This window comes from Phalacrocorax carbo, chromosome 4 (assembly GCF_963921805.1).
Source record: "Phalacrocorax carbo chromosome 4, bPhaCar2.1, whole genome shotgun sequence".
Classification (NCBI taxonomy): Eukaryota; Metazoa; Chordata; class Aves; order Suliformes; family Phalacrocoracidae; genus Phalacrocorax; species Phalacrocorax carbo.
In genome coordinates, this window is record NC_087516.1 from 67,532,607 (window position 1) to 67,676,785 (window position 144,179).

Sequence of the window (144,179 nt, forward strand, 5' to 3'; positions counted from 1 at the left end):
AATGCAGGGAAACACAATGCGTGATTTGTGCTTTTTTTTAACCGATTTAAATCACAGCTGAATTGCAAATCCCTCCTTGCCAGAAATAATGTAAAATCCAGGCAGCTCTAGAGTTCTAGCAAACCTGAACGTTGACCTTGCACATCTTTTCTTTCCCTTTTTGAATGCTCATGAACTTAATTTGAGTGTAAGTGTTTCAAGGATCAGTCTGAAACAGTGGTTTTGAACTCAGCTGGGTCATAAGAACTTTCTCAGCACTCTATTCTAATTTGCAGTTTTGCTATAATAAAAGCTCCAAATATATTGCTACTGTCTAGACGTTTTATCTGAAACAAGTGTCCTTTGTAGTCTCAGAGGACTTTTCTATTTTATTTCCAGTAAATCAAAGTCTGTGAAGAGCTTTGGTTCTTATTAAGACATACCCTTCACAGTCCAGCGACTGCCAACAGAGGCAAGCCATTGACAGTTCATTTACATATAAGTGATGACTTCCATCAGGTAGTTGGCTCAAAAATACAATGGACATTTAGAGCATATCCAATATTTCTTGTTCTTTGATGAGCATCAAGTGCCAATTTATACACAGAAACTGACTATCGGAAAGTGAAGGCTTCTCTTCACTGACCTTACACTGTCTTTTGCAGATCTGGAGTGACGTATTGTCATTCCACTAAACACAAGTTCATTCCTCCAAAGAGGCATGTAGCGAAAGCTCGTATCAAGAAACCTCAGAACAACTCTAAGTCTCACAGAGAAATGCCCAGGCCACATTCATTGGTAGCACCAGTCACCTGTAAAGCAGGCAGCAAGGTTTGGATTTGAAGGGGGGTGGCCTGACCCCTGCAGTGCCACAGCAACCAGGCCAGGCAACGGCGGGGGTGTGGGGGCTGCTGCTCCCTTGAGCACAGCAGGACGGACAGCCACGCTCTCCTAGGTGGAGTGAGGGCAGCCACCTGCCAAGGGTAACCTGGATGTCACTCCTAATAGTGAATGTTAATGGGTTCACAGCTGGAACAAATACCACTTGCCAAGGCTGAGGGGGGTGACCGGCCTGATGTCGGCTGCAGCCGGCTCAGACAAACGTAAAACAGGGTTCAGTCCCTGATAACGGTTTCGCACTTAGGCTCTATGGTGAGTGGAGGAACAGAGGAACCCGTGGTGAACCATACCCAAAGGTCTGGCAGTGATAACAGATGCTGGAAGTGCACTGCTGTCTGGAGAGGATGAGGGAGAATAAACCACTCCGGTTAATCGTAGTTAATTTACTTACAGAGTTTACTATTAGAAAGCATTATTTACAAGGTCAAGAGCACGGCAGAAGAGTTTTTAGAAAATAATAGAAATATAATAATAGAAAATTTTAGTTAATAATAAAAATAATAGGAAAAATAGTAGAAAATAATAGAAATTAAAATATTGAATAAGACTGAAATAGGCAAAGGGGAACACATGTACCCTCCTTCTAGTAGCTGGACAGAGCCAGAGTATATGTCCCACAGTAGTATCTCTTCTGAAGATTAGTTTTTACATTTGTGTTAAAAAAGATGAAGGAAATGAGAGAAGCAGCCTTCCAATTACCCTATTTCCACTGAGAGAAAGCAGGCAGGATCCATGCAGCAGCAGCAAACACTTCAACTCTCCTCGAAATTTCCCTCTGCGCCCAGTTTACCCTCAAAGCTGCAGCATCAGTTGTTCAAATATAACATGCCTATGCCTTCAAACTAATCAGCAGGAGGGTGGTTAACTGATAACCTAGTAGGTCATTTTTAATCTCAGACATTATAATCGATTGACTTCCTTCTGCCAGATGCTTAAGCACCTTGTTTTGGCAGCAGGGGCATGAACAGCTGGGGATGGACAGTTGGAAATTCCTAAAGGGCATCAGCAGGCAGCAGATAGACACTTCTCCCTAAGCAGCACATCTATTTTAGAGGCTCCCCATTGCCTCTCACCTCCAGGTGGGCTGGATGCTGAACCAGCTGCTGGTGTGCCTGTGCGGCAATGGAAGTAAACTCTGTGAAAATAATATCCCTTAACAATTTTCTTGCATCAGTTGTCAGCTGTGCTTACAGGACAAAAGGAACAAGCCCTCAATACTTGCCCTCGTTGCACAACCGATTTGTGCCAGTTTCAGGGATAGAGGCACCACTGCATCCACTGAGGAAGATTAGAGGTGCCATTTACTCTTTTAGGCCCCAAATTCTGAAATATTTACTGAACTTTAACTAAAGAATGTTGCCACTCCATTTACAGGAAGCCTGTCAGAATAAAGATTTGTCCCTTATACAGGTTAAAGAGAAAAGACCTAAAGAAAGAAACCCTCTGGATGGTATGTTGCCCTAGGAAGATCACTGGTTGGTACAATTTTACATTTTTCTTATCAGTTCACTATGCCATAGTGTTTTGCTCTTTGAATCCATTATGTACGTTGCACACCGATTTACCCTATCATAGGCAAATCTACACGTGTTTTAAAAAATGGTCTAAAATTATGTAACCTGCTGGATTTTCACGTATTTTTTGTCCTCTTTAAGGAGACATGAAGAAGTCCTGTGTCCTGCTTACTCTGAGATGTAATATTCTTTCCCTGCAAAAGAGTGTCTTTACACTGGAACTTGGTTTCTGAAGACTTCACCAGCTCATTTCATGCAGCGGCACCAGAAATCCTGATCAGAGAGGTGATTTTCTTTCCCACTACCCATTGAAAAAGTTGCTAATGCAGCTGACACTTGAAAATCAGCTTTCTTTGACTTTCGATGGGAAAATGGCGCAACAAAAAATAAACATTTATTAATTAGAAGTATATCAGAAGTTTAATAATTAGAAGTTTGACAACAAAGGCCAATAATATTTCAACACTAAAAACTCCATATTCCACACTCCTGGGAGAAGTCAGATGAATGTCTTTTCCCAGCTGAGATTATTCAGAAAACCTAGGATGAATTTTTAGACGTTTCAGGGAGACCAAGCTCATATTCTAAATAAACAAATTGTTAGCCAGAGTGACTTGACCTTTGAAAGCAAAGCTCAGTTCAAGTGTCTGAGATGTGAAATTGCTACGTTATTCCTAGCTTCAATTACTGGATTCCCCTAAGTCAGTAGGTCTGCAGGCCACGTAGAACTGTTTTCTATGTGATCAAAGAGAAATTACTGCTGGTTTGGATTACTCTCAAATCTTTATAAAACTTTTCTTTTTAAATTTTTAAACCTCATAACACATCCTTAATTTGGTCATGCTATAACGTAGAGGTTTTTTTAGTTTCAGCATTTGTTAACACAGTTGCTCAGTTACATTTTTTTTTTATTTTTTAGAAAGGGAAAAGTTGAGCCAGATGTGTAAAATAGATACCTTACCAGAAGAGAAAGATCAGTTCTTAACATTTTATAAAGCAAAATAATAGAAAAGGAAGATATTTACTCTGTGGTCCTGTAACTCCAGGAATCTCCCTATTTTATTTATTCCGGCCTGAAGTGGGGCCTTGTTTTGGTGTACAGTAGAGGAATGGAAGATCTTGTTTAAGACATTTTTCTCATCCTGACCAAGCCAAGGAAGAAAAATATCACCACCACATGGCAAGAGGAAAGGCTTATTAGCACCCACCAAGAGGGAAGAAAAATAGGAGCAAAAGTACACCCCTGTACATCAGCCATTCATGCCTACAGAAGGATGTAAGAGCTGACACAGAAACTCCTAAGTACTAACACTACATCCCCCGAACCAAACACTTTTTCATAATCTTTACGTGCCCTGGAGAAACACTCCTAAAATGCAAGTGAAAGGGGAGCGCTAGGAAGCCAGGTATGACTGCATTAGACACACAAGGTCATGCTTCATATGCTTCACCAGGAATAGAAAATACGTATTTTTACAATTAAAAGGTAAGTTCACAGTAAGAGGAGGAAGAAATACTGCTTTCTGTACTGCATTCATAAAGCAGCCCCTTACCAACTCAGCTTGCTGCACAGAAGTGCCTCACACAGTAAATACTCATTTGAAAATAGGACCAACACCATCCAGAGCTATGCTCTTGGTATGTATTTTGGCTTGCTTTAAAGTAAAATAAAATAACATAACATATATTTAGCTTTAAAATGGCAGATATTTGGCACAGTTTTGATGAATAGGAGTTTACCATGTGGGTATTACTTTCTACAGAAAATAGACTATTCAAAAGAAATAACAAGAGCAGGATGCTTTTTAATATGTTCCAAAAGTAGAGAAAACAAACACACACACACAGAGACAAACAAACAAACAAAGGACTTCATTCTGCAAATACTTTCACATGTGAGAAAACAGCACTTCGCTGCCTCCATGCCAGTTCCTGTTTTGGCCGGAAGGAGGACTGATTCACTTCTGGTAAGATTAGGATTAATGCCATCAGAGTAACAGGTAGTCAAATGATTTCCACAGATGTAAACCAACCTTTTCTTTTTTCTTTTAAAACTATCAGTCATTAATACAAGAGAGAATTCAAATGATGCACACAGACACATGCACCCACGCCCCCATTTCGTACATTTAACCAGTACCACACCATTGAGGAAGGTTGGGTTAACAAGTCCCACAAATCCCATTATTGCTGATGGTGAACTTTCAGGGTGAGATTGGCAGGAGGCTTTGTGTTTCAGATGGACTTTATGAGGTTGGCTAAGGACTAGGCAGGAGATGAAGAGCTGTTTAAAGAGTTTTCTTTTCTGCATCACTCTGGTCAACAAAGCCAGCACCATTTTGGCCACTGTGTTATTCCTGCTGTGTCTCGATGTTGAACATGTTCCTTATGAATCCTCTTAAAGGATTTGCACCTTTAACATTCTGACTGGGCAATAAAGTTCTCAGTGATGGTCTCCAACTGGAAAATACAATTGGAATCACTGGAGAATAATTATAAAGAGTATAGACATAAACAGTTGCCAAGAACATTTATATTATGATTTCGAAGTCTAACCAAGCTTCTCCTCCATCAGTAGTGAAAACAAGGAGACAGGAGGAGAATAATAACAGAAGGGATAAGAAAGAGAAGCAGCTGGAAGAAATAAGCAGGAAGTCCCAGAATGGAAACTCTCTTGGCAGGATCTGTGGAAAATAGACCCATATCCATAGAGCTGAAATGTATAAAATAATCCATTACCAAATAAGTATTTAAATTATACACTTATTTAAACTTTGCTGTTACCTATTCTGCTCAAGTAAAGAAAAAAAAAAGGACCTTTGACAGTTTAGAGAACAGTCCAAATAAGAAGGGTCAAGTGAAATTGATTTCCTTCTCTGCATGGTGCACCTGGTCTCTTCAGGTTTTGCACATGGATACTGTCTCACCAAAACTCTCCTTGTTGCATAGAGTACTAATGGCTTCTCAAAGCCTCATCAGCACTGAGATGTGTCAGAAGTGGGACTGGGTAGTGGGAAGTACAGGAAAAAATTCCAGAAGTATTTCATTAAAAAACCCCAAGAACCAGCACGTTGATAAACCAACAAAACCCTGACCATACAAAGTATCCTTCACAATCACTCCTCAAGATACTTACATAGCAGAAAAACAAAAAGCTGCTGTAAGCCAGCTCTCCAAGATAAATCCATGCTACCTAAAAATTAACTGTTCACAAATGAAGCTGTACAAGTAGGCTGCGCAGCAGAGGCAGCCACTTTACCACTTCTTAATGACAGATTGCGATGAAATACTGATACTGAATATTTTTCCGATGGGCAAAAAAAAAAATAGGGAAGTCTAAACCAGATCATTTAAGTGAATTGTTTTTGACTTGTCCATCTCTGCAACTGTTCGTTGCTTTTGATAAATGCCTTCAACACACTTTGTGACTGTAACAGATTGCCTCGGTCATCTGCCTCAGTTCCTCATCTTGAAAGTTAGGATAATACTGAACCCTTTCGCAGCCATTAATTATCAACTATTTTTTTAAAAGCTATAGAAAAATTACATATTGCTTGGCATCAAAAGTGCAACAGCAAATATACATGTTACATGGGTCAGCATCAGAGGTACAGTAGCCTAACTCACCCTGGACAAAGTTACTCTGAACTGAATAAAGGCAGAATTGTACAGCTTTGTCACATGGTTGGCTGCACATCTATCTGCAAGTTCTAGTCACAAAGGGAAGATGAATGATGCTTAAGGGAAAGCGTTTCTAGCTAGTAACACAAATACAGGTATTCAATTTTGCATACCTGGCCACTGAAAACTGCTGAATTTGAAGATGAAATCAAGCATGACCTGGAACACCAGAAGGTAAAGCAAACAGGGTCAGTTTGGATCCTTCCACAAGAAGGAAGCTATAGGCTAAAGTCTTGAGTGATACCTCTCTTGAGCTTCCTAGCTAATTCTCATTAGCATGAACAAACCATATTTAAGTTGTTTTTCAATTTTAGGCTATTATGTGCATTAGAGAAGCATGTCACCTTGCCTGTTTAGATGGATGCTATTGCATCTGTTTACTGCCATTAGACACTAAAAGTACAGTTATAGTCATCAAAAAGGACTATGAAGACATGCCATTTTATTTTTGAACCACCGGTGTTCCTGTAACTACTTAGGATCATAACTATTTTTGTAACAAAAATAATTTTTTTGTTTTGTTCTTTTTTACTTCTTTCCTTTTTCACTTCAGCTCTTTGCAGAAGCAATGGAGATATAAAAACAGCCTCTGTCCTATGCTGGCTCAGGTTAGCAGCAATATTGTAATGTAAGTTTCTGTTGCAAAAAAATTCATTAAAAGCAAAGATGACAGCTTGACTTTCAGATCACAGGCAGAGTTACAGGACTGGCATGCAAAGAAAAAAAAACATATTCTTATTGGATATAGAATTCTCTGAGATAATAAATATGGAAACCTGCAATGACATTTTCGGTCAGTCTCCTGAACATAACTAATAATCAGATAGTCTGCTGTTTCACAACCTTGGCAGCAATTTACAGTTATACATAGGCAGATTTCCCAACTCACCACACTGACATCACAAATACAAAGTGGGATGTACACAGGGATGTGAACAATAGGAAAAATCAAAGATTTCTAGCAGAAATGCAGAGGTGGGTGAGCGTTAGAAAGCTTAGGCCTTTTGTCTAATTTTGTTAGCTAAATTTGGGGTTAGGAGGAGAGGCCTGGCCCTCAACCGTGAGGAATGGCATTGCCCCACAGAGGGTCAGGGGAAAGGCTGCCAGCCCATGGAGACACAGCCTCACCTTGACTTCAGAGCAGCACCAATGAGCAAAAGTTCAGGAGCGTTGCCTGCCGCCAGTGGAAAAAGGTTCCTCTGCCTTAAGCACGACTTTTAAAGTTGGCAAATAAAATGTAACAGCACTTGGAGAAAGGCAACTGGAGTGACCTGAGACTCTGAAAGCTCCTGAGAGACAAATATGGTAATTTTAGAGGAAGCCCGTCCTTAATACTATAAACCAATTTCAAATTCACAGTGTGAATACCTACAGTGTTATGTGTGTAACATAAAGTCATGGGGTCCTCTAAAATATGATTCTATGATCCTCCTAAAATACATGCAGTTGAGTACGAACTCTCTCACTGTCCAGTTCCCACAATGCGTCCAGTGATTACTATGTATATAAGATTGCATTATGATCTAACAGCTTCGAAAAGCTGGTGTCTCAAATCATTCATAATTATTTTGAATCCAGAAGCACAAAAGCTGGAAGAATGTAATTTCAAAATTAGTAGAAGTGACAAAAGAAAGCAAAAAACAAGTTATAAACTTGAAAATATTCTATTTTCTTTTCTTTACATATAATACGAAGCTGCTTCATCATGTCTCCATTAGCACTTCCCATATCTTAGCTACAGTATATGTATGCTGATATGGGACTGTGTTCTGTGCATTATGGCTGGTTATATAATTCTCAAAAGTTAATCCACTTTGTAATTTATTAAGCAGTAAAACTAAAATTCTATTAACCTTAATGGGATTTACACAAGGGAATTCACACTTAATATGGATGCAACACTGATGCTTAAAACTGTTGCCAGGAAAAAAAGACAGGCTTAGCATAGTTAAAGCAAAGCCATCACATTTTCTATTTATGTAGTCCTTCACAAGGGTAATCCTCTGTGTATTAAGGAGAGAAGAAAAAGCCACAGAGTGGTTAGTATTTAAGCTTCTCAGATGTCAAGTGAGATAACTGCATTTGCCAGTAAAGGGTGGTCTTACTGGTGTGAGACTAATAAACATTGGTAGAAGGATGGGAAGGCATTATCTCTGGTTTCCTTACGTGTCCTGAAAGTGCTATTTGTTCACATTTTCTGCTGTATAATGCTATACACTAACACTGCTGTTGGAATATGTTCCCTTTAACATAATATACATATAATATAATGAACACAAATTCACATTCTCCCTGTACGAGCCATTGCTCACAACCAAACTGAAGTAAACTCCTCCGATTTTTCTCAAGAGAATATTCATCGTTATTGTTTCCAGGGTAAAATTAATTGTGGACTACCCTCTAAATCATCCTGGTAACACATGGGAGATAATTGGCTTCACTTAGAAAGGCTGAGTAAGCTTAGAGTATGTGATCCCGAATTCAGTTTTCCGAGAAGAAATTTATTGGATGCAGAGTACCAAAATGCAAGAGTACTGAAGAGCTGAGATTTCAGTGGGAGAGAACAGGAGGTCCTGAGTTTTGTTCAAAGGGGACCACTTGATGGTGGGTACATCAGAGTGAGGGCTGCACAGGAAAACATACGGATCCTGAGGCTTGATGCCTTACTGTGCCAGGGAGGAACAGTGTTTGGAACAGACCCTGCTGCAGGAGTGACAGCAGAAGCTGGAGGGCATTTTGGCTCCTGCAGGTGCACTGTAGGACTCCCTGGGCGTTCAAGCTTTGTGGGATGACACGCAGGAGCTGTAATAAGCAGTTAACTCTTCTGAGGATGGCCACAGTTAAGAAGTTGTCTTTGAAGTGGTCTCATGGGTTTCAAAGTGGCACGTCAGACATATTTTGGGTACTTATGTAATACAAAGGTTGAATTATTTGTCCTGGCACTTTGTCCTAGGAGTACATTTCACTCAAAGCAAGCAATATTACCCAGGTGGTGTCTTGCCTTAGCAGCCTTATAGACTAGTCCCAGTGAAAACATTTGTAATATTGAGGTCTAATCTTCTGCAGAATAAAATCAAACAAAAGCCCTCAGAACAATCATGACGGAACTAGAAAATCTGTGTAAATTACTAGAAACATCTGAGACTTCACAAGATTTCTAATTTGGATTCCCTGACATAAAAATAGCAGCCTGAAACAAAACTACTGAAATAATGCTGTAGTGCAAATAAATTGGTGCTTTTAGAATAAACCACATTGTAAATGCACTTGGATATACTGACATTAACATGAAGTCTGAAATAATGAAAAATAATCACTTCCTTTCTTATGCTACTTTTCTTTCTTTAGGAATTAAATATTCACAAAATAAAGCCTTTCTTATGCTCTTAGCATCTTTGCCCTTCTTTGACAATGCAACCGTGATACCCTAACACTAACATAAAGCTTTCTAATACGGATTTGCAGCTAGAAGTCTGGTTTGTTATTCCATTCATGTCATTCTCTCCAGAAGTGTTTTGAAGACAACCATTTTGAAGCCAGTAAAGTTGAGTTCCTCTCTGCACAACATGATCTGCGGTGTCAACATTCTTTATTAGCTAAGATAAACTATACAAAACTCTGAACATGAAATTAGATGGTGCAGAGATTAATTTAATGTTAACTACCTTCTAAACACAGTGATAATTTGATTTTGGTCTTGCAGTAAGCTTTCTCGTACATGGAATCAGAGCCAGGCTACATACTGTGAAGCTAAGCCTGGATCTTTTCTCTCCATGTGGGTAGAGGGTTCATTTGCAAGGGCATTTGCATTTGAAGATTTGGGGCTTCTGTACTTTGGATTGCGTTCTCCTTTTCATCACATAATTGCAATAATAGAAGCATGACAGAAAGAGATTTGTCTTTACGTATGTTTGCCAGAAAACTTGAAATGGTGATTGATTTTGGTCATAGCAACTGGTCTTCCTAGAAAAAAAGAACAGGAAGCACAAGGAAGCACAGGAAGAAAGTCCTGAGGCAAGCTTTTAATGAAATGTCTGAGACTGGACAGTCAGTTACCCAAACCTTCATTTGAAAAACTACTCCATACAGCAAGAAATAGAAGAGATTTTTTTTTTCATAAGCCCACCAAACTTAATGGAACCTTTCCCTGACATCCAAAACCACAGGATCAAGGCTTATATCTGTAAGCAGCAGCCTGTCAGACCGGTGAGGGCTTGGAGCATCGCAATGCACAAATGAGCTAGCTACAGACTGCAGCAAAGAGGCAGGACTAGGCGTGAACCCACTAATGGTTTTGATACTGGCTGCCAATGCAGAACATGCCAGCTTCTCGTCAGAACATATATGCACTTATTAATGGCCTAGCTTATGTGGGCAGGCAAAGTGCCTGTGTAGTAGGTGAGGTCCCTATTCACTTGCTGCTCTCGTAGATGAGCATTCAGGGTCCCACCAAACTCCTTTAATACTAAGTTTAATACCTAGTCCCATGTTGGATATGAACAGCAAGTAGTTCCCCTCTCTGGAGAGCTGCACTCTCCAACCAGTGGTTAGAAATAGTGTCTACATACCTATCTGGTTTGGAAAAGCTGATTAGCCATCCCACAAAGCTTTCTCTTGAACACTCTAACGTGCAGGGTGAGAAAACTGAATATGTCTGAACATTTATGCCATAGACCCTCGCAGTGCACTGAACTTCATGTTAAGATCATTGAAACAAATACTGCATTGCTCAGCTTGTATTTCCACTTTTTCTAGTGTTATTGAGGGATATTTTAAATACAAAGGCTATTGTATTATAATAAATATATTATATAAATATAATAAATATAAATAAAATATTGAATTAATGAGAATAAGAAGCATGCAGTATTTTCAGTAGCCCTTATGTTATTTTCACCCTGTGAATGTTCTTGAGGGGAAATATGCCACAAGAAAAGACACATGAAAGGGAAAAGTAGTTATACCAAGTCCTTTCTCCCTTCCTGCTCATATATCTGTCTTTATGCTTTCTGCAAAATATCCACATGGCTGATGGGCCACATGAGAAAGGACAGAGAGAAATATTGAGCAAGAAAAAAAAAATTGAAAAGGTTTATTTCCCTTAAAAAACTGTGCAGCAAATGGAAAACAGGCACCATAATTCTTTCCTAATATTCTAAATTCTTCACCATCTCCAATCATATTCAGTGAGGACACAGCCACTGCATCTGTACTTCCTTGCTGATTTATCATGCTACACCATGCTCCAGTAAACAGCTTCCCCAAATGCCCAAATCAGGCACCAGTCTGAATCAACACATATCCTGTCATTATTTTGTGCTGCTAAAACCCACATAACGAGGTGTGAACAGGTTTGTGCACATGGATGGAGGAATTCAAAAGACCAATAATCTGGACAAGCACATTTAGGACATCTGTAGGCTGGCTGTCCAAGACCAGCTTGTTTTCTGCTTTATTTCCTGCTTCACATGTCATGTTATACACATATGGGGGGGGGTGGGGGGGGGTGGGTGTGGATGTAACATCCACACATCCACACATATATATGCATATATGCAAGTATATATATATGATCTTTTCTGCTCAAGTTCGTACCTGTATTACCATCAAATATGCAATTAAATCATTATAAGCTTCACTGTATTATTTAAAATACTACTTACAAGTTTCTATACATTTCATTGCATCCCTTTTTAAATAAATTAATGAAATTATTTTTACCTAGCATTGCAATTAATTTTGGTTAAATATTCAGCCTTAATGGAATTAATATTTAACAGACTTCTGCAATCTGTCCAAGACTGTTTGCTAAAGAACAATATTATTTCTACTGCTGCATTTGAAGCAAGAATTCCTTGAACTCTGAGAAACTCAGAAAATTAGGATTTCACAACAGAATATTAGCTTATGTCCTCAAAGAACACTCCTGAAGCGTGCAAACATACCCACACGTCTGGGAAACTGTTGCTATAAAATCTCTCGCATGCAAGTAATCCTTACCAGCCTTTAGTCAAATTCCAACCGTTCAACAAAGCTTTTAATTTCCTATTAAGCCAACTTTTCCTTTCAGCGGAAGTGGCCGGGGAGTCAGGTGATGAAAGAGAAATGCTGAAATAAAAATGCTAAATCAAGAATTTAAGAGGTAACATATACTACTCAATTAAATCCCTTCCATTTTGCCACGAAATACTTCTCAATAATTTTTATATCTGGGAGCAAAAAACTCATCAGTTGAAGGCCAGTACATAGTTAGCAACATACACATCCTTTGACCTATAAAGATTTACTATTTTATCAATGGATGAATCTTGGGAAAACAACACTTAGAGTCTTCTGTTGAAATCAAATGACCTATACAAATAACTATAAATAAAAATGTTTTATTATTTTGGGGCTTCTAAATTTTCTTGTTCTCTGTATTTTCAGCTCCCATAGATTTGTCTAGAATAATTCTGCTCTGAGAAGCTATGAAGATTAAACACTGATCTGTGCATTCATGATGTTAGACATCCACTGTCTGGGAAACTTCTATGCAATCACTTCGATCTTTCCTGATCTTCCCAAGCAACCAAAGAACTGGCCGCACAGTACAAAACTTCCTTTTTTTTTTTTTTAGGGCAATTATTACTAGTTGATGGAAAGTTGTTTTCAGAGTTACTGTGATGGATATAAGCCATGCATGGATATAATGCAACCAACTATAAATATATTAGACTGGGTTTCCTTGTTAAATCATAGTAAATCTCTCCTCTGTTTATTTGAGCTGACTTTAAATACCTTTCTGTTTAAGGTTTGTATTTAGCCCTATAAATGAGGTAGTTAAAAGAATTTGTATATAAAATCTGTACAGAAATTTAGGATCCTTCCCTATTGACTGGAAAAATAGAAGGTAATGTTATTTGAGGAAAGGGGACAGTCACTGGAAATGCAAACTGGACAGTTAACTCAGATGCACACTTCCATGAGCGATGGTATTTTTCCCCTCTGTCATGCCCCAATATTTGCTATATCCTGGGCATGTTCTCCAACCCTCAGAAAGTAGACTGAGAGTAGAAACTGAGTTTTTCCACTCATCATTATTGAGGAAGCCTCCTGAAACCTTTACTTTATCCCTGCCAAAGGTATGTCAGGGAGCCCACTTCTTTCAGGACCATCACAATATTTTGAAGCTTTTCTTCTTAGATTTTCTTGTTAGCTCACAGAATCACAGAATTGTTGAGGTTGGACAGGACCTCTGCAGGTCATCTTGTCCAGCCCCCCTGCCTAAGCAGGGCCACCTACAGCAGGTTGCCCAGGACCATATCTAGATGACTTTTGAATACCTCCAAGGATGCAGACTCCACAACCTCTCAGGGAAGCCTGTGCCAGGGCCCAGTCACCCTTACAGTAGAGAAGTGTTTCTGGATGTTCAGATAGAACCTGCTGTGCTTCAGTTTGTGCCCATTGCCTCTTATTCTATTACCTTCCCAGGAATCAAGGTAGGGTTGGCCAGCCTGTAGTTCCTGGGTCCTCCTTCTTGCTCTTTGTGAAAACAGGAATGACATTTGTTTTCCTCCAGCCCTCAGGAACCTCTTCCAATTGCCATGATCATTCAAAGGTAATTGAAAGTGGTCTTGCAATTTCATCAGACAATTCCTCAGCACTTGTGGCTGCATCCCATCAGGGCCCATGGACTGACGTATGCCCGGTTGCTTAAATATTCCCATACCTGATCCTCTTCCACCAAGGGTATGTCTTCCTTACTTCAGACTTGTTCCCTGATCACCAGGGCCTTGCATGTCTGAAGGCCATTCTTGCTAGTAAAGACTGAGGCAAAGAATGCATTCATTACCTCAGCCTTTTCCATGTCCTGTGTCAGCAGGTCTGCCCCATTCAGCAGTGGGCCCATGTTTTCCCTAGTCTTTCTTTTGCTACTTAAGTACTTGTAGAAACCCTTCATGTTGCCTTTTACATCCCTCACAAGGTCCAGCTCCAGGTGACCTTTGACATCCCTCACTGTATCCCTGCATACTCAGATAGTGTTTTTATATTCCGCTCAGGTTACCTGTCCCTGCTTCTACCTTCTCATTACTTCCTTTTTGGGTTTGTGATTGGCCAGGAGCTCCTTGCTCATCCATGCAGGCCTCCTGCCATTTTTTCTTGACTTTCTGCTCTTTGGGATGGACTGCTCTTGAGCTTGGAGGAGGTGATTCCTGAATATCAGCCAACCTTCTTGGACTGCTCTTTCCTCTAGTGCCCTATCCCATAGGACTCTTTCAAGGAGTGCCCTGAAGCAGCTAAAATCTACTCTTCTGAAGCCCAGAGTTGTGATCTTGGTTTTTTGCCCTGCTCCCTCTTCTCCAGTTCCTAAACTCCACCATTTCTTAGTCACTGCATACAAGGCTGCCTTGGACCTTCACACGCCCAGCAAGCCCTTCCTTGTTTTTAAGCATAAGGTCCAGCAGACCACATCTCCTCATTGGTTCCTCGGTCACTTTTGTCAAGAAGTTGACATCAGTGGTCTCCTAGAATCTCCTTTTGCCCTGCTGTGTTGTCCCTCCAGCAGATATTGGAGTGGTTAAAATCCCCCTTGAGGGTCAGGGTCTGTGAACACAAAGCTACTCCTAGCTTTCTGTAGAAGGCCTCATCTACTTGTTCTTCCCAATGAGGTAGCTTATAGCAGACACCCACTACAATGTCTCCCATCCCTGTAAGTCCTCGTTTGGCTCCACCCATCCCCAGGCAGAGCTCCATGCGCTCCAGCTACTTTCTGACATAAAGAGCAGCTCCGTCCTGTCATCTTCCCAGCCTGCCTTTCCTAAAGAGCCTGTATCACTCCATTGCAGCACTCAATCATGCAAGGCATCCCACCATGTCTCTGTCATCCCAACAAGATCACAGCCCTGCCTGGGCATACAGATCTCTAATTTGTCATGCTCATTCCCCATACTGCATGTGTTAGTAGACAGGCACTTCAGAGGGGCACCCCGGCACGCGGATTTCCCAGAAAGGGTCAGGGAGGGGGGTCCCAACAACGGTGCCTTGCTTACATGCAAATTCCTGAGGTGACTCTGCTTAAGCCCTGTTTTGCTGATTACATGTTCCCTTCATGCAGATCAGCCCAGGCCCTTGCAGAAGACCCAAGCAGCACAGTACAGCCTTGTCTTTTTGCTGCTGTAGTCCCTTTTTTTTTTTACATAGGCCCTGAGTAAAGAGTTCCAAAGCCTCTGGTAAGGACATTGCCAAGCGACTTCCAAGCCTCTCCCGAAAGATCTGCCTTGCTACCACATTTCAGAGCTCTATGCTGTTCATAGTAGTCATCGAGCCTTTGCAATAAAAACTCCTAATGCCCATATGTGGCAAGCAGTTGCTGTTTACATAGCCATTAGCCAATCTTTCCAGAAGATTTCATTCTTGAATGCCATTTTCTTACTCAGGTTACAAGTGCAAAAAACAGAGGTCTATAGTAATATGTTTTAACAGGCAAAAACTCAAACATGAAGTCACAGCCGCAATTTTTTTTCAGATATGCTTTTCAGCATAGTCTTAGGGCAACAGAAAAAGCAATATATTTTTTTGTTTGTTTTCAATGTAAGATTTAGCTTACAAGATCTTTTTTTCAGGCTGATATCCACATTGAAAGCAAGATTTAATCAAGAATTACATTGCTTAATACTGCTTTGCAGAGCTCTGATTGACTGAGTCAGCCTTCCCTTAGTCATACGACAAATGAATGGAATAAAGGATGAATAGCCTCCCTATCTGGCCTCTCCATGCTCTGTGATGTGCACGCCAGCCTTAGCAAAACTGCTTTTTAAGATCAGTCTAAAAAAAAGGTCAGAGCCTATCACAAACTACTGTATCAAAGAAATATGCAAATCTTTCCTTGTTCCATATTCTCCTTAGCCTCCCACTACAATTATTAAATTACAAGGTATTAATAGAAACTAAAGAAAGCACTCTGAAAAGACAAATTCCAAAGATGCAAAATTCAAATGCCAAATAGAGAGCATGCAATTAGGTTCTTAAATAATTCCTATCACATTTCATGCTAATATTAGCACTGCCAAAAAAAAAAAAAACAATAGAAAACTGCAATATTCCCAGAGACACTCCATTGAAACAGCATAGTGAGGCGCAGAGAAAGAACCTTGGTGAATTCTTATACTTTGATGGTAGGCACAAATAACATTCATCTCCAGTTACAATAGTAAAAATCATTTTGCACTCCAAAAAGAATTTGTAATATTTATATGATGATACTGAGAAAAAGTTTTAGGCTTTTTTTACTGAACCAATGCAAGAGCAAAAATGAGGGGTTTCCACTTAGATTTTTCAGAGAGCACAAATTAGCACAAAATTTTACTTAATTGGGCTCTTCAAGTAAGTATGCAGCAATGAGCATTAGTCTCTCCTCATTGCTTTTTAAAACCTTTATGTCTATCCAGGTCCCATAGCCTTACAGATTTTAATGGCCATAACGAAGAAAAAGAACATTGTTATTCAATTTGACTCAAGCAGATCTCCATTCAGAATGACAATGTCGCCATTCACAATGCTATTGTTACAGTTGTGTCATCCTTTCTAGTTTAAATCTTGTTTTTCAGGAGTTTTAACCTTGCCAGTAATTTTTCTTCCTCGAATTTCAGGCTTAACAAATAAAGTTGGTCAGTTGGTTGGTCAGTCTGTCTGTCTGTCTGCCTGCCTATTATCTACACATATAATCTACATTCCTGCAATACACAATGCTGACTGACAGAATCATCTGCGTGGTGAGTTATTCAGAATATTGCTTTATACAGCTCAAAATCAGTGTTGTTCTAAAAAGTGGGGTTTGGCAAATTATTTACCCTCCATACAGCCAAATTGACTTGGATATCCTGATTACAAAAAAGGATCTAATTTAATATTTGCAGGACTGGGGTTGAAATTTTTGTTTCTTATGCCTTGTGGTTCTTTCTACGTACTAAATATTCAAGTTCTTTCTCACCCAGAATGGGTATATAACAAGGTATCACAAAATGAGCGGACATTCTTTTGATTTCATATCTTATAATATTTTAAACAATTTTACAACATTCAAGAGCATAGTCTGTATTGGAGATTATTACATACCACAGCAAGTTCATGCAAAACAAGTTTACTTTTTGTACAACTGCAAATGTACAAAGGATCAAATCCTCATAATTCAGATTCCCAGGTTACATCAAGGAAGGCAAAGGGAATACAGGTCCCATCTTTTTTGCTAAGTGGAAAAAAAAAAAGTGAAAGTAATTGTATCAGGAAGTGTGGCCAGCAGGAGTAGTGAAGTGATCATGCCCCTGTACTGGGCACTGGTGAGGCCGCACCTCGAGTACTGTGTTTGGTTTTGGGCCCCTCAGTACAAGAAGGACATCAAGGTGCTGAAGTGTGTCCAGAGAAGGGCAATGAAACTGGTGAAGGGTCTGGAAAACAAGTGTTATGAGGAGCGGCTGAGAGAGCTGGTATAATTTAGCCTGGAGAAAAGGAGGCTAAGGGGAGACCTTATCACTCTCTACACCTACCTGAAAGGAGGTTGTAGCAAGGTGGGTGTCGGTCTCTTCTCCCAGGTCACTAGTGATAAGATGAGAGGAAATGGCCTCAAGCTGCATCAGGGGAGGTTTAGATTGGATATTAGGAAAAATGTCTTTACTGAAAGAGTGGTCAGGCACTGGAACAGGCTGCCCAGAGAGGTGGTGGAGTCACCATCCCTGGAGGTGTTCAAAAAATGTGTAGACGTGGCACTTCAGGGCATGGTTTAGGAGGCGTGGGGGTGTTGGGTTGATGGTTGGACTTGATGATCCTAGAGGTCTTTTCCAACCTTAATGATTCTGTGATTCTATGATTGCATTTCAGGAGGAAATGTAGGAGCTGTGGATCCCTAAACTATGCAAGTATCATTTCTCATAGATGATCTTGGCCATTGCTCAATTCCTTTTGAGGATGGTTTTGCAGGCAGCCCCAGGAGACTGAGGGTTTGGTGCACCACATGCACCAAGTCTGTGCACCATCTCCATAGACATAAATATTCAATTTTCCTCTTTTCATATTAGAACTGCTTTGGCCTCAGAGACAGGGGATCTTCTGTGATTGTGGACGCCTGATTATCATCCCTGAAGAACATCAGCACATCTACAATACAGCTCAGTTCTCACACCTTCTACATCCTATGTTCCCACAGGATTTTTTTGCTAACCCAACCAGCCCATCTGCCTTGCACGCAGCTGGAATGTGAAGAACTTTTCTGTTTCATAAATCTGAGCACTGAAGAGTTGTTCCTACATATTAATGGTGCTAGAACAGCTGCCTCAGATTTAAATCTCCTTTGCTTCCATGTGCTGTGTTGGTAACCCTAAAATGGATTTTCTACTTTCTAAGTGGGCTGTGATCCAAATCAGGAATTGACCGTAACCTGGAGTTGGATGCCATCTCAGCATGATATCAAATATTCACTTTAGGGTACAGAGTTTGCAATAACAGAGAGCAAGAACTAGCTGGAGCAGGAATGAAAGTTGGGTATTAGCTGATCATCCTCAGCAGTGTAGCTCTCAGAGAACAAATTATTATGTCTAGAAGAAAATATTGCTTTCTAAAAGCGGGACCAACTGCTAGGAAAAATTGGAAGGTGAGTTGAACAGATGGTTGTCTCTCAGACCAGGGAAGACAGAAGGGAGACAGTAGGATTTAGAGCAAGTGGAAGAAACTGATGTCTGAACTTCTCTTCCCTTGTCTTACTCTCCCCACCCCCTTCTCTCAGCAGAACTAAATAATGCAAGTTTGGAATAACTAGTATGACTGCAGAAGTCACCAGAAGAGTACCAGAGTCTGGAGAGAAAGCTTTCAGCCCATGAGAACTGCACTAATGGAGCCACAGTTTATCCACCTGAAATGCTCAGTAAGTGAAAATGGGTTTCTGGAAGAAAAGAATTACTTATCAGTTTAGGCTTAGATCCTTGCTATGGAGCTGACATCAGAGGTCAGATTAGATATAGACTTCTGTATCATCCTTCATTTAAGAGGTGCCTACAATGGAGATTTAAATAATCTCTTCTTCACTGAAAATTATTTTTAATATCAGATAAGCAATATAATTTTTTTTACACAATAATGTTTCCATACACATAGCTGTATCAATTACATATATCTATGAATGTGGCTGACTTGATTTTCTAATCAGAAAGATTTTAAAACATGATTTCTTGCTCAACAAGGTGATCACTTTAAGATCACCATTGCAGAAGTAAAAATTTCCCATTTACTAGCTGGCAGCATAGTCAGAATACGCTTTGAGCTGACTAGATGTATTATCACCTGTCAGCTATTTAGAGCTCGTATTAAGTTAGGAGATAGACCCATACAGAGTTGGGGAAAACTACATCTGCTTCCAGACATTAAACTGACATTTCCTGGAAAGAAAATACCCCACCTGTTTGGAGCTTCCAATAGGACAAGCAGACATTATTTTCAGGATGACCAGCTGAAAACAGGTTAGCCAATATTAAAACTTTGCCACTACGTTATTAACTCCATTATGTTACTCAGGAGTGGAAGCATTTGTATTAAATATGGCACCTGCTGGAGACTATTTAAGTGAACATCTCAGATACAGGAATAAGGCCAGTAACAGTGACTCGGCGGGGTGGGGAAGGGAATGCCCTGAAATAAATGGATTCCTATTTGCCTGGTACTTTGACTAGAAACTGTCTTCTCATTGATGCTTAGTGTTTTCTTATTACGTGGCCAATGTTTAATTGATCTATCAGTCTATTAATCCCAGAGCCTAGCTTTATGTGATGTAGCAACGAAAATTACTGCAGGTATGTAGCTTCCCATGTCTCTGTGGATCACTTGTTATACTCACCAGCCAGTATTGAGATGTCATCAGGAACTCAAACAGTCAGATCACTGAAATCATTGGTTCAAATGTCTTAATTTCAATTATACCTTCTGAAATGCCTTTCCTGCTGATAAAGGAAGGAGTTTGCTAAGCAACAGCTTCAGCGTATCTTCTTGTGATTGAAACCCTGAGAGCGATTCTAAACACTAGAAAGTGGAATGCCTGGGCCACAGAAGATATTCAGCAATCTGATTCCTGTTATATTAAAAATTAACATTGGCATCAAGTAAAATAGGTGTAAGAAATGTTTTCCCTATAGTACCCAAAGCAAATGCAAGCAGGCATTTTAGCAGGATTACAAAGCAGGTAGTTTATATTGATTTCAAAGTCATACAATTCATTCATTAAATATTTTGCTTATTTTTAAACAATTTCATTTTAAAACATTATAGAAAAGCAACATAAACATATTTGTGAAAACTAGCACACTAACTAGTTCGATCAGACAAAAAGTATATAAACAGGTGCATGGTAATAAGCAATGAATATGTTTCAAAAGCCAAGAAAGTAGGATTAAAAAAATTTCTAGTTTCATAAAACTCACTTCTATGGTTTTAGAAATCAATCTGGCCAATGGATTTCACCTTCTAAGAACTGCAAACATGAACCACAGATTTGACAGTACCAATTTTCTTGACTGTACACATGAAGCTATATTTGTGTTTGGTTAATTGAAGAAATTATTTTTCATTGAAGTAGAAAAAAAAATATTTTTTTTTTAAAACAAAAAGCCTCTCTAGTGCAATTACCTTTCTCACCAACCCCCCCTCACGCTAGCCTTATTTTTCTTAAAATTTTCGGGAAGATACTAAGCTATCCCCAGATAGTTATCTGGGAAGGGTAGGTGGTAATTGTGATGTTAAAAACAATTGTTGTTTTGAAACTCTGTCTTGGTTACAGCTTCATCATTCTGAGTATCATGTTCTTTATCTGTAATATTGCAATTTTGGTTTCTAATGGATTTGATGTCGGGGTTACACGTGTATCATTCCCAACAGAATTCTGAAATACCGCTTTCTTGCTGTGGAATTCCAAAGCTTTTAAGTTATTAAAATTGTATGTCTTTGTATATTTGTTATAGATCTAATACAGTGCAGTAATTTCTTTGAGGCAATTACGGTCCTCTGAAGTCAAGGCTTTGTTGCAACCACTAGAGTCAAACCTGAATGCTGTTTAGAATTTGCTTAGAACTTTCTCCTGCTATCTACCGTGAACTGAGAAAAATGTTAGCAAATGAGTTGATTTGCTGATTGCATATCTATGCCAGCAACCACAAAAGATGAAACTTAAATTTTCCTTTTGTAGGTAATATTTTAATATAGGGGCTAAAAGATAACATGGTGTTCCTACTCTACCAGTTCTTCATAAAGAACTGCATGCATTTTACTATTTTATACAAATTATGAAATCCTTATTCAAGGGAACTCTCACACAGTAGGAAGGAACTGTAACAAAACCCACATATTTTGCTAGTATTTCTAATTAATTGACTAGTAGTATAGTTAATACATGGGACAATTTCATTATCTTTCCTGTTCAGGAGATTAATTTAATTCTATATTCTTGTAAATAAGAGCAGAATTTCTAGGTGAAACTAATTTTCCAGCATTCTGGTTAATTTGCAAGCAAAAATTATTTTCACTCCTTTCTTTTTATAGCACAGATTTCTGCTTGTAAAAGTTGGGACAGAGATTACCTCCAGAGTATTTGCAGAGCAGGACAATTATTTCCTCTTCTGTCATTAATTCGTCAACAGTGTTTCTCATAACTTCAAATCCCTAATTCAAGGGCAGAATTCCAGCTAGATTCATACTGGAATCCTTTATGATCTCTTTGTAAGATCCTTGCAAACCTGAAAGATACCTTGATTTTATCAACTCTCTAACAAAGGCTAACTTGACACTGGATTTCAATTAGGATTCATGTTCTTGGCCCACTAGTTTGATAAGTAATTCCATTTAATCATGTAATTGCAAATCAAAAAAAGTCTCTCTATGGTACTGTTTGATTATCATTCCTTAGAAAGGATTATATATCATGCTTCATGATAAGCAGCAAATGACAATTCAGCAATAAACAGCAGTTAAGAACATACAAATATTTTTGGCTGTTATCTTTGACGTTTTTTAAATTTGTCTTGGTTCACAATGAAATAATGATACTTCAGTTAAGTAGAACTTTAAAAAAGTGACAGCTTGATTAAAATTTTTCACTTTTATTTTGAAGGCTTTGAAATTTGTATCTCAAATACATTGAAGGAGATTTTTAAACAAAAAAGTCTCACTGAAGAGTACTGACATCTTTCACTCAGAGGATGCACAAAAAGGATGCCAACTACTTCAGTCAAAAATATTTTAAAAATCAGTAGCTGCACTTTCCTTTAACAATTTTATTTGATAAAATAAATAATAATTTTATATGTATAATGTTCATATATGATATATTCATACATAAATGCATGTATGTATGTACATACATATGCAATTCTCTAGCCCTCATTATCAAAGTCTTCTGGAAAGTTTGTCCTAGCAGATGCATTATGTTGTGTTTGTTTTCAAAAACTGAAAAAGAAATGCTACACTAATACTAGTCCTCACAAGCTGCAATAAATTATGCTTTACTTTTAAGAAATATCAGTTGAGTCTAGTAGATGTAGAACAGTTTAGAAACTATCCTAAACCTGCATTTCTAGGATTCTAGATAACCCTAGAACACTTCAAAATGGTTCAGGCTTGATACTGTGAATACACACCCAGAATAATTTGAGCACTTAGTGGCATTTTTCCATAATTCTACCTGAGGCATGTCTCTGCATCTTTTGAGCAAACTTTCAGATGAACAGGCTTGAGTAATGCAAAGCTTATTTGAAAGTCAATATGAAGTCTTCATGCTCCATTACTTGTGTTTGAGTGGGCTCAGTTAATCAAATCAGGAAACAGAAATAGAACTGTGAGATTTAATTGACTAGTCACAAACATGCATACAGGTCAGGTTTCAAACTCTGACTTTGCAATGTGACGGATGAAATTTTAGAAAACTGCAGCCACTCCAAGAACCTCTTAAACACAAAATTAGACAAGTGTTGACTTTTCTCAAATTATCGGGTAATTTTCATTGCTAAATTATTACCAACCCAAATGCCACATTCACAGAATCATATGAAAATAAGACTAGAAGGGATGTGACATCTCCCTTTTGCCTTCTTCTAAAGAGATTTCAAACACTATTTCTCACTTTTCATTAAATAAAATTCTTTCTTTCTGAGCAGTCAAGCTGTCATTTCCAATATTTTAAAGGGACTTTTAGGCTGAATTTTACTTCAGATTCCTTTGATATCCAGCACAGCTCAGGAAGCTAAGGTGTGCTCTAATGGGAAATCCCATATAGTAAAAGACCCACAATTCTCACCTTAAGTGAGGCACTAAGATGCTGCTGCATTATCTACAACTTCTAAAAACACTCGTGTTGATACACAGCTTTTCTGTCCTGCTGCATACCCTGCAAACATTTAGAAAAGTCCTTGCAGCAGAAAGCTTGAGCTTTCATTTGGAAGTCCAAATGCTGCATTCCAATATGCTTTTTAGAGACAGCTTTACAACCCCCAAACTACAGCAAGCCATACTGCCAGACTAAGACAGAAGATGAAGAAGCAGCTTTGCAGAAATGCAAAGGAAAAAATATAAACATACAGAAGATATTGCTAGCCTAGCCCACTGGGCATATATTGTTGGTCACAGCATGGATCTGACACTGTGGGGTATATTTACAGCATGGGGTACGGAGAACTACACACACTAACAATCATGAGAACAGTATATTTTTTCTTATGTAAAATGTATTGAAAACTGACCCTGTTGGGCTGTAAATGGGGAATTGGATTGTTGTGGAAATTCTACTGGTTTGTGTGCTTTTTAAGTGTTGAATTTTCTTTTTAAGTGATCAAAAGTGTCTTTGAGTCACAACAGTCAAAGATGGCAAAGACCACATATTGCTCTAATTCTGGTCTTCATGACATCTTGCAGAGATTAATGCTTGAAAGATATTATTAGAACTTTTTATTCCTTTATCCCAAACTGACACCATATGAAAAGCTTGCCATGATAGCTCTTCAGTATCGTCTCTTTTTATTTTCGAAGCTATACCATGTAAATTAAACTGGGAAAGTCACATCAAAGCTGAAAGAAAGAGGTAATATGCACTACATACAGACATTTAAACACCTGCCACATCCTCTCTTGCTCAGGTATTAGAATAATCACTCTACCCCTTGAAGTATGAGTGCTTCAGCCTTCCATTTTACATCGCTTCCTCTCTGCTGCTTTTTTTTCCCCATGGAATTGCTGAGTCCATGTTTACAAAGCTGTTTCTCACGTACACAATAAGACCCAACAATATTACAATTCTCCTAATCAGCAGGGCATGGTACTTTCAGAGACTTCTTATCAAAATTTAGTCTAGCAGCAAAAGGAAAGGTTGATGGAATTGTGTCTGTTTTGAATATCACCCAGAAAACATCCCTGGCAGAGATTCTTTATACCCGTGAGATAGCAAGCAACGAGTAAACAGACTGCTGTGGGCATACACCAGCATGTCATAAGGGACTGATGCACATCACCACTGAATATTTCCATTGACTTCTAGTGGCTCTAGTAGTAAACAGTGAGTTTTAAAATTAGTTTCTCAAGGAAAGCCTTGTCTTCAAAAAGCTTTTGCAGCCTTACTTCTCCGTTTGAATTAACCATACTAACTCCGTTGCTGTACTATCAATATTGATAATTTCAAGGTATATATAGATTTACAAAAACCATAATAATGTTACATTTTTGTCGTATTGCTTCTTTGTTGCAGCAAAACATTGGAAAAAAGTCTTATTTTATGGGGAAAACAAAAAAAGCCACCTACTGGTTCCATAGAGGAACAAGACTCCAGTAATGGATAAAGTAAAAAAACGTGTCCTTCCTTTAATTATCAGAAGCCTAATAGAGAAAAGCTGACTCTATGTCATCATCAATAGTGTCATACAGCTAAATATTTATTTAAAATTGCTCACACAGCAAAATAAAAGTATTGATCGATCACCCATGCGATTATTTAAATAAGGAAATCATGCCTTCTTTCACCTAAAAGCACTTCGGAAAAGTTAATTTAAAACACTGATCCATTTTCAAATATCAAAACTGGGACATTTGAAAAATTGAAAAGCTTGCAAAACTCTCTACAGTGACAATGTGAATTAAACCTTGATGTCCTGGCTCTTCAGGACAACCAGTAAAGCAATCTGAATACAAGAGCTGGCAAACAAATTGAGTAGGAAGATGATTTTCATATAGTCATTTTTGCACGGGGAAATTAATATTATCTTCCATTTTCCAGTTAAAAAATACAGTGAAGACTACTCATCCTTAAAAGAGATGTTAGCACACTACTTACTGGTAATGTAGGAGTAATAATAGTTGACATAAGTGCAGAACTGTTATGAAAACATGCCTTGTATATCGATGATATGAAAAAGACTATTGTATTTCAAAAAGTTTACAAGCTGAATTTCTGCTTATTTAAGCGCATGTAGAATTTTTATACTTAGAAATTAACGGTACGCTGCTCCAGAATCTGTCATTTACATATATGGTGTAATATGCCTACGGGAACTTCCACTTTTGAATTAAATACAATCACAGTTGAAGGATTATTTAACTTAGCTTAGATCTTTACCAAATAGTAAAAGCCCTGCCTACAGATGGGTTGGTAAGTGGGTGTTCACTGCTTCACAGTCACCAGCTGAAAGCTGAATGTATCTCAGAAGCCACAGAAACAGACACAATAAGCGAAAAAGGGCTGTATGAATCTTGCAGTGTTTATAGGTATTAATGGTGGAACACACAATAAATTTCCGGGGCTATCCAGAGCTAAAATGCTTATTGAAAGAGGGGTCTCTGAGCTACAGGAAGTCCTCCTTCAATAGACTAATCTCTTTTCAAGGCAACTACTGCACTTCTCTTGTCAACCAGTTTAATAACTGCTGTAACTCAAGAAGATGCAATACTCTGGTCACTGAGCAAAAACGCTCACAAGCCCTCCAGAGGTAGATCTTACCATATACATCATAATCTCATTTGAAGATCTATTTTTGTCTCCTCCACTATTCTTGTCTATATTATAATCAATATCTGACAGACCAATATTCATTATCTAGAATATTGACTAGCATGAGGAGAGCATTTAAATACTTCAGGTCTTGTCAGACTTCAATAATCTCACAAAAGTGGCACCTGTCTGGGAGTGCCGTATACCAGCCTTGCCTCATTAAAATCAATGAATTTATGACTGTTTCCAGCAGACATGGATCTGGCCCAAACAAAGTATAATTCAGCATATCATAGTACCAGTTCAAGCCCAGTTAAAGACAGTGTTAATGGTACATCAAAAACAGGGAAAAGTTTTTGTATGTTTGCCTTAGGAGTACCTTTTTTGTCTGCAGGTAAAAAAAATCTCCTTTTACATTTTATTTTCAGTCAGACACTTACACCTGTTAGAGTAATGAATTATTACTTATGAAAATATAGTAACGAAAAATTCATTTAAAAACAGATTCTGCAGTGAGTTAGAAAGTTATTTTTTGAATAATAATTTCTTTAGCACAGCAGCTGTCATGAGGACACTTGTGAGAAGTGACGGGAGAACAAGTCTGCCTTGTTAACACATCAAGGATGAGCACAACTGTCTTAATATCAGTCCAGCGCTCTTTTCATCAGAATGCAGCAGAAGAACATTGAACATTGCTTGGCCGAGGGATGGCTCCCACTCCCCTCTGCCACTTATTCCTTCTTTCCACCAATCTTCTGATTCATAAACACATGTGAAAAATAATCTATGTTTGCAGAGACGGACATTTGTCTTTCAGCATCCTTAAATCCACATTTTTCTGCAACCTACAGAGTCCTGTCTTTGGGCCAGCACCCTAGAAAGACATTTAGAACCTAAATGAACTGCATGAAATTCTCACGAAGGTGTGGGAGTAAGCAAAAATATTTTAGCCTTGAGTTTCTAACATACAGCTTGGCTGCTGTTACCTGGCTAATTAAGGGGAGAGGGTATAAGAAGGGCAGATCATGGACTATTTCCCATACAGACTTTATTCTGATGTTTTTTCTGACTCCAAGCTTGTTACAAGGAAAACTTTTCTAATTCTGACACTAAGGAACCAAAAAGCCAGCCTGCTAAACACTTCATAGTTTTGTGGAGGTTTTAAATTTATTTTTATCGTTTTTTTTCCTCTCTCTCATGCTCACACAATCCTTGACTGCAGCCATTGTCCCTCTCAGAGGAATCATGCCCTGAGACACACGAAGCATATCACCAGCTTAGACTTTGCAGTAGCACTGTGTCCTCAGTGTTAGCACAACCTGGAGAGGCATCCTTTTCTCTATCCTTTTCACCTCCTCTCTTCAGCACACACACTGTGGATTCTTTCTGCACATCCAGATTCATTTGCATGTAAATGTAAAGGAGTTCCTCTGCCTACAATTCTGAGGCAAAAGTGGCAGAAAAACAGCTCTGCCCCTGAATTTGAACCTCGAAGAGATGTCGACTGAACATACCCTTAATATTAACACACATAGAGAAACCATTACAGGTTAGGTGTGAGGCTCAGTTGCTGAGTTAGTAGGGTTTGTGTTGGAAACTCCTGAAACCAAGGATTGTATCTCATCCTATGGAAAGGCAATAGGTAAACTAATTCAATTTTTGGAAAGTGTACACCAGTTCTTCAGTGTCAGGGGTGGTAGCGGTGGTAAATTTGTTTGTGGAGATGTGTATACCACATATGCAGGTTCTAATAGATGATGTGGAAGGTCCAACACCTTAATGCCTTTCATTACATTCATATCCTTCAGAGAGGTTGAAATTTTTACCTAATTTCTCGGATCCATCTTTTCCATCCATGAGAGGGTCCACCCATTATAGTGGCACTGTAATTAGGTTCTTCACTTTTGCATGAAGAGAAGGATATAATGTGAAAGCCATTTCAATTGCTAGATGATTTTTTGATGCTTCTTACAGCAGCAGTGGAACCTGAAGAAAAGAAAAAAAAGTATAATGACCAACATCTTTCCTCTGATATATATATAAATGCAATTGACAGTCACAGTAATAACCTGTACGATAGATTTCCTTTTATTACTTAACTGAAACACATTAGGATGGAACTGTGCACTTCTGCAAGTTAAAAGGGTTGAGATGCATGTAGGCTTACAAGCTGTAGAGCTGCTGGATGTGACTAAAAAGCAGGACAAAAGTGTCCAGTTTGGAAAGATTTAATTGATTACTGTTCTAATACTTCAGTTAGTTCAATATGCAGCTGTGTTCTGTAATGACTCTGACTAAATAATATGGTTCAGTCTTCTCTGAGTAGAGTCCAGTGATAAGCATAACTAAAACTTTCAAAGGCATTCAAAAATTAATGGGAGATAAATGTGTAATTTTCCTTCAGCCCCTTTGAAAATATCAGGCTTGATACTTATTATTTATCAATAACAAACTGTAGCACACCTGAAGTTAGATCATTATATTGCATGGTTAAATGAAATATTAGTTAACAGTGTCCTACTGAAAAACAGAAAAAGCTAAAATTTCAAGTAAGAAGTTATTCTCACCACACTTTATACACTGTTCTTCAACAACAGCTGATCATAACTTATTTTTAGAAATGGAACAACTCCAACATGAAAAAGGAGTCCATACAGGAGTCTGATCCTGTAAGTGTACCTCGCACATGTACTTCTACTGCATTCAGGCACTCACATATGGAGGGCTCACTTCCTTGGAAACTATAGCCTTGTTCCTGACCACAGAAACAGTTAAAGCAATGCAAATTTCTGGATGTGACCTTTTTGTAACAACAATTAGAATAACCTCTCTAGAAACATGTTGGGGGCAGAAGGGGGCACGGATCTCCCTTCTGATTAACATTCACGTGCAACCCATATCCAGGATGCTGATACTGATGCTCAGGGTAAGAACACCTGTTGCATCCTTTAGAAAAGGGAAATGAGTCAAATGCCTTATAGCACTGCATTTCTAGTAGCCTTGGTCTTTAACCATTTGGGCTTGTTGTGGTATAACCGCAGCTGGCAGCTAAGCACCACCCAGCTGCATGCTTACTCCCCTCACAGTGGGATGGGGGAGAGAATTGGGAGGGTAAAAGTGAGAAACCTCATGGATTGAGATAAAGGCAGTTTAACAGGTAAAGCAAAAGCTGCACACACAAGCAAACAAAACAAGGAATTCATTCACTACTTCCTATTGGACATCTCCAGGCAAGCAGGGCTCCATCACACGATAACAGTTACTTGGGAAGACAAAACACCACCACTCCGAACGTCCCCCCCTTCATTCTTCTTCCCCCAGCTTTATAGGCTGAGCACGACGTCATATGGTGTGGGATATCCCTTGGGTCAGTTGGGGTCAGCTGTCCCAGCTGTGTCCCCTCCCGGCTCCTTGTGCACCCCCAGCCTGCTCACTGGTGGGCTGGGGTGAGAGGCAGAAAAGGCCTTGACTCTGTGTAACCACTGCTCAGCAGTAACTAAAACATCGCTGTGTTATCAGCACAGTTTCCAGCACAAATTCAAAACATAGCCCCACACTAGCTACTATGAAGAAAATTAACTCTATCCCAGCCAAAACCAGCAAAGGTCTATATCTGAACCTAAATCTGGACGCAAAGGGATCTATATTACACAAGGGATAAATTTCAAAGCCAATTCAGCACTGAACTTCCAATGTTTTGTTGTTACAGTTCAATAAAATCACCTTGTGTTACATTCATTTCTGTTTAAAATAAAGTGAATGTCACACTTTTTTGTCATACCATTTTTATTTAACAGGGTTTTTTTCTACGCCCATTAGTTAAAAAATTTATAACAAGGCAAATCATTTATCAAAATGAAAAATGCTGTACTCCTTGAGCAAGGAAAGGGGAGTCTAAATAGAATGTCTCTGCTCTTAAATTAATGGAACCATCTCACATTTAATATTTTCTCTTAAGTAGTTATGTAAGCACTCCAAGATCATTAATGAAGAAGTACAGGATCACAATTTACAGCTGAAGGGCAAAAATGCTAAAAAACCATTTCAGAATCATGTCATTGAGTGATACAGTCTAGGAAAATAGAAGCAAGAATCATTGATCTCCGATATCATAATTAAATGTACAAAACACATGACAAGGAGAAAGGACAACAAAGTTCATTAAAACTTGACTTGGAACCTAAGGTGCAGGACTAATCAAGCAGATGTACTAGGGAAGGGTCAGGTTTATAAACAAGGAGCACTTTCATTTTAATAAAAAGAATTTTTAAAATAGACTTTTTGGCACTATTCCAATTTTAAATAAGAGTAACAGTTAGAGTAACAGTTAATAGTTATTATTTATAAAGACAATTCATTTGAGTGCGACATCTCCAAATGTACCATTGGCTCATTCATCTGCTGGTATTGTGATATGTTACACTTCCATCTCCTACAATCACTGCAGCAGTTCAGCTGTCCTTTGTAAAACCAACTCTTGCTTGTGATCCAGGCACTAATATACACATTCCTAGCCTCCTTTCTAAAAAGTCTGGTAGAACAGATTTGCCCAGATTTCTTAAGTAATGCAATAACGGATCTTTTAATATACAATACATTTATTGCAACAAAAGAAAATTCACAGAAATCAGATGGAATTCATCCCAGCGAGCTAATGGAATTTGCAGAAATAGTGTTGGAGCCACTGGGTATTATTCTTCAGAACTAATGGAGAACAGCCAAGGTCCCAGAGCTGGGAAATGACAAACCATATTACCTATTTTGAAGAGAAAAAATAGAAAACATCCAACCTACAAGAGGAATTACAGAACAGAGAATTCAAATTTGAATTGCCAAGTTAGCTAGCAAAGCAGTTTGCAACCTGCTACAAAGGCATGCTGAAAGGTGGGTGATAAACAATAGAAAGAGGAATTGGCAAAGACAAAACATGTTTATGATATAAAATATTACTGAATGTGGGCTTCCTGCTCAGTGCTGTTGCTACCACTCGACCCCTTAGTACAATCAGGCTGCCTTAAGACACTTTCACATGTGCCAGCAAGTACAATAGTCACCTTTTACCAGACTTCAGGAGGAACAATGTGACAGTCTAATTCCTCATTGCTTCCCAGCACTTGGGCAGAAAAACTTTATTTTGGTAATGTCCCTTTATACCATTCAAACATTTTAAAACATTAGACCGCCTTGCATATGTCAAATACTAGTCTGTAAACTGCATGCTGAGTACACTGAAAAGACATACAACATATAACAGACGACGGAACTTAGACCTAGCACACTTGTATTGGAATATTCCTATATAGGGATTAGGTCTACAATCTCATCTGTTACAAAAGCAGTTTAAGAACCATTTGCCAGGTTCATACACAGATATGCAGTGTTTCAGGAAGGTCATTTCCCTGCCAGTTACAAGAAGCTTCTCATGTTGGAAATCAAATTATAAAAATAGATTCCTCTTTGTTCCTGCAGGACATGGGAACTAGAAACCAGCAAACACAGAAACACTTAGAATAGCCAGGTTTATCAGGAAACACACAAAAAAATTATTCCCTGTTTAATTTAGCCCTAAAGTACTTGGATAAATAATGAGTTCATCTTTTCCAGAATACATCACAAAGTTCAAGAAAATAAATAATTTTCTCCATTTTAACAAACATATATATACCTCTTTCCAAAAATCCAACAGCTGAACTGTCTTCATTTTTAAAGCTCCTTCTTTATGACAACATACATGCCATTTTATTTTACTTTTGCTTCTTCATTACTGATAGCCTGTTTTCTGGCATGTCATAGCTCTCTGTATGTGCCACGAATAATTCTGTATGTAGGCCCTCATTTTGGACTAGGGACTCACATCCTAACTCTTGCTGTGCTGGTATATATGGTGAACAAAGCACATAGGGAGTACCTTTTGCAAACTGACGGAGGACAAAGAATTCTTGTGCTTCTTAAAAGCAAGTGAGGCAGATAATCCTAGGCATAAGCAAGGTCACAAACCAGAAGGAACACAGAATCCTTACTGAGCTATTAAGTGCAAATTTAACTAGGCAGACTTATGCTGCTGCTAACTTAACATCTTTCACCCCACTCCACAAGCAGTGAGTAAGCATCCTCCTTGCAAGGACTAGAGCATTTGCTCTGTAATTCTATGAAATAGAAATGCTTTCTACTACTGGAACCAGGTCTGTATCACCCATCTATAAAAGTCACAGCAGCGTGTTTTACTTACATTATTTTTACTGTTATTCACAAATTTTCTAGTTGTTATCATTCATTTTGAAGACTTCATTTCTGTTAGCTATCTTGTAGTCAATGAGAATATCTAAAAAGTGCAGAGGTATGTATGATAGTCACTTATTTTAATACATCATCATCATCATCATCATCATAAATCTTTTTAATGTAAGAGAAAATAATAGGCTAGAATGGTTAGGGCTGATTAGAATGACCAATCGTATGATATACATAAGATTGCATGCTTGATTTGCTTACCATCAGTGCTGCATCTCTTCTGAAAACTGTACAGTGATGTATTTGTAAAAATGTATCCATTGTTGCTTGCTTTTTTTTAATCATCCTAGATATTAATTTTTCTTAAAATATTATTTTAGTTTAACTTAACATTAGAATATTATTAAATATAAGCAAATTAATTAATTTTATTTTAATAAAATTAATTATATAAATAGTTCTAATTAATTTTGCATTATAATAACTTATTAAATAAAATAATTAAATGTAAATATTATTATTATTTTATTTAATATTATTTTCTATTAGGAAGCCCAGATTTACTTCTGAATACTCATCTTTATTTTCTGAACTATGATTCCAGATGCAAGGTATTGCCATTTTCCCCTAACACTTGTAGTTATTCTATTTGTTATTTGCTTCAGAGTTAAGAAAACAATACACAGCTGGTACCACACACTACTTTGCATTTAATTTGTAAATAGAAGAAAAAAATGTGAGATCAGAAAGATCTACTGAAAAGCAATGTAAAGAGGAATGTAAGAGAGATCCAAGATAATTAGAATAATAGACAAGAGAAACAGATGTAGGTCAGGCTGGAATCTCAAAGTGCAATTTCTTAATGGTGTACCCTGGGATTTTATTTTGCCCCCTCCATTTCTTTTCCTTTAGTTTTTCAAGTCAAAATATAAACAATCTGTGGAACCAAACAGAATCCTCAGTTAATTTTAAATTATTTTAAAATAGTCACCTATGGGACAAAAATATTACCTTTAAAACCTTTTGCTTCAAAGTGGAGTAGCATGGTACAACTGCTAGTTCTTCCTTGTCCACTGAGCAAAAAAGGAAAAGCAGAAATAACACCAAATGACCATGAATCCCACATGTTGGTTGCCTTCTGTAAGTATTTAGAAATACATTCACAGAATGAAGGACCCAAAAAAATAATTACCTGATAGTACTAGAAAAGAAATCTAAGGAAAACCACAGAATTTGCCAAGTCCAGACCAGAGCTCCAGGTATGCGGTGACCAAGAACACAGTGAAAAAATAAGGGGGGGTGGATTGGGGTAGATTTCACACTAAAAATGTGGATTTCTTTTTTTTTCTTACGAAATTACCCTTTAAATCTTAAACCACGATTAAAGTTTGGATTCAGTGTGAAATGCCATGCATAACTCTCAAATACATTTTCATATTCCATACAATGAGATAGTTGGAACAGATATACAATACTCCTCTAAATGGATTGTGCTTCTGAAACTCTGTTAGAATAAACTTTATATTTATTTTCATCAACATGGCAGACTTGTCTCATTATCCAGATTCATATTTGTTTTCCTGAGGATTTCAATTGTAAGTATTTGGTAGCTAACTCTGTAAAAAGAAAGTGTGTTCATCACTCCCCTAATATAGATATATGACAGCCTGAGGTGCAGTAAAGCTTGTATTGCCTCTGGTTTAGGAAGACTCTATTAATAACAGGTGGCAGAGCTATACGTTACGTATATGGATTTTCCCAAATGACTGTCAACCAAAACGTTATAGAATATTACATATAAAAGAACTGTGTTCTGGTATCATTACTAAGGTTGCAAATTCAAGTACTACTCAAGCATTAGGAATCCCTTTTGCATGTGCATTGTGATGAGGTCCTTAGTTTCATGATCCACATGAGCCCTGTCTCCTTCACTGCACCAAGCTGATGGTGTTCACCTTATGAGCAGGTATTTGGTATTTTGTTTCCTCCTTTTTCAGCATGTTATCCCAGGACTTGATTACCATACAGTACTCATGCTCTGAGCTGAGGATGGGATTAGTAATTTCCTGATGAAGTTCTTTATGGGACTCATCACGAGAGTATCAGATGTTCAGAGACATTAACAAATTTACCTTTGCAACAACCTAAGGGAGGAACGGGTTTTATTATGGCCATTTTACTGCTTAGGAGCTAAGGCACATAGGATCAGATTTTTCACACTTAAATAGGTACCCAAAAATGCATGAAGTAGCCTAACAGTTTTCCCAAAAGTGCTAAAACAGTTCATTTCCAGCACACAGGTTCTTTTGGAATTTCTCCTATGAGACCATGCCCATCACTAGCCACGCAAATTTATTTTAAAATCTAACCAAAACAGAATAAGGATGAGGGTGTCCGTGAATTGTGGGTTCCCACTCTCAGACACCTTGGATCTCATCTTCAGAGTGTTTGGCATTCTACTAACATTCTATATGCTTTAAACACAAGCCTCAAGCTGCAGCAGAAATTTAAACAGCAGTTGTAGCTCTGAATCCTCAGCATTTCTGCATATCAGTCATCAAGATCCCAAGTCAGGCATCCAAAAATACTGAACACCTCTGCAAACACTTTTACATAAATGAACTATCAGCAAAAAGAAACTCTGCGAGATGCTGTGGGCAATTTTCAAATACTCTAACTATGTAACCATTCTCTCCCTGCAATTCTCATCATCATTTGCCACGTACCTTCTAGCTTCTGCAAAAAATGGAGGAGTCTTGACTGCAGTCTCTTTCCCCATAAACTCTGAATCTCTTGTACTGAATGGGGCAGAAATTTCTCAGAAATATATACATGATTGTACAACTGACGACCATTACACTATGTATATACATAGAGGCCAATTTGCATATGCAGTGCAGCTGATGTGCAAACTATAAATCACTTGACTTTGCAACTCCAGCACGGTTCTTTTAATACTTTGTGGAGTTTGGGGTTTTTTTGGTAACGTTTAAGATATTAGAAATAGCAAACAGAAAAAAAGTGCAAGACTACCCTCATAATTTCATGCCCTAACACTCCAGGATTTTCAACAGGCACGAAGCCTTTTGATGCCCCACATACATGCAGGTGTCCATTATCATAATTTCCATGATAAGAAGGAAGAATTCATGGCCTTGCCTTTGAGTTAAATGTGCCTAAACCACACTTCAGGCTTCCGCAGTCCCCAGACTAATACTGCCACTTCAAGTCACTTCATCTCACCTATAAACATCAAAGAAATCCAGTTCTGTATCTAAACAGACAGCCTTTTCTTAAGATAATCAAATATATATTTTTTTACTGTTTTATTTTCTTTGGCATACATGAGTTATTCTGAAGTGAAGTTATATTTGTAGTAGTGATATAAAGTCAAACAGAACTAGCTCCACATGGAATCCAATCCAAAATCCAAGACCTGCAGCAATTTCTTAATTTATTTTTGTCTACTCGTGTACAAATGACCTGAAATATTCCATCATATCTATTCTTATACTACACTAGAGATGAGCTGGCTTTTTACAATTATATAAGTGGTAATAATGAAGTGTGTTTCTACTAGCTGTTGTAATTATTACATTATATCATCAAACTAAGATCTGTCATATAATAGGATAACAAAACTTGAAGGACATCAGAGGACATTTTTGTTCCTGTAAAAGTATTTGCTTATCACATGCACTGCAGGTATAGATGTATTGAAGAAATAATAAATGAAGAGTCATAATTGAAAGCAATAGAGGCTCCTGAAAGCTCTAATAAATTGCCAGTGTACTGGAAGGATACTTCAATTGTTGGCTAACACAGAAGCAGAGAGTAATCATAAGTATATCTTCACCAACACTGAAATATGTGTAAGGACAATAAAACTATATATATTCTTTTGTTCAACAGCTTTGATGGAGAACTATCATTTAGAAATAATACATAATAGCTCTATAATGTATAATATATAATTATGTAAATAATTAGTATAATCTTGAGTTGAGATGAGGGCTATTAGTGGCAGTGGATACTTTGAACCTTGCACATTTAGTCAAAAAGACCAATGACATCCAATCAAACTTCTTTAAAATGAATTGCAACAAACAATGGTAGCACAGCTGCTATTAGAATTATAATTGAGTTTAGGAGGGAAACAGCAGCTGAATGCAATGCAGATAATTAAGGAGCAAGCTTTTGTTAACACTATCAGTAGGGTCATGATTCTGCAGATTGTGAACTTATTATGGCTGAACAAACTAGTCTATTTTTATAACAGAGGTATATTTCTGCTTTTTATACCAACAAAGTAAATCCTGGCTACAAGATAGCTGATCACTTATTTATTTAAGCTATCCATTTGGAGAAATTATAAGCATTTACAAAATCTAAGATTACCATGGAAACCTTATTCTTAAACGCTGAGGATTATGGGAACAATTGGTATACAATTGGATGGGTAAATAACAAGCCTCTGAGTATGACAAAGACTGTAGCTATGAAATTACATTAAGTAATTTATCTCTTTCGGCTAACATACATTTTATGTTAACCCAGCACTGAAGGGGAAACAATATACCTTCCATCAGGAAATAGTGAAAAGAAAACATTTAAAACCATTTATGGTATGCAGACAGAAACTGCATAAATGCAAGCTTTTGTGGTCCTAGCACATAACCCAGGTGTTACGTGTTATAAAACTCAGGACTGGGAATTACAAAAGTGATCTAAAATTTATATTTCCTATTGTGTGTTGACTAATCTTGGAACAAAGGTTACTCATGTAGAAAAGACAAACAAGAATCACCAAAGGATTCAAAGTCACTCTGAGCCTGCAGCTTGGCACCACAGTCAGGCAATGCGAGATGCTTGACCGTTAATAACAACGAGTCAGGGTTCCAGAAATGGAAAGGAGGTCATTAAGATGCCAGCAACAACATTACATGCTGTTAGCAATATTACTGTTATAATATCATATTGACATAATAACTGGTACTCTTCAAACAAACTGAAGAGTGTAGGTCTACCACAGATGTTGTCATCACCATTATACTAGTAGCCCCTTTAACTTGTGTAGCACGGACTCAGGATTTCTGGTTTAAGACAATCCTGCTGACAACATAGGTCATTTCACTGGCAAATCTAAATTTGTTAGGGACAAATGAGTAATCCTGCTTTGGAATCTCATTGACCTCAATGTGTAAATAAAGCAAGCAGAATGTGTCTGACTGGCAGCAAGCCATTACCATGCTATGTGCAATAAAAACACTAATATGTCAAAGTGATTTTAAAAATATGCTTTGATATTTTGACCTGCTGAAAATTCTATTTTTGACCCTGCAACCTCCTGAAATAATAAAACAAAAAAGTTTTAAAAAATATTTTAACATTACTAAACATTTGCCCATGTCAAAGTCATTTGCAGGTTTTCCATTCCTGGTTCTGAACCTTCTAAGGTCTTATTTCACCTGACTGTGGAAAAAGTAAGCAAAAGGTTGTCCTGATTTGAAACTACTTTTATCTCTGTTTCTTCAGGAAATCCACTCCCGGCCTCAATATAGAGAAGCTTAATTTGGTCATTACTACAATGGAACTCAAATGTGCTTCACTAAGACTCAAGGATCATTTCTGGCCAGTTCCTTTTAAGGGAACCTGGAAAATAACAGGTATCAACCAGGAATAAAAGCATGCCCTTCTGCTCATATGCATGGCATGTTGTGATCTCTTTACTTGCAGATTAGCTCTCATCATGTGTCAGCAGAAGTCTGAAGCACCTTTCAAATTTTATAAAAAGGAGTGTTAATAATTTACCAATACTTTCCTAATACTCACTTCATGTTTGCAGTGGGAGTAAATGCAGGATGTATACCTAGAAACTTAAGAGACAGAGTCAAATGGGGGTGAAACAATCTTGCAGATTTTCAGAAGCATATTATAATGGTGACTGCTCAAGCCAACGTCTTCAAGAGTTTTAAGAGCAGGATCTGAGTATATCCTGACTTTCACTCCATTTACAAAGGAAATTTCAGAGGAAAATTTGACCAGTATTATCTATACCCTAATTGTAGATAGCAGGTTTGGTATGCTGCAGAATTAAAATCCCTGACTTCAAGTGGCCACCAATATTTTCAAGATTACCATGGTTAAGGACCACCTTCCTAAAAGGATTCTAAAAATAAAAAGAAAATGGAGTCCTGGACTTCCCTGTTGTAGTAAATTCTAGAATACTCTTTTGAAATTGATAGTTTTTCTAATTTATCTTTTAAAAAGTGCTGTATATTATAGCTGAAGAGCAGCCTGAATGAAGGACTTAAGATTTTAGGAATTCCATATCTAGTAAATATACGGAATTGTGGAAATAACTAATGGACTAACATTTGTTTTCTGAACATTTCAGAGAATTGGTGTGATTCAGATGTGAATGAGGCAATGGCATATAAAATGTGAAGCTAACGTTTTTCTAAAGGTTATTAATAAATATATTTTTAGGCACCTTTTCACTGGAATATCTGGATGCTTTCCTCAAGATGATCAGGTTTCATTAAGGCAGCAGGACTGGGGACCTCTCCCTACAGGGCAAGGCCCGTTTTCCTAATCAACCTCTATATCCATCATTTCACAGTGTGCCACTTCAAGGGCTTGAGCCCTAATAGAAAATCAACAATATCTCCTTTTAGCAAGAAATTTTTTCTACTAATTTAAAATTAAAGACCGTTGCTATGATTGTATGTGTTGCTACGATGACCGCTGAAGACAGTGATGCAGAGCAGCACACAAGCTAGAGTGGCATTGTTTTCCAGCTTCATAGATACTGCTCTAATGTAGGGCTGATAGATTTGAATACTTTAGCGTACAAGGCCCTTTGAGAGAAATATGCTGCTCACCAATCAATTAAATCAGCTAGCTTTGAACATCTTTATCTTTTCTCTCCAATTGGATATGGTTTTTACAGTTCTTCAATAATAATAACAGCAATTTCAAATACTTTGCACAAGTTTCACTGTTGGAGCATCTACCAGAGGCAATAAACTGCTCAAACCAAACCCTCTTCAGTCCTGTCACACCCTCCCAGTGTCTTCTCCATGGTACCATCATAAAACAGCAGAGCATTCAAACAGACATCTACAAAATTCTCCCCCTGAAATATCTCCTACTTTTATATGATAGCCTGATTCAAAGTGCAAATGTTTCCTGTTTACACTGAGTACAGTTATGACAAAATTAACGGAAATTCAGCATTTCAATAAGAAAGTAATTTTCAAGAGAATAAACAGGAGTGATATTTTCCCTACACAAAAGACAAAAATAATAAGTCTTGTTAACTAAATAAGCTTGTGAAACTTAATCTGCTATAGTAGAAGTATGCACAGAAGCTTCCTGGTAGAGGCAAAAGTGTCTGGAAAGAGAATCAATGCACAGGCAGCCTCTACCTAACAGCTCACTGCCTACCTCAGCTGGTCTGATGTCTCATCATCAAAGGATAGGTGAATATCACTTGTGTCACTAACAATTTTTTTTAAAAAATGTCTTTCTTCAATTGAGAATGCAGGTTTAGGTTTCCCGTCCTCGCAGGGACAAAAATCCATGGTAAGAGTCAACAGAAGACAACTTCAGCAGGGGAAAATTCTGGAGTTTTAGTTTTCTTCCTGTCTTTTCCACTTTGGGGTTTGTTGGTTTTTTTTTTTGAGAACTTTGAGGGGCCATGGTTGAAAGGACTATCATATTGTGAATAATTTATTTATGGGGAAACCTACTTCCTTTCTGCACAACTGCAATGGATAATCTGAGGCATGACATTATCTACTGGCATCCCAACACTGGGTGGTCAGGGCACAGGCAGAATTTCACTTGAATAGGTATCAGTGAAAAAAGAATTTTGTTGTCAGGATTTTCATAACAATGAAAGCATGATTTGTAATACTTCAGGAGGGATAAAAACCAAGCCTGATTTCCTTTGCTGTTGTGGAAATCAAAAATAGATTTACTGATAAGCAGAAAAGGTTTGCTGCAAAACAACTGACACATGATTAAACATGGAAGCCTTCTTAATGCAACCTGACAGGATGATTTTTCAGCCGAAACCCAAGTTTACTCCTCCCTTTCCTCCTGAACAAGCAGTTAGCACTCATTTTGGACTGCTCAACAGGTCATATCTGCAGTTTCCTTTTTACTGATGAGAGCTTTCTTTCCATAGTGGTGTAAATGCTGCTCCACAAAGTGGTTAAGAGCAAAGCCTGGAAGCTGAACCTCCCTGCTCGTTGTACCATACTGCCACTGAGCCCTCAATGGATGTAGCAGTCTGTAAAGCATGTTCAGAGGGGGGTGACTTCTGCATGGAAGTCTTACAGTACACAATTCAAACCTACTAGGGTAATGAGATATAGTACAGTACAATAATATTTGTCACTTATATATCACTTTATTATTTTAAAACACCGTATGAATAATAAACAAGCAACTTCTTAACACATAATGTAAGCAATATTGTGTTCTGTTATGTGATCTATACCTCCACATGTAATACATAATTTAATAAGACTTACTAATGACGTTGAATTCTATTTAGATTTTCACCCTGCCTTCAGCTTCATGGAGCTGAAGCCCAGAAACTGAAATATATTTAGGCATGCAACTTCCACTGACAGTAGTGCAGGTGAGGCAGAAAGCTTTTGAGAATCCAAAGTGAAATATTTTCATGGCATGCATTAGAAGACAGGAACAGCATTGTGTTTTCCTTTTTCTCTGGTGGTTTTTTTTTCCCAATGGGAAAATTATGTGGCAGTTCTCAAAATTATTTTTCATTTATTTATTTTATGTCTGCTGTGCTTCACATGTTTGATATTGAGGCAAGGTTAATGACATGCAGCTTGCATTTGGAATTGAAAGTGGAGATGTTTAAGGTGGTTCCTAGATCCTGTGGGTATATGGTAGATATTTCCAGAATATACAAGAGATTAAATGATGCTTATCAAAAATCAATGTATACTATTTTTTCCTATCTATGCAAATTTGTTGGGTTCACAGCACAGTGGAGGTAGTGCCTGCATTTCATATTTACTAGCTACCCAAATTCAAGGTCAAATCCTAAATTGCCTCTAGAGGAAAAACTCTCAGGTAGTTTATTAATGTTTTGGCTGTGGTAGCATGCTAGGTTTCACCTTATGCAGTGATTACATACAAGCCATTACTGAAGTCTTGTATGGAATCAAGGATGCTTGATCGATTCATTTAATGCTGTTCAGGTGTTTCCATTTAAAAATACTTCTATAAACTGTAGCTGTAATTAAAGGCAGGACAATGGTTGCCTCTCCCCATGGAGCAGCATAAGACAAACTGGACCAGTAAAAAGAGATTTTGAATGCATTTGACTCCCATTTTGTAAGAGATTTCTAAACTGAATGTGTGCTAAGAAGAGATATGAAAGAGAAAGCTGTTAACACAAGTAAAATATCTGATGGGGCCGCAGGGGAAACACAGTCAGAATCCATTTCTATTGATGATTTCTTGTGTGACTGTTGGTAAATCCCTAATTTCTCCATGCCTCCATGTTCTGGTGGTAAAATGGGCATAAAACCCCATCTTTCTTCAGGGAAGTATTGTTGAATTCTACAGTGCTTGTGAGGCATTCACGAACTATTAACAGGTAGGGGTGGGCAAATAAGGTTTTCCTTGACATTTTTTTCCCATCTCGTGACTGAGAGCTGGGCTACACCATCCAGGAAATTTATTTATGTCTGGAAGCTCTCAGAAGGCTTGATTTACAGTGTGAGTGTGGCTGAGTACAGTGCATATCTCAGTTATGAAGCATATTGACCAAGGAAGTCATTGCAATCAAATAAAGAATTAACTGCTCTGTTGGAGGGCTTCATAAATGCGTTTGTTATTACTGTTGCTCCACAGAGCTCCAAACGTCCAGCACAATCTCCTTCTGACTGTGTTGTCTGCTATGAACTCGAAAGCTGTTTTACTGAATGATGAGGGGTTTTTGTTTGGTTTTGGTTTTTTTTTTGCTATATAATAATGCGCTTAAAACAACATGTTGGGAGCTGTTAGGCATTTATTTACCATGGTGGGTTAATCTCATCTTGGGAGGTATAGAAACTCAATCATGAGTGCTACAGTATATAAGCTAATTGCCAGGATAAAACCAAATGAATAATTACTTAACTTCAGAATGAGGCCTGGGGGAATTTTTCTTTAATAAAGGTTTAATTCACCAGTGATAATGAATGCAATCTCACATACTACTGAACAACACCATTAGCATAATGGCTAAGATACAAAAACTATAATTAGAACAAACCAGAAATGTTAATTACAGCCATGAAGGTACCAAACAAAAAAGGAGTTTTCCTTTACCTGTCAAATGGGTTCCTGCCTGTGTAGCTTTAGTAATCCCTCTGAATGGGTCACCAGTTCTGCTAGAGTGACTGACAGGCAGAAATTAAAAACTGAGGCTTCCTTTGCCTTTTGATTCCAGAGAGGACTGCAATTCACACAGGAGACTTAAATAGTTAGAGTACAGATGAGGGCAGTGAAGACTGTACCTCTAATCATAAAGCTTAAAAATTAAGCTCCCATGTATCTGAACCCCACACTTAAATTCCTTTGCACAAAAAGGCGGGCCCATCATGTCATCTCAGGAATATTAGATCTCCTCCAAGTTTATTTACTACGCCAGACGTACTTGCTGTACACAACACTGTGTAGCTGGACAAGGAAACGTGGCAGCCTGTTGGCTAGGCAGCTGCTGAGAAGTTTACTGATAACAAGCAGCTTCATTTCCGGCACTGACAACAACAATAACAAAAGCTCTTTGTACATAAAAACTTGCACAAACTCTCATATATTGCTTAAATGAAATCTATGAGATGTCCTCTTGGAAGAACACTCTTTTGTGCCATTTCTGCTGTGCATTTTCTCTAATCTTATGCTACACAAGTATTAAATTTACAGATTCAAGAACTCAAAAGTTATAAAATATGAGAACTAATGTTGCATTTTTCCTCCTTACAGGACTTATTCAGTGTATAAAATGGACACTAACTGAATGGGGAGCTATTCAGTTTTTCTTTTTATCTTCATCCTTCTATGTTTGATTCCAGACCTTATTTAGCATACATCATCAAAACCCTGCACTGAATACAAAATTACCAATTTCTTCATAGGCTTTTTTGTGGTTTTCTCAGCTTTTTTGTGGTGCTTTCAGCTCTCGCTATAATTAATCTATCCTCCCAACACCTCTAAGAAATCATATAATTGAAGCACAGAGAGATGAAGGCCACTTTGCTAAATATTCACTAATTTGGGTGTCTGCTTTGATACAACTAAGTATTCTAGGGGGGGAAGAAGTTGTAATTTATGTAGCAGTGCACATGTTTAAAATACAGCCCCTATTAACTTGTACTTTACACATGAGCTTTTAGCATGTCCATAAACAGAAAGTATCTATAAAAAAATCTATGAAAACTCTGACTGAAGAAATCTGCTGATGATCCCATTAAAACATGGTGGTGAAGGTAGGGGAGGAACTCAGTCTCCCACAGCAGCACTCAGTCACCTGAACCATGAGACTAACCCTTCACCCTAACACCTTGCACGTTGCAATTTCTGCAACGAATGAACAGGCAATCAAAAAAGGGTGGGAAGGAAGACATAAAAATAATAACCTGAGAAATTAGAGATACTTTTGTTATTGTGTTTTCTAATTTCCTTGTAAATTGGAGAACCTGAGGGCAGATGTTGGTGGGAAAGACACTTCTACCATTCCGCTAGCACCATTGCCATTAAAGCCAATGAAAGCTGACTTAGATACCTAAACCTGACACAAATTCACAAACCTGGCAGGAAATAAACCTGCCTCATGATGGAGCCGATCAGTGGCTGCTCTGTAAACATGGGCTGACACATAGCTACAGAAAGGAACTAAGCACTGAGTGGTGAATATGGCACTTTCATGAAGATGTCTAGGAGAGGTTAGTGAAAGTGCTTTCTGTTCTGTGACAGGCACGTGATCAAAGCACTGATGTTAAAGCATTGATTGGCTAAACCACCTTAAGGGGTGGAGGCTCAAAGACCATCTGTTTGAACAGATCTTTCACCACCTGGCTATACAGGATATGGTACCTTTCCTGTTTTAGCTGGACAACCTCAGCAAAAAAATATTCAAGCTTCATTAGATGCAACTGTGGAAGAAACAAAATCCTAGAACCATGACATGACTTTTTAATGCAGTAAACAGGATACTCCTGTGGGTGGCAAGAAACCTGGGTTATATTTCTGTTCATGTACTTTACCCAGTGATTATTTAACATGAAATGCATAATAACAATTATTACAGTATGGACCAAAACCCAAATACCTCTTCTTCCTAGTCTCTTTCTCCCCTACCCACAAGACTAGACTCCTGCTGCCCCTAGATCTGTATTTCTAGTTTAGTGATTCATGGAATCCTTTCTGCCAAGCAGAACAATTTCAACAAGTAATACAGTCCAAGCCCCTCCCACCAGCCTATATTGCAATGATTATGAGATTCATCTGAGACGCTTCAAACACAGATTTGAATCTTTTCAGGTTAGGTAAAGCACCAGAACTTGAAATATCATGTCCCAGGCAAAAAAACCCAAAGTATATTGACTCAATAAAAGAAAAAACTTCTTCACCATGAGGGCAGTCAAGGAGGGGAACAGCCTGACCAGGAAGGTTGTGCAGTTTCCATTCCTGGAGGTTTTCAAGATCATACTGGATTAAATGCTAAGCAATCTAGTGTGACCTCAAATTTAAGTCTTCTTTCAGCAGAAGGTGGAACCAGAGACCTCCTGAGGTTCCTTCCAACCTGAATTAACCTATGCTGTCACAGGAAAAGTGGATGGTGGCCTTCCTCACCAGTCAGTCTGTGGAAAAAGCAACAGTTGAAAACATGCCTTAGGAGGACCTCAGAACCACCTGCAGTAGGTTAGGAATGCTTACCAGAGTCCTCCACTCTCCTCGTCTGTCCATTCGTTCACAATGTCTACAGAAACTATTTACAGGCAATTTCCACATATAGTTCTTGTAACGGATTTTTGTTTTCTTCTTTTATCTCAGTAATTCTGGTATTAAAGATATTTTAGCCTTACTAGACCGTAAGAATATTTCTGTCTAAGTTGATTTTTACATTTCAGAAAAGACTAGATTTCAATTTTGGACAGAAGTGACCTATTAGGCTAAACTGTCCACTCCATCAGAATGCTGTGCAACTTTAACAGATTTCAATTCACTCTATTTAAATTACGATGCACAAAGCTAAACAGTCTTCTAGTATGAATTTGTCTTTCATGCAAAGTAAGGTTTTCTAGAAAAAAAAATGCTGTAAAACTAACAAAAAAGGACAAAGGAACAGCTGTAAGTCAAGAGTTCTTATGCCAACACACTGTTCAGCTGGGTTCCACATTCATTTCCATCCCCCACATCATGCTGATTATAAACTTAGATGCAGTTCTAATGTTTTCATTTAATTCATTTTTCCCATATTTTAAATTCATTGTATTTAGCGAACATTCAGTTTGAAACATGCAATATCAAAAGAAACCCCCGCAGGTGCAGAGAATTTGAATAATCAGGTCCACATAATCCACGAACCTCAATCCACTGAAGTCTCCATGGGACCATTTTAAATGTGCAAAGGAAACAAATGTCCAAATTACTCTAAACAATTGTGAGATAACAGATGAAATAAGGCAGATGATTAAAATATTGATACTTATATTACAGTAATGCCTTCACAGTCCCCCACAGAGATACCAGCCCCATTGTGCCAGGCACTGTACAAGCACACAGGATGGTGTTTTGCCCAGAGGAATTTACAGTCCAAACCTTGATTTCCCATCAACATCCACGTCGTAACACCAGGTCAGAAGAGGCAAAACTCAGTGTTGGGGAGAAACAAAAATATGGAACAACTATTTAGGCTGCCCACTAAGACTGTAGCAGAACCGGGCATAATTCCCAAGCTTCTGCAGTTCTGTTTTTGTGCCCTGCTTCCCAGACCTGACTGTAAACTAATCCTTTTGTATGTTCTTGTGCCATCCATGGTAGCTAAGCACTGGCTGGCTGCAGTACATTTTCCAGCTTTGTAGGTCTTTCAATTTTCCTCAAATTATTGCTGTGCGTCAGAATTACTTATGCTACCAAGTTCCCTAGACTGGTTCTTAATTTTAGGATGGTTCTTTTACTTTCTTTTTTTGCACTACTGTAAGCTTTCAAATTCACAGGTTGGCCTACCATTATCTGACGATGTCCTCTAAGGCACTACTACATTCCAAAGATTAAGAACAAATGGGGTTATGCAAAACGAACAATGTGGTGCACAGTTTCTTAATAAATTCATCTTCCACACTCAGATTGCACAATTCATTTGATGTATTGTTGAAATATAGCCAATGACTGAATGTAGCCCAAAGAGCTGAAGGACAGCTTTCTCCTAAAAACTGGCATAGTCTGAAAAAAAAGCCGCATACAGTAAAAGTTATCTAATTGAAACCTTAAATTCTATCCTTTGTTATGTTGTGTGGCATACATGCTGATGCACTGTTGAAGATATAATGATGGAAAATCAATAGCTGATGATCTGCAAGCATCCACACCTACATTACAAACTTCACTGACATCTTGGAAGTGGAATATTTAAGCAGTCTGTCTTGGCAGCTTTATCCATGGGCCTTAAAGTGCTCCCAGTTTCATATCTGTTTTAACTGTATAATCAAATCTGACTATACTGGCAATTTTTATTTTATTTATTTACAATTTTTAAAATGAAAATTCCTCTTACTGAACTGGGTGAAAAAGGGAAAGACTTCGCTACCTGATAACAGATATGATCTTGATTATTCCAAGGAATGAAGTCTTTTTAAGCAAGGACTGCTTTATTAAGGTGAAGCAATGTTACGCATCCCACTCTTTTGCTTTCAGCTAAAGGCTTTACAAGGTAAAATACCAAGTAGAGGTTTACTGAAACCAGATTTGAACTAAAAGTCATCTGCTCAGTGCACATGTCCTTCTCTGCATCCATATCATGGACAAAAAATAGCAGAGGTGCAGAAGAATACCTGATGATATGCATGTTCCTTATTTATCAGCAGAGTTTCTTTAGATATGACTAAACAATTAATTTTTGTTTGGTGTATTGTTGCAGTATATCCAATGGTTGAATATAGAACATGCCCAGTTTGCCTGTAATACAACAAATAATTCTTTTTTTGGCTGGGTAAGAAAGAACTCAAACAGCTAATTTCTTAGCTCTCTATCTTTAAACCAGGATATATCTATCGGTTTTTAACCATGTCAGGCCATTGCCATTTTTATTTACTGAATATGACAAACAATTCCATTTACACAGTACATTTTGTTATGACTTTTTCAGCACTTTTTGTTTGGGGATTCAGGAGGGGCAGTTAGGATGGTAAGGATTTTTGGCTCTGAATTATTTCATACCAAGCAAGAATAGAAAACTATGATTCCTCTCTTATCTCTATATTTATTTTATTACACAAGACAGTCTCCTTGACTTAGTACTAGGCACTTCTGAAAGTCAGGCAGGTTCCTAAATATGGATTTAGGAGGCTAAATTTAGGCTTTTGAATCTGAATTGTGTTTGCCTGCAGGGTACCCAAGCTCAAATTCACCCTTAGTATCAGGGTGTGCAGTTTCTCTGGCTTCACTTTTACTATCAGTGAATAATTTTATTCGGTCTTGAGAATGCACTTTACCACCTGTCAACACAATTTTTTGGTTGTGATGTTTTTATAATGAAGCTTACCACCTTCCACTAATTTCCAGGTGAGCCCAACCTTTTCTTAGAATAACCACAAGCTTTACAATTAGCTGTTGTTGATTTGTTTCTTTTCAGCAATGTATCTTGCATCTATACTGATTGCTGGGCTTTGGAAATAGACTGAACATGTATTTATTGACTAATCAAAAATACAGTAAAAGTAGAAAGACACAGCAATATTTAAAATCTAGCTGATTACCCTTTGGTGGCAGATGACTAACAGCTTACCTCAGCAAAGCAAAAATTGCTGCCAAAGGTTTCTTCATAGAAATAATCCTTATTTATTATCCAAGTTCACAGCTGTATACACTGCAGGCAGTAACTAAAAACACTTAAAAAGCACGATGCTAAAAAAACAAACCCCAAGCTTACGTGACTGTGATGCTTATTAAAGGTCCAATCCTTCCTCATCAAAACCAACAGGAGGGGCTCTGCCAATGATTTTAGTAGTAAAGGAAGTCATATCAGGCAAAATATTCCGGCAAAGTCATAAAGCTGCATTCTGCTCATTAGCAGTAAATGTGTGATTCTCTCTGGCATCAACAGGGAAAGTGCTAAACAGCTCCAAGAATTCTTAGGTTACTCAATAATCTCCTTTCTTGAAATAATAGGACAACAATAGTAGCTATTTTCTGCCCCCAGTGCACACACGCAGCCCCAGCTGTCCGAACTCTAGTATTTCTTTCAGAAAAAAGTGATTATACACAGCTGTTGTAATAGCCCTTTTGGGGATAAATCAGCAATCTTTACATGGCACAGTACTTTTATAAGACGTATTAAAATCTGACTTATTATTAATAATCACTATTCAGTTTGGTAAAATGTATGGAATAAGACCAGATGAAAAGAGTGCTATTCACTAAGCAATTCAACCACTTAACATTGTTTGCCTGGAGGGAAGAACACAGGGAAAGAGATTACTATTCCTCTCCAGCTATGCACCCCATCTTCCCATCGCATGGCTTTTATTTGTCCCTCCTATGCTGCAGTCTGCAACATTTTCATACAGTTTGCAGGAGCCAAATATGAAACTGAGCAAGGTTAGGTGAAAAAATACCACCTTGTGATGTGAAACAGACTGGAATGAGGTAGAATCAAAGATTCTATCCCTTTCGTCTCATATCACTACTACAGAAAATAATGGTCTTCAGACAAAAAATCTGATCCCACTTTTCCTGATACTGGGTTTGGGAAGGACACTGTGAAGGACAGCTGTGGCGGGTGCCTGATCCAGCAGTTGACCCTCTGCATCGCTCACTGTCTCATCACTCAGCTGCTTCACGACAACCACGTGAAAACATGAAAGCTGGGAGCGCTAATGAATAGTGTCCCCTGCACAGATCCTGTGGCCCTGACAGGGCTGAAAAGGGGACTTTGTCACTGAAGATCCACCTCCTGGAGCCAGAGAGACAGAGGAATGGAAAGCTCAGGAGTCTGGATGAGCAAACAAGCCTCCGACATAAACTGAAGAATGGAAAATATTGGTAGACTGAGTATGGAAACGACATGTAGAATAAGGAAGCCATCTTGGATGCCTTTGTCGGTTCCTGGAGGTTAAATCTAGGGTGAGAGCCTAAAATCTTCCATGGTCTCTCAAAAGGGAGCCATCTGAAGGCACAGCTGATGACACAGTCCACTCAGAGATCCTGCAGAGAGCTCTGAATGAATTAGCAGGCTGACATATTACCATGCAGCAATATCAGCTCAGCTCCCAGAAGCATGGTGAGACTTGTGTTAAGTCTGGACCAATTAGCCCCTCTCAGCAAGGCTAATTAGTCCAGGTTCCGCACGTGTGCTGGCATGGTGGTATTGCCCTGGTTCAAGAGCTAGCCCTGCAGTGCTATAAACTATACTCCATCATGCAGCAAAAGCAACCCCTGAAGTAACACACACACAAGACATTTAAAATTTTACAAGTTCAAACTAACACTACAAACCATCCTAAATAAAACTACAGGAATCAGTGCAGGTTGTGAATGAGATATGCTGGGTGCATCACAAGAGAAATGTGCCATACAAGGATTACCACAACAGGAATCAATAGCTTACAGGGCATTTGTTTCTAGGCACGGCAGTATTGCCAGCCTGGAAGCCATTCACCCACAAACCCTTCGTATAACTGGAATTAGACATGTGAGCAATGCATTGGTATAGCTCTGCATGCCCTATGCTTACACACGCCCCATCAGTCCAATAACTCAGAGAATTTACACATAACCATTGCTGGGAGCAGGTCCCTAGCAGGTACCATTTGGCATCATGCCAAAGGACCGACTGGGATCCCTGGGGCAGTTGAAGACCAACAATTTGAAGATGTTAAAAAAAAAATTTCAGGTTACTCAGATATATGCCCTTATATTATTGTACTGATCTCCTGTCCTGTTCCTTCACTCCAGTTCTCTTTCCTACAAATTTTCCAGTTCAGGTTTTCTCTTAGCCTAGTTTTCCTTCTCACTTCAAAACCCTTCCCGCCTACGTTTATAATGGTCAAAATGCCATTCAGTCCCACAACTCGATATGTTGTAGTAGCAGCTGCAAAATGCTGTTCAGAGGTTTATGGCCAGTTTTCAGACCTTATGGTCATGGCTCTGATGAATCACAAACCTCCTTAATTTCTTGCACAGGAAGCCACTGATGAACCCTAGCAAGACTTTGCAGTTGCCTACACAGCAGCAGTATACTCCCGAAACTGTGGATATGCCAGGGATTTTTAACCCTTTCAATTTACCTCCTAGTTATTCCAGTTGCATTTTTGGTTTGCATACACAGTGTAGTGATTTCTGGTGTGTAAGTAATTCTTCATATAGTATACAGGTGTTATTTGTGTATTCAGTTTTACTGTGACTAAATATACAACAGTTAGCTCAGGCAAAGAATACTTTCTATGTTACAGTATTCATAGAGAAAAAAACAAATTCCTAAAGGGGAGACACACCTATTAATTGTTGAAAAAATTCTGAGATTTTTTTTTTTCCAGTACAATTTTGGAGTGCAAAGCACCTATATCGCATCTGTGTTGCTTAACAAGCATATGCATTTCAAGTATATATGTTTTCTTAAAAGATAACTATAAACAAAAGGACTCTGGGAGAGTAAATTCATATTTGCCTATTCTGTTATTATAAATTATGTGATCTTTCCAAATAGAAGCACTGGAATAATTAAACTAATTTTCCAAAACTATTCTAGTATATTCAATTACAGATTTTAATTATTTTGGAGAAATAATTCAGAGTGTTAATGAAGGAGACAGCACTTAGAATCATGGCAAAGTACGGGTTTCATGTTTCTGCATTCCATAAGCTTTATTAGAAATGTAAATCAAATATTTGATGAATACTGAGAGCCTATTGGGACATTAAAATGAATATTACCATTGTGACTCTGAGAATCAGGTTGAAGTATAACAGAAGTCAGTTAAGGTAAGTGGATTTCAGTGCCAAAGGGAACATTAGCTCTTTTAAAGAGGCCTCTAGAGTATTACCCAGTATTAAATATGAAAAAAATAGATGTTTAAATAACACTCAGGTTGTGACATGAACCAACAAAGGACACCAGAATTTCAAAGTTTCAGCTGTTACTTCACACAAAATAAACCTTATCTCCTATGTTGATAAAAATTAACTGAGGACAGCAGGATGGGGGGAACACGTAGATGGCATATGGGAGTTAACTCTGAGTCTCCTATGCTATCCCCTAATTATTCACCATTACAATTAATGAGAACTTTGCCACCGCTTTTGAAGAGAGCAAGTCCTAATGCTGGCCCTGGCTTATACCTTAAAATATGATTTTGTATTTAATGTTCTGTAAAAGCATCCAGAGCTCACCATATTATACAAAGGGCATTTTGATAGCCTGAAAGGTTAAACAGCTTTCAGTAATTAAGCCAGTTCTACATACTTATATTTCATACAGTACATAGTATTTTGAAAACTGCGCAAGCTGAAATTTATTCTTTCTAGGAGATATGTTTTAGAGAAGGCATAAATGGAAAACATAAATGAGCTATACTCCTAAGGCAACAGACAAAGGCTGTGTCAGGGAAACAGCTACTGCACATGTTATTACCTCTCAGGTTTTCTACAAAGCACCATGGCCCATTACTTCTTGCAAATATTTAAGAAAAGATATACTTCAATTTTATGTTCATTTAAAGGGATGGAAAAAAAAAAGTATAAAAATTCTGTGTGCTTTACTACCTCCTAATTGGGGTATACAAACAAACACTATCAGTCATCTTAGGCTGAAGACTACTATATGCCTTCAAATTCTTTTAGGCCATGGATGAAGTAAAGGTTATAAAGAGTGATCCTCTAAAACTTAATTAAATTTTTACCTTTAAAGGTGGCAGAAGATAAGCTACTATGCCAAATTTTTCACTATTTGGCTGAAATTTCATGCAGGTGATAGATCTGGTGAAATTTTAATTATGTATGAGCTGAATTCAGAAGAATAAAAGAATTTCATATTGTTCCAAATTGAACTTCAGTACTTTTTATATCAAAAAGCCAATTTACCTATTAGGATTCATATTCAGAAAATTTTGGGTAGTTATCTCTATTTTCTAGGTTCTTTCCTTTCCCTGTCATTTCTAGAATTATAACTGTGGGCAGTACATTTCATGAGCTATTATGTTAAGGTGTCACTGACAAGGTATTTAATAACACAAAATTTACATATAGATTTCCTGTGCATGAGGGATTGCTTGCACTACTCCATATTCAAGGAAAAGGAAGAACCAGTGTAATAAGCACTTTTTTATCCAGTACTTCGACAAAAGGCCTAATTCTGCCCTGGTTGATCAAGGGACCACAGTTTTGAAGGGTACCAAACCACAGCCTGTCACAGAGTCTAAACATAGCTCTACAAACCTGAAAATCCCACTTCATCTGTCTACTGATGTTCCTTATGAACTTGGCAATATAAAAGCAGCGGCTTATATTTAAGAAATACAAGCTTACACACAGGAAAGGCTTTCTGGTCATTTCTGAAAGTAAAGTAAAAAAATTAGTTTCCTTTATCACTATTGTCAGCAGAAGTTTGTTTTCAACTGCAGGAGACAGAGGATCAAGCTGTGAAAGTCTAAATAACTTTTAAATGTTACCCAGGTGCAATTTTATTTTAAAATGGCAAAGACTTTATGCCATGTCAGACAGCAAAATAAATAAAAATGCAATTCCTATTCTGGATCATGAAATTTCAAATGTTTACATGTATCTTTAACACAAAACTTACCATTAACCCTGTTAAATCTATAAAACCAAAACAGGGTGGTTGTTCAAACAAATTTGGTTGTACAACGGTTAGTACAACCAAACCATTAATTCCTTTACAGTGAGATTCTTTTCTGACTCCTCATTAGAAGAAAGTTCTGGAAAAAAGCAGTCCTGAAACCACCAATAAAATAGAATATTGTCAAAATACTTTCCTATAATGGAATGCCAATTTTCTCCTTGACCTAGAAATATTTATGAATTTGATAAACCTTTGTAAAATATCAGCATTTTCCAGGGACTTTGCTGCAATTGTTTCTTCAGAATTTAATGGAATGGACCATAAGTAAAGCTGTATAACACATATGCTCCTTTTTTTCCAGAATAAATACATTAATAATAATCTTCATTTTTAAATCTTAGGTTTTTACCTAGACCCTTTCTGTTACATTCAAATAGCCTTTCAGTGCCAGAAAAAAAAAAATAGCAAAAGCAGCTTTAGTAACTGTATTCATTATACTAGCATAAACTTTCAACTTAAGTTTTACAGAGATTTAATCTGATATAATGAATTGTTTTTAAAAAGGGATAGAAATTACTTAAGTCATTCTTTAATTACTTTCACACAAATATTTAACTCAGTGTGACAGTATTATGCCAATACTTAAATGAGAGTCACCCATATGTCTTTGAACCTATGGCCAAGACCAATTATTTGGAGTGATAAACTTAATTTGAATCAGTTTTTCTATTGATGTCATTGGCCTCTAGATAAAATCCTACAAGTGAGGGCCTGTCTGTATATTTAGAAGGCAACACACTTTGAAATATCTATTTGAGACTTAATAATTTAGTCTGGGATGTTTTCTAACAAAGAGCTACAGATATTTTATCTATCATTTTATTAAACTACATACACCGTGACTGCATGTTCCTGGATAAGAAACAAGGACATCTAGATATAAGTATTATTAATTTCTTTCTATTTTCCATTTAAAAGATGCAGAAAACCATTGTTTTTTATAGTTCTCAAAGTGGAAAAAAATATATTAAGTGCGGTATTTAGCTGAGAGTGTTGACGACTTTCTTTAAGAAAATGCAGTCTGTCGATGGGTATCCTAAAGTATTCAGTCATCTACCACACAGAGATTTATTAGATGCTGTCTTGAACTACAGCAGAGAGACATCTTGGATCTTATCCTCCACATATGTTCTAAAGACTTTGTTTCAAGAAGTTGGATGGTTATCACAACATCATAGAAAATGCATCCAACACAAGGGATGCAGTTTCAAATAACAGATTTAAAAGAAGTTACCACAAGTATGCAGCTTTCAGCACAACTTAAATAAATTAAAATAATAATTCATGGCCCAGTGAACAAAACTCCAACAACGATGGTCACAATGATAGATGTCCCCAGTGCAGAAACATGGTTTCTTGATGGGTCACAGGCAATATTAGGGACACTCCACTAAAACTCAATTTCCGAAAGAATAGCAGAACTGAGACCAATGTAATCGCAGCAAGGCAAATAGCTGAAAACCAGAAAGTTACTCATCACCAAATCTGACAACCAAATCTGTTTTCTTTAGGAGAAACACAAACATTGATAGCCAAATCACATGCTGGTAAAAGGACTGGTAATTCTCTAGGAGAATTATACAGTTAAAGAGGATGTTTTGTGTTGTTTTGATCAAGCAGATATAACAGTTGGTAGCCAGACAGTTATTTAATCCTTCTACTGAGTAGAATTCAAAAGATAATTTAGGAAAACATTAATACGCACTAGATCAAGAAATACTACGTCATACAGAGTTACTAGAAGAACAGAATGCAAAAAGATCAAGAAATACTACGTCATACAGAGTTACTAGAAGAACAGAATGCAAAAAGATCAAAATCCGATCTTGATACACAGAATGCCTAAATGATAGAATTCACATAAGTATAGAGCTCTTTAATTATCTTTTTTGTAGCTGTGGGTTTTTTTTAAACCAGGTGTGAAAGGGGCAGAATTTAACCTATAGGCTCAAGGTATTTGTCTGGACATGAACTTAACAGAAATTGTTTATAGCAACATCAATTGTTGATAACACAAATGGTTGATATGATGATATTGCACAATCTAGTTTTGCTATAGAATTCTTTTTTGCTTTAGGTTTGAAGAGTGGATGAGTTGTTTTATAAAAAGCTATTCTTCAAAAAAAGAAGTATATCTATGGCAATCAAATGATTAAGTTTATGCCATCTAACTTGAGAGAACTTTAAATGCAATGATGGATTACAGGAACATGTGACAGGACATTTTAAATAACAAAATGTTGTGATTCAAATAATTTACCTAGCAGCAGAAAGCAAAGACTAGCTTTGCTGAAGTAAGGAAAAATTTAAGAAAATATTGCAAATAAAGTGCCAAGCAGATGACAGCATAGAACAATTCTGTTATTTTTAATGTAAATTTTACAGTGAAAACCATTTTGCTGCAGATCTTATTTGTTCCATTTTACAAGGGCTTTTTGCCACTGCTTTCAAATGAAAAAGGACCTTTTACGATAACATAGAGTTACTCAGCAAGGTAATTTTAATGGGGCAAAGCCCCTATGCTCCTACTTTTTAAATCATGACAAAAAGCTGAATGTTGTTAGATTGGAATTTGCGTAAGATGTGCCAAGATATCAAAAGCTAACAGGAAAAAAAAACAAAGCAAAGTTAAGACTTTAGGGTTCTCTTAAATAAATTGGGTAGTTTCTCTACTTGGACAATTAATTTTATCAGAAAAGGCAAGTCTGATTTTTATTTAAAAGCCTTTGTATCCTACTCAGTCTCCTGTACACATTCACTTCTGACAGAAAGAATTCAGGGACCATTTTTTCATGAGTAGTACCTGTCTCAACAGGCAACAAGAACTAGCTGAAGTTGAGTACATGTGTGTTAAGTGCATGTCTGGGGAAGAGGACTAAGTATGAGTGTGTATGTGCATTCGCATATGAAAGGCAGACAAAAAAATAAGCTGCTTCTTAGAAATCACCTCTTTGATGACCATGGGCATAAGAACCAGTTCTAAGCCAATTTTAAACAATTCAGGCCAAATTTCTAACACCTGTTCAGTATACAATCAGAGACAAATAATTTAAACTCTTTTATTTATTTGTCCAGCTAAGAAATGAGAGTAATATATACTTAGCTACAACACAGCAGTATTGGAAAGATTATTGTGCTTATAAAGTATGGGTGAAAATTAAAAAAAAAAAAGAGATGAAACTCTAACATTCTAACATATTCTGTAAACTAATACATAAACTGGATATTAGAATGATTCTGCCTTCATAGTTATCAAATAAGATGCTTAAACTCTTTACATTCCTTGCCCTGTCAAGAGATCTTGTAGTATGGGAGCAACAATTATTCAGTTCCTCCTGTTTAACAAGTGATTTCTGTTCACTGGATACGGATCTTTTTTACTTCAATATATATTATGCAAGCCTTCAACTCTATTTTTACGTATTCTGTAGGTACTATACATACATATCCACCTATCTGTATAGATGCATTGTACTATGCACATACTAAATTATAAATATTATAATATCTATTTTAGCAGGGGTCATAGTTAAGTCAATTTATATCGACCATCTCTCCACAGACAGCAAGAAGTTCTTTGAACTTTTAAAACCTAATATATATCTTTCTGACCAAGAATACTGCAGTGATAAATCTTTCTATCTGTTATTGGAGAATAAACTTTCTTAAATAATGTAAAGGATACATTTGTGCCAATAAATGGTGAACATTTAATTTCTCTCCCACATACTGCTATTCTATGCTAGAATTTGTGAATCTCTTAAATAGCTACCTAATCTTTAAGCTCATATTTTCCGCAGACTCATTTTTTCTTATTAGGGATCAAAATATCCTACTCAAAGGGTGGATAAATACTTTCCTGTCAAAATTGAGATGAAGTATAAAGTAAGGTCTCAGAGAACTCTGTCCTGAGTCTGGTCCCCTTCAATATCTTCATTAATGACTACTAAGATAATGGAAGAGAGAAGACACATATAAAGCTTGTAGGTGACACCATGCTGGAAGCAATTACAAGCACTTTTCAGGAGAGAGGTCAAACTCAAAATTATCTTGACAAATTGGAGAAATGGCCCAAAGTCAATAAGATAAAATTCAATAAAGACAAGTGCAAAGTAGTGAACTTGGAAAGAAATAATCAAAAGCTCAAAAATGGGGGAAACCGTCTAGGCAGCAGTAAAGACTTGTGCTATAGAGGACAACAAACAGAACAGCAGTTAAAAACACAATTGCAAGAAGAGCAAATGTCATCCTGAGGTGTTTTAACAGATGTGCTGCCATTCAGGCATAAGAGGCAATGACCCTGCTCCATCAGAATGGGTGGGCCTGCAAGAGCAGTTCATCCAGTTAAGGAACTAAAGTTAAGTTCTACATGAAAAAAAGTTTAAAAAGCTAATGCCATTAAGACACAAGTGAACTTGATGAGTTCTCTTAATGGAAGGCACTTCATTTTTTACCTCATGTGGATGCTAAAACACCAACAGTCAGAGATTTCAACAGATGAATAGCATCTAGAAATCAGTGAGTACATGCTTCTGCAATAGTTCCATGTTTGTCCATAATAATGAAAAGGAGACTGCCTGCATGTACCAGTGGATGATTTGTAAAATCTCCTAGATAAAGAGTCTGCAAATGCAAAATAGACAAAGCAATATTATGGTTATTTGTCAACCATTTCAGTGTGTCACACATGCTAATTTACTTGCACCTTTAAAAAGGTTTGACAATGTATGTGCTATTGTATCAAGGGAATGAATTGCACTTGATATTATTGCATGAAATGTATTAGCAAACTGAGCCGCTAATATTTATACAAAAATATAAATTCCCTGCAGTGACACTAATGAAAACACAAACTGCCAGGTGGAAAAGGATGTGGTGTCATGACATTGTCCTGAGACAGGCCAAAGTGCTAAGAGAGAAGGCGGGCAACTTGATCAAGCCAGTCTATTGCAGTGACCCTAAACGGTGTCATTAGAAAGAGCAGGGGAAAAAAGATCCTACGCTTTAGTCAAGAGGTTACACCCCACATATTTGTGACAAGCACTTGCAATGAAACATGCTGGCCCAGGGAAAGTCCTTTCTCCCTAATCTTCAGCCAGATGGTCCCAGAAGCACAGTCAGACCAGCATAGACACTGCTCTGTGCTCACCACTGGCCATACACTGAAGGATAAATAGTGCAGTCCTGTCATGCTTCCCACTTATAACCTACCACTGGCTTCACTGTGACAGGTATCGTCCTTCATATATTTAGTGGGTAGAGAGACACAGCAGGCATATAAAATGAGTCAAATGTAAGGACTTATGCTCTGCCTATATGGGTGTAGAGAACTTCCATCTTTTAAATTTAAAAATTCCCCAAATTTCTTTAAAGCGGATTTGACAATGCATCATTACTTTTACAAACTGTTAGTATTAGGATAGTGCTCAGGAGCCCTAGGCACAGAGCAAGACCCTCAGTGCCAGTTTCTAACACAGATGGAACAAAAAGCCAGTCCAAGATTTTATAGCTTAGGTATAAAAGGAAGATACAAGACAGGAGAATATAAATAAGACAGCATCAGTCTGGATGACAGGCAGCAGTGTCAGCATACTACTAGTTCAACTGTTTTCAACTGTTCTGTAGACACTGTAGCAAAGGAAAATTTTAAGGAGAAAATTTACTGCTCAGATAGTTGTGTTGCTGTTCCAAAGTAGGTTTTTAGAATAATTCTAAATATGATGCGAAGTGTGAACAGATTTGCAAAATCTCTTTTCATCAACTAAAGAGATCATTTGGTTTTTTAGGTCTCTTTTTTTTTATCAAAACATCTTAATAAATCTATAATGATGTTTTGGCCTATTATTACTGTCAAAAAGAAATAACATTTTAATCATGTTAAAGCAAGGTTGGTGGCTGGCCTAGGGTATGCTGGGCTCTGTGGGTAACCCAAATTGAATTTCCTGTTCCGATTTGCCAACCCCAGGAGGAACATACTGATGATATACTAACAGCAAAACACTCAAGCAAATTAAGTTTGTAAGCACAAGATTTGCCTTCGTTTAAAAGGAAAAAACCAAACAAACAAACAAAAAAAAAAAACCACCAAACCAAAAAGAGAAACACAGGCTTGTATAAATGGGGTAGGTTAGAAAGGATGCTTCTGGACAAACTTTAACTAGATAGCATTTGGATCCAGCAGGGACCCTTGCACGCTTGTTGACAAACATTCCAGATGATGTAGGAGGCCTTCAACCTTTTAAACTCATATTAATCTGTAATTCTTTTGGGAGAGAATCAACAGTCAAGGAGAGGGGTGTACTATACATATTTTATTTCCTTTTGCTGCATTTGATAATGAATGACCCACAGTCTTAAAGGCCTGAAGGGATCATTAGATCAGGTTTGCATTTAGCCTTGACCCAGCAACCCTTATGTAGGAAATTGAAAGTTTTGCTCTATTAAGACATTTTATTAATGGATCTATTCGCTATCACTAACTCACTTATAGAGTTCTTCCATGGTGGAATTTAAATTTCTTTATGTTATATTTGGCTTAAATGGTCATAATGATAGCCTACATCTGCCTCAGGGCTCATTAACACATAGGTGTGGAGAACATTATTAAACAACAGTACAATGAAAGAAACTCCTGTGTATTGTGTTCTTCCAGATGCATGAGAGCTATTACATCTTTGTTCCTACTACAGTATTCATAGCTTCCTGTTGCTTGGCCTGTAAGATTTTGTTTAATGAAAAATAAACAGTTTCAGGAGGCAATATCCCATCAGTGATGCAGGAAGCATATTTTTCTTCAGAATGTGCACGGTACTCAACACAGAAGTGTCCTGCTCTATAAATAAGGCTTTTCTGGCATGACTGCAACAGAAATTGCTATTAGGTGTTGTTTATATTTAACAATTTATGCATAAGATGTCACAAATATAAACAACAGTAAGGAAGAATTGAGAGAGAAAATAACTGCAGGGTGCACTGGGGAAAGCTTCCGTCAGACAGTGCCATTTCTGAGCTGAACCTCCAAAAACCTTCCAAAAGCCCCAGTAACAGGCACCAGTTATGGAACAGCCCAGTGGGACTGAAAAATGGTGAAGCTTCAGCATGAGTCAAGCTCTGAACTTCTTGTAGCAAGGGCAGTGGGGGACTGGTCTACTACCCTCTATTAGCTTCACGCAAGGAAGCATTCCCTGAGGACCTCCTGCATCTCCCCTCCCTTCTGCAGCTTGAAAGGGAATTGGCATTGACTTTATTAAAGACACATTACTCTGACATGTCTCTTAGAGTTCATTGTTTTGCGCTATCATTTGTATTTCAGATCAAGCCAGACCACTCTGCAACCTAAAAGCTCCTGCAGAAAACCTTACCTTTCACTAATATATGCAAATTTAAATATATGAAAATTCTGGACACTTAAATGAAGAGATGGTATATTACCTCCTTGCAAATATAGAACAATCAGCAATGAGGCAAGACTGATTTAAATTGAGATGGCTTATAGGGAATGATTCAAATTCAAGTAGAATACATGATATTTCATATCCTTAGCCTAAACACTGGAGATTTTGTATAAATACAAGACCAGTTATCAAGATCACAAATATGAAGATGGAAAAATCTGGGGTTTAGTAGAGGCAGCTCAGAAGGGCCAATTGCAGAGAAAATTCTTAGCCTGTTTACATTTTATTTGAAAACACTCCAATTATCAGGATGCTACAACAGTGAGGAATTTGCCTTAACAACAGATACCAGGATCGGCTCACAACTATTTATCTAACCCAGTCTTAACCAGCATTAATAGTAGCAATTCCAGTGACTGCAGAATACTTTATATAACAAGGTATTATTGCTGGACTCTTCAGCAAATCTATAAGTGAAATAGCTTGCAGTTCCAGTGTCTAACCTGCATGCATAGTTCCTCTGAACTCAATGTAAATATTTACTTCAATAGAACATGTAATACTTTGAACCGATCACAGAAAAAAAAATGTATTAAACATAGGCTACAATACTGCTTTCTGAAAAATATTTAAAGACATATTTTTATAACAATTAGGTATCATTTCAACGGATACTTCAAAGTGTATGGCCAAAACTGATTGTTTCATTACCTCTGTTTTTGCTATTTTATTCAAAGTACAGCAGTGTTGCACTGAGGTTTTCTCCTGCCATAGTGCATGGCATTCTGCTTTTCAATAGCAGAATGAAGTAGCAGCACAAATTGGTTTGAACTATGATGAAATAGCATCATTACTTGTGTATGAAATCTAAAAATCACTGCACTATGGCCTCAATTTTAATTGGCATTTTCTTGAAACCAGCAGCTAAACCTCACCACTGATAGAAAACAATTCAGTTATTTCTAGTCAGTTCCTAACTCCTCAGTGAGCAATGTGTTAGCTAGTAATGTAGTCACTGATTTTTCCTCACACTGTGGGGAGCAAGATATGTATAGATACATCTAGAGAATCATCTGCAGTTAAATTCATTTGACCTAAAGGAAGCTCGCTTTTTTCCCCAGACATTAAAAAGTAGATTTCAAAAGAAAACCACAAACATGTTTTTTCGTAAGCCTCCATTAAGCACCCATAAGTCCACTCCAGGCACCAATGTCTTCTTTAGTTCCCAACAGTGTCATTACTATAGTCTCGTTTGGCCAAATTATTATATTAGTTTTGCTTGTAGGAACACAGAGACTCAAAGCAGTATGTCTAGTAGCCTTCCGTGTATTTAATATTATATTATTTAATATTTATTTATTGTATTTAATATTTATTTAATATTTAATATTTAATATTTAATATTTAATATTTAATATTTAATATTTAATATTGTATTTAATATTAATATTATTCCAAATAATATTTCTAATTCACATTTTGCAGGTATTTTATAACATACTCTTCTTTCCTATTTTGACAGCAAGTTCTTTGTTATATAATGATGCATATTAGCATTTCGCTACAAGTATTCTTGTTTTATTTTGATAATTTTACTATCTTATCTTCAGTGTCTAACCTTTACATCAAATAATCAGATCCCATACAAAACAGATTTGTATTTAAGTATGACTGATGTAATTAAAACTCTCAAGAGAACATGTAAAATAAAGTCTTCATGCTTTTCCTGCCTAAATTATTGTTAGCCAAAGACAGTACTCATCATTTCATTACTGGAAATGGAAAAGCAACAATACATTTAACATCTGGGCACGTATTTGCACAGGCCCTGTTTTTTCATCAGTGTTTAGATTCATTAAAAAAAAGCGTCAACGGTAAGAGTAAAATGAGATTGAAAAATTTTCAAGTGAAAATCTGAATCTTCTTTTCCCCCTGTGCTCAGACTAAATAGCCACAAGGCCAGGGTCCCTTTTCTTGTTTTAACCTTTCATGGATGGGTCACATGGCCATACAGGATGCAATGTTCACTCAAAAAAGCTCAGTATAGTAATTATCTGTAATCTCTCCACTATTCTGCCCAGACACACACACACCCTGCCCACCACTTTATCTTTCCATTCCTGAATAGGCAGTCTGATGGTATGGGGTGCTCTGCACTGGCACAGCAGACAGTTGCATCAAATCATAACTCAGCAATTCAAAACATTCAACCAGTTGCAGTGTCTTTTCCAGGAAATTTAGCAAGGTTATAATCTGTTAATAACTTATCTTCAGAAATAATGACATTTGTGTCATAAAATTGAGTAAGAGAGGGCACTTTACAGATAAGTGCCATTTATTCAAAATGCTTCGATGTCAGATATCATTTTATGGGTGCCCTTTAGACACAGGCACATCTCCATGTTTCAGCAATTATTCGTCATTTACACATTCATAATTTGGGAGAGTTTTGAACTCAAAATGAATAAGAAGCCTACACACTGCCTCAAATGTCCAAACAAGCCTTGATAACACTCCATAGCTACGGGATTCTAAATAAATTAAATAATGAGTAGGGAAGCATGAACCTTTCCTAGTCTGTCTGTGACGACAGTGAAAAGTAGCAATAGTCTCCAAATCTAGGCTATAAGCAGAAATCTGTCTCACAGTCACAAAAATCTCCTGTTACCATAGTGATGGGGACTGAGCAAATGACTAAAAATACCTGGTCTTATTCACACTGTCTTAGGAATGTGACCTAAATGACATGTAACACATGATTTTCCATGAGAAATTAATTGTATTTACTAGGAGCCAATACTGAGAAGCAGATAATATGCAAGTACAATGTGACGTCAGACACTCAAAGAGACCACCTTCTCAAAGGTGCAGCTTGAACAGAGAGCTGGCTGGAAGAAAGCATACAAAAAATTATGATGAAAAGAAACCATGGGTTGGTCATTAACAAATCAAAAGTATCAATTAAACACGGGCTTATCTCAATAAATAATGTTGTACTTTAAAAGCATTCTGTGAAATTGCTGATACATAAAATTAACTGTAACCTCCAAAGAAGATCACGGTCCACAAGAATCTCCCAGCTGTGATGAACATCAAACTTAGGAAGACACAGAGACAATATAAATTCATGTTTAGAGGAGCTGTGGTTTACAGCACCTATGTATGTCAGTACAAACCAAAAGCATGCTACAAAAGGGCTGGAGGAGAAATTGCAAGGGGCATCTCCCACCTCAACTTGTGAGGTACCCTAAAAGGCTGCCTCCATAAGTCTCGCTTAGGATCTGCTACTGCTGCTCTACACTAGGAGCAGAGCATTGCAGGATCCTCCACTGATGGCCCTGGGAAAAAGAAAAGCCAGACGGAAGATGAGACTCTACATTTATTTGAAGGTCTTAATCGGTTACAGTTTTATTTCTATTTTTAAAGGGTAATGATCTCCCTCCTATTTACAGTACAGGATATCTCGATTCTTGCCTTGTGACATTTTATTTTATTTACAAGCATTCACCTCTGAATGTTTGTATAAGTTTGTTGGGCTGAGTTGTTCAAGGATGTTGGAAGGCAAGTACCACTGACTTCACAAAGAGGGTAAATGTTTTGCCTGGAGACATCTGCAAGTGTAGACCTGCCACAGAATTGCTCTACACCCTCTTAAGTATACTCTAAGATAGTACGGGATTATATTCCAGCATTGTTAGACACACTGGAATTCTAGAAAATGTGCTTTATTTCAAGTATAATGATAAAATGCTCCCTTTTGAAAAAGATCACGAACATCAGGTAGGGTTTGTCCTGACTATGCTTTTAAGAATAGTAGCTTCCTCACTCATGCAAGGAAAAAACCAACCAAAAAAAAAAACAAAAAAAAAAAAAAAAACAAAAAAAAAAACCAAAAACAAACCCAAAGCCCACAGCATCTGCAATTGAAATTTTGTAGCATTGCAAAGCACTTTAAAGAAACTGCTTACCTGGACAGACCAGCTAGAAGATACACTGTATTCCCCTAGCAGTATAGAGTACCCACAGTCTCACAAAAATTTAGGCAAAACATTTCTGTCCATCATTTTGTCAAACTCCATCTTGGAAAACATTGTTTCATAAACTGAAGAAGAGAAGCTTCTGTCAGATACATATTTTCAATAAGTTATTAGGCACTGATTTTTTTAAGAAATATTATTTTCAGAAACTTTTCTTCTTTTTTAGAAATATTTACTTTAGAATCAAGTTAATATGCTTGATAAACTTCATATGAAAATTTAGGCCTATGCAGAGGTCTTATGATGGGGTAGTTTGCTGCTGACTTACTCTTGCACTAAAGTGAAACTCACACATCATCCTTATTGAATGCAGAGGGGAACAGTCAGGCTGAAAAACATCTCTTGCCCATATTAGAATTTCTCAATATGTAAAGGTGATGGACTCTGCAGAACTAGGCTGGTAGAAAAAGGGTGAGGTAACTAGATCATTATAGTCGTTAATACTCTTTTTTACTTGGCAGATATGCTCAACCTACCCAAAGCAGTATATTAAACCGCTCCACCTAGGGTAAAAGGCAAGGGGAAAACTCACAGTGTAAGACATTGTCCCCAGTATTATCGTACTGGAAATGCCCACAGATGACTTGCTGCTGCTACTTAGGAAAAAAAAAAAAACCAAGGAGAACTTATACTGGTAGGCTAACAGTCAATTTAATATATTAAATATTACAGCCTCAGTCAAAGAAACTAACTCAGATACAAGTGTTGTGCGATTTACTTTGTACTGCTCAGGGAAGGAAAGGTACAGATCAAAAATAAACAACTTCACTGTTTCCTATACTTTCATGCACACAGAACATTTCAGCTGATCTACCTAGCTCACAGATTTTTGCAGAATTGGTACAATTCTGCAAATCTTCCTTCTGGAGAGGCAAAGTATACTAGCCTAGCTGATTTACCACTAATTAACAAAACCACCAGTTTTTCTGTAAGGGTTAACAGCTATAGATCATATTACACTGTATGTTATGCATGAGCATCTATAACATGCCTCTCTGCCTTCATCAAAGCAGAGCAAATTAATGTCGATTGATCATTTCAGAAAAAGAGTGTCTGCCTTTTAGGGCAGAGTTTTCACTCTAATCTTTGAAGACCATAAAGACAAAACAACAAAAAAAGACAATACACTAGGCCTCAACATCTTATCACATCTACAAACAAAGAAGCTTTGAAGGTGTAAACTTAAGACTTCCTATTAAAGCATCGGTGACTCAACCATCAACAAGCATTTCATTATAATATGAAAGTAGTACAAACTTTTCAGTCAGAAAGCGTTAGACAGTATGTTATGAGTTATTCAGCTTAGGATAAGAATATATGTTTTTAAGAGGATGTGGGTTATGCTTTAGGACTTAGTTTTATTGATAATTTTTCTAACATATGGGGAAAATCAAATTATGTATATATACATTTCTTTTTTTTTTTTTCCTATGTGATGTTAGGAATATAAGACCTGATTATGGAATTTGGAAGTCAAAACTGAGACTATGCTGTGAATCTTCAGATTACATGATTTGCATTAGTAAGGCATTTGGAGGGAACTGAAGTCTATCCACTGAATATGATTAAATGAAGTATTAAAATCCTCCTACTTTATACCGAAGTATAAAGCTTTATGAATGCAGAATTAAAGGACTGAATGGAAATGGGAATCAAGACATAAACAATTCTAAATATCAAGCTCAAAAGCTGTAAGAATCAATTAGAACCTAATTTCAGTATTTAATGGGTGGTACATTTTTATTTCTCTGGAACGCTAATTTTTCTTTAAGGGAGAGGAAAAAAAAAGAAAAAAAAAGGCAGTACATTTCTAAGCCTTAGGTATGAAAATGGTGACCTGAGTCCAACCTGCAGTATTGCGTTTTGATGCATGGTTGAAAACTAACTCTCTTTTCTCAGCTTTTTCGCATCAGGAAAGCTATTTTCTAGTGTACGCAGTCATCTAATCTTAAATATCCTCTCTGATGATGTGATGAGATGGCCACCTCTTACTCTGGAAAAGGAATTTGAAGGGTAGTGGATTAGACAAAAAAAGAAGTTTAGATTAAATTTTACAGTCTAAAGTGCTTTTTATTTTCTTTAATATCTGCCTATAATCCTTGGGGTGATAAGGACCACACAAAAAGAAACATTCAGAAGAATGCAGAAGGCACTGAGCAGAGCATCTGGAACTAAGAAACAGGCAGTTTTGGTATTAGTCAACTATTTCCTCTTCTTTCAACACTCTCTGCTTATGTATCAGGAGAAGCAGTCCTTGTGTCTGTCTTCTTGATTATGCCTTCAAGCTACCCTCATTTATGCTTCTCCTGACCATTGCTGTTTATTCTGTTGTGTGTGTCCATGAATTTTCTACCATACTGCTGAACAACAACATCTATCTTCTCTACCACACTTGCTTGACTGTACAGTGAGCCGTCAAACTGATGAGGAAACAGCAGAAGCAAAAGCAGGTATAAAAACTAGTTCCATGAATAAAGTACATAACATACGGATTGCTCAAAACAATCTGCAAAGGGATGTTCTTCAAAGAGGCTCTTTAAACATGCAAGATATTTATTTCATTATGAGAGATCATTAAGTGCTATTTATTTTCCACACAATCCCTCAAAAATGCAATAGGGCAATAATACTAGGGAAAAAAAATGTTGGCAAGAATGAATGAAAAGGATACATTGTTAAGAAAATTGTGATGATACTCAGTGCTTTCTCACTTACTATCTCATTAGAAATCCTCCTTCCTGACAGTTTGTGACACTGTCCATCATTTAACACAGTTACAGTCTAAGAACCAGAACACAATGACACAATCACAAAGTGCAGCATGCAAGAAAGAAAAGAGTTAATGATAATGGCTAACAAGCAATTTCTTCATCAAGTGGCCAAGAGAATATTTTTATTCAAGCTAAACCCTACAGTTGTGCAGTGCCAGAATGACATCTTAGAAATGCAGCTGTGCATATGGACATATGACATCTTCCTTGTACCAAAAATCACTTTAAAATAATTGTGCTGTGGACATGGAGTATTACTTAAGAATGGACAGACCACTGAAACTAAAATAAAATATAATTGTATTTAAAAATGGGATGACTTACATTTTTTCTTGTCTATCCATTCCTCTGATTCAAAACACCGAAGTGGTGTAGAGAGATCCAGACCACCAACGGGCTATCATTTCACAGTAGTACCTTATAACTGCTGGTAGAGATGGTCCATGACTTGTAGACTGTAATTACAGATATGTTTCACTTTCACTACTGCAAGAAATAAGTGAAGAGTGAAGCCCCATCCCTAGAGACATTCAAGGTCAGGTTGGACGGTGCTCTGAGCAACCTGATCTAGTTGAAGCTGTCCCTGCTCACTGCAGGGGGCTTGGACTAGATGACCTCTAAAGGTCCTGTCCAACCCAAACCATTCTATGATTCTATGACTAAAGAAACAGAGAAGGTGGAATTCAGAGGTGTGCAGCGTATAAGTAAATCTTAAAAGAAAGGACAAGTTCCATTCCTGTAAACTGATTTGGACAGCTATGTAAAAACAATCACTCTATAGCTCTGATAAGGGATGATCCTTTCCAAAGGTGATTAGATAAAACTATTTTGGGATAAACACATTTTATCCCAAAATACAGAAGCAGATCAGGAACTATGTGAAATACTGTCTGCACATAATCAGAGTCTTGGGGGAAATACAAGGTTCTGTATCTCAGCAGAGGAAAAGTAGAACAGTGAAACTTGGAAAGGTGAGAAACTCTGTGTTGAACATTCTTTTTTTTTTTTGATTAAAAGTATGTGGTGGGAGGAAAAATACATATTTTTTTTCCTACAGCCCAGGAGAAGATAACAAGAAATGCTGTCTTGCCTCATCATTAATTACAGCAGCAGCAAAAACTCCCTCTTCCTCAGTATGTAGCATGAAGGAATGTTTTTAAAGGTTGATGATTACCAAATAACATGACCTGACTTCTATCACTCTATTTTAGGAATCTGTAAAACTAATAAAATAGATTGTTTAATGGATGACTTAGTTTCTACTTGGCCCACCTACTTGAATTAGGTACAAGTTTTCTTATGGTATACTTCTTAGATAGGACGCTTACACATCACCAGAAAAATTATATCCTAACTGAAGTTATGCAGCCTCCATTAGCACTCAACCTGCAATGTGCATAAGCTCTTTTAACTTGGTGTAAACTCTGAGATGGAAGGCAAAAGTGCATATTATGGCATTCTAGTATGTAATTTCTCAGGAACTGGCATTTCATTTAGCAATACTAAATGACAAACATGAAAAACAGTAATTATGCTATAGAATCCACTACTTTTTTCTTTCCAGTAATTGAAGCTTAAAACAGAGCAGAAGAGTGCAATAAACAGTCTGTTAGTTACAGCCTGTTTCTCTACCTGAAAAACTGCAAGCCCCAGAATTAACAGTACAATATGCATGTACACCAAGACTCTCTGAAAGCAGAGGGACCAAATGTAACACAGACGATTCTCTTCTAAAAACTAATAGAAAGTCTTCTTGAGATCAGGTGGTGGAAATGGGTCTCAGCAGAGCACTCGCTATCACTGAATCCTCCCTAACCTTGGAGGAACAGAACAGCCGTGACAGACAGACTAGCTGAGCATGGAGCTTTTTCATAGCAAAATAGTAATAATAAAAAATTCTTACACTACTATAAGTGGCACATAAATTAAACAATCAAGACATTACCTTAATCTTTATTTTCTTGATGGCCTGTGTTCAAGCCACCTTCTCCTATATCTTTCAAGGCAAGTGATGGCTTTAAGTACTTCTCTACTGCTAGGACGCTTTCTACGATCACAAGAAGCTTCAAAAACTTCTAGATGAGTTACATTTTTTTCACCTTCTTCTGAGTTTGAAGGTCAAGGCATTCATCACTAAAAATTGAAGTACAGAAGATTTGTTTTACAATTTGGTGGACAAATGCTTGAACTATGAATCAAAATTCTAGAAGACAAATTGTAATGTCCACCTAAAATAATTACAGAATCACGTAGAATCCTTTTATTTACATGAATAGCTTGAAAAGAATGAAAAGGAACTGTGGTCATTTACCATCTACAATTACAGAATTAGCATCCAAATCTGCTTGCCAACTGCCCTGCTGCAGCTGCGTAGATCTGCATAATGCCCGTGGCTTGGTAAACTATAAGGATTAAGTTATTATTTTAAACATTGTTAACATTTTGAATTCCTATTCAACTGCGCAGTTTTTTACAAAATGGAGAACACAAAAAGTCATATTTTGTGTGAAAATACACTATTTCAAAAAAATTAATTTGAGCAAGACTGAAAAAATAACTTACCTACCAGCTCTTACAATTGAACTGATAATACAAACTATGGCAGATAGACACATCGAAACCGTTAGGTTTCTCTTCCATCGGAATGCTAACTTCCATGGATTTTATTAATGTGTATTCATTAAAGTTGCCAGGAAATTTCACACACACACACACCCAAAAAAACCCAAAATTTTTACAAGAACACAGAAAAATATTGAAACCTATCCTCTTCATAAGAACAGACCAGGAAAGGCTGTATTGAAAATTTTCCCATCAAAACAAGATAACAGAAGAATCAGAAAAGCCAAGATTCAATAACCTGAATTGTAAATGTATTTGCTACATTAAAATTACTGAAAGTAATTTTAAAACCCTGAAATCTCTCAACTTTGTCCTGAGACAAAATGAGTAGAAAGGAACTCTCCAAAGTTTCATCTCCACAGTCTTCCTGTGTGATTACTTGGCTATGTCCCAACTGAGAAAATGATCAAGATATATATCTGATGAGTAATCAAAATGCTAGATTTTGCATTTCAGGCAGTATAACAGGCAGAAATGCAAACCAAGACATAGCTGAGGATTTTTCATCGGCCACATTTAGAGCTTTCTCTTTTTTCTGAAGGTGCAATTGTGAATAGAAATAGTCATTTTATAGTTAAAGTCATAAGTAGCCATGTGCTGTAACGTAAGTTGAAATTTTACTTACCACATGCACATTGTGCCAAGACTAAAATCAATGTGCTTGAAATATCATTGAATTGAAAGGAAAATGGTTTTTGATGCCTGGTCTTAGTCAAGCAAGGTGCTAGTCAGATAAAATGCTTGAGAAATTGAGATAATAAATCATAGAATCATTAAGGTTGGAAAAGACCTCTAGGATCATCAAGTCCAACCATCAACACAACACCACCATGTCTCCGAAACCATGCCCTGAAGTGCCACATCTACACATCTTTTGAATACCCCCAGGTATGGTGACTCCACCACCGCTCTGGGCAGCCTGTTCCAGTGCCTGACCACTCTTTCCATGAAAAAATTCTTCCTAATACCAAATCTAAACCTCCCCGATGCAGCTTAAAGCCATTTCCTCTTGTTCTATCGCTAGTGACCTAGGAGAAAAGACCAACACCCACCTCACTACAACTCACTACAACCTCCTTTCAGGTACTTGTAGGGAGCGATAAGGTCTCCCCTCAGCCTCCTTCTCCAGATTAAACAACCCCAGTTCCCTCAACCTCTCCTCATAAGACTTGCCTTCCAGACCTTTCATCAGCTTCATTGCCCTTCTTTGGACATGCTCCAGCAAACTTTGGACATGCTCCAGCAATACTCCAGATCCAAGTATTTATCAAAATCTTGACTGTTGCTGTTTTTTGTTTGTTTGCTTTTGGGTTTGAGGTTATAATATGTTGTTGGGGTTCTTTAAACATAATAACTTAGATTATGAATTTCAAACGTGTTATTTTCTGGTATTCTGTAGCATTTTCTCCCTCTAGCCAAGAGCCTGCAGGATTTCTCATCAGACCATCTTCTTATAATTAAAAATATCATTTGCACTTATTCATCATTCCACCCTATGCCACGAAGACAAATCTGTTCCATCAATCTTGATCTCTCTACTGGCTAAAAAATCCTCCAGGTATATCACAGTAAGGGACCACAATTTCACCACTTATAATATGGTACAGCCTCTAACCTTTTCCACTGAACAAAGAATTGAACCCCCTACCAGTTTAATTCAGCTCCATACCATGCTTTTATTTTTTTGCCCAGTGATTCAGCCCAGAGGACAGCAGCATTTTAATTTGCTTGTAGGGTTTCAAAGGAATTGCAGTTTTATAGGTTGCAGAGGGAATGAGTGGACTCATCACCACAACTGTTTCTAGACAGGTCTAGCCAGTTTGCATGTGATGCCTATCTACTCAGAGACATAACAATGTGCCAAGCATGAGGACATCCAAGGGCTACATCTCTGGACTGATCAAATCCACTATCTTTGAAGACCAAGGACCAACATTATGTCAGATAGACAGGAAGGGAACTACCTGACTTATCAGATACATGGGTATATAAATATACATGGTATTTCTATAGATATTTTTTTCCCAAGTTTTGAGAAAAGATATATCAGAGGTGATTATCTGTTTTGGGAGGGCAGGTCCCAATGTGGTATCTTGCAGGAAGAAAAATTTGAAATGTTTTCTTAACATTGTTTTCAGATTTATTTCAGATTCTAGATATAGATTGACTTTTCAAGCAAGATCCTCAAATCAGTATGTAAGTTGAGGTAGAGGGAGATTATTTGGGGAAGGCAGGGCACTCAGGTGGAAGGAGAGACAGTCTTCCTAAGATGAACACATTTTAATTTTTTTTAAATGAAAATGTATTCCAGAACAATTCTGATTTTGTAACCATTCCTTTCTTTTTTAGATCCATGATAACAAAAATTATATGAAAGATGTGGACAAGTGGCTGTTTGAAAGATCAAGTGTACAATCAAATCCTCACTTAGGTACAGCAGCTGTCTGCACTACACGTCTTTGTAAAATCAAATTCATGCTGCAGATCTGATGGCAGTGCATTAAATGGCTCTTCCTACTGAATTATACATGTGGCAATTTTTTTATAATCTCACAATTTAATTTCATGTGATTTACATATTCTGATTAATAGTGCTGTGTAAAGATATAATTAATATTCTCTGGCACTGCTGTATAAATAATGTCTTATATCAGTATTTTGTGCTGTTCTTAAAGATTAATTTATTTTAAGGTTGTGTTCAAGTTACACTATGCTTTCTCTTATATGCCACAAAAAATGCATACTAAACGACCTCTTGCTTAATGTGATTTCTCTCAGTTTCACTACCTCTAATGATAACTTCTATGGGAAAAATTGTTGTTTGAATAGAAGAAAAGAGCTAAATAGGAAAAAATTTCAGTTTTATTTAATAAGTGTTTAGAACGTACAAGAGCAGAACAAATACCAAGCATGATGTTTGAAAAGGAATTTCTATCAAACCAACAGTTTATCTGCATTAATATATATTCTACCACTTACAAATTCTAGTTCAGATAATGCGACTAATTAGTTTTGGCTGATATTGGAGTATTTTGTATGCCCCATTTATAAAAGCTGTTTGCCCATCTGTTAATAGGTTGGAAGTGATTAAAGGACACTTATTTTGGCTGTTGCAAAGGCCAAATCATTTTAAAGCTGCAAATATATGACAAAATCAGCTAAAGGTTTGCCAAGTTCAGGACCTGATTCTCCTAAAGAGTTGTGGTGTCTGGTTCCTCTCCCTCCTGCCTGAAGTATCTATGAGTTTTCGGTATATAAATGCAAAAATTCAGCCTATGATAGGCCACTCCTACTAGCTATTTGTTTAAACAGAGGTTTTAATAAACTTTTAATGGTTTTCAGATCTCTAGCTAAGAAGCATTTCTGCTGTTGGTATATTAACTTCGAAGCATTGATTCTGAAATCTTAACTAAAATGTGGCTTACAAGAGTACTCAGTATCACTGTATTTTAATACCTGTGCCTTCTCTTCATGTCTATTGTTTCACCAGTATGCATAAAAGAACAGGAAAATGTGAAATAACTCAATATAAGAAATATCAGAGGGAAAAGGAGACAAAAAATAGGGTAAAGAATTTGAATGAAAAGGACAGTCATGGACAGTGAGCTGGGAATCAACAGCAAACCAAAAACCCTAAGGGCAAGAGATTTATGTGTGCCATTATTGCAAGATAATTACAGACTTCAGTTCTGTCTGGGGAAGAGTATTTCACTCATATGTTTAACTTAAATGAAGACAAAAATTAGCCTTGTACAGAAAGCTGGAATAACTCCTGTATACCATTTGTATCCTATGGCCTACCTGAAGGCAAATCTGAGGTATTGATTTATACCCTGCTTTTTCTCCATATACTTAACTTGATGCTTTCAGTATCAGTACAGAACCCAAGCTGACCCTTACCCCAGATGAAAAGTAACAATGGAGTTGTGAGAAGAGTATTCAAAACAGATATTCTAACTCTGGTTTAGCTGCAAACCCCTGAATAATTTTTTTTCCTTGACTGAATTTGAACTGTAATACCAAAGGGAAAATACCAGTAACTATAGACGTACTTGCTTCATCTGCGAATTTAATTTTATAAATGAGCAACATAAAGTGCTACCGACATACATTAAAGACATACCACCTGCTTTGTACTACTTTAATGGAAAATCCATCAAGCACTGTCTTTAATGATTATATGTCTTAAAAATTCAACAAAGGAAAGGATTATCACTGAAATCATATTAATCTGCAAGGGATTAACAGCTTACTGTTGAAAGACTTCATGAACTGCAATAGGAGAGGATCTGAAATAAAAAATGCAAACAGCTTTTCACATAAATAGTGCAGAAAGATTGTAGAGGTTGAAGCAACAAAAGTGAAAATGGACTGAAACAGAGAATGGTAATGTGGATCAAACACTTCAGCATTGAAAATAAAACAAAAGCATAGAAAAATGTGTTATAAGCCGTAAAATGCTTACCACCTGTACAGAGGTTTATTCATTTTCTTTGTAAGTTTCTATGACCAGTTGTGCTCTCGTTATCGTTTGTAAATTTAAACAGATTTAGATACATTATCTGGAATATCTTGTTTAAAGAATGAAACAGAATTTTATTGAATATTCTCAACTTAATGAAACATGGAGAATAAAGTCTTGATTTCCTACTGATACAGTCTTCTTCAAGGGATAGAAAGGTCCCCCCAGTTTATAAAACACTTTATCTTCAACAGTACGCAGTTGAGCTTTCAGAATTTCAAGAAACAAGTAAGTTAGTTTACTGATCTGTTATATTTTCCCTGCCTTTAGAAAATTAATGAAATCATAGCCAGGCATTTCTTGTTATTTAATGGCCAACAGAATTAATGTCATCAAACCTCATGTAATAGTTGTCCATGAAGTTCAGTAGTTATTCATGAAGACACTTCAGGATGTGTTTGATTTTAGCTTTAGTAGGATTTAAAGATATGCTTAAAGTTAGGCATATACTTAAAATGCTATGCTGAATTTGGATGGTGGGAATTGCATGCTTACCTGAGCTAAAGTTAAAATTAAGCATATGCTTAAGTGTTTTGCTGAATACAGATGGAGTGCTGAGCTGGAGCCCAGCGATTACTCATAAGTGTCAGTATGTTCTCAATCTAGAAATTATCACTTTACAAATAAAATTTGAAGATATGCATATACATAATCAATGTATGGCTGAGTAGAATTTTGATGACCAGCTAATTACAATTCATGCAGACATAAATTAAGGAGATGATGAAACCCTGCTTAAACTCAAAGGTTCATCCCATATTATTCACGTGGGTTGTACTCAGAAGACAAAATATGACAGTGAAACAACATGAAGGAATAAAGGCAAGCCATTAGGACAGGCACAACAACAGCTTTCACTTCCAGTTGAAGAAACAGTGTTCAACTTCAGTGGGCCCAGTTTAGTTGGTCTCACGGCCTGATACTAAAATTTCCCTGGTTTCCTGAGGGTGCAATGATGTTAACAGGAGATCAGACAAACAGATCTCATTCGTCACACAGAAGAACCCAGAATGACCATTCTGAGGCTTTGCAGATCCATGGTATTGAGATTCTACTTGGAAATAATGAAAATGTATGACTAAGACCTATTCATTCTTCCTAATGCTTTTGTCAGTTTTCAATATTAATTTAAAAAAAAAAAAAAGAAAAAAATGTTTGAAAATAAGTAAATCAGTTTCACCTGCTGTCATTTCTACAAAAGATGAATGGGAAAAAAGCAACTCATATTCCTCCTTTCTGACTTAGCACTTGATGCAGTGCTCTTCTTTTTGTTGGCTCAGAAGCCTACCATAACCTGGAAAGATAGAAGAAAGACCTAGTCAATTAGATAGATAAAACCTAAGACAGCTGATAACTGCCATATATTTCAATAAATGTACATATACTTTAAAAGACTTTAAATGTAGATAGGACTTACTGCTTTACTGAGCAAAACTAAAAACCTCAATGAAATAAACCCAAGCTAATCGGTAACAGTAAATGTTAGGAATGAACCTAGCAATAATTCCCTTTAAGTTCAGATGTACAGGTTCAAAAAGGGTAAATACTGCATTCTTCTTTCTGTCTCCTCAATGACTACTCCCTGTCCTGCTACCTTATAATTCTAAAAGTGTTTTCATTTAATGAACTATGAAAACACAAAACCCACTAACATTTGCTATCACTTCGATAGATCAGGTCGTTTGGCTTTTGTTGTGATGCATTTCTGATCTGGCTACCTCTTCGAAAGGATACCATCATCTGTAAAAGACTCAGAGAAAAGAAAAAAAAAAACACACAAAAAGCCAACCCAGTATGTAACTGAAGCATGTAACTATAACCCCCTCAGATGTCCTTGCCATCTTAATTCCTCTGTTCCTAAAACACAGCAATAAACAAAGCATGTTAAAGCACAGATATCTGACATCACAGCAAAATACCACCCTTCCCAATATGCTGTTCCTAATAATGGCCGCCAAAGGAGTATAGGCAGGCATAAGAAACATAACACTTTCAAGGGTGATTCATCTCCATTATAGACTTCTGATTATCAGCAGTTAGGGACTGAGCTATAGGCAACATCTATACCCTTACATTTAATAACCACTGAATAACCAGACATCATATTGTCTAATCCCTTTTTGATCCCTTTTCTATTTTCAAACTTTGCAACACCTGTGGCTGCCAGATCCACAATTCAATTATACATTATATGAAAAAGATTTTTGTATTTTTGTTCTACATTTGCTACCTGGTGATCTCATTAGGTCCCTCTAGTTCTTGAGCTAGAAAAACAATATCTATTACTCTTTATTAGCCTTTCCCCAACTTTAAAGGTATTTATTCCTGATCTGTTACCTCTGTCACCTAGACTTTATGATACCAAATCAATGGATGGTAAAATGGTATATGATATCTATTATCAGTAAATCCAGCATGAAACATTTTCCCACGCGATGATTCCCAGCTTATTTAGTCTGTTTTATGACAGAAACTGTTCCACACCTCTGACAATCCCACACACTTCATTCTAGATTTCTTTTCTTTTTAGAACAGTATGACCGGCATGTAGTATTTAAGAAGTGGGTGCACTACAGATGTAGTAAGAATTCTATCCCAATCAGTGGCCAGCTACACAGGTATTCTGGTATTCTTAGTAAATTCCAACTCGAGTACCAGCACTACAGCTGGTCTGAGGAGTCTTCCTATCAGTTAAGGACTTGATGCATTCAATCAGCTGAAGGAAAGACTGCATGTCTGACATGTGATATGTTCCTATCCACTTCATGTAAAAATGAAGTTGCATGTTGCATTGGTTGCATGTTTCCACATATTTTTGGCTACCTCATGCTTCAGATCCTATTCCCTAGTCTCATTTACTCAAATGAGAGTCTCACGTTCAACTGTACACTAGCCCTGCCTATTATCTACCGCCTTAGACCCTACCGTGCTCTATGGACTTCCTGATACTTCAGCCCAGATCCCAGGCATGCTGTTCTCCCAACACTTCTACTGATTCTTCTTCTGGCCTGATGTGCTTGGCTTCTGTCACTAACTCCTGCCTGTCGCCTCTCTCCACACTGCTACCTGCCTCAAGGTACACAGACACAGTGATGTTTTCTGCTCAGCCCTAAGTTCCTTTCCTTCCGATGCCCAACCTCCTACTGTATTTTGTACTCCCTTTGGTTAGCAATTTCAGACAATTAAGCACAATGATTCCAGGTTCCTGTCTGTGTGAAAATGCCAAATTCAGAGCTCATTCAGTTGTACATGTATAGAATGATTCCCTCCACCAAACATTTTCATTACTTTTTCAATTACCAGAATGTTTTGATGAACAAATAATAAAACATGATTTGGTCTGAAAAATCAGATGTGGTACATGCTAGATTAATGTCGGCATTAAGTACAACTAAACCAGACTTTCAAGTGTTCTATTTAGCAAGTCTACTCACAGAGCCTGAATGCTAGTCATTGATTATCACTTTTAATCAAAGAATGCAGGTTTTAAAGGCTACTGGTCAGTGCACTGACTTGTACTGCAGGTTTCAAGCAGTGAGGTATGAGTTACCCAACCATTTGAGAAAAATATTCTTCTTAGGAGGCTGTTACTGCACTTAAAAGAATTGCTATTTTAAATAGAAGACCTGGTTCTGCACGCTCTTGTATATTTTAGGATCATCAGCTACCAGTGCAATTAACTGTTATGTGGTGGGAGAGCTAAAATGCAGGCACATGCTCAGGAAAAGTCTTATTTAGTAGCTCATTTTATAAGTGTATAGTTCTTTGGTAATTTATATATTAAGTTCTGTGTCACCACAAAGTAGTCTTGTCCTGTTTGGCTGGCTTTTATTTCTACAGCTTGCTATATTTTGGTCTTCACTTCTGGTTTTGATCTAGGGATTTGAGTCCTGAAGTTGCTCCTCCTGGAACCAGAGTGGCTGAAGCCATCATTTTATCAACCCCATTCATCCATTTGGAAACCCTGTCAGGCACGTAAGGCATATGTTGAAAGGCAGTCTACGTTTTAGTTCATGGGATCTAAAGCCAAGCCAATCCTAATAAAGTCACCATCTACAATTTAATATGAAGATGAAATTACACTTCTTGTGCAATTGAGATGTGACTAGCTATTTTAATTCAGTCTGGACGTTAACACCAGCTGTCTGAGAGAAAACATGAGGAAAGAGTAGACATAGACATGCAATAAGCATACTATCTGCATAAGACCTCAAGAGTCATTCTCCAAAAATTATTTTCTGGGCAAAGATCCAACACTACAGTAAGTGACTTTGCACATGTCTGGGTATAAATGTATGAATTCAGAGCAAGATAGATACTTGATAACTTTCTAAATAACTTCAAATGTATCTTAATAACTCACACCAGATTTCCAACGTGTTATCAAGACATTGTCCAAGGGACTTCTAAGTCCTCCAGCTGTACGTATCAGTATGTGATTCTGATTATGAGCTGACAATAGAAACTATAATCCTACTATGCATGTGATTAATATGTGCCAGGACTGGATCTCTGAATATCTCTGGTATTCATCAATCAAGTTTCAAACACTTACAAGCGTTGTTCATTTCAAAAACTAATATTTTGAGAAGATAAACCTTTGATCAGCAGACTGCTACCCATACAGCTTAATAGAGCTGAGTGAAAACTATTTTTCCTTACTGGTGTAAGGAAAGGTGTATTTTACCTTACTTTCTTAAAGCAAATTGACCACATATCTTGAAGTGTGTTCCCGTTTAGCAATAAGGAAAATCATGTCATCACCCCCTGAAAAGTGGGAGGTGAGAAATACATGCAAAGGTTCTTTACAATTTGCACTCTCCAGGCTATTTGATACACTGATATAACAAAGGAGTCAGATGACTTTATCTTCTCAGAATCTTCCATATAATTCAATGTAGTGAAGCATGTGTTTGACTCGGAATGAGCTGTTCCTACTTCACACTATGGTGAGCCACTTGCCAATTGAGTTCAGTCTCCTGCCTCCCACTTGCAAAAGGAATTTAATTGGCTGTTGCAGCAATCTGTACTCTGATAAGGTTGCTGAGAGAAACAAAAAACCAAACCAAACCAAACCAAACCAAATTATCTCATCTGAAGACCTCATATAGTATTTTTCTTCCACAGCCCTCTATTTGTGCTGGTCCATCATCTCAGTGTGTAGCTGCCCTTCTAACAGCCATTCCTCCCTCTAGATTTCAAATTTTTACTTAGGGCCTTCCAAAAGTTCACAATTCTTTTCCTTTACTTCCCAAACTACATTTCAGGTCACCAGTATGTGGTCCAGTAGGTTGCATATGCTTTCATGTGAGGCTATCTCCCTGCTTTGAATTCAAAGTTTAATTCTGCCTGAGACAAGGGTGGCCTGCAATAAAGACCTTGCTTTCACTTCACAAGCCACCTGTTATCATCTTCACCAACCTGCCAACTCCTCTATTGCTTCCCAGTCCTGCTGCTCCCCAGCCCACTGTGCCATCTGCACAGCAGGAATTCAGAGATAAACTTACAAAGTGTTAGAAGTCTCAGCTTTGTCTCAGAGCCGGTGCTGCTTTGTGAGCAGAATAATTATTCTGGAATAAAAGTAACTTTTATTTAAGAATAATGTCTGCATGGAAAGCTACTCCAGAATCAGGGGTAGCAAACTAATTTATTCCATTCTAGCTCTGCTACTCTGCTTCCTCTTTTGTACAGGGCCCAAGATCTATTTGTGAATACGTTAGATTTTCTTACTAGGACAAGATATATATGGATATAGTAATTACATTAATCTACAAACAGAATGAAAAATTACTCAAAATATAATTAAAAAATTTCCAGCACTTCTGAAATTGGGGAGAAGCTGAAATGCAAGACTCTGATGACTCAAAAGACTGGTAAGACTTCTGTCCCAAAGTTAAAAAAACAAACAAACAACCCACCCTAATAACAACAACAAAAAGCCCCACCTTTTGCAATAAGACCACAGATTGCTGCAGCCCATAAAAAATTGGACTAAGAGCATCTAATGAAGGACTGGAATTGGTGACTAGGTTGCAATCAGAGAAGAAATTCACCTCATCTATTATAGTTTGTGGTACTACGCCACAGAAACTGAAGACTTTAGTATTTGTCCCAGTGCCCCATAATTCTGGACACTGCTTAAATACAGTAAGTATAGAGTAATTACTATCTCAGATAATTCACAATTGCAATAAAAAAATCAAGACACAGTGGAGGAAAACAGACAGGTGAAGAAACACAAAGAAGCAATGAAGTGGGTTTGATTGATATGACAGAGTTCTCAGAGTACATCAGGAGCTTAATAGTTGTTACTTTAGAACAGACAGTGCAGTCAGGGTTAATCTTCAGCATGAACATAAAGTACATTAAAGAGGTTGCTTTGGACCATCTACAGAGTTTCTGCCAAGCTTACAAGGTAGCACAGGAAAAACACCTACAGTTGCATGCTGGAACATTGAAACTGGCATCATTCATCAACAGGAAGAATAGAAGCTGATCATTTTATTGTGAATCAGAGATGATAGAGTGGAAAAGGATGTTTCATATTTTGTTCAATTCAGATTATTATGGTATTCTGTCTAAACTGGTGATTTTGAACCACGGAACCACTTTGCATGATAAACAGTAGGAGTCTTTATCAGCCTTGAATCATAATGCAGAAATGGGTAATTCACAGCTAGCTTTGAAAGAGCTTTCGATTTAAATAACTGTCTCCTATTTTAGGTCAAGTGCAAAACCCTACTGAAGTGCAAATTGCAAGCAAACCAAGCTATATCAGCTCTTAAAACACTACAGCTATATTCTGTCTCCTCCCAAAGAAAATAAATCAATAATTCAAAATAATGGCATTTTGATAACTTAACACCTTTTCTATAACCCTTTCTCCCTCATGTTTTCTTTTGGGGAAATATTTTATTACACATATTTTAAATTCTAATGAACTACTCTCACTTTTTTGTTTCTGCTAATTTTTTAGAGGATACATGAAAACCACTCTGAAAAAAAACAATATACCTTGCGTGTAGATGTCAGCAAACTAACAGGCACATTCTGAGCACACTCACTGTTTTATCCAAATGCAGAAGCTACAGTGATCCATGTTGCCTTTTCTCAGTACGGAAAACGCGTTCAGACTTGGAAATACTCTGCAAGGTGATTTTCTTTGACATGAAACATTCAGTAGCAAAGATGTCTTTGTTCATGACATGCTTTCTACTATTTCCCCACTTCTTGTCTGCATTTTAATCCAGGTTAGCTTTTCCTCTTGGTAGGTTAGACATTGTAGCTGGCTTTAATCAAATAAAAATACCATGAAGCAAGCACATAACTTTACATGGTAACTTGCCTACCAGGAACATGGGTATTGCAAATAGAAATCTGAACTCATGTTGAAAACAACTGAAAGGATGTGAGTTGTGAAAACAATGTAACTGCACTGGCAATACAGGCCTATCATCAAAGCCTCTTTAAAGAAGGTAGTTTAGCTATGTTTATCTATACAAATAAAGAGTACAGTCCTGTCTTTGGATAATGTGTTCTTTACAGGCTCAATCCTAACTTCACATGATACTTCAAGATTGTGAAGTTCAGTTTTGTTGCAGAACAATATCAAGAGATTCTACAGAGTGGCTAAGGCATTCACTTGTGATGCTGGAGATTCATATTAAATAAAATGCCCTGAATGAGTCAGCAAAGTGATTTCAACTTCCCTTTTTCACAGACTACCTGACCCTGCCCTCCCTGCACACTTGTTATCATGAGAGGGTCAGAATTTCTGGTTTTCTCCTTTCTTCCCCACAGCAGATATTCTAGAGAATATCTGCCTGATAAATTCTTCTTGACAAAAATGCTATTGAAACTCATTTCTGGGGGGAAAACATTTCATCTGTAGAGCTTCATGATTTGCCTGAAGTCAGGGTATATTTCTCAGTCATTTGCTCCTTGTAGAGGAAATGTTGGCTTATCCTTGCTGAAAACAACTCTTCTCAAATAAGTGCTACACAGTAAAGTCAGCCCCTGTTCCTAACAAGTGTTTGAAGTGTAGCAGGAGATACTCCCTAAATTCCATAAACCCACCCTGGAACATAGTTTCTCAGCAATGTCTGCTCATGACACTTAGTCCCTCATTTCACTCCATCCATGGAAGTAACATTCCATGCTTATCCTTAACACCAAGCAAACTTAATATTCATGAAACTCTGTTTTATGAAAGATAAGGTCAGGCATTTTGATGCAAGATTAGAAACAACACACTACAAATAAACATAAAATGCAGTTTTAGTTTAGACTTAATGATCAGGTGCCTCTCTAGGCAAGAGGTAACCTGTTTTATCTAGCCTCCCCAAGACTCTTCCGTGCTGTCAAAGCTGAAAATTTACTACATTCAGCAATACATCTTCTGAACATTTTTCTTCATCTAAAGCTGGACAAAGACATTAATTCCATCCCATCTGATTATTTTTTTTTTTTTAAATACTGTTTTGAAATGTGGGTATAGTCTGTGGACTTTTCAGGCTTCCTCAGGAAGGCTTCCTCAGAAAGGGTTGCACATCATAAGCTAGCAAGGTTTACTTCACTCTATCATTCCGTACACCTACAGGAGGATTCTTCAGTTAACAGCTTTGTTGCAGCTTAAATGATCTTAACATAAATTCCTAAGACATTCCAATTGTTAGAATACTCTTAAGGCTGAATGTTACATTTTGCTTTTAGTCACTGTCAGTCTAAGCTTATGACCAAGACTAAATAAAACATCTTTGGGCAAGACATTAATATTGACAACAGACTTAGGAATACAATAGTGTCATTGAACTATCTCTAGAGACATGCTGCCACTGTTCCTGTAATCTTGAATAATTTTGACTGATCAGTGCTGTTTAGCAAAACATTTAATGAAATATTACCAAAACAATCATATCTTCAATAAGTCTATTCCATAATGTAAACTAAATTTTTGGTTCAGTGTGTTTACTTATTAATGTCATCCAAGAGATCTTTAGACAATCACACTTTCTAGTACAGTTCAAACCAGAAACAATATGAGTCACCAAGTTGCAGATAATTTCTGAGAGGCCACTTGTAAAATACAAAGTTTAATATGGAGAACAAGTAAATCTCAAAATAAAACCATGAGTTGTTTAATATGCATTGGTGCAGTTATTTACCCTTTCAGACCCACTTTCATCAAGTACAATAAAAAATTAATTTCTTAGCTATGCAATTTTGACACTAAACCAATTCTAACTCTGATTTAGTTTCTAGCTGTGGTTTCTCATTATTTGTAAGGTGGACAAGGAGCTGAGTAAGGGACAGCCAGTGGTGCATTGATCTAAACAAGAAACTATGGGCTAGGAGGAGGTTACTAGTGTATTTCCTCCAAAATCTATGTCACTAGTGAACATAATAATATATCTATTAGTATTCAGCATAGAATAAGCAGGTACCAGTGAAGTGACATGGTTGGAGTACAGCACCAATAAACCTGGAAGATCAAGGTGTCATATAGGAAAAGAAGAACTAGATGATATTGTAGATTGGAGTTATAGAAATAGAGTGACAGTAAAAGTGCAAGTTTATATATTGATTAATGAGAAGAAATTCTATACAAGTTTTTTAGTCAGAGGTAGCAGTGGAGGAGGAAGACTTGGATGTCTCAGCAACTTCTAGCATGACAATGAGCCATAGCTGAGTAGAAGTAAATTTGATCCTAGAAATATCAGACAAGGAAAAGCTTAATGCCACTCTGTGAACTATTATATTCTGTATCACTGTGGTCACTCAGCATTCCAGCAGGGTGAATGGTGACTGATTAAAGTGCAAAGAAATGGCTGTTAGTACAATTAGGGCAATTAAGAGTGTCTCATGTGAGAGGAAAAAAGTAGTTTCACCTTTTTCAGCCCAGAGAGGCAAAGGCTGACAGTGGACACAATTGATTCAGGCAGGAGTGGGTGTAAAAAGTCAGGGAGGGAGAACAGCTATAAAACCAGATGACATAGTTGACAAAATAAAGAGTAAGTACAAACTGGCCTTGCCTAAATTTAGGATGAAAACTGAAGGTTTCTGACCACCAAAGGAGATAAGAGCTGTTCTTCCATGGAATTAGTGGGAGATAAAAAAAGTACCAGGTGAAGACTAGTGCTTAATAAATACCTAAACGGTACAGTCACCTACAGCAAGGTCCTGGATTCATTAGGCGAAAATACCCTTATCAGTACAAAGTCACTCTCCTTGTGAATTAACTGACTGTTAGGACAATTTACAAAGAGAACCGAATTACAGTACAGAAAGAAAAGTTCTTGTTTATACAAAGGCTAGGTTCATAGAGTTTTTCCAAAGAATACAGAGAACAATTATCTGACTGGATCTATCTGAGGATGACTCATTTAAAAGTAAGGATCATTATAAGATGCTTTTAGGGATAACATCTCTCAGTTGAAGAGGTGCTAGAATTTCAACCGCCACTATCCAGAATTCTGTCCAGCTCAATTTAAGCTATGAAACCTTCTCTCTTCTTTTATATTCTGCTTTATTCACAGGTAGAGGCTCCTTTTTAAGAAGAAAAGAAATATTTAAAGAAAAAAGAAAACTTCCAGTTTTGTTTCTTGCAAGCCTTTTAGTCTTCACAAGTGTTTTCCAACAGGCTACAATATGTTTGAGATTATTTTATTAAATAGTAGGATGTATTCACTTCCAAGGTCAAACAGAAAACTTTAAGTAGGGAAGTCACCTCCAACAACTGCTTGCTACCTTAAATTACTTCTAACTTTTAATCTTTGTACCTCAAAAACATGTAGCTTCTAAATCTTGTGTATAGAATGTGTGAAGTTTTGTTAAATGTTTCTATTGCTTTCTGAGCTTTACCTCATTTTAGCTATATGAATTTGAGAATCTGTAATCTTCTCAGTGTTCAGTAGTTTTCATAAAATATTTGTTAACATTGCTATAAAGGCTTGGTAATTTAAATTATCCAGTTTCTGCCTTACGTTACATGAGGCCAGGTCAAATAGTTTCAGCTTTATTAACTCACTGGGAAAAAAACGCTTATATTTCTGGATAGCATGTCGGCTATCCAGAAAATCAAGTTGGTGAAACAAAGATAGCCATGCCATAAAGATGTAAATACTGGAAATCAAATATCAGTCTACCTGTCCCTCTTCTTAAAGAAAGGGTATATCTAGATAAAGTTATTTCAATTTTGACATTAGCCTGTGTTATCTAACACATGGTGACTATCAGCATTTAGAACTCTGGGTAGTCCAGAAATCTAGATGTACTGTTTGGTTTAGTTCAAAAACAGGGATCTGTTCTTTATATGACTGTCTGTATGTACTATGTCATATGCATGTACGTAATGCCATAGACATACATTCATGGAAGTTGTACTGGTGGTTGTGCACCAATACTGAAGTACTGCTTTGTCCATAGTAATGGGTAGACCATGGTACTTATAATAATGAAAGGATATCTGGTAAGCTGAGAATTTTCTGGACCCCAAATCTCAGCTACTGCTCCAACTATAGACTTTTTCCCCTGTTTTGATAAAAACATTGTTTATATTATAGATCACTGATGTAGAAAGCAAAGTTCATTACTAAAATGCAAGAATTTCTAATGTACAGAGCTGATCATTCCTGACCAATACTTGGTCATTTTACATACCTCCTGGCCCTTCATGCTTTTTTGCCTCACTTGGCTGTAATCCTTTACAGGATTGGGTGCAATCACACCTCTCCAGTCCTGGTATACTTTGCCTGTTGGGAAGATCAGTGTGTTTTTGAAAAAGATGTCATTTATTCAAATTACTTCACATTATTCATTTGTCCTCAAGCTACTGAATTAGTGGTTTCAGTTCCCAGAAGTGGAGTTGACATCCACTTCCTACTGGGTCAGTCAGAAGTTTCCATAAATCACTTCAAATATTCTCAAGCTCATTGCCTAGATCAATGACAACAAAACTAGTACAATCTGAAACAGTGCATCTTATTGCATAGCTTTCAATGCACTCCCACAAGTATTTTCAAAGAAAAAATAAAAAGCCTAATTTTTATCCAGATATCCTCCTTAGAAAGGCATAAAAGCACCTCTGCATTCTTCCATCCACCTTACAATGAAGAGAATTAGCATAGTTTCCTGTTTTCCTCTTCAAGCACGTTGGCTGCAAGACTTACTGTTCTTTCATCTCCCAAAAATTACCTAACTAGTACACCTCTTTTCAGGCTGAAACCAGGAACAGGGCTGCTTTTGAAGGCATTTTAAAGAGCCACTCTGATTTGTTATCAGTCTACAGCTCCACCGCTGTCAGTACAATATGAGTGCCTTATGCCAAGTCACAACTTAGTTATTGCTCTAACGTGATAATGTTCTCTATTGTCAAAATATTCTGAATGGTAAAATATGCACACACTACATTATTTTCTAAGAAAAATCTTCCCTATCGGCTTCAACTGCATTGAATTCCTGGTTCCTATACAACCCTATTTAACAAAAATATATACATTACTCAAACTCATGAATTGCCAGCTTACACTGTAAGATAAAGTACATAACTATAGAGTTCCAAAAACAATTAGATCATCTAACGTTTTTGCACAAATGAATGACTGTAAGCAGTTGCTCCATCAGATGGTAGTGATTATGTTCTGTATATAACAATACAAATTTGAAATAGTAACATGTTTAACCCGTACTGCAATAGTTTTGATACTGATGGAAGAAAGCATTTTCTGCTCTAGATTTTGAAAAGAAAATACAGCCTTGATTTCAGTGAGTGCACTGCAATACGGGGGAGATCAAGGGAGCTTGATACTTCTTGCAGTAGGTGTGACCATTTCAGAAAAACATAATCAAGTTTGGCTAATGAAATGTAAATCTTAATCGTGCCAGTTTTGCCCATTACATATGTAACAATAGAAGCTGCCTTACTGAAAGAGGTCAGCGGTCCTTGTCCAGGACTCATTCTCCAAAAATAGCACACACTAAACACTTCTGAGAAAATTTTAATCGCAAACTGTATAAAGAAATCTCCGATCAACAGAGGTCCTTCTCCTCTCTGGATTGACTGGTCTTCAGTCATGAAGTTTAATGTCACTAGCACATTTATAGTGTTATAATTAACATTGACTCTTGACGTTTTTACATTTTGGTATCAAAAATTTCCTAAAAAAATGACCTAAAAAAGTGATTGCAGTTTTGTGAAAACTATGGGGGTTTATTTTATCGTTTAAAAATCCCTTTTGTTTTTCCATTAGGAACAAGGGAGCACATGAAGCTGGAATTTCCTGATCCATCTTTTCTTTATTGCTCAGCATGCCTGGGACAGGTACCTGTTTAAATGTCCTTTCTAAATGTCCCTTTTTTGTAGTATAGTCCTCTTTTCTGTATTTCTTTCCACATAAATTTTGTCAAGGCCTTGACCGTAAAAGGGCCGTCTTGCATCTGCTACATGCTTTTTGGAATGCTGTGACCAGGACTGCACGCTGTATTTCAGATGAGGTTGCATCAGTAATTTATGAAGAAACTTTACTATTCTTTCTGCATTTGCCATATTAACCCTTAACTACATAATATGCTTTATTTTATTATACTGATCACAACACCTACATCTAATAGCGCATGACAGCTTATCCTTCAACCCAAAACCAACAAAAAATCTGTCAAGGATTCACCAATGATAAAAGATGAAAAACACTAGGGAAAGATGACTCTGTAAAGAATGCTGTGACACAATGCTTAAGACTCGGGCTATGCTCATCTATTTTCCTCTTCTGCAGATACCTTCTGCAGCCTCTGCCAGCCTAGGAGTTGCCATTGCTACCAGCTAAGATCCAGCATTCTCTCTAATGTAACATAATTTTAATTCCTCCAGGGAACAGTTGGTAGTCTCATGGCTGCTACCAGGAGCAATGTGTTTTCTAGCTACTAAGTTACTTAGGACTGAATGACCTCCTATACTATATTTTAATAAAACCACAGTAAATTCTGCTCTACATATGATAGAAACATTCAGCTAAATGATGTTGAGTTAAGCCTGTACCTGCGAGAAAGAACAGGATTTAAATATAAATCTTTTTCTTCTGCATCTTTTATTTATTTGGTTACGCATGTTTGTGTTTAGTGGGGTGGATTTTACAACTTCTAACTCTGTGAATGCCTAATAGAATCTGCTGCAGAGTTCAGTTGTTTGAGTCACTTCTAAAAACCTCGATCATTTTGGAAATACTACAGAACATTGTCTATTTTCTATATTTGCACTAATCCCTCCTCTATGAAGAGAAATTATATTTGAAAAAATGTCTGAGACACCCGGGTATGAAAGATAAAGGAGTCATATAATGATCACAGGCACATACCTTAATGCAGAGACATTCAGAGATCGCAACAAATTAGGGCGCTCTGCTTCAATTGTTTATTCCCACAGCTTGGCAATATGTTTTTCCATTATGCACAACACCATTTACCTTGGAGCCTGAGAACTTAATAATTACCAGCAAAATCAAAAAAAGATTTGTGAAGAAAAAACAATGAATTTACGTCCCTCTGCAATTCCAGGGACCAGTGAGTCAAAATTCAGTTTAAAAAAGACATAAACAAATTAATATTCTTTATACTTTCCCAAGTTCTCTGACACTTATTGAATTTCATCAGTTCCCAAATTAACTTCTCTTCTGAGTTCCCACTTTGCTCCATTTCAATGTCAGGTGCATCTTTATCTAGCCCTTTCCCATAAAGAACATTTCTGTAAGGTCAACCAGGAGTGCTTTTAACCTTCATGGACTCTTATTAAAGTCAAAGGTTGTTTCAGGAATCCTGTGAAAGACACATCTATGTGATCCAATAAATAGGTGAGAAAAGCCAGAGGAGTTTAAACCAAGCATCTCACAATGGCACTCTTTTTCCCAGTTATCATTTCACTCCAAAAATGAGTGCATGGAGGGAAGAGGAGGAAGCTGATGAAAATTCACAGCTATCTAATGCCTTTTTAAATAGGACACTCATTTTTAATCTATAGTACTTGCAAGCAATTATTAGCTAGAACATAGAATTAGCAGTTCATAATTTATATGTATAATTTAAGGGGGGGGCTAGTTTAATAACTTCATGTTAGAGAATTAATTCAAAGTATTTCAATTTTATCTATAAAGTCAGTCTATGAGTGCTTTGAAATAGTGAACAGGAAAAATAGTGGCCAGGATCTAGAAATATATAGCAGTCATAGAGCATATGAAGTTGAAGTTTGTATCCACTTTGATGTCTTTTACACTGCCAGGATAGCATAAATAAGATTGTGGCTCATCAGAGCATCAAAATAGGAAGTTGCACTCCTTCCCTACATTGCAACTTCCATTACATTTGTTTTAAATAAAGTTGCGTAATAAGAAAGAAGTATTTTCTGTATGTTTCCAGTGGTTGAGGCTCTAATAGAATTAGGATATTTTATGCAACTTTATATAAATTTATGTAAATGTTTTATGTATATTTATGTTTATGTATAGTAAGAGATTATATACATATCTAAGAATTAAAAGTACAACTTCAGTGCAGCAATAAATTATTTAAATATTCCAGAATGAACATAATGTTACGTCTTTGCAATTCTCAGACAGTGTAAGAGATAAGAGCATTCAAGATCTGATTAGAAACTCATAGCATTTAAAGATATAATATCGTTATAATAAGTTACAAACTATTTCTGTTTTCAAAACGTCATCTGAAAATATTTGCTGATTAACTCTTTTCTTTGACACATGATTTGTTTGGGGCAAACTCTAAAAGTATAGAAAAACTTATCTGTCTAAGGGAATTTTGAGCAATCAAAGACCTTAACTCCCATGTGGATCAACAGAACAATTAAAACCTGATGGGTTTCCTTAAAATTCCAGTGCTCAGACTGTATTTTGACATGCCAAAACGTTACTAAAATCTGACTTTTTTAGCCTCGGTTTTGGTTTATTTTGTGAATGCATTAATTTTACTTGCCTTTTTGATATGCAGTACATCAACTTTCCAGAAGAGGAACTACCTGTGCCTACGAGTAGGTACACCATCTACCAACGCAAATATTACTGTTTCTATTCCCAAACTCTTTCATCTCCAAGCTTTAACCTTTGTCACTTCTACTTTCAACTTTCACCCTTTGCTAGCTCCTTTGGACGGCTGCAATTTTACTTTGTGTATTCCTATGTAAACTAGGTTTAACTGACACACCATGACAGTGCTCATCTTCATTTTCCCTTGCAGATATATACTTAGGCTACTTCAGAGCTTGTTAAGGGTTTTCAAATGCAAAAAATTCTTGTTTTGTAGTCTAAACAGTATAGAAATTCTCAGTCCATTTCTTCTATTTCTACTGATTAACAACTTTGATTTCATTCTTACTGATTTACATGTCATTGCAGACAAAGCACTTGTAACGCTAAGATTTGTTTTCTTTCTACTAACCTCTTTTTCTCAACAGAAGGAGGTCTGTCACTCTTCCTAATAGTGCAGTTACTGCTGGTAGCACACTTGCAGTGCCAAGCGACCAATGTAAGATGTAATGATTCATGGTATAGAAATAGCTATTGAATCAGCACTAATTGCACTTTTGGTGTCAGGTTCAGCTGCAAGAACAAAACCAATCCCTGCTACCCCACAGAAGTGGAACTGGTCCCTGCCAGACATGGGGTATTTGCTAGAATTCATTTGTTTTGTATCACAGCCATGTTTTAAAAACTTGGTTATTTAAAATAAAAATATATTCTGCACTTCCTTTCATTAAAGAGTTATGAAACATCCTTCTATATATTGAACAACGATACATATTTAGCAAATAGCTTGGTATCTTTAGAAAAACATCTATTTGCTTTCTAGAAATGTACCAGACAGTGAATAGAGAAGAGTAAGGCTTCTGAAAGCGTATCCACAAAGGTTTGCTGTTTAGGGTTGATATTACAAGTAATTAGCTAGACATTTAATAAATGACATTTCTAAGAACTGCTAAAGCTGACTTAACAAGCAAAGAGAACAACCTTGTTTTGTTTAGAAAGGATAGTTGTATCGTTGCACATTTTATGCAAAGTGTTTTTGCCAGTTCATGTTGAAAACATCTACATGCGTGAAATACTTGAAATAAACATGTTCTCTGTAAACTGAACTTTCTATTATGGTGCTATTTGCTTAGCAAAAACTCTGATAAAAAGTCCTGTGGTAAAGCTGGTATTACTGCAACTGAGCTGGCCCATACTAGAGTTATAATAAATTTACCCTCAATTAAAGTCATGTGTTTTTTCTAAGCATGTTTCAAATCATAAACAATTCAGACTGCATTTTACATTTTGGTCAAAAAAAGCAGAAGATACATTGAAATTATATATCCTTAAACTTTTCCTGTGCTTTAGAATTGAATTTTATATTGGCAAATAAAGCAATTGCTTTGAAGATTCAAGAATGCATGCGTTCATCTGGTTATCCAACCCAGAGGATAGGTTTGTTTACATGCAACACATTTCAAGGGCACTTAGAAAACCACAGTAATTCAAGAAATACATCTGAAATTTGGTCTCATTTCCTGCTTGTGTTAAGGGGAATATTAAGTGTTTATGTCATGATGGTCTCATCAGCTTTTTTTTTTTTTTGCATTTGAAATTTTGATATCTATTCCAAGTGCCTGTAACATCAGAGTATCATTCACCCAGTTCAGCTGCTTGGTTAGCACACCCACAGCTCACCAGGAAACAGTCTTCAACCCAAAGGGCAGAAATCTAGTTATAAATAGGATTCCCATATAGCATTTGCAGACAGCATTTTTGAAAAGTCAGGGTAGGGGTTTGGGTTGTTTTGGGTGTTTGTTTAGATTTTTTTTTTTAATTATAAATCTTACTTCATTCATTAAACATGGGGTGAGTTATCCTGTTTAAAAGGAAACGTGAGGAAAGCCACTGACCCTTTTTTTTTTCCTAATGCCAGAGTCCAATGATGACATGGTCTACTGAGCCAAGCAGTGGAACTGTCTCAAGACAGTGTTAGGATGTATTGGCATGTACACAAAAGTTTGTTTGAGATCTGGAGTACATAATGTATGAAAGAAAGACAAAATGTGAAATGCTAGAATGAGGAAAACAATGTCAAGTATCCTATCTTGTATATTTTAAAGATTTTGGGACAAAAGGTAACTTATGGAGTTTTCTCTTTCCTTACTTCCTTCAATAATTCCTTTTACAATCTAAAAGAAAAAGATTGTAAGCTCCATAAACATAGAAAAAACATAAAGGGATAAGGAAAACGTATTTTTTTTTGGCAAAACCAAAATAAATCCTTAAAAGAGGGCTACTTTCTCAAGAAAACTTTAACTTCTAAAAAGGGAAAAGCTTAATAAAATCAACAGTTCTTAGTTTGCAGCAGTCTTGACAGAGCAGAAACATAACCTGAAAAAATAAATGAACATAAAGTTTTCCATTGCAGTGTACAATTAGTGCTTGCAAATAATGAAAATATTATGCCACCACAACTGCTCACCTTCACCAAAGCAATTTACAAACAGAATAGAAGTGAAACCAGCATGCACCTTGGGGGTCCCTCACTGGCATTGCACTGCCACAGGGACATTGATGGAAGATAGCCCTAAAATTTCCACTTCAGAAGAGATACTGTGTCTTCACTGACACTCCTTCACATCTCTCCTGCTACACCTTGCAGGTCTTGTGTTGCCGCCTGCTACTCTCCAGGTCTGATCCCACAGTTAATCTTCTCCCTTCAACCCCTTGTATAGCTGATCCCCTCCTAGCTGATCCAGATCACTTCCAGCCTCCCAGTGACACCCTATTTCATGTCCTTTCTTTACTTCAGTCATATAAACCTTTCCATTAAAGAACTCACTTTCTGCCCACAAGACACTTCCATGGGCCTATTTTATTGTAGTGAAAATGCAAACAATGGGGAAAAGAATCTTGTATACACATGAATGGATTATGCTCCCTCAGAAAAAGCCCTTTGAACTGCAGTTTCTTTCCCGTGTTCCCCACCTCTTGTCACCATGGGTTATTTTTCAAATGTGTTTTCACAGCAGCTCTTCATTGAAGTGAATGGTACTACTTTGGGACCTTGGTATTTGTGCAGTAATTACTATTGTTCAGCCCTGTATTTAATAGGCAAGGGAGAGGACTACTAAAAATATAGCAGCACTCCTAAAGATTGCCTACAAATCCCTTTAGAAATACATACAAAGCTGTAGTCCCGAACAAACCCTGTTCCATTCAGCAAAGCTTTTCTGTTAAACTGTAATGCAAAAATACAAGATAAAGAAGAAATAATACTGGGTCAGATGAAACAGAGGAAAGAATAAAGATTGTAGTTGAAACAGCTATGGCCTTGGTTGGGAGAGCAAAATTCTGTTTTATCACTGCTGCAAACTGTTCTTGTTTTTTCAATTGCTTCAAAATCAAGCTAACTCTAATTTGCTCTAAACAGCTTCTGATTTTATCAACAAAGCATCAAAGGGCCTAAGCAATATGTAGTGTGAATATCTTCTGTAAAGGTCAAATTATTTTCCTGTCTTAGAAAGTGAAATATCCTCACCTTTTTTATTTTATGATTCAAGCTGTATTTGAAAATGCACTGGTTATTTGCAGTGCCACAGCTCGCTCTTCTCCTTTCCTTCCTGTAAACCTTATTTCCAGCTAACATTGTCCTTTATGAAACGAAATGTTTTACATGTTTTTCCATTAAAAAGCGTCATCAGTTGTGTATCTTCATGTTATTAAACAAGCATGTTTTTTCCTCGTAGATGTATGACCATGAACTGTGATGAATCAAGCAAGAAAAATAATTGGTTCCAGAGTTTCCTGTTCTAAGATGGAAGTGAGCCATCATAAAATGTAACCCCCACAAATTGTGCTAGATGGTTTGAAATTGTACTTGTAATAGTGTTAATTACCAATAGCCCCACCATTTTAGGAGCACATAATTGAAAACCAGTTATGCAGGAATCTGAAAAGGATAACATCTCTTCATCTGACACTATTTTTTTCTTTTTGACAGAAAAATTGGCCATTTCTCTTACACAATAAGAAAAAATTAGGTAAATGTGCCTGAAGCAGACAGGAGTAATTTGATTATTTCTTAAAAACCCATTTATATTGAGGACCCAAATTGAATCCCAGCCTTGATTTTTTCCATTCTACCCAGGTGTGACTGACTACAGATCGCCTAAAATGGTGACACAAAAGGGAATTAGAGCTAGATGTATGCTTCTGCTGAAGCTCAGCAACTAGCCGATGTCCCTTTATAGACGAAAAAGGGGGTGCAGATTTTTTCACAATGAGTGAACTCAAGAGAGAGTGTGATTCTGCAACCCCTATTTAGTAGTGAGCCCAAGCAACACACTAAGGCCTCCAGCTTTTGGCAGTCCTCCAGCTCTGAAGATCAGATTTTCAAAGCTGTTCAGCTGTCATAGATAAAGCAGTACCATCCAACACTTGGCCTTTCAGTTTCTGGCCTCTATTGCACCAAGTCTTTCATTCAGAAAACAGATTTCTTATTCGCATCATCTGTTAAGCCAGGGAGAAAAACTGACTTGCATTGTAGAAGTTAATTTTCATCAGGGCCTTCAGAACTGCTAATATTTATGTATTTTTTCATATAGGACCTATCTATACAAACGATAGGTTTGGCAAGTATTTGTAGATATATGGCTTCTGAGATTCTATCATAGACCTGTCATAGCCTAACTATGAAATATATATACTAAACAGTGACTTGGAAAAAGCACCCTGTTTCAGCTCATTAAAAGAAAGGTGAAGCATCTGAATCGGGCTTTGTTGGCCAGGATGAGCTGTTCCGGAGAGAGCAGTATTACCTTATTGAGTAAGTCCAGCCATAAAAGATGGGTGGTCTTGCAAGTGTTTCAATTATAGCATTATTTTTTCAAAGTATAAATCAGATGGCTTATTTGAAGCACCTCACTCAACATTGAGAGTGCTGCTAATATGTTCAGTGAGTCTTTCTTCAGCCATGCCTTTGCATGAATGAGCAACATGACTGTTATTACCAGCCCTTCCCATCAGAATTGGTCAATGCTCGTCCATTACAATGCTCTGTTTTCAGCTACTTAGGGGAACTTCAGCTATTGAAGCTGAAGTTTTCTTTGCTGAGCATATTCGTCCTTAAAAAAACAAAAAGCAAACCCAAAACAGCCTACTAGACAAAAACTGAACTCCAACTTCCCTCCTTGTATTCTGCTGAAAATCATTATTCCATATGACAGAAATAGAGGTGGGCAACAGAATGAAAAAGCTGAACTAAGTTCAAGCCAGTGCCTGATTGTGACTCATCTCTGTTCATGAATAAGGATGAACCAAGTCAATGCAAGGTTTCTGGCATTATTTCCTTATCATCAAATATGTTTGATTTCTCACATATTTGTCATCAACTCCTTTGGCTTGGATTGTTTTTGGCTGATAGAGATAAGCTAGACCCTTGATTTAACTCCCATCTTTAGTTATCTAGCTCATTGAAAGAGAAATATTCTGCCTTTATATCAGGAATAACTTACAGCAGCAAATAAAGAGAAAAAAACAGCCTCAAAGTTCTGTTCAAAAGATTTCACACTTTTGCTGAGAGGAGGACGAATGAAGAAACTGGCTCCAGGTCAAGCTGCAAGCCCCTTAGGCTCTTGCAGGCCACATTGGACTAACAGAGAAAAGAATCAGGACTACTCCACTGTTTACACTACCTTAAACGCATCTAGTTCCTCTCTATCCTACTACTCATATGAACTTTTTCTCAACAAAGGTGGGTAGAAGACAGCAAAAGAAGCACTTTTACTCCTCTTCTCTCAGTCTCTCCTCACTTGCACACTGCTATTGTGGAATGTCTCTCCGGGGTCCTGGAGGAAGACTGACAGCAAGAAACACTGACAAAAATATGTGTTGCCTCTCTGTCATGCAAGATCGTAGCATGAACCTTAAGAGGGTCACGGAAATACTGCAAGGAGCTATGTCAAAAATCTCACGGAACATTAGTGAGAGTTACTCTTCTTGTTATTGTTTCAAAAAAGGCAGGTTGCTGATTTTTTGGCATTAATAAATAACCAGATCGTATCCACTCTGTGCTATCAACAAAGTATCTGTATCCACTTTGCTGTAACTGTAAGCAAAGTGGATCAGTAGATCTTAGGAGTACATATGTATTTTTACATATGCCTAGCGATATACACACAAACACTGATGTTAATGTACAAGAATTGAAGTTTGCCTGCAGCCTTAAAGCTCTTGCCTCATATTTTTAATTGAATTAATTACTTCGCTTTTTTAACAGTGTATCAAGCCTCTCCTACATGAGGAATGACAATATTCATAATTCAAGACGCAATTTAGACTCAAAGGAATACAACCAAATCTGTACAAACATTTACAGAATTAGTCAGTTTTTGTTCCCTGGAGATATGGCAAAAGCTCTGGTCCTCTTACTTTACAAGACAGCTGGACTAATGTCATTTGCTAAAAACATTTTAGAATTAATCCTGACATTCTAAATCAAATAATTTACTGTTTTTTACTGAAGACTTAAGTATTCAGCTAGTTTGACAGTTGCTTGAATATGGTTTGAGGAATATTGGCATTAATCATTGAATAAATTATTAGAAAACATATTTTTCTTGCATATTCCTAGCCATTTTCACCACTATTTATCAGTTCCTAGCTCTTAATTATAAAATCCACTAAGCTTAAGGAAAGAATCTCTTTTACCTCAGAAAGAGGGATAACCTGCAGTTTGTGTTCTTTCAGTATATTTTTAAAAGACCCATATTTTTACAAAAGTATGGACTTAAGCTTTGAAAGCATTAAATAGCAGATTATAAAAAACTTTTTCTTTGAAATCAATATTTTTGCAGGTATTGCAAGGATGTAATTATGAGGGTTTTTTATAAAGATACGTAACAAACATCATAGCTGAGCTGATGCTCAGCTTCAACTTGCTCTACCTATAGTACAAATGTCCAGGTAGTAGCAATAAAACAACCAGTTATTCTGTTTTAAAATAGCCTGATGAATTAGTTCCTCTCTCTTGTCATTCGTGACCCCAGCATTGCAATCTAATCTGCCAGCGTTCACATAAGGAAATTTCCATACATCTAGGGCATGCTCAAAGAACCAGAGTATAGGTTTCTGACTAAGAGACCCAAATAGGAGACTACCACAAAGTAAAAACAACTATGTCCTTTAAAAATGACAGTTACAATTTTTTGCAAGATTCTGTCACATTTTTCTGTTCCACTGAGTAGCATCACAGCTTTCTCAGTGTCTCAGTGACACATACAGAGATGTGCACAGCATGAGTGGTGGGAGCAGGATATCCAGCCTTGTTGGCCAGCAGATCTGGACCAGCTAGGAAGGAAAGTAATCCTGTTCTGAATAGACTGTAACAGATTGCTTCCTTATTGTAATGAACGGAGGACCAAAGCACAAACTGTAATTGAGAGCTAGCTCCCTGCCTGATCTGATCTGGGGGTGGACAACTATAGGATGCCGCTGAGTCAGTTTAAGGCAAGTTGTCATGCTGCAATTTAATCCTAAAGAACAATCAAATGAAGGTTTTCAGAGCCTTTCTTTGCCTTTTTAAACAATATTTGCAAAAAACACATTGCGGATATAGTCTAAACATTCCCGTTCATTGAGACAGCAGTATCCTATTGATAGTAGCTTAAATCAGTTCTTTTTTGTCTGCTTGCATGAAAATTTAGATTTTGAAATGTGTAAAAGGCCTAAACAGAAGGCATTGGAAGACAGAACGGATGTTAACTCATTCTCAATACCTGATTCTTTCGCAATCCATTGGCTTTTCATAGTCTTACGTTTCCTTATACCAAGATTACAGAGTGCAGAAAGGGAAGATCAGAGCAGACAGGTCATTTTGCTGCTAGCAACAGCTGACCTTGGGGGCTTTTAAGTGCAGTAGATTAAGAAAACGTTTAGTAACTATCATGATTCAGAGCCCAGTTAAGTTTGTGAAAGCCTTCAGAAGGATTTATGGCAAATATATTTTTGTTATTTTTTTCTGTTTATCAAGGAAAACTCAGGTCAGATAAGTGTCTTATTTTCACAGAAGTCAGATCTTTTTATCTATTTCTCAGTGCCCTTTGACTGAAAGAGATGTAACTGAGTAAGTTCCTTAGGTCTCAAAGCATTGCCTCCAACTTTGCATCACAAGTTTTACTGCAGATCTCTTTTCAGTTACATTATTTTTAGTGAGTTTCCACGGAGGAATATGAGTTCACGCTCTCAACTGGCCCTTACACTACAGCAGCTTAGGCCAGTGTAAAGCTGATACAAGCTAAAGGCAGGATTCAAGCAGTCAATGCTGGCAAAGGGAAGACTCAGCTGACAGTTACGAGATCCATCCTGCAAGACAGAGGTGTCAAAGAAAGAAGGCTGGAGCGGAATTAGGTTGGCTGTTTGGCAGCAAGAACAAGCTGTAACAGGAGGCAGGACAGAGGGATACCTATGCAAGAGTCAGGATGAAGAACCAAGGCTGGAGCAGATAGAAACTTTTGTTAGGTCTCAGGATCACAGAGCAGAGCTACACCCAAGTGTCTGATGGTGAAACCTGACTGATGGGAAAACCATCAGCCAAGCTTTCAAGCCAGTATCTAAATCCCTGGGGGACAGACTGTGGCCAGGCCATTTGACTGTTTTTTGGACTGACAGCTGCCCAAGTGTGCAAGTAAGGTTTGGAAGGGGTTGATGGGGCACAATGAGTCTTGGCAATTGAACTGTCACTCAGCCAAGTTCTTGCTATATGCTTATGTATACAAAGAAGTATGTGTAGTAGCTCACAGGAAAACAGACACCTTTCACTTTGGGTTGAAAGACAGAGCATAAAGATTTCAAATAAGCTAGCAAAGCCTATTAGTAGGAGAGGATTAGGAGATAAATATGGAATTTTGCCCCCAAGATACATGGATTTTCAAAAAAAGTCTGAAATTAGAAAAAAAAACCCTAAATTTTTCTAGCATCAGTGTTGTAAACCTTTTGAAGTTTTGCAGAACATTAGATAGAATACACTCAAAATGAGGAATTTTAAAAAAATACCTCTCCCTCCAGAAACCCAAGATAACTTTTCTTTGCTAATACTCAGTATAGGTTAATCAGATCAATTCTACCCACTGTACCAGAACAAATTTACTCCTCTTTACCTTTGTGTGTGATCTGAAACCCAGGAACACCATGTAGTCAAGGAGAAGCACAGGGTAAATCCAAGGATCTGCTTTAAAAAAAAATTAAAACAAAGCAAAATTTTATCTTTTCTCTTTCTCTACAAGCTTACATTGTAAGCTAAATCTCATACATTGTAAAATATCACCTCAAAATATGTTTTTAAACACTTAAAAGTAAAAATTAACCATTTGAATAAACACTAGCTTTTGGGTTGGGGACTTTTTAATGCTAGAGTCCTTAATTTCTGTTCTTATTACCGTGTTTAAAGTCCTTACAATCTAAAAATTGTTTTGTGATAATAGGAAATAAATTGACGGCTTCATTCTAGTTCTTCACAGAATGACTTCGGTCATTGTGACTGTAATTAGCTGCCACTCATGTTGGTATTGTGGGTATGGAAGTCAAAGAATGAAAGTAAACAATTATTTTCTATGGTAGCACTGCGAAATGCAAATTTGTGCATATTGGTAAAGACGACTGGGTAAGTGGCATTGCCTACAGGTATGCTGTAGCTGTTACGTGAATAATAGGTGTCAGTGAGACAGGAGAATTACTTTTGTGAAGCTTCATTCTCTTTCGGATGGGTGGGAGCAGGCTGGACTGGCTTTTGCTTATTCATAGTCATGCCAATCTGTCTGCTCATCTGTTCATGGGCTGCTCTGTGGAGTAATTCTTTCAGTTCCAGATGTTTCATTTATTTTACCATTAAAACAATGTGGTGTGTAACTGTCATGGTGGGTAATTTTCAGAAATAAAAAAGGTATATTCTATTTGAAAAAATCAATTCCTGAAAACTACTCACTGTTTGTAAGTACCAGTCATATTTGCTGAATTTTAATTTAGTCATGGAGACTGTGCTTTTGGGATCTATTAAATATATATACAAGTTATATTAACATGAATAAGTTTATCTATGTGTTTTAACCTAGCTGTTTAGCTATGGTTAATTTTGCATAACGCTGGGCAGATAAAACATACTCATCCCAGGGAACAAGTTTGTTCCCATGGCCAGTTTCTAGAACTGTTGTGAAGTAACTAAGAGCCCCAGGAGCCTCTGTGGGGCACACTCTCCTCAGTTTCAGCTCTGCTCGGAAATAACGTTATCAAGAATTGCCGTAGTCAACAATAACACAAAGTGCTTTGAAAACCTGAACACTTTTTCCACACCTGCTGTGAAACTACGGACACAAGGATACAGATATTATCAACAGATCAACGGCAAATTCATGGAAATGAAGTCACTATCACATCTCATGCATGTAACTGAGTTTGGTATTTAAGTATGTCATCTTGGAAAGAATGGCGGTTTTTTCTATTTTATTTAATAGCCAAATTCATTATCATGAAGACCTAGGATACAATATGTATAGAAAGTTACTAGAGGCTTACTGATTTCATTAGTGTTAAAGGTATTTAACCTTTTGCATACTCCAATACCTTGTGACAGCCACCAAGAACAGTTACCACCCAGAAGCGTAGTGCCCAATTCTGCTTTATTACTGAGATACGTTACACTTTCCAGAACTAAAATCCAGATTATATGTCTTAGTTTTCAATCTCTCATGTTCTTTTATAATGTACTCCAGGAGTGATCAGGAGGCTGATCCTAAGTTGTTTGTGAATTCCAAATGTGAAGGAAAGGTCACATGAGATACTCAGGCTGAAAAGAGGTTACACTGAAAGCAACACAAGACAAAATCACAATTACAGCTATAATTTATTTTTTCTTGGGAGTGTCACCACTGGAACCTTACATAAATTCACACAGATCCGGGGACACTAAATGAGATTTCCTGGAATCCTTGAAAAATTTTAAGAGGCTGATGTAAGAGAAGGCAAAAGAGAAATTCTGAATAGGATTTTCCATTGATTTTGAATTTAGGGTTCATGTTCATGTACTACTGATGATGGTGCGGCACTATCAGTTTTATTTTCAGCCAGGTCTCTGCACTTTAATAGATACATGCAATAGCAGTGAATGTGCATGTGCCCTTAAAGTAGCTGGGCAATGTGTTCATGTTACTGTCTTCACTTGGAAAACACATAAGAAGGTGCAAATTGAACCACAGGTGTGGGAGATTGTAACAGGTACACACAAGGATTTCCAGTAGACAGGTTTGTGTCTGCAAAATGTTGTCACAAAGGTGCAGGTAAACGTGAAGTAATCAAAAAAGAAGGCCAAAAATTCAGGATTATAGACCTCAATGCAAAATCCATTTGTACATAGCCATTCTTCCCCACTGTTTTTTCTGCTTTATAGTGGTCATCTTTGTTTGTTACTCCCTGTTTCCCCCCCTTATTGTAATTCCACTTCTTATTTCTATCTAGGTGCACACAAGAACTGGGGGGTGGAGAGGGGATACTAAACAGGGGAAACCCTTCAAAATCATCAAATAAACATTTTAGTAAATATATTAAGGTTTGTTCTTTTTGGATAGAAGCAGCAGCAAATGGAATGTCTTTCATAAGCTATGTTGTCTTCCTTTAGGATATGTGGAAAGACGCAGCCAAAGCTCACTGATACAGCGAAATCATTTACTGTGAACAGCCATTTCATTGTGCTCATGCAAGGCAAATATAATTATCCTGCTAAACAGTTAAAATGATAAGTCTCTGAAACTGCACACTTAGATCTCCATATACTCTTACCAATATTTTAATCTCATTGAAATTGAAAATGTTCCACTAAGAATGTTCCTTAAAGTGCTAGAATTCAGAAGATAAAAGGAAGATATTGTCAACAGTTTTGAGGCATTATTAGAAAGGTGTTTGAAATGGTAGTAAGGATGTTTGAGAAATCTTTACAATTTTACTTTTGGGAAGATTCAGCTGACAAAGTATGAGCCAAGACTGCAAATAAATATCAATAATGGGTTAGAGTGTGCTCCATTACTCATGTTGGGAGGTGAGCATGTGTTCATACACATCATTGCATCAGAGCACGTGGGCTGCAGCCATGAGTAAATACTTACCAAAATGGTTAAGAGCTGCACAGCCCAGGCCTATGCAGATTCACAAGAGGTCGTGATACCACAAGGGAGAAATGTGCCACAAAATGATTCTGCCATGCTGATCAGAACAGAACAAAGGGAAAAGCTGATTTCTGGGAGCAGAGCTGGTCTAAATGGTCGTCACCTTATTTAGGTCAAGGCACCCAAAGATCTTGTTCTTTTTGTAGGTGTGGTAGGTTATTACATAACTGATATTTTAAAAAGACAAAGTAGGTACTCTAAAATTGTATAAGGGCATCTTTTTATTTATTTATTTATTTACATTTCAGTAGTGTTTTACTACATTTCAGTAGTGTTTTAGTTTAGGTATAGGGCCTGACCAGAGATCACAGGATGTAAATGAGTTTGACCACTAAAATCAATAGGAGAAAAATCAGTAGTTTATACAAAAGGGAAGGTTCAGTTCTTCTTACTGTAAGAACTAAAGTCTTTAGTTGCAGAGATAGCTCATCCTGCATTTTTCAGTGAGATCTTGGGAATAATCTGTATATTGAAGAGGCAATAGTGAATTTCATAGAAATAAATGTAAACAAGCAATCAAACAGAACTTTTATTCCTAGATTTTGTAGAACTTTATAATTTCACAAAGAATTCACAGTAAGACATTTACAGTAATGTAACTTATAACCTGTAAAAAGGCAGAGTCAACTTCTTATTTCGCTTTGAGAGGAAAAACAATAGTCAAGTCAATTATCCCAGGTCTTACCTGAGAGATGAGTTCTCCTTTTTCTCATTCTCCAAAGCCCTACTCACAGAGTCAATCCCAGACAACAACTCAGCTACACACATTCTCTCTATGAACAAGGCAAGTGATATATAAATATTTAAAATATATTAATTTCTATACATATAAGCACAGCCAGCTCAAGAGAGGCACCAATTCATCATGTTTTTCTATACAAGTATGAGAAACTTCTCAGGAAAACTACAAGCATATGCACATACTGCAAGCAGACATCTTCTCCAGTGTCACTCTGCATTTAATTTTGGACGCCAAACCACTATGCAAGTGGACCACACACTCCACATAGCTCTGTTTTATATTCACAAGCACAGAGAAAACTAAACCACTTTTAAGCATAAAAACTGCTTTAGAAACAATCTTATTAGGAATGTACACATACAGCAATTGTTTTAGAAGTACTAAAGATAGCAAAAACATTCAATAGCCTTCAAATATGTACACTATAAGTGCTGTTTCTTTCCCCTCGCTCCCTTCAGAAGCTTTCCTTAAACGAGAAAAATATTCCCTCTGTATTTACTTTCCACTTACTTTCCCATATTAACATATTCTAATTTTTAAAAATGTTTTACATTTTGTCCTGTGTTCACACACACAGACAGACAGACGAATTTGGAAGCCTTCTGTTTCTTTTCGTACACACGTGATCATACAACAGTACACCATGGGTGAGGTAAAATTGAAGATGCTCATTCCTCCAAGCCTCACCATGCCAGTTCAGCGCACTGGCAAACAGATCATTATTTAAGTCTCTCTCTTGCGAACACTCATACTTTTCAGAGAGAAACAAAACACTGAGAAGAAAACAAATTAAGTCTATTAATTTCAGTAAAACAAAGTGGAATACAAGTGTGAACTGTAATTTGAAAGTAAAGAATACAGGGGGATTCAGAAATCAGTCCATTCCAACTCATCCTGTGAACTTCTCTCACCTCACTGCAGCAGATGCAACGCAGCACATGCAACTTTCACCCTGAAAGAGCTCACCCCTATCAGCCTAGCAATACACCCATATAGTCTTACCACACTCAAGTATCAGACAGAAAAAAGTACCACTAAAGCATGTATCTCTAGTAGTTGGAGTGCCAAACCCAGAGTAGCAGTGCTGATGTCTTGATTTGTACCTGCTTAGGAACATAAAGTTCTCCCTGTTTTATATTGCACTTCATAATATATAATTTTGAAATCAAAGACCATTCCTCTTTTTCATTTGAAATGTGTACATGTTGATTTAATACAGGTAAAAGTTTTTTCAGTTTCAGTGCCATAAGTAAATTCACATATTCCACACAGGAAGTTAGGCAGGCTGCATATTTTTGGTCTTCCCTTTATTTTGCATATTTCCTCAGTTTTGTGTTCAATACATTTATGCATTTTTGCAAACTCTGGTTTAAACAGAATGATCCTAAACCCATTTTCCTCTCAGTTGTACAATTTTCAGTCTCTTTGTTCTTGTGATTATTAACATGTCATTAGCTCCTCAATCAACAGAGAATTTTTCTTTGAGAATATGAATTTCAAATGTAGAAAACAAACAGAAAAATCCTCTCTTTGGCATAAACCTGTCAAGATTTCCTTATGTATCATCAAGTACATGGAAGGGCTTTACAGGACATCTGTATCTTCCCCAGCATGCAGTACACTACTGTTCCGATCGCCAGGTATGCATCTTTCATGAGAAGACGTAATATTAGCATAAATCCCATGGCTTTTCCAGATGATATTGTCTTTCCTCTTTGCATGCAAGTTTGCAACACCTCTCTCACATTTTGGCACTTTCATTTCATACTTCACAGTTTTATTAGCACTTTGAGCTTTGGAAGATAGCTCATTTATTTGCTATATTGAGATGCCACAAAACTTTGAATACACTATATAAAGATGTAGAGCAAGATAGTGATGGAGTACAGTCAGACACAGATAATAATCCTGAAAGCATTCTGGAAATCAATTTACTATAATTGCCCTTTGTCTAGAGTGGCAAAGCCAGCAGTCCTACGAGACTGCATATTCATGTCTGATAATTTGCACATTGTATTATTTGTTCAAAGGTCAGCCATTCTGATATTAATAATCAAGATATAGCGTCAGGTGATGACAAAAGTTCCACAAAGACTATGTGTAATTGTTCTTTAAGATATTTCTCTTATATAACTTCTATACAAATACATGTTTACATAAGCACAGCAAGAATGGTTGCAGGCTTCCACTGCTAGATCCCTTTTCAGCCATCTCCTAAAGGACGGGTGGTTTAGGTCACTACTCTTCCTTGAGATCTGTTTCATCCTTTTCTCACTATCTATCTTCAAGCCAGCTTTTTCTTCACCTCTGTCTCTTCTCCCGCTCTGTATCTCTTCTCCCCTCAGCCAGTCATCATGGTGGGTGGCAAGCTAAAATAAGGGGGTCTGCAAGAAGATCCAGAGGTGTTCAAATCCAGAAGAATTATTGTCTCTAAATGAATGTAGAAAGTGAAAGGAAGGGTTTGGTCATGACTTGGGGAGGAAAAAATGTGTATCAGTTACCTTGGAATATAGGGTGCAAGTTCCAGACAAACCTGCATGGTTCTGATAAAAGTAGGTCTGTTTCTGAAGCGTTGCTGCTGTTCTGCTCAGTGAAATATTCAGTAATGATAATTCTCTTGCTTCTTACTATGTGCGGGGACCCTACTCTCTGAAAGTACAACCATTTAACAGCCAGAAACATTGGCCAAGACTAACGCTAAGGCAGAACATGAAGTCATAAACATGCACAGATGTTACTATTTGAAAACATTAAAGAGGGGTACTGAAGTTCCTGAGCACATCCCAAGTTGTGTTGATTTCAGCAGTAACGAGTCATAAGGGAAGAAGATACTACTAAAATTACATGCCTGGGACACTTTTCTTTGCCACTTACATTTAGAAAAAAACCAACAGTGTCTTTAGAAAAACTTAATGGGGAGAAGAGCACTCAAACACTGCTGTTACCAAGAGCTAAAATGAATAAATCTGCTTGCCTGTATTTATGCGGTTAAACAAATACAAAGCAACGCATTACACATTTCTGATGATATCATGGAAGGCTCAGGAGGTCTAGTTTCACAAGCATCTAAAAAAGGTTAGTGCTGAAGGTTACAGGAAGTTATGAAATGGAACATTTTAGGGAAAATTTTATTTAATGGAATTTGGGCAGTTTTGTAAATACAGCAAAGAAAGTGGGACTACTCACACATTCTGTGCCTGCCTGGCTCTGACTGATAATTGTATTGAGTCCACTGAAATATTCAGTTAGGTGAGCAAACACACTCTGGAGGTCTTAGATTTTTAGAAGTCCCTGAACCTTTTCTGCGTTCACTTTAGTAGCAGCTCAAGCCTGCTCCAACATGCAGAAACAGGGATTTCATGCTGAGCATGAGAATTCACCACAGGGTGCTAATATAGTTATGCTCATGCTATCCTTTCTGTAGCTATCTTACCCTTGTACTCCAGATGAAAGGACTCCCAAATTAAGAAAATATTAAAAGGCATGCAACCCAATAACTCTGTTCACTTTGGCAAGTATAACTCAAGGTTTCAGAAAGCTTTCTTTAGGGGAGAAAGTAAAAGTAAAATCTCTGAGAGCTGTCTCAGCCCATTATCTACTAGAGAACTGGAATTTCAACTGAGGCAGAGAAGGGCTAACATTGTCTGTTTTGCACTTTTACCAGTCAAGAATAAAGACACACAGAAAAAGATAATTTAAGCTATTGCTCTTACTAACTCAAGGAATAGAGTACCAAAACTGGAAGAAAGTATGAGCTCATGAAAATAGAAATTTCATACTTTTTTCCCCTTTTTTGTTGTTGTTCAGAGATTCTTTTCTTCACTTTTCTCTGTTGTTTATGGATTCTCTCTATAGAAAGAACTTTTCCCTAGACACTTTCTCTCCAGAAACACTCTCATTTTCTCTCACGCCTAGTGAGAAATACTTAACCACACATACTTCAATAAGATAGCAGGTATCAGTCAGCATCTCCTTGCTGGGCCCACTTAGCTAATGAAATGAACCAGGGCAAGTTCCACGTCACCTTTTACAAAGTGGTCACTTCCATGATCACCTACATACCACAGTATCGGCCTCCTCTACCTATTCCTGTTCAGTGAGGTTTGACTCTAGATATTTAGATATCTAAATTTAGATAAATACATTTAGTTTTATTTATCTATCTAAATATATAGATGGATACTTATGGAGAAGCTGGTTTGATTCAGAGTATTTGAAATGAGGTGCAACCCACTAAAGGTAGGTACGTTCTTTCTTCATGGGAAAAAAAACCCTAAACAACAAATCTAAATGAAAAAGCAGATCTTCAGGGCTTCACAATTGCCAGGTAGACTTTCTTAACATTCTTATTACATTGCAAAGATCTTTTTTTTTTCTTCCCTCAGAACTTGCCAAATTTCATAATACTGTGGGACTTGGGCCACCTGTACAGAATACAGATAAAAGTCTATAGGTTAAAGATGACAGGAACCTGGATATGGTTTATATCTTGCAGTACATAGTGGCTTCATTCCTTTTATGCCTAAATAAATACTTGACAAGGCCAAAGGAGCAAAGCTTGAAGGCATTTTCCCCAAAACTCAGACAGTTTTCTCAATGTCGAATGGCTTGAACATTTGCTCTACAGAAAAGAAAAAATTAGACTTACCAATATTTTCCTTTAGAGGTATGCATCCTTCCTCCCTTTATAACCCTATATGAGTTTTGCCTTACCTCAGCTAGAACTAGTGAAAGGTGTTAATCAGCTAGCGGAAGGTTAAATCAGCTGGCTAGGTCTGAAAATGCTGGAAATATTTCTATGATGTCTATTATTACAGTATTTTTCTTCTTTAGCAGATGGCAGGGGAAGACACAAAGCCAGGACACTCATGTTAAAAGGGTATTAAATTCCAGTCTTCAAAGCAAAATCAACACAGAGCTGTGTGGAGAATTTGTCCCCTTCTTCAGTGAAAAAAATTCTTTAACTTCACAAAAAGTGAAGCTCCCTTCCACATCATGGAATAAATAAATGGAGCCCAACCAAACACAGAACAGTCATATGATTCACATGACATCTTGCTTCATTTTCTTCCACATCAGAGTGACTCAGTCATTGTGAGACAACTAATAAGGGTCATATTCAATATAAAAACTGTTGGCTGAAAAGCTACCATTTTGATGGAAACTGTAGCTTTTAGCAAATTAATATTTTATATCCAAATTATTTGCTTCCAGCAGAAAAAGTTACTTGTATGAAACAGAAAACAAAAAAAACCCACCTTTTACAAGACTGTGTTCTGTTCAAGATTTTTTTCTCTATGTAGTTTTTCTGGTGTTTGTTATTCATAAACCAAGCTACGTTATGCTTACAGATTGAGAAGATTATAATATAGATCATCAGCTGCATAAATCTATTAATAGACATGGAAGAGTACCAATGTCAAGTCACATAAGAATGTGGCCTTATGACAAAAAAAGGCAGCAGTGGGCAAACAATAAATTGCTGAATTTCCTCCTGTTTAAAAAAATCACACATGAAAGAAAAAACTACTCACCTTCTTGCTCCATAGAGTACTGTGGAGATAGGTAGACGCAAGCCTTATAACATTTGACAGCCTTTTCAGGGAATGTAGGGCTGAATGTTACAGAAGGGGTCTTTCAGGTAACTTTTACAACCTTTTTTCTAACCAAGAATCTTACTGAAAAATTTTTTTCCAGCTTGTCTTTCCAAAAGCTTCAATGTTGTAAGAGTTGGAACTATTTTCCAAACTAGAGGAGCACTCACAGGAGTCTGAGCTGAGCCCCAGCTGCAATAAGGTACAGAAAGTTGCTGGGAAGATATGGACCTGTTGCATTTCTGTTGATAAAGTGAATATATATGTTATTAAGATTATTATAGTTTTTAATTATTTCTTTTGCACTGAATTATCTCCAAGCTCCTGATATCAAATAAGATAATAGTGGGATAAATACTCAGTTACCTCAGAAATACCACAAGTCCAACAGTGCCATTTCCCTTCATTTCTCTTATGAAATGAAGCTGCATCATTTGACTTCTTATTCTTGATTTCCATTTAAGAGAAATTGATTTTGTTGAATGACAATCACTAGCTTGTTATTTAATTAAAAATATGAAAAAGGAAAAAGAATAAGTTGAGCTGCAATTTTCAGATCTTGAAGCTTCTTCTGACTGCAAAATTTTTATATATAGGGTAAGTGTCCAAATATTAAAATCTTTGGCAAGAACCCATCCATCCTTGACCCAGAACTTTGAGATTAGATTTTACACCTATTTAACAGCTGGTCACTTAGCATTGGCCTATTTTATGCAAATAGTCTTCCATTTAAATAACAGTCATTTCCATTTATTAGAGTAATTCAATTTCCTAAGGACAGCCTAATAATACAGCTGCCCCATTATGCCATGGATGAATGTAGTCAAATACTTGTAATTATATTTTAAATATGTTACTGCTATTTAGTATTCTATCACACCCACAGCATGGTTGGTAGCACAGAGATATGAAGTACAGAGATCCCTGTCTTATCTAGAGACCATACAGTGTAGGTCCCTGTTCTAACAAGGATCACTATATTGGTGCATTTTGTAATGCACATGTAGGTAAAATTACTAGACCATTAATAAAGAAAAGTTTAATTGAAAAGCATTTTACACACATATCTATAGGTAGTTCAGCAGAGGTGAATTACTGCAGTAATTACACAGTACTTTAGTGAGTCCTTCTATCTAAATTTTGAGCTTGTTTTTGCTGCAGGCTGTAGTACCACAACAGAGAGGTGAATTCACAAGGATTCACGAGGCCTCAACTACTCTTATCAGTAGGTGAAAATATCCTAAAGGTCTTTTCTAACTAAGAGAGTTCTTATTGGAACCAGTAGGAAGGGGCAGTAGAGAGAACCACCCTCTGGACTGCTAGAACAGATAGCACAGACCAGGCTTGAGCAGGGTAGCAGCAGACAGAAAAATGAAGGGAGAGAGGTTTTGTAAGTCAGATTTAAAAAGAAATGGGTCATGTGTACTAATGCTTTAATTGTCCCAGAATTTCTAGCTTCAGTTAAGGACACAAACAAGTTCCCATTTTGGTGTCAAATGACACCAAATGACACCAAAATTCTCCCTTTTCTCTCACTCACCTGAAAATAAAATGTCCTTGATAAAATGTGCCCAACACACCATCCATCCATCTTAAATTCTCCCCAATGTACATTCTGAGATAATCCTGCAGTGACTTCCTGGGCCCCTGTCCAGGGACCCAGCAGATAACATGTCTGCTCCTGCCACAGCCACACCACCTCACAAATGAGTACCCCAAGCACAATCCTGTGGAGGGACACCGTTGCAGCATGGCTTTCTGGCCAAGCCTCAGATGTAACCCATCGCTGTGTCCCTGCCCAGTGATGGCAGCCTTAGGCTGCTCCACTCCTCTCGCTGGGGTGGAGGGATGGGACCTGCTGATGGTCCCACAGCAAGCTCATGGCTCCTCTCCTTTGGGAGCTGCTGGCCTGCACTGCACCCCAACAAAAGCCATGTTTGTGCTGCTCTGTATGGTGGCACATGCTTCTCCAAGCTGCTGCAAGCAAGTTGACCACATCTTTTCAGAGCACAAATACAGTAGGCTAATGTGCTCATGCTATACCTGGACCGCCCCACTTCATCTGAATATAAGTTAACAATTTACTAGTCATGGGCGATGGAAGGTAAAGTAAGCAAGGGAGGTAACTTTTAATCAGTTCTATGACAATTTGTATCATCTAAGACCTTCCTCAAGAGGTTTATCTTTAATTTGAAATTGTTTTAGGCTCTTTGAAGCTTGTGAATTCCTCCCCCACCAACCCTCTGTTCAAGATGCAGTAAGGGAGACTTTTCATTCTCCTGTTGATTTCATCCTTCTGAAGGGGCCACATTCCTTCCTTTATCCCTTCTTCACTGCCCAGATGCAAAAATTTTCAGTGGTCAGAAACAATGTTGTCTTCTGCTTGGTAACTTAGAGGTGCTGGGTGATATTTACACTTTAAGAGCTTGTTGGCTTAATGATGCCTGTTTGAATTATAAAACAGAGAATTATGTGAGTTTTCAAGTATTTTAATAACACTGACCATAACGATGCAGTGTTTGGAGAAGGCAGCTAACAGTTATTTGGCTGTATGTGTTAAACACAGCAAGTAGTAATATTTTAAATATTTAACAATGATGGCAGGTTTTGTTCTTTATAAGCCAAGAGAATCTTTTCTAAAAAATTATTATGTGCATCCTGGGCTAATCACTTTCCAAACTTGAGTACAGATGCAATCCCAAACTCAGAGTACTTACAATCAAAGACAAGCAACATTAAATGAGATGGAAAAGGAAGAAAATGCAGCTATCCTCAACTGCCTTTTCCCTGAACATTATGAATTAATTATTTTCATGAGACATTTAATTTGACACCAGCTTTAGAAGGGATGTGCAAAAGGGAGCAGTTTCCTATATGGCTTGTCTCAAGAAGGATATGAACTTGTCAGGCACAGGAGAGGCACAAATATAGCACTCATCAAATCTGTTTTCATTAGAGAGGCTTAGAGAGTCCTGATGATGTAGCAGAGGTAAAAGTACATCGAACAAAAGTAAAGCTGTGGAAGAAACTCGAAGATAATTAATAGAAACAATGTAATTTAGCAAGAAAGAAAGAGATAGTAAAAGGATTGAAAGGGTGTAATGGGCAATATAGATGAACTGGAGAGATACACAGTCTGGGGATAGTAAAGCTGGAGACAGGAGGACTACCAAAATCGGGGATAAGAACCAAGATCAGTAGCTGCACGAGATGGTTCAGAAATAAATCACCAACATAAAAATGGCAGCGGATGCAGTGCAGAGGGAGAGCCCTTTAGGGACAGATAGAAAGCCCCTGGCATTCTCACAGTGCAACAAACTGAAAGACATGCCATAGAATTAAGCAGAGAGGTGGGCACAAAATTAGAATGTTTCACCAAACCCTGAAAAAGATACTAGTTTCAAAGGAAAGTTTGAATTTAAAGTGTCAGTGGAATAAAGAAAATAAGGAACAGAAGCAAGTGGAAGACATCTCAAGCAATTCCAAGATTTCGCTAGCTGAGAGGAGTTTGGGGAAAGTGTTGAGACAGAAAGCTGACTAGAAGCGACTCAAAGTGTAGTTACAGAAATTAGGTAAATACTTGTGTTTGCAGAGCCAATGAATTTAGATTTCTAAAGAGATGGAGAAGTGGAAATTACTGAGGGGAGACTTGCCTGCATGTTGCAGCTTGAGGTATTGTGTATAGATAGATAATTATGTGGCCCACAGCATCTATAAACTGCTTAATCACATTGAACCTCTCTTTTTATAGTATATGTTTCTATGGAAAACAGCATCGCATATTTAATTTCAAATCATTTACCTGTAGAAAAAATTATCTGTGAATGCATGTCACTTCACCTTGGAAACGCCTGCTATATCACACTTCTCTGCGTAATTTCTATATTCACTCATGTAGCATAATTTTGTTTATTACAAATAAAAAACTAATTATCACCAAGATGGTGCCTGCATGACAAAAATTAATGTGCAGTATGATAAAGAATGATTTTTTCTATTCTCCTTACAGATGCTTATACATTTGAACTATTTTGTGAGCACTAGCTCCATAAGGAAATGTTGCAGTTGAGTAAATAACTCCTTCCTCTCCCAGTCCATTATTAGCAGGAAGGTAAGTCCATTGACTCCAGCAGAAAACAGAGCTAGACAAGCCCCAATATTTTTTAAGGTCCTGCCAGTCTAAGGATTGGAAAATCATGTGACTCCAGTTTACAAAATGGAGAGGCACAACAGAACAAAATTTGCACAGGTTGCTAAACACAGTTTACACTGATGCTACTTTCCTCAGCTCAGACCACGTTCTCATACTCCTACTGCACAGCTGTGCTGGCCAGGTTCCTGCATCATCATCACCATCATCATAGTTTTGAGCCAGTTTAAGTCCCCAAGACTGCTTACCACAGATCCAGGTGAACACTGGTAGTGATCCAAAACATGCTCTGTGTAGCGGGAGGGAAAAAGGGCTACAGCAGCTCTGTCTTCGATCAGCTTACTCTGTTTTGGAGCTCCTTCAATAGGAACAGACCAACAAGGAGACAGAGGTGCCACCATCCCCATAACTAAAATACCTGACACTATTTGCTAGCTTCAGTTTTCATTCTTCATGGTCCAGCAGGGACATCATAATGCAGTAATATTCTGCAAGCTTAGAATGAACTGCTGTTTTAAAATTTAAATAACATTTCGAGGCTTATATCCTACTATTAGGAAAAAGGATTGTGAAGTGTGGCTTTCTTATCTTCCCCAAAAGTTTAATTGATTTTATGGAAATGGAGGATTGTACCTTGAGCACCCTGGCTGCAAGCTTTAGAGTTTTTCTTGAGAGAAGAAAATTGGTTAATATACTGAACTTACATGACTGTAAAGCATATGGCTTATTCCTACATTCTGAGCTACCATGTTCTTGCTGATTTCTTGGAATGAGGGGTGGATAGTATTAAATACAATAACTTAAGTGGTATTTAAATTGTTAAAGTTTATTTTTAAAATTATTAATTAGTTATTAGCTATAGCTGCTATAAATATATTCTACATTCCTCTTCAGGAAGGAACGTAAAGGAGGAATGCCTGTCTCACCACAGTATATCTAATATGGGCTAGCCAGTGTCTAAGTCTTAAGTATAGTTTTCAATGATCTGGAAGAAAATACAGGCAATTGCTGGTAAAACTTGAAGAGCATGCAAAAATTGGTGGAGTGGCAAGTAATAAGGCAAATGTTCTATAGAATGATCTGTCTTGATTGGTTAGCTGGCTTCGTTTGAACAAGATAAATTTTATCATAAAGTCATAACTCTAGGGACAAGGAATGCAGGTCATATTTATAGGATGGGACACTGAAAAAAGTGATTCTGAAACTGTAGTTGGGTAAGAAACTGTCTGTGAACTCACAGTGCAAAGCTGTTGCTAAATGAACTAATCTGATCCTTGGAAAAGTAAAGGAATATTGAAAAGAAGTAGATGCTTTTCATTATTTCCATATTCGAAAATCAATGTCACAAATGCTGGAACATGATGTGGCATTTGCATCTTCAAAACATTAAAAAATGGAAAATATTCAGAAGTCAGTTAAAGCATATTTTGCCACGTGAAAAATCTGCCTTAAGGCCAGAGAAGGTCAATATACTTAGTTTAATAAAGAGCATGCTAGAAAATTATTTGCTCTTGAGATAAGCTAGAGTAAACCAGCAGAAAGTGTGGAAGGCAATGAGCTTAAAGTTACAGCTGTTTAGAGGAACATGTATACATTATGTATACAGAATTCATACAGATAGATGGCAATCAAACTGTTTAACACCTTTTAGTTATGTACTTGCAGACGGTGTTCTCCCTTGCTTTCTGTTAATTCTGCTCAATATAAAGGGAACCTTTGCTCTCAAAATGAGAGATTGGCAGCGTTAATTTCCAATAAATCAGGAAAAAGGAAAACAGACAAACCAGAGTTAAGGAAGAGATGGTGCTTTATCACCCTTCATGTTCAGACCATGCAGAAAAGAAACAAGTTTAGTTACCAGCTGAAAAATTTATGAGAAACAGATTTTCTTTCACCACTCCTTCAAAAAGAAGAGACAAATGAATCTGGATTAGCTAGTCAAAGAAGGATTAATATAAATTCAGGTCTGAAAAGAGGAAGAAAAAGTATATGGAGATATTAAATGGGGTTCAGAGGTTGCGGGGGGTGGGGGTGTTTTGGGTTTGTTTAGCATTGGAAATAAAGGAAAATCCAGATAAATTTGAAAGGATTATTCCTTTAGAACCACCTCACCAAATACAGACAGTGTCTCTAAAGAAATCAATAAAAATTGAATTGCTTGCTTGCTTGCAAACCAAGAACACGTGCTGTGTTACTCCTAACAAACAAAGATTCAGTAAACCTGATGTGTCAACTACCAACTTTTCATTTCCCTATTTACAGTGAGGGAAAAAAATCTTCCTTAATAACAGAAGAAGGCTTGTGCAACAAATCAGTCTGTATGTTCCTACATGGAAAGATTTCAAATAGTAACTGGCTTTTTAATCAGACACAGAGAGGTGTAGCATTAAAGAATTAAAATGAAGTGCACTTGTTTATACTGAAGGTACCTGTCACAAGACAAAACTCACTGAGAGGTGTTAGATTTTTCCATAATCTGAAAGCTTTAAGTCAAGATTGGATGTTAATCTAAAAGATATATTTCAAAAGTTATGGCATCATGCAAGAATTCCTCAGCATGTTATGGAGGAAGCCAGTCTAGATTATTTTTCCACCTTTGAATTCATTGAAACTATGAAGAATAGAAGGATTCCTAAATCCCACTGCAACAGAAAACATAAGTTGCACCAGAGAGAAATGGCAGCGTATACAGACAGACCGTATACTAAATGAATCCTCATCTGCTGGAGAGGGGTAGGTGACCCAGCATTTTCTGGCTTTCTTGAAAGTATATTTTGTAAGAGGAATGGGGGGGAGGAAGACTCAGAGGGTAAGAGGGACATCAGAAATTAAAATGAACATCCATATGTTTTTCTATTTCTTCAGACTGCATTTAGTAATTCCAAGGACACTCATAATTAACCAAGGATATAGCATTTCATTTTCAAAGTACTGTACACACATTGACTAATCACCTAGAAATACCTTTAATTTGTTAGCCTTTCAGCATCAGCTTAATTTTTAAAGGTTTAAGTATTGTTTATTATAAACCTGAAGTGTTCTGTATGATATTTCCAAATAATTTTTTCGTATCTTTAAAAGATTCTCTGTTATAGAGAGCAGTATGAAATATTAAGCTGCAGTAATGTATTTGAGATTATGCTGATTTTATTTTGTTAAATACACATTATTGTTTATTGCAGTAAATAATAATAACAATGTAAATAATTTCTGCAGGGAAAGAAATAACATACAGAGAAGAAATCTATAACTATGTAAAAAATAAAAAGTAATATTTTCATGATAGCAGGTTCCTTGATAAATAGCCAGTAGGAGGCAAGTTGGAGGGAAGCAAAGGACCTGAGAGAAAAATTATAAAGATATTTAGGTTTATGACACAATAATTTTCTTTACGAATATGGACTACCATATTTACAAATAAGGCTTTGATCAACCTCCCTGCCCCTGATTTTAAAGCTTCATGGGTTATTTTTCTCAAAATTCATCTTAGAATTACAGCACAGGTGAAAACAAATTTTCAAAATGTGAAGGGGAATGCAGAAAGAAAGTTCACCTTCAACCTTCACATTGTGGCAATTCTAGCCAAAACCAACACTACTTTATGTGACCTTAAATTCTGCAGAGCCTTTGCTTCTCTCTTTTCCCAAAGATGTCCAGAAATATAACCTGGACAAAAAAGTAACCCTATTTTCTTAAGACATCAGTTTTCTCTTCTGTGATGATTTGTAAGGTTGCATTTTCCCTTTTATTCTGTCAAACCGACTTCTGTATTCTTGTTGCAGCTGACCTCTGAATGCACCATAGGAAGCAGAAAAGTTTGGTACTGTCACTGCAGGGTAACTTCTTGTTATTGAAGCAATGACTAGTCGAGCAGCCGGAGACTCTGTGAGAAACTTCTTAATTCTAATCATTGAAAAGATGACTACTTCATCAAAATGACCATGGAGTTCCTGATCTGATTCTTGAAAGTGGCAACGTTGAAGTAGCAGTGTTTAGACAAAGGAGGACTTCACTAGGAGCAGATGCAGTAAGCAGGGCCTTATTTTTCTGGGATGTCTCTCAGAAATGAAACTGCAATTCTTTATAAATTCACCACACTGTTTTTACCTCCAAACTATTATTTTAACCCAGATTAGACTCACTCTAACTGTGCTCCCTACTGCAGCCCCAGTTGTTAAATAGCAAGGAATAACCTTGGACTGATGTCATAAAAGATATTGCTTCTCACAATATGTTTGGAGGTTAGCGAGTGGGAAGGTACATAACATGTAGGATGAAAGCAAATGCAGACTTTTGTGGAGACTCTCATTTAATTTCCCTTTCTCCCTCTATTGCTGTTCACAGAAAATCACTTTTATTCATACACAGACACACACACAAAGATGCCTTAACTTCACAAGGACAATTAATGAAACGATTAAATGGGAAAACCAAAGAGTTTTTTATGTAGTAAAGGGTATACTCTACCACAACCAGCACGACAAGAAATAAACCACTAAATATGCAGCAGGGTAGATCTAGGTTAATTATGAGGAAAAACAATGTAATAGGTAGGAAAGACTGGAATGGATTTTTTATGGGGATCTGCTGAGCACTGTTGTTAGAGGTTTGGCAAGCATATACAGGATGGTAAGGCTGTAGCAGATTCTGCTTGTGGCTGGACACTTAGATATGCATAAATATCTTTGTAATTAATAAGTGGATGATGGATTTGAGAAAAAAGAGGGCAATCTTGTATCTATCTGATTTACCTGGCACATTCCAGAAAAAATTATTTTAAAAATAAAGTATTTGCTTTTAGGTAAATAAACAAGCTGCTTTGTGAAATGTTGTTTAGTGGAACATTGTGATCTTTTATAATGATGATACTTGAGCATGCATTTCAGCAGCTCATGAGTATATGTGCAGAGTTTTCAGATTTGGGAGTAATTTTGTAGATCACCTTAAGAAGCTTTATGAACTACCACAGATCAGCTGCTTGGAGGCTGAATAATACTGCACCAAAAGTCCTCCTGATGGTCTTTTCAGCTGTATTTTTCTATGGCTTTATTTAAAAATAAAATTAAATAAATATGTTTTTAAAAGACCACCTGGAAACCATAAGACCTGAAACTCTTGGCAGGCCATTACCACTCACTTGCCATTACCACTCCTTGTTAAGATAAGATTCAGTTACAAATGATAGGTGGTATGAGACTGAAAAGATCTGATTTAACACAGGACTATTAGGTAGCCTTTCTGGAGTTCCTGTTCCAGCTCTGGCACTTCTTTCAGTGGGTCCTCAACACTCACTTGAAAGCCAGGGGAAGGTCTATAAAAGCCTCTATGTCTACATATAAATAAGTAAATGATGTTCCAGGACCAAGCCCCAGCTCTGAGGCCAAGGGATGCTGATTTCTCTCAGAGCAAGCTGTTTGGAGTAGCACAAACCACAGCCAGCAGGAGTCCAGTGTTTGAACTGGACTGTTCTTCTTTTATTTGAAGTATGGATAAACATGGGCTCAGGGGAGACTACAGCCAAGTGCCTAGGAATGTGAATATGGCCAGTCTGTTCCATTTGACTTCAAGGACGAGAGAACCAATCCTGGTCTTCATTTTATTTAGTAGTACAGAAACAGGCAGAGATGCAACGAAATACACCTGAAGGTGACAGGTATTTCGCTCACAAGTGAAAGATGAAAGGCACTAATAGGACAGAAGCAGCTCCTGTAAGAAGACCAGCATGACCCAGTGGTAGTAGGTGGGCTGAGCATCTTGCAAACTGAACCCTTCTTCCTTTGAAGTTCCTTGGGTGATTGGCTCAGGTGGGGCCCAGTGGCAAAGGGCCTGGAATTTGGCCAGCCTCCTGAAAAGAGGATCAGGACAGGGGGAGTCCCTCACTATTAATAGGGCAGACAAGCTCAATACTTAAGCTTTATGACTAAAGTACTCTATCTTGTTTTCCTCATCTATAGAATGGTGCTATGGACACCACCACAACCCCTGAAGCTGTTGCAAAGCATTCTATAGATGTTATAATGTTAACAATAGTCTTGAACACCACCCAGAGCCCTCCTGAATTCTCTTGGGTCTGCACTGGCTTTTTCATGCTTTTCCTAATATATATAAAATCACTTACTACCATTTATGAAAGGCTTTTCTAATCTGGTATATTAAAAGAAGTAATATTTTTAATAAAGAAGTTTCTCTTAGTTGTTCTTCCAAGAGACCTGTGCTCATCTTTTTGATTTGTTTGGGTTTTTTTGTTCATTTGTTTGTTTTAATTGGTAAGCAGAGACAAAAATACTCTGTGGCCATTTGCAGAAAAATACACCAATGACATCATGGGAATGCTACCTTCTGCGAAGCTGCAGATCAATCCCAAAATGGTATTAGCTCTAGCAGTCACTTGGAAAATAAAAGTAACAGGTTGACTCATAACTGCAAATGTTAAAGGCTAAGAAAAAAAGAGGAAACTAAAGGGTCAGCTGCTAATTTCTGAACCTGCTGGAGAAAGAAAAACAGCATGAAAATACTGCATGTCAAAAAAAATTGCTGGTGAATATTAAATATTGTGCAGGTCAGCTGGATGAAGCAGCTCCTTTCCAAAAATAAAAATAAACAGGTAAGAGAAGTTTCTCTTTCATTGCCAAAAACCTGTCTGCCTTTCCTCATCTGTGGGACATGACTAGCAGTAAGTGAGAAAATACATTTATGTCTAGAAAGAGCTATAACTTCCAAAGGAATAACTGAAACTCTCTCCTGTGTCTAGCACTGGTAACATAGGTAGTAACACAGATTGGAGCACTGAATTGCCAGTTGAAGGAACATGCCATAGGATGCTATCCTTTTTCTGCTTTCTGATGATTTATGTTTAGGGGAGCTCTAGGCCTTCAAAATCCTATGTCACTTTTAATTTGGCTATATCTGGGGATTTAGGAATCTCTGTGTCCCTCCTGTTATCTCAACAGTGGAATGAATCTACTTTATTTTTGTCTTTAGCTTCCAAGTTCTGAGGCAGAGTTATCTACCGTCACTGGTCCCCAACTCTCCCTAGCATAAACAACTGCTCAAAACAAGTAGCAGGCTCTAAACATCGTATTTTGAGGGGGTTTTTGTCAGTCTAAAGATACATGTATCTATGGAAAAGAAAATATCAGATAATAAGCAGTAGTGCAGGAAAACATCACAACAATAAAGGTACCACACCTATGATACATCTGAGATACAATGGTGTTAGCAACAAGACACACTAGGAAAAGTCCAGCATGGGAGAAATGCAGTGTCAAGTATAATAGATAAGGCTGACAAAAGGAGGAAAAGGAAAAGCAAAGGTACTCTGAAGCAAAAATAAAGCCGTGAGAGATTTTAGTAGCAGCTCTGAGCATCTGTAGTTCAACTTGTCAAAACAAAACTTCTGAATTTTTCCTAAAGGTGGTATGAGATGATGAAAATCATCACTATTTGCAGATATGTACAGTTGTTTCCATTTGACAGTGTATAGATGGCTTATGACACAAGGATATATAGAGTAGTCCTTCATAAAGAAACACCAAGTTCAAGACATAACATAAAAAAACTAAATTTAAGTTTTTCAGAAACAACATGCACACTCAGAATCTTTTGACGCTGGGACTTTCAATATTCAGAGGTGCAGAACAATCTTCCTTTTCAAACTCCAGTATTGAAATACTGAAGTTTTGCTCCGTTTTTTCAAGTCAATGCCTCTGTTTACCTAAATACTCTACAAATTAAAGTTTCAAGAAGCGTGAATTTGAGATTTACAGATCAGATCAACAAATATTTAAAGTAATATTACTTTCACCACTCCGTGAACAGTATCAGAAGTTAGGATAGCGTATCTTATTAATAGAGAAATCCCCCACAGTGACAGTCATCTAACTACATTAAATCTCCAAGCAGGAGACTTACTAAGCATTTTATTAAAGGAAGTAGAAATTGTTAGCTATAAACAGCTTGTTTAGCACAGCCAGGGACATGTATCCAAAAACCTAAGTGTCAAACAACGTATAAAGGAGGCTCTGACAGCCTAGCTCCTTTTGGTCAACCAGGTGCCTTCAGTAACCATTATACCACATGCTACAGAATCTGTCCTACCACACAACATGGAACATTACTTCTCCTTTTATTATCAGTTCTCTAGATATCAAAATGTCTCTATGAAGTCACAATAGCTATTGACTCATACTGAAGCAACCTGCATTGTTTGCTCAGCTCTTCCTCTAGCCCAACACCATTTAAAGGCACCATTGTTCTGAGGCATAGTCTTAAGTACCAAATCAAGTAAAGCTCATAAATGTCTTTCTCCTGCAAATTTAGCTCAACCCTTCATTTTTCTCCAAAACTTGTATCAAAAAATTTTAAAAAATAAAACTAGTAGATGCAACAAAAGATAATTAAGACATCAGAATGGCTTCCTCTCTTGAGATCATTTCTGTGAAGGTGGAATACTGAAGAAACACAAAGACCTCCATCTAGTTCTGCAAAGGAGAGAGAGAAAGGATGAAAAATATTTATTTTTCTGCTCATCTGTTCCAGTTTTAATCACTGTGAACTTTTCATTTAGAATTATTCAGAAGATCTTTCCATTGAACAGCTCAAAGCCAAATGTCATCAAAATCAATTAATTAATTTCCTCAGAGCCTCTTTGCAGGTTCTATGTTATACTGGACCCACTGTCCAACTGGCTATCACAACTGGAATTTCATCCTTGATCTAAAATACCACTAAAGCACTACTTTAGCAGCAAAAACATTAAAAAGCACAATAGCTATATTAGTCATAGTCACTGATCTTCTGTACAGCCTTATAAAACAGTGACATGGCCTTATATACCAAAAAGGAATTTTTGTGTCATTCACGTCTTATGTAAAAAATTATACATCTATTTGCAAGGCAGCAGCACATTTTTCAGTCTGAGATCTCCAAATAAACAAAAAGATACCTCTAAACTAAAACTCATTTTAGCAGTCCTTTTAAGTCTTCTCTCCATTTATTCTACATCTCACTTATTATACCACCAACTAGGTGGATACTCAGATGGTGAAATACAAGAACTTTGTCATAAATTTTCTTTGCCAACACCAACAGCAAAATTCATGAGAAAGGTCAAAGTAACTAGAGCACCTGACTTCACTAAACGTACAAGTTCTGCTTCCTAAAAGGTTGTGTACGTCCAGACTGGGGTACAACTGAACAGAGCTGGGACTGAAAAAAGGCAGAGAGCAGGGACAGGTCACAGTCCAAGGTGGAGTGGGGTCTGGGACACAGGAACCATGGGCTTGCTCAGTTGCAGAGATCCTTGCATATTTTTGGCTTACACCCATAAACCAGCAATTTCCTGATATTCTTGGACACTTTGTCCACCATTCTTCCCCACAATGTAAGGAAATGTTCGGTTTAATTACTGCATAAGAACTTCTGCATTCTTTGACGTTCTTTACTTAAATGGCTGAATTTTGTATAAGAGTCCATAAGGAAGTTTGAGGGGTTTTTATCAGATAAAAAAGTTTAATGAACAAAAGCCTACAGAGACTGCAATACCCCACTTCAGCAGCTAAATTATTTGATGCGCAGGAGTTGAGACAAAAATTGCAAGATGCAACTGAATGTTTACGGGCACAGTGAGCTAACATTTGTAGTTGCAAGTTGAAAGCATAATCATAGCTTCTTTAGCTGAATTTTATGAACATTCTTATTAAGTGTCCAGTATATATTAACCTATCACTCTTACCAATACAGTAACTAAAGGAAGATTCAAACTGAAATCATGGATTTAAAAAAGGAGGTGGGGAAGGGAGAAAACTCCTATTCAAGTCTAAAGACATATTCAGGGACATTGATGTTGGAGGTGTAATGTGAAAGTCTGGACCTCCTGGCAGTAGGTGTCCTTTCTCTCTCTTCTTCTTGCATTTGGCAGGAAATATTACACCCTTACATGCAAAAGAATAGGAGGCAGGGACTTAGCAAACATAAGGGTTAGCAATGGAACCTTGGCGCACAGAGCTCACTTCCAAAATAGCTTTTATAACGCCATGGCACTTGCACTGTATCTTCAAAGCACTGCACTAATTTTTCAGACTAAAACCAGGAACCTACATCCCTAAAAAGTTAAAAGGTAGCCTAAAGCTTCAGCTTTTAAATCACCAGTTGACAAGAAAACTTATATATGCAGAACATTTAAAAATATTAAGATTTCTATGGCAAATTAATACTGAAATACACTAACAGATCATGTTAACCTCTTACTCCCCATCTTGTTCCTCTGACTTCAGCAAGGTATGGCCATAGTTGCTTATGATACCAACAGAACTCATCACTGAAATCAGAACCTCCTGGAATAAGTCCTGGGAGACTCAAGTTAGAAGTCAAGCAGAGCTTCCTAATCAGTAGATTTCTTCTTAAAAGCTACTTGGATTAATAAAAGAACAATTACTTTCACTCTCAATCTTCTAAATTGTTGTAGTCTTGGATAAATAGAGTTTAATGAGATCACCTTATGCTAAATTGATTTTTCTATTCTACAGAGCAAAGTGCTTTTCAGTTCAGAACTCAGCAATACATACAGTGAAGTTATGATCAAAATATTACTTTCACTATATGAAATGTGAAGACATGCACAGTATATTGCTTTTCTATGAAATTCTAATATTAATGTGGTAATTTCTATATTCAGATTCCTAAAATGAATGTTTCATTCCTTGCAATAAATTAATTTTTTCCCTTTTCAGTGGAGGATTGTTCAAAAACAGATACATTGCTTTTGGAAATCACATATATCCTCATAAGACAGACAAAGTCATCTTATGTTGAATTGAAGTCAGGACCTACCAAATATAATACATCTTTTGAATCAAATATATGATCTACTAAATCTTATAAGTATTATGTATATTGAAAGCTAAACTGATGAATCACTGGATAAATTAGATAGCAAATGTGTGACCCTATAGTATTTGTTAAAATGGACTGGTGATTTATTTCAGTTCCCAGAACTTAATATATCAACTTTTGAAGAATTCTTTAAAATTGCAGAGATTTAATAGAAAGGCAGAAGACTCAGGTAACAGACCAGAAAAAAAAAAGGTCCATGAATTCATTCCAATTTACATACCTGCTATATTTTTTGACCTTCTTAATTAAGAGGACAGGCAAATAGAAGTTTATGGTTGAAATGAAAGACAGCAACATGGTAAATCCCAGAAAAATATTGCCAGGTATGATATTTCTGGTGATTTATCTTAGCCATTAAAAAGAAAGCATTCAAAAATATTTATATGGATAACTGTTTTCTGTGTATTTGGAGGCCATAGAGATTATGACTCTAAATATAGGCTGAGGTAGAGCTGGTGCCTCAAGTGCATTAGAGGCAAGACCAGGAGTTAGTCTTTTCTCCTCTCACCCTTAAGTGGAAAATAAGTTCCCGAAGATGTGAACATGTCCTTTTTGTGTACATAACCTATCTTTCAACTTTAATCTGCAAGTACAAGAAGCAGAAACAATTTTGCCTGGTCTGGCTGACGATCAGGGATAGGATGTATTTTTCCACAAAGACCTAACTCCCTTGCTGGGTTAAAAAAGGACATAATATAAACATGCAGCTCTATATTGAAGTCTGACAATTAGCCCTCCTGTACTGCAAAAGGAGTTGCTCTGCTGAACACTTTCTCAGAGTAATCCCACTTGGTCATCATATCTTAGCCAACCATGACAGAAGTCTGGAGTGTCTAAAGAGGCCTGCCTCTTTTCCTCTCTTTTGTAACCTCCTACATTTCCAGCATCCTGTAAATAATCAGGCATAACTAATTTTACTGAGAGTTTTCATAACCATAACAAGGAGTGTTTAAAAATGGAAGAATCACTCAGTATATATGTTTCCTCTGCACAAAGCTTCCCTTATACAAGCATAGCATACCTTTACTGTCATGCTGCAGTATTTCTAACTTTGCAGTCACATCTTTGTCTACCCATCTTCCACTCAGCTGATATACTGGTGCAACCAGCCTCAATTGTCAGAGGAAACTGAGTACAATACCCACACTGTTTCATCCTTACTTGCAAAAGGGATTAGACCACATCAGGTCTGGCTCCCTTGACCCCCTCAGAGTCCTCCAATGTTGTCCCATGAGGCTTCACATGCCTGCAGTAAGTTCCATAACTCACTGAGGCAACTAGACTTCCTGGAAGAGCACCAGTGCAGTTGGGAGCTGCCCAACCCTGTCCCATAGCCAAGGCCAACAGCTGCCACCACCGGCAAGGGCTGTCCCCCAAGGCTGCTGGGATGAATGCTCATGTCAGTAGGAAAGAAGAAATAGTTTAAAAAACAAACAAACAAAAAAAAAAACCACCACCCACTTGGGAACAGGAGTAAATAGACTGCAAAGGAGACATGCGTACAGCCTGGTACAGCAGAACAGCAGATGTCTTTGGGAAGCATGAGACTAAGGTCAGCAAAGTGGCAGCACACTTGGAAAAGACACAAGCTGTGAAGGTGCTGCAGTGGATGGATGAGGTGCTTGCTGAGCATGTGACAGAAGAAACTTCTTAGGCTGCAGAAAACCCAGGCAGGTAAGACCAGATAGTTCTGGAGCTGCTATAAAGAAAATATATTGGCATCCCACCACTAAAAATAGGTCACCAGAGCTAACATCAAGGCCATGCCCATGCTCAGGGTGGGAACCTGAGTATTCGCTCCAGTGCTGCTAACAGAGACAATAAAAACCTAGTCACTGTGATGTTGCCAGGTGTAAGCAAAGGGGGAAAAGTAACAGGTCAGTTGTATAAAAGGGTATTTGCTGCATCAAGGTCATTTTATGCTCAAAAATATTACAGTGGCTGGCTTCTCACCTGACCCATTAGAGCACACCAGAGTACATCTTTAGGCACCCACATTTGAAAGAAATAGCTAGTATATTTATGCTTATTAACTTTGCATATTGTCTGTATGGAAAGCCAAAGGAAATGTTCATATGCTTACCTATTGGGATGTGCTAAAGAGCCTTGCTACACTTAACTGATTTAATCTTCCATTCTGCATTCTCATATATGTCTATACAAAGATTTCTGCTACTAAAACTTGTAAGCAGACTCTCCTACAAATTATAGCATTATAAATAGGTGATAAGGCAGAACAAGAACTTGCTGAATATTTTCGACATCTCCAAAATCTTGTATTTAATTTTCTCTAAACTACAGCACCAAGAATACTGTCAAAGAACACTGAAAGATAAGAGAGAGAGCCAGTTATTCCATTCAACTGCCAATATGCTGTATGAATTTGTGGCTTCCATACGTTTTGGAACGTATGAACGTTATCTTCCTCATTTTTCACAATTTCTGTGTTATCTGTAAGAATGAAGCCATTTCTATTAGAAAACATTCATTCTCATGCTGCTGGATTCTCATTAGTTTTCCCAATCTCTGAGTATTTTTTGTGGTTCAGATGCCCTAGGACATTTTTGTTTTGTTTTGCAGCTCTTGAAGTCCAGCACAGGATTTAAGAAGCTAGTATGTATCATAAAAGGTAGTTATTTTTAAATTACTCTCACGGTAGTTAATACCTTTTCCCACAGTTTTTTGTTCAAACTGTCTCACAAAATAATAGCAAGATTATAATCTCTAAATGGGTGTGTACCACAGCAGCAAAATGAGAAAGTGGGAACACCTAGGCCAGCATAATTACAGTCAGTCATCAGTATCTGTCCTTCAGAAATGGTTCTTGCCTATTTCTATAGGAGTAAAGTGGTACTGTGGCATGGGACAGCCAGCAATCAGAGTTTGCCACCTTGTTTTAAATGGCGGTTGACAAACTGAACACAACAGACTGCAACGGCAGTTCATGTGATGCAGTACAAAAGCAAAAAGGAGGGTTGAGAGCAGTATTGTTTATTAGAGAATAAAGAAGCAACATATCATGAGGTAATACTCAAAGCTGAAGATGTTTCAACTTACCAATCAATTGAATTGCTTTAACACAAACTGCTTTTTGGAGAGACCTGCAGGCTGTAATGCTTAAGTATTTTTTTTTTAACTCTAGTCTGATTTTTGTGATCATAATGCATATATCCATACATTCATATACACATATATAATACATATATGTATTACAATACATGTAATCCTTATATCCCTCCCTGCTTAGAATTAATTTACTTATGCCTTTCTCACTCAAATTCTGCAAAAACATGCTTACACATCTACCTAATTTAATTCCCTATTAAACATTTCTGAGTCTTTGTAAAATAACATTCCTTTTATAACTCTTTTGTTTTATGGCTCCCACTCTCTTCTTCTGTAATTTGCTAATAATATCCATTGGTTTGGGTTGTTTTGGGTTTTTTTGGGTTTTTTTGGGGTTTTTTTGGTTTTGTTTTTTAATGCGGCAGTTAATCTGAAATGCATTCTGCTTTCTGATAGCGAGGGAAAAATCATACTTGCCTTGTAGAGAAATTGAACCCCTACTTCAAAAAATGCATCATATAACATGTTTCATGGTCCCACTCTCAATATAACATTGGGATGTGTCAGTCTATCATTCTGAAGATCTTGTCTTTTTCACGGTCATCCGTGGATAAAACTTTTTAACATTCCTTAGGAGTCTATGTCATCTTTTCAGAAGTCAGTTATGAGTTTTGAAGCCTAATTCTGTTTGCTTTCAATGGATGTTGGGCTTCTTTATTCCCTTTAAAATTAGGACATTGGATACTTTTGAAAATTATACTCCAATGTGACCATTCTTGTTATATCTACTGCCTGATAATTAAGGCAATTAGAATATCTTCTATGCTATCATTACCACACATTTGATATACTCAACTAATTTTTGGATACTGGACTACTGTATATTTGTGAATTAACATCCACTTCATCAAAAGTGGCATCTTCTTGATAAAAGCTAACAGCAAGATTTGAGGTACAGCAAAGTGATAATACAGTTCCTGTTCACTGTGTGGTACAATTCACAGTGCTCAATGAACAATGTAGTGCAAACCTGTAAGAGTGACAAGACAGTAGTCACTGTCTTATGAGGCTTTTTACTTTCTTTTATACTAGTTTAGAGGTTTGAGGGGTTTTTTAAGGTGAAGTCATAAATAATTTCCATACGAAGTAGCAACCATAGCTCAAGATAAATCTTACATTCATCATAATTTATGTTATTAGATTATCTTTAGCATAGATCATCGGAGAAGCACCTTTCTACAGTTCCATTTATTTAAAAATTCTATAAAGCAGATAAATTAAAACATGTGCAGTAATGATTTAGCTGAGATGCAACACTGTGCCTACAGTCGAGTCCTTCTGTGACCTTGCCAAGTTTACAGAGTGTGCCAATAACAGAGCTGGGATTAGAAAACTGACTGATTAAAATTTTGCTCACTAGGATAAAATACTTGAAATGAATCATCTAATTTTCCAGCATGTCCTCGGGTTGCTGCAGGCACAATAAATTACATTCATATAAAAGCAAACAACTATGAAAAATTAGAGTTAACACATTTCATATATATTGTAACACTATGTCCTATTTTTAAAACCCTCAATTACCTTAAATTTTGATGTTCACAGATAATGAAATACATGACCAGTATTTTTCAGGGTGAAATTTCAGAACCATCAGCCCGATCCAAAACATAGAGAACTCCACTGAAATCTTTCTCCTGACTCAGTAGACTCCAGAACAAGTCCTATCTGCACATTTCTGATTAACATCAAATTCTGTCCCTAGTATCTCTACGAAGAATAGACTTGCAGAGATGCTGAATGTTCTGGGTATAACCTTGCACTCCAGTGAAATGAGCAGAATATAAATAGAAAACAGCAACAAGCAATTGCAGTGGAAAATAATCAGCAGAAGTAGTAATGGAATTAATGGCTGCCAAAGCCTTGCACATCATGGCACAAATGCAATCAGTCATGCAACTGTTTGTCATTCTTGCAAGGGGTTCCAAAGGGCTACGGTTCACCTAAGGAGGCAAATGTCCTACATTTCCTCTCTAGTAAAGAGATGTAGGCTCCTCCAGAGGGAGATTAAGAGCAGACTCTTCCAATTTCCTTCTCAAGGAACTCATTTACTCCACCCACTGTAAAGACAACCCAAGAAGATTAGCTGGCATGGGGTAAAAGCCTACTATTTGCAAAAGCAGTTACACAGACCTCAGTTTTTCTAGTTGAGTAAATAGTTAACATCTACATTAATACAGCAACCTCTAACTTTTGTCAAGATACTGACAGAGCTACTCTGCTAGTTTGGTGGGCCACCAAACAACAAAATCAGCAGAGTGGTCTATTTTCAAGTTCTTAAAATTTAAATGAAATCCTTTTACATTACCAAAAATATTATTTTTCATTGTATCTATTTTTACTACATCTGTTACAGTAGTTCCCAAAAATTTCAGAAAGAATTATGGTGCATGCTCTATAAAGACATCAAAAAAACCCACAGCATCTCCTTAAAATTGTATTCTTTGTTCATCAGATGCCATAAGTAACTCCCGCAATTGCTGAAAGGTACAGGAGTTACATTTTGCATTAACTGGATTTGAAAGCACTTGAACACACATATATGTCAGAATGCCAGCTATCAGGCAAACTGGGGAAATGCCAAACCTAAAAGAAAAATGTAAAAATGAAAGCATTGCAGCAGTTCTCATTGTGCTCAAAATTTATAATAGGCTTTTGAATTGGATTTGAAAGCATATGGATACTCTTAAAAGGAGCATCATCATTTTTTAACTCCTGAAAGGCAACTTGCACTCTTCAGAAGATCCTACCATTCTGTTGCATGGGGAACCTGGTACCTCCAAAGTAACTAAGATTGCTGTATATCATGAAATACTCTACCTTCATTCCAGAAAATGACAGTGGGGGAATTAATTAAACAAGTAATCATGCTGAAAACCAAGACAAATTCTGAAATAAAAATTAAGACAAATTCAAGACTACCTGAAATCCTAAACCTCAATCTAATATACAGATCTAAACCACAATCACTTCTCAATCTTTTTGTTTGTTTCTTTTCTAAATGAGGTACAAACTAGAATTCCTTACATAAACACAGACTGAGATTCACTGGACTACTATTTTTGCAGAGACTGGCTCTGATCAGTGTGCTTTTCAACAGTTTTCAAGAGTACCATGTTAGAACTTCACTGTAGATTTTAAGATACCTGAATTTTGTAAAGGATCCTACACTAGGATTTTTGAAGAAAAATACAACACAGACTCACAGAATTTTTTTGTTATTTAAATTAAGGAAAATATTCTACTGGTGCAAGTAATTTACAATCTCAAATACATTTTCTGGAAAATAAATGCTCACAATAAAAAATTACATACAATTTAAAAAAAATATTCCAGACAGGTTCCTAGAAACAATATGTACTCTTAAATATCTTCTAAATTTTGATAACTGATACTAGATTTTTTTAATATCACAAATTGCATTACCATAGCAGGGAGTCAATATATTGCCAATTTTTTTAGATCACAACCATAAAAATCTTAGCACATTAAAACAGGCTGCTGGGCTTCAGCCGAAAATATTTCATTTTTCATACTACAAATATCTGCCTTCGTTTTTAAAAAGTTACAGCCATTGTTATCACAGACAAACAAGTTAATCCTAAACAGCCATTTATCGAAGCAGTAATAAGGTACAAATATACTACCTTTAAAGAACACATTTTTTAAAAAAAAAAATCCAAATCAAAACCAACACTCCTTCACTGAGTTTGCTATAAATTAGCTTTAATGTTTTATATATTAGCTTTAATGAAAGACACTTCTCCAGAAAATAACCAAAGGTAGACAATAAGCCCTCTGAACCAAATCTCTAATATTCATGTAAGTTAATAAATTTATAGACCAATAATGAGATACTATTCCATTTTAAAGACTGTATCTCTATTCCTTTGCAGCCCTGATTTAGAGTTTTGCTCTAACAGTAATATAATACACTATAACTACAGAAAAAAAATATGAAGTTAAAAAAGGAATTAAATCCATGTGATCCAATATTTCTTTCTTACATTAACTAGAAAGAAAAACATATTAACAGAAGCTCAGACTTTGTTATGAGTCTGAACAATTACATGGAAAAAAGATTATTACTGTTCACATGGAGTGCATTCACTTTAAATTCTCATTCAGGAAAGCATCCTTATTCAGGAAAACATTTAAGCACATGCTTAACTTTAAACACATGCTTTGGGGCCACTGAAGTAAATGAGATTTAATCACATTCCAAATAATGATGGATATAAAGCCAAAAGATATTAACATGAATGGTTTTTGGATTCAGGCTTAGCATTTTTCAAGTCTTAAATATACACATACAGACACGTACATACACATATACATACACCCCCACACAGACACATACACAGAGAGATCTGTCTCTAAACTAAGCCAAAACAAGAGAAGCTAGAACTCAAAAGATAATTTGCTAAGAAACCAGAATTAAACTGAAAACAGATATTTTTAAATACAGTGGCCACTTCATCTTACTGGCTTCTTAAATCCCAAGTTTACTTACTCTAAAGTAAACATTTATGAAAGCCTGAGCATTTTCTATCTGGAATCTTCTTTCCATACTCTCACGCCCCAGGTTTTGATCTCACAGAAAAGAAATGGTTTGGCTCTAACAAAAATTCAGTTTACACAGGTTTTTTGTCATATTTTGATGACAGGAACAAGAATCAATTCCTTTTCTAAAGAGATGAGTCTCCTGATAAGGGACTGATGTTGGCAAAAGCACAGACTTTGCATCACAGATCTCTTTATGGGCTTTTTTACATGACATACAGAAAGAAAAATAAGGCACAGTTTGTAACGGTATGATAAATCTTTACAGTTAGATTACTCTAATCATTAATTACTCAGTCACTTATTGGGTTAATCATTAATCACTATTTTCCTGATAAAGAAAATGAGGATTCCCCCTTATTTTCTCTCTCAAATAAAGAAAATATGCCTTTTTAAAAGCAATTGCTAAAAAGGGGGTTGGGTGGAGCTTCTTTGAAACTGTGCAGCACAATAGCATCCTTTTTCTGGAGTACTTTGAAAATGCAGTTAAGCTCTTTTAAAAAGCTTAATAATAACTGAAGCTGTAAGACCTTCCCCCTAAAACACAGCACTCACACAACTCTGCCCAGTAGTAAGACTATATGGTTGACGAGACTTCTACTGTGGGCTGAAGAGAGAGACCTGAATATTTGATGAGGATCTACAGATGTGTGAACAGAGGCAGCCAAACAGCCAGAAAAGCTAGGGGAAGAGCAAAAGAAGTACTTACCATCTGACTATCAGATAGTCTGTGCTATTTGGAAATCAGAATGAAACATAGAAAATAAACTGCCATCTCTTTCATTCCTTTGTGCTTGAAGAAACAGTTTGTTACATCTTCAGTACACAAGCAAAGAGGCATCTAAGAAATACTGCTTAATACCACCGGTTTCTTCCCATAACAGGAAATAAAAAAGCAAGGAAAAAAAACCCAACCAAACAAACAAACAAAAAACCCACAAACCCATAACATTAGAAACAAACAATTTCGAATTGTTAAAAAGGCTCACAGCTCAATAGAAGGACCTGCTTCAACCAAATGACTTACAAAATTAAGTGGAAAAAGTTCCGTGCCTTGATGTTCTGTAACAGGTTGGTCTAATGGTTTCCTGAACACTTCAAATTTGCAATTTTATAAAAATTATAAACCCAGGATATATATCTCCAAAGCCGTTAGAAGCCCACTTCAGCCAAACCATATCACGGAGAAATACAGAGCACAGAGACAGAAAGTGAAAGAGAATCAGCTCCTTGTAGAGGAAAGCCTACACTAAGCCTACAGTCTAGAGGTCTGACTGAGCACATGTAGATTGACTGCAACTATGCCAGGAGTTAAGACATGAGATTTTTCTCCTTACCTGTGGCAGAATCACAGAAGACCCCAACCAAGAAACATGTCCAGGATTCTATCTAAAAACCTACACTGGTTGGTTTTTTGTTGGGTTTTTTTTTTTTTTGTAAGAGAGAACAGTATGGTATCAGTTGTGTTCTAACAGCCTGAGATTGAAATGCATTGAAAGTAATGCAGTAAAGTCTGCCTGATTTCCTTTCTATGTTTCCGCAAAAACAAAAGATGATCTTGTCCCACTAATCTGTCTCTATCTGGGCACAGATGAAAAGCTGATCCTGCAATCTATACTAATTTCAGTAAGCTCTGCAACAAGGTGACTTATATTTTCAGCGTTGTACAAACTTAGAGTGAATCATTCCCATCTTATTTGCAAAGCCGCTAACTTCCAAGGATGGCTTAGCAAATATGTAAGGAAAAGATAGCTGAAAGGCATCCAAAGGGCATTCTATACCATACACAGAAAAGATACAAAGATGTCCAAGCTGGTAAATTCATAAACCACATATAAAACAATCATTTTCAAGCTTGGATTCAGAAGCTATGCAATTCTCAGTGCTTGAAAACGGCTATGTTGCTCTAAGGACTGAGATGAAGATGGTTTCAGGGGATATGAAAGACTTTTCTCCTTGCTTTTAGTGCATTAGGTAACTCCTAATACACGAGAGTTATCAAACTTTCACTTGTAAAAGGTGTTCTGTTAAGATCAGCATTATAAAACCTCCTTTTGGCAGAAAGGAAGGGTTAGACTTTAAACAGGAACAAGAACTAAGAAGAAACACAGCATTTCCGATACAAATAAAAAAATTATTTTCTGCCTACACAGCTATATAAACATTCATATCAATGACTAGAAGTTTGGGATCCATAACCAAATGGTGTTGGAATTGTAAGTATTATTGTGATGACTCATTGTTCCATTTCTATTCAATATTGAATACAATTTGATGTTTGGTTTGATAATTGCTTTGCTTTATTTTTTATATTCTAGCATAACATAAAGAACAGTGGTTCTTGAAATACATTTTCTTTAGTGTATTCATATTACTCAATAACACCAGCCATTACCCCCAAATTTAGTTATATTGATATAATTTTAATGAGCTTAAGCACATTTACAATAATGGATTCTAAGTCTCATTTATTTTCATAAAAGTATATGATTCTCTATTGGTTGTCTACAACCCAGAATTTTATCTAAATCTTCTATTTGCCACTTGAATCTCAAATATTACTTACATGGAACAGCAGAGAAGCAAGAGGGCATACCGCCCACAGCCACCTTAGATACTTAAACTGACAAGCAGTAAGACTCCAAGCACCCAAAAGAAGGCTTCCACCTGGAGAGGCAGTTATCATTTGTCTCTTTCCCAGACAGAAAAAGAAATGTTCTTTTTACAAGCACAGCATTTCACAGCCTGCCCAACTGAAAACCGCACTACTCTCCTTTTTTCAGATTGCCTTTTTTTCCCCCCAGATTGCTCTATGGAATATGATTACCACATGAATTCAAAATATTTTATCGAATTGTACATAAATATGCCTCAATGGGTTTCAGTCTTACTGAAATAAGTTGTTTCCAGAAAATCTTTTCAGTATGCCCTGAATTAAGGTTTCAGGAACATTTTTATTAAGCCTTTCATTTTTTTATTTTGATTCAGGATGAATGGACAGAAATTCAAAATTCTTTGTTTTGACCAGCTTAAAATTAGCTAAATATTCTTTTCTATAATTAAATGTTAACATCACAACTACATATCTTTAGAGACTCCAGGATGGAAGTACTAGAAGCTGTATTAATACCATTTTTCTTTTCAACATCTCAGCTTGACACCTACTGACAAAGGTATGTTATCAAGATCAGGTTTTTCCTCAAAGCAGATTTATCAAGCTGTTTTGCATTTTAGGTTGGAATTTAACCTCAAAACAGTAAGGACCACGCAAAGGATCTACAGTGGCTTATAAGCTATCCCTAACCAACATTGCTAATGTTTTGCAGTGGTTTATGACATTTCTTTTACATTGTTTTCGTTTCAGCTCCAGTACTCTCAGTGCACACTTCACTTACGAAGAGGCAGTACTTACCCAGGTACAAGACACATTAAAAAAAAAAGTTACCCTTAAAAAAACCCCAAAAGTTACACCAAGATCTTTTATTTCTGATGACATCTATATGAAAGAATTTCTTCTGTGCTTTGCATGCAAATTTATTGAGATCTGATACCAATTTCCCTTGACTGGTGACCTTGACCAAAATTTCACAGGTATTCCCTCCCCTCTCTCTCCCCAGTTTGGAAGCAACTGATTGGAAAGGCCATTTCAACTCCTTTTGCTGTATTTATGTAACAGCAAAGAACATGGAACATGTGAGCTCTGTTAGGATGAACATATTGTACATGATTTGAAAATTGGGTGCCCAGTGTCTGCTAGCTGAGCTGTTTTAAGGACAATCAGGGAACCTGCACCCAGAATCTCTTAATTACATGGATCATTCCTCTGTTTGTTAGGCACAGCAGGTTCCTGAGAAAGAGAGAGAAATGGAAAGTGCTCAGACTGCTGGGGAAGAAAATAATTCAATAACAGCATTTTATTTAAGTCAACAGCCCCATTGGCTAAATGAAGCCAGTCATTTAGGTCTCATAATTAAAGCCTTGCACAATTATAAAATAATTAGGGCCTGATCTTGTAACGTCTTCTCTCTGGAGAACACACACATCAGATTCCCTTGGAATACTTGTACTTTAGGCACAGCCAATGGTAGCATTGATGTACCTGAACTAGCTTTACACAAACTAGCTTGAGTACTGGGTAGCAGTAACAGAGCAAAGCTCAGAAAAGGCTACCATCTTCAATATTTACAGGTCTTGTCGAGCACATTTTTGTAATCCATACTACATTCTGTTGCTGTAGCTGCTCTGCTAGCAGAACCCAGTCTGGACTATTTGAAACTGCAGTGTATCTCTATGTTACTCTGATGACTATATAGTACAGTAATAATTCTAAGCCTCTAGTTTTTCAGACTGCCTAAGGACACCAGATACCAGTTCACATAGTATTAATAAACCAAAGTATTTTCATAAAAAGGACTATGTCCAACTAATCCTTCGGGCTTTACTTACAAAAGCCAAATCAGAATTCGGGAAGTATAACTGAATTATCTATGGTGAGAGTTTTTCTTAGCTACAGTGAATGTTAAGATGGAGAAGTAATGTTTGTTTTCCTCTGTTTCTCTCAGATTCTAACAGACTTTCTTTGTAAGAAGTGAATAAAAAAAAAAAAATCAATGTCTATCTATAGCTATGCAAGTAGATGCCAGGTATCATTTTAAAAGCTTCACTGGGCATTCAGAGCATAATCATACTTCAGATTATGCCCTTATTTTACACCACAGAAATGGCTGTATGAAAATGTAGTTACACTACAGAAATGGCTGTACGAAAGTGTAGTAACGGCCTGAGAAATAAAAATCACGGTCCCCTGAAATACTTTGGAAATTGTCATTCCTGCATACAGATTTCATACAACAACACTAGACTGCAAGTTTTATAACCAAGCAAAAACTAAAATAGTAGAAAATACAGATTAACCTCTCATATCCTTTCAGAAATGGTGATTAACGACGCCTTACTTAGTGTTAGTAATAAGGCTTTGAGGATATAAAATACTGCTAAGAGCTAACTATTGTTCTGAACCAGCCTGTGTATAACAGCCCCCCCGGAAGAGACTAACTAACCAGAGATTCAAGCAATTCAAAATATATGCCAAGAAAAACTACATTTCACTGCCAAAAGTTTTCCCCAAGAGGTGAATAACATTTTCCATAAGTCTGTGGAAATGGCTGAATTAAGTTTGGTAATGAAATACTCATAGCTACTTTTTATGTATGCTTCAGTATTTCATTTCTCTACTGAAAAATATGGGTTGCATTAATTACATGAAAGGGAAGCTCATATTTATTATTCAATGAAAAGATTAACATTCTAAAACACAATATTTTAATACACTAGGGAATATTTATCTCAATGTTTAAAGCATGAAATTTGCTTATCTTAACCTACTTTTCATCCTGAAAAATTATTTATATTATTACAGTTCAATTTTACAGAATTGCAATTACATCAAATATATTGAACACATTTTGTATTAAGTAGTGCTAATTATATGGTGGATATTTTGTAATTAAAATAGCTTAGTTCTAATTTTCATAAAGTTCTGTACATAGACCAATTCAACAATCACCAATCATAGCACTACTAATGGGTTCAGGGACAGAATATTTTTTCATGTTCTTTTCCCAGCAAGAAATATTGAGGCAACCCCATGTGTGTGATGCCCGCCATTTCACTTGGGAATCTCTGCTTTGCTTTCTGACCTTTTTGGGCTTACTTCCTACACACATAAGCTTCTCTACTGATGTTGGCTATTCCATTGTTCCACTGGAATATAGCTCCTACAGGAGATGAAAGCTATGCAGAAAGGCAACTCTTCAGTTAATATAAATTAATATAGAAGAGGCCTGAAAATATGAAAACCCAGTCCCTGAATTTGACCCAGTGGATTAAGAGAAAAGAGCAATGAGATGAAATATTCTTGGTTGAGCTTTCAGGCTCAACTCAGTTTAGCATTGTATAGATGTATTATTTGATTTCTACAGTAGGTAGATGGATGTTCACAATAAAGCCTGCAGGTAACATCTGCTTGGATCATACTACTAAAATCCAACTGAAGATGACTTCTGGTTCCTCCCCCTCCCCGCAAGAAGGCATTTTTCCAATTATTAGCATTGAGTGGCTAGAAGGAATGACGAGTCCAGATATTAATGGCAGTGTTAATAATCTGAAAATTACTTCAGCAGTAATGATGTTATAAACTGGCAATTTCTTGGAATAACCAAACATCATCAACTCAGAGTTTCCATTATTAGGTTCAACCAGAGGCTCCTCATCCTGACCACAGCCAAGCCATTGCGTGGCTGGACAATCATTCTTAGACTTGTGACTGTCAGCCTCAGTGGTGTTGATACTGTTGTTGACATTAAACTAGTACCTTCACCTTCTGTGTAGGCAAGATACATTCATTAAAGTGGAGGACAGGAGATGAGTCTTCCTGTCTTCCTTCTCCACCATTATTAAAAATGCACTGTGGAAGAAGAACTGGTTGAAAAGACAGTCGGGAAGTTTCTGAAGTCCTGAGTGTCAACATGATGACATGAGGCCCTAAAGAAGTTTACCCTTTCACACTGTGAATTTATGTAAGCTGTGCTGCTGACTGGCTTCCCTCCTGATCCTAGAAAATCAGGACAAGCCGAGATCTATAGAATTGGAGGTAGGCAGGTGATGGCCCACAGTGATACAGAGGAATAAAGTGAGATAAATTAAGCATTTCTTCCTCACAGCAAAGAAGGAGACCTGAAAGGATACAGACGTGTTAAAGAAACTTTACAAGATGTTAGGGGCAAGTAATTAGTTTCACTTTTTCTTTATTTGGCGCTTTATACAATTGTGTTTGCTTAAAAGTGCATCCTTCTGGGAAGAGGATGAGCTAATATTGGCTGTAATTAAGCTGTGCTCCTCTGGCTGGTGTAACACCACTGAAGTCAATAAGAAACTTAAAGGCCTCATTTCTGGATCCATATGAGAGCTGCTTCTTCCATCCTGCACCATACACTTACTCATATATTCCTTCTCCACCCATTCTTTAACTTAAGCTTAATCTGAGGAACTCATGCAATTAGTTAATTTCTTTTGAATGCCACGTCTTTTTTTTGGTCTTTTTTTTTCTTTTAAAACACATTTATTATATGCTCGGAACGTAAAATAAACTGTATTGCAAAATTATGTCACAGTTTATTCAGGATAAAGCTAATGAGTTTTCATATTTAAGTTTTACTGTTTGCAATAAGTTCTGCTCACGAGGCACACCTAAGTACAAATGCAGGCATCATTTTAATGTAAAAAAAAAGCGGACAGTATCGAAATAGAAATATCAGCTACAGCACTCTTCTGGTCTAGCTTTCTCCATGAAATATGGAACAGCTAAAGTATTCAAGCAATTCCTCAAATTTATGTGCCGAAAGCTATTCAAATATAAAATAAGCACTAACAAACGGGCAACCTTGTCTGTTGCAAAGCTAATAAATCAAATTCACCAAGGTAAGTTAGCTACATTTTCAGTACAAGTGGATATATCATAAGAGCCTGATAATGATACAACTACCAGAAAAATAAATGTGCATTCTCTGACCTTGACAATAATTCACTAACAGCTTGCCTCACAATTTTCCTAACATTGAGCCACTCTTCACAGAGTATACACAAAAGTGTTTATATTTCTGTGCATGGGGAGTTTCATCTGTATCATCACTACTCTATTAGAGATTTTAGTGCAGTATTAAGATAAATTATAGAAAATAATAGACTTAAGGATAATATTCTATGAAACTGCCCAGAGGAATTTGCAGGATAGGGGTCGGAGAAACACTAAGGGGTTTTGTTGTGTTTGGTTCTTTTTTCTTTTTCTTTTGGAGGACCGATCTGATGCCTTTCACAGCATTTTACATGTCTTTCCCTTACTGATTTGTTACTCCCTAAAGCTGGTAATGCTGGGATTGCTGCTGAGCATGTAAGGAAGAAGCACCTTGCCAGTACTGGACCCTTAGTAAATCTTACTACAACTAACTTGGAAGAACAGTGACTTCAATGTGGAGAGACCAAAAGAATGTGTTTTATTTTAGATGGGTGAAATGATATGTCCTTTATTACTACTTTATAGGGTAAATGACAGACAGCAAGAAGAACTATTTAAGCTAGAGCATGGTGTCAGCACAAAACAGTTGGTTATACACTGGCAATGAAAAAAATCAGGCTCAAAAATAGAAACAGAAGAGTATAGCACTTGACAAGGAACCTAAGCAGTTAGAAGATGGAATCTGATAACTTCATGGAAAGGATTACATGATGCAGTTCCAGAAGAGGCAAGAAGCTGGATCTGGAGGTCCTCACATTGTTTCTAATGTGAGCTTCAAAGAGGGGATAAGGTAATAATGCAGTTCCTTTGCATGCTCTTTACAGCCTATTAGGGCTAAATAAGGACTCCTTTATCTTTTAAGTATTTTATCCCATGGTGATCGTTCTCCTTTTTGGTAAGTCAGTTTAAAACATGTGCAGAGGGTAGCAATCAGACTTTCCACAACACAAAGTCCTATCACTGCCACCGCTGTTTGCTCTGTGCTTACTTCTTTTCCCAGGACCCTGTGTTGCGAAGAGGTATTTGTAGTCAGGAACCCTATCACAGAACTGTTCCCAGAATCTGCATTCAGCACCACAAAATGACGCAAAAGAAAAACCATCAAGAAATCAATATGACCCATGACATCATTAGTAAATGATATTGATTACAACTGCTTTCACAGAGCTAAAAAAATGTTAAGAAATGTATTTCCATTGCTCTTTGAAGAAGACATGGATAGAAAAAAAATTTTTATTTTTTTTTTTTAAGTTACAAAGTAAAATTTCTGTAGAAGTAAACTCAAACACCAGTATCTCTGCCCTGACTGGAAATATATCAACATGTGCAGCCAGCTTTGGGAGTACAGAATGCAATTACAAAGAGGGCTTGACTCACTTTACTATGATTTTTTTCCCATTGTCTAGAAATTTAAAACAATGGGAGAGAAGGAAGAAAGTGTACTTATCTAATTTTAAGATTTATTTTTTTCTAAACTGAGTCAAGGAGCATTGCTTTTCAAGGGACGTTTAGATTTTTTACTTTTCAGCAAATACATTTTCCTCTTGCAAAGTGCAATGTGTGTAGGAGTCAGCTCACGTAGAAAGTGGTTCCCTGATCAAAACAGATGGCATGCTGGCAGGGTAAGTTTTAAATGGCAGAGTGTTGATGTTGAAAGATTTCAACAGCAGCTTCCATGACAGGGACAGAGACATAAATGACAAATACAAAATACAAAGACATCTCAATAACTTACCAGTGTATCCCTCTAAGTTAATATTTCTCTCTTGGTTCTGAAGATGCTAGAGAGAGTCTTCCTAGCTGTGGGCACAAGACTATATTCTAGCTCAATAAATCTCAAAAAAATAATGAGGGTTCTATTTTTAGGACAATGAAGCATGAAAACTAATGCTTTACTGGCATGGGGAAGGAAAAAGCTGGCTACTGGAAAGAATTTTAGCAAAGCTGTTGGTGAAACAGAGTGACCAAGTAATTCTCTGGACTTACCAATCTCTTCAAGATCTCCTGGAAGGTTTTTATTAGGCTCTCTGAGTTTTTGTCATGTGTGTTTTAGTTATCCGTCCACTAACCTGTGAGGTCCAGTAAACCAAAGTGTTCAAACTGGGGAATCTGTAAGTGGTTTTTTCAGTGTGTGAATAACACTTTCATATTTTCCAAATTTAAAAAAAACCAACCAAACAAACAAACATTTAACCAGAGAAATTATTTTAGATATCCAAATCTACATGTCTCCCGTCCTTGCTCTTGTATCTCAGTTCTCATTCATTTTATATATATCTATATCTGTAAGACAATATTGCTTTTAATATCTTAAGTCATCTTTAAGAAGTTTTTCTTGATATTTGTTAATCTCCAAACATTTCCTCGTCTCCCTATTTTTTCCATCCTTCCAGATCCAGTTCTGCATCCAGCTGTCCACAAAGCATTTACTAGCAGCAAGATATGGCAGACAGTTTTGCATTTTTAAAGGCAAAAAGAGAGAAATTGAGCCTTAATTCAGCTTCTTGCTGCAGAGAGGGGTTCGCAAGATGGAATGACAGGGATGCTTGGTAAAAACTCTGGGAAGCAACAAATCACAAAGAGGATATCAATGATTTCTTTTTCCTCTGCAATGAGATGAGTGTGTTGATGTCAGCTTGTACAGGAGGTACCCCCTGACCAAAAGAAGTGATATGTAGCCAAGGCAAATTTAAAGTATTTTACAAAAACATTTTTCTCATAAAATAATCTTGGGAGGAACCTATGCAGAGGCCTGAAATGTACAGCAGTATTAAGTAACTTCTTTGTAGCTTGCTCAAAGAGATGATGGAGGGAAGAGAGGGAAAACATGCTAGCTGTTAAATTTGTCCTTAATTGTTATATCTGGTAATGCTTGTGGCCAAAAAATGAACAGTGAGAAGATTCCATGCAGTCTCCAAGGCATTGGTTTTATGCCTCTGAGCATTGGTTTTTTACAGTTTGTGCTTTCTATGAAATACACCAGAGTAAAAAAGTACACAAGTTTTTTTTTTCTTCTTTATCCTCTAACTAGTTCCACGTAAATAATCCCACCTCTACATGTTATTGATATGAAACAGAAAGTCTTGGCAGAAGTATATTAATAAATACATAAATACTGAATACTTAGTAATACATAGCAAATAATAGTAATGTATAATTATAGTAATACATAGTAAATACTAAAGAATATAATGGTCCCAAATTAAAATTGCTCTGAAAGATGTGTATAGACCACATATATAAAATAACTTACTAAGGAAGGCTGCATGCCTCTTCATAAGACAAAAATACTGTATCTCCAAGGAGCTACATCCCAGAAACAGAGTTGCACCTTTGTGCTGTTAACAAGTTGCCAGCTACCACCACAATAACAGTATTATTGAATGGATATGACATAATATGGGGAGGTGTCTCACCCATTCACCTAAAATGATGAAAACCAAACTGCTGCAAATTTAAAGGTGTTTTTAATTATTTGATATGAAGAAACGTGAACTATTTTGCCAATAGGATGCTCATTAATTGACATGAATAAAGCAATGTTAGGGAACAGCAAACTTCTTTTCACTTCCCCTTCCAAAATAATTTGATTAGTGCTAAAAAAACATACAGCCACAAGCAACCTCAATTATTGCTCTCCAGAGCAATTGTTAGCAGTTCTCCAATTCGGGTGGGCAGTTACATAAATATAAGGTTTTGCTTTTATATATATATATATATAAAACAAGATTGAGTAAACTTGAAGTATCCTAGCCAAGTGCCTGCCTTGGTAGGATATAGAACTGCTAACAAGAACTTTTAGACAAATTTGGCTACAATTCGTCTGCTACGTGCAGCACGATATTAGACTTCACTGTTAAATGCCTAACCAAGAATTCATACATTAGTTCTTAGCAGGAAGGTTTGAATATTTAGGTCTGTCTTTCCAGTTTTGCATGTAATTCCACTATTTTGCTTTTGTTTGGATGCTCAGACTTTGAATAACGTGCTACCCTTTCTACTAGCATGACCTGAATCCACAAAAATAGCACCCATGCACTAGATGGCCAAAATCAGTATAGATTTCACCTTGAATATTATGTTTAAAAAGAAGCCTTTGCAGACAATCTCATAGAATGAAATTCAATGAGAAGCTTCATGATACAGTTTTATTTTCATTTATTTGCCATTTCTATACCAAATAAAAGATTTATTTAAGCAAAAGGGAAATAACTGATTGTGCTCTGGGTTTACTACTGATAAGTGTTCTAAGAAAAAGTGAAGTACTTTGTGAGAAGAATTTGAAGGCAGAAAGGGGAAAATCAGAGGAAAAAATGAAGTGCATTTACCACAAATCACTGCAATTTGTGGTCATAGCAGTACAGTTTGGCAAGGTATCAGTATGTCATGAATTCCTCTTCAAAACCTGACTGGGCCAATTAGTGTTCCACTACTCTTTTCAGGTTTGCTCACTGCCTGCAGACCTTCCTCTACTAGGAAAAGCTTAGTGATTCATGCCATTGAGCTCTCTAGTTTGTCCTGTCTAATGTAAAGCAGCTAACAGCTGAGAGAAGCAAGACTGACAATATTGAGTTTGTC

At 37.0% G+C, this 144,179-nt stretch overlaps 1 protein-coding gene across 1 annotated transcript; it reads right to left on the minus strand.

Moving 5' to 3' along the window:
• Window positions 1-2,639: 2,639 nt before the first annotated feature.
• Window positions 2,640-113,847, minus strand: IQCM (IQ motif containing M). Its single transcript, XM_064450825.1, is given in 18 exon segments — window positions 2,640-2,770; window positions 27,882-28,005; window positions 28,007-28,038; window positions 64,755-64,796; window positions 64,799-64,888; window positions 67,919-67,986; window positions 67,988-68,049; window positions 69,540-69,571; window positions 69,574-69,693; window positions 69,696-69,727; window positions 70,699-70,751; window positions 86,397-86,488; window positions 99,907-99,977; window positions 103,646-103,733; window positions 109,237-109,326; window positions 109,329-109,457; window positions 109,460-109,538; window positions 113,695-113,847. Coding segments are annotated over 18 exon segments (1,488 nt in total).
• Between the last annotated feature and the right edge of the window lie 30,332 nt (window positions 113,848-144,179).